This window comes from Callospermophilus lateralis, chromosome 5 (assembly GCF_048772815.1).
Source record: "Callospermophilus lateralis isolate mCalLat2 chromosome 5, mCalLat2.hap1, whole genome shotgun sequence".
In the NCBI taxonomy this organism is placed as follows: Eukaryota; Metazoa; Chordata; class Mammalia; order Rodentia; family Sciuridae; genus Callospermophilus; species Callospermophilus lateralis.
The window spans coordinates 39,538,853-39,683,031 of NC_135309.1; the positions used below are offsets into that span (position 1 = coordinate 39,538,853).

The 144,179-nt window shown below is 37.2% G+C and overlaps 2 protein-coding genes and 1 pseudogene across 3 annotated transcripts; 1 reads left to right on the forward strand and 2 right to left on the reverse strand.

Annotated features, from left to right (window-relative positions):
* The first annotated feature begins 5,126 nt into the window (after positions 1 to 5,126).
* On the forward strand, positions 5,127 to 6,104 carry Scgb3a1 (secretoglobin family 3A member 1). The gene is made up of 2 exons (XM_076857620.2): positions 5,127 to 5,178; positions 5,851 to 6,104. The coding sequence occupies exons 1-2, from the start codon at positions 5,127 to 5,129 to the stop codon at positions 6,102 to 6,104; spliced, it is 306 nt and encodes a 101-aa protein (XP_076713735.2).
* Positions 6,105 to 13,624: 7,520 nt separating this feature from the next.
* Positions 13,625 to 86,801, reverse strand: Cnot6 (CCR4-NOT transcription complex subunit 6). 2 transcript variants are annotated; one of them, XM_076856531.1, is made up of 12 exons: positions 86,511 to 86,801; positions 59,607 to 59,720; positions 33,206 to 33,392; positions 31,366 to 31,451; positions 24,340 to 24,429; positions 24,173 to 24,241; positions 22,750 to 22,907; positions 22,046 to 22,200; positions 21,297 to 21,451; positions 20,010 to 20,240; positions 17,695 to 17,897; positions 13,625 to 15,767 (listed from the first exon to the last, which is right to left on the reverse strand). In XM_076856531.1, the coding sequence occupies exons 2-12, from the start codon at positions 59,716 to 59,718 to the stop codon at positions 15,555 to 15,557; spliced, it is 1,659 nt and encodes a 552-aa protein (XP_076712646.1). In that variant the 5' UTR covers positions 59,719 to 59,720; positions 86,511 to 86,801; the 3' UTR covers positions 13,625 to 15,554. The 2 variants fall into 2 exon arrangements, with proteins under 2 accessions (XP_076712646.1, XP_076712645.1); XM_076856530.2 differs by having other exon boundaries at positions 24,325 to 24,429; positions 86,511 to 86,800.
* A 35,718-nt stretch (positions 86,802 to 122,519) lies between these two features.
* On the reverse strand, positions 122,520 to 123,906 carry LOC143399101 (aspartate aminotransferase, mitochondrial pseudogene; annotated as a pseudogene).
* Between the last annotated feature and the right edge of the window lie 20,273 nt (positions 123,907 to 144,179).

The window sequence follows — 144,179 nt, forward strand, 5'->3', positions numbered from 1 at the left end:
CCATGTCACTGCTTCGGATCTCTGTTGTTATGGCAGGGCTATGTTTCTTTTATATCCAGATATAGTCCCCTGAGGAATGCTTCTAAGAACCATGAAATAGGTCAGTGATAAAGTTGACTCTAAGGAAACACTCATCAAGAATCTTGCTCTGTTCCAGTTTTGACTTGGAAATAGGCTTAGTAATATTGTCCACGCTGTGCAAGTTGGGCTGTGATGAATCCAACACACCATATTTGAGCAATGGAAATGTAGGATGAAGAATGCAGTCTCACCAAAAATCTCTACAATTTTTAAACAATAAAATAAGTCCCCACAGAGAATTGTAATCTAAACCTTCAATCCTCTTGTCTTTTTAGTTGGCTTCACCTCAGCCAGAAAAAAAAAAAAAAAAAAAACCAGAATCCTCCCTACCCAGTACCTGTAAGCACTGAGTAGTCTGTGGTCCTTCAACTGTCACTAGGTCTGAGCAGTTGGCCCTGGTACTGGCTAACTTCTCCCCTCTGCTAAGCCTTGATGAACCAAGCTGTACTCTTGTGAGATGCACCTTAGTCAGCTTTCCATCACTGTGAAAAAATGCCTGATAGAATCAACTTATAAGAAGGAAAGGTTTACTTTGGCTCATGGGTTCAGAATTTTCAGTTCATGGTCAATTGGTTCTATTGCCGTGGACCTGTGGTGGCATGGTATGTCATGAAGGGAGCACATGGTGGAGGCCCATTCACCTCAGGATGGCTAGAAAAGAGAAAAGAGGGGAGAGAACGGGGGGGGGGGTGGGAGGGAAGGAGGGAGCCCTCTCTGAGGTCTAAATATCCTCTTCAAGGTCACATCCCTAATTTTCTCCCACTGGGCCCCACCTCCTAAATGTTCCACAACCTCCAAATAACACTGTAAGCTGGGGACTAAGCCTTTAACACATGGGACTTTGAGGGACATGCAAGACCTAAACTATATAGCAGCACATGTCTTTAAGCAACAAAGAAACAGAAGGGCATATAAGAACATTCCAGCTCCAACATACACATACACACACATATATGAGAGGGAAAGAACAGAAAACTTTCCTAGAGGATTCTCAGTTGCACAGAAGCTTCTTACCAAAGCACCTGCCATCATCTCAAGCAGAGGTGATACTCCAGGAAGGGAACTGTGCAGGCAAGACCCACCTACTGGGTTCACCTGAAGAAACTTCAAACCTGAGGCTATAGCTCAGTTGGTAGACTGCTTGCCTGGTGTGTGTGAGGCTCTGGTTTTAATCCATAGCACTACAAAAAACAATAGGTGAATGCTTTTTCAAAGAAACTTTACACCCTTGCAAACATGGGGAAGTAGAGTACACAGAGGGAGGGAACAAAGAGAAGCAAAATCTACCTTTTTATTGAAAAATAATTATTACATATAGTTATGGGGCATAATGTGATATTTTGGTTTTTTGTTTGTTTTTTTAAAGAGAGAGAGAGAGAGAGGAGAGAGAGAGAGAGAATTTTTTAATATTTATTTTTTAGTTTTCGGCGGACACAACATCTTTGTTTGTATGTGGTGCTCAGGATCGAACCCGGGCCACACGCATGCCAGGCGAGCGCGCTACCGCTTGAGCCACATCCTCAGCCCCAATAATGTGATATTTTGATATATATATTTTACAATGATCAAATCAGGCTAATTAACATACCTATCACCTCACTTTTTTTTTTTTTTTTGTAGTGAGAACTTTTTTTTTTTCCAGTTGTAGATGGACACAACACCTTTATTTTATTCGGGTTTTAAATTTTTTTTTTATGTGGTGCTGGGGATCAAATTCAGTGCCTCATGCATGCTAGGCAGGCGCTCTACCACTGAGCCATAACCCTGGCCCCAGAAATTTTAAAATACTACATTCAATATGTAATTATTAACTTTAGTTACACAATAGATTTCAAAAAGGATCAGAGAGATGGTGTGATCAACAGACACAAAGTTAGAAATAAGTTCAGGAGATATACTGTTCAATGTGATGGCTACATTTAATGTATTATATACTTGAAAATAATTAAGAGCAGATTTTAAGTGTTCTGAACATACACACACACACACACACACACACACACAACAAAAAAAACTTAAGGAAATGGTGGGTTTAATATGTTAATTGGTTGAATTTGGCTATTACACAATTTTAAAACATCATGCTGTAACCCTGATGTATATGTGTGTATGTATGTATGTATGTATATATATATGTATGTATGTATTCTTTGTTAATTAAAAAAAATAACCTTAAGCCAGGCAAAGTGGTGCACACCTGTAATCCCAGTGGCTTGGGAGGTTGAGGCAGGAGGATAATAAATTCAAAATCAGCCTCAGCAATTTAGTGAGACCCTAAGCAACTAAAAATAAAAAGACTGAGGATATAGCTCTGTGCTTAATACCCCTGAGTTCAATTCCCAGTACCAAATAAATAAATACAATTTAAAAATAAAAATAAACTGAGTGTGGTGGTGCATGCCTGTAATCCCAGCAGTTTGGGAGCCTGAGGCAGGAGGATCGTGAGTTCAAAGCCAACCTCAACACTTAGCAAGGCCTAAGCAACTTAGACCATCTCAAAATATAAAAAGGGATAGGGATGTATTTCAGTAGTTAAGCACCCCGGGTTCAATCCCTAGCACCAAACAACAAACTACATTCTTCCAGTGTAATTGAAATATTATACCCCATCACCAACATCTCCAATTCCCACCACCTGCCCCCAGTCCCTGGTAACCACTATTCAACTCTCCATTTCTATGAGTTCACCTTTTTTAGATTCTTCATATAGAACAGTCATCCCTCAGTATGCATGGGGGATCCTCTTCAGATACCAAAATCTGTGAATGTTCAAGTTCCCTCTATAAAACACTGTAGTATTTGCATATAACCTCCACACTTCCTCCCATATACTTTAAATCACCTCTAGACAACATGATCCCTAATGCAAAGCAAATGCTATGGAAGCAGTTGTTATAATATATTGTTATACCATGGAACATCAGTACACATTTGCTGCAGACACACTGTTTTCTCCATATTTTTGATTTGTAGTTGGTTGAATCCATGAATACAGAACCTGCAGATGTAGGTGGCTGTTATTTGTCTTTCACTACATCTCATTGGTTTCAAACTGGGAGAAATCTCTCAGGTATGTCTGCTTTTATTCTCCACCTTTTGTTGTTCATTCTCTTGGAAACCAAGCTCCACTCTGGAAAGCCCACAGGCTTCCACATGGTCGTCATGGAGAAGCATCCTTGGTATTGCTCTCTTTCCAGAACCCTCTGCTTGTGGGCAAGGCACTTACCCTGACCAGTGGAAGGTGGTACAGCAGTCTACCCATATCTGAGGAATACATTCCAAGATTTCCAGGGAATACATGAAACCTCAAATAATGCCAAACTGTTTCTCCCAATATGTCCTACATGGTTGCCACAGAGTTCCAGGGTTATCTTCCATGTTTTAGGCCCTGGTGTCTCCTTTTCATTACCAGTCTTGTGGTTTGGGACCATTCTTAAGTAAAACACATGTTATTTGAATACAAGCACTGCAATACTGCAAGTCAATCACACAGCTATGTTACTGACAGGTGGGTAGCTCATACAATGTGGATGCACTAAACAAATGGATGATTTACAACTGGGTGGGATGGAGTGGAAAGGCACCACATTTTATCACATTACTGAGACTGGCATGCAATTTAAAAATTATGATTTATTTCTGATATTTTCCATTTATTATTGTTTAAATCAAAGTTGACCACATAGAGAAAAGCCATGGATAAGGTGGGACTGTGGTAATTAGATCAGTAGGTCTTGGCTTTTCAGGAGGGTAGGTGGCCCATGAGTAGCAAATGCCCCCTTGAGAAAACAAGGCTCAGGCCCTCTGGGTGTGGCCACAGAGACCACTATGTGCATAGTAACAAAGGTGGCTTTTCTCTTATCTCAAAAGCAATATTCATTCCAGAAAACCCTTTGCAAGCTGATAAATAATCACTACCTTTAAAAATGTATTTTCCATTGGAATTATTTCCCCAATGACCAACAAAACAAATACATCAAAGTCCTAGCTTATAATGCAAAGTTTCCCAGACCAAATAGTCGATTAAAAGTGTTAGAAACAGCAGAGAGAGTGCACACACTAGTTAGCTATTAAGAAACCACAGGCTGTCTGCAGGTGAGATTTGACCAGTGTGGGACTTATTGCCATGGCAGCACAGGGGTGGCTGGCAAGCTATCTCTGCCACAAAAGTCAAGGCATGCTTCTGTGTCATGGTAGGGGTATTCTAAGATACTCCCCCAAAGTTAGCTCCTCCCACTGATGAGCCTGTTTCAGGGGTATCAATGTTTTCCCTCCATCTGTCATTTTTGCAGGTGACAGATGATTAAGGAATATTTCAGAGAAATCTACAGGCTTCAAAGCTGACTTCAAAAACAGAAAAATGTCCCAGGTCCTTCTGTTTGAATCAGTGACTATGGCCCAACCAAAGAGGTGACCAGGAGTAAGGCCTGATCATCTGGGGAGGCTACATGAACTTTCCTCTTTCCTGACTCAACTATTCTGGCTTCCCCAGGACTGGAAGGAGCCATGAGGATCCCCAGTGCATAACATTTCCATGGTATGGGATCAGGGACCCACACCATGTCACTTAATTGAAGCAAGATTTGGGTCACAGATCAGCTGTTTCACAGTGTGCTCTGCAAGCTCCCAACCTATGCATATCACCCAGCCTCTTGCCTGTGTGGGAAGTCTCTTCTCCACCTGGGCCTGTGCCCTAGTGCTTATACTGTGGTGAAGGCAAGGTGGGGTCAGACCACAAAGTAAGGGTGGGCCTTGTGGAGACAAAATACACAGCCTCAGTTCTTGTTCTCAGCCCAGCACTGTGGCCTAGGAGACCATGCCAAGAGGAAATTCCTAAGACATAAAATGGAGTCAGGCATTGAGGGGGCATGATATTCTCAGGACCCATCAGCCAGAGCAGGAAGTTGGCTGCACCTCTGCCTATTAGCTGAGCAAACAATGCATCTCAAGAAGATGGGGTGAGGCCCCAGCTCTGGGTATATGAAGCCCTCAGGGCCTGGCTCTTGTTTAAGGTTCCGAGGGCATCCACTAAGTCCTACTCTGCCATGAAGCTCATCATCACCTTCCTGGTGTTCTACCTGTCCCTGCTCAACTATGGTGAGTGACCTTGGGGCCTTGGCATAGGATGGACCTGCCACAGACGTCTGCTCTTCCCTGGCCCCTACTCCAGACAGTCCTGACGCTGCTACCTCTGTAGTGCACAAGGCTACTTATATTGGTCCTTTCTGCTTTGCCTCTGGTGCTCTGGCTGTTCCTTCCAGGGTTTCCTGACTTTTTCCTTCCTGTGGCCTTAGAAACCTTCCAGGGTCAGCCATGCCTGAGAGAGACCTTAGGCTTTCTCTCACCACACTGCCTGCCTAGGTTACTCATTTCACCAACATCAGGCTTTCTCCAGTCTTGGATTAGTCCAAGTGTCAGTCCTGATTTAAGAACAACCATCTGTTTTCTGTCTGGTGAATGTCCCCTCAACCTCCAAGGCACAGTATGAATGTACTCTCCCCTGGAAAGCCTGCCCTCTAGCCTATGCAGAGATCACTTCTTTCTCCACCTCCAGACCACTTCCCATAGATGTCTTTGCAGCCATCTCCTATTTCCGTGGCCACTTCTCCCTATTTCTGCCTGTCTCGCAGACTTGGCACAAGGCAACCATCTGTGAGGAAATAGGGAGATGGTCTGGGCAAGCTTTGAAGCTTCCCTTTGAAAGTGTCCTCAGCTAGGCTCCTCGGAATCCACTGTGTACAGATGTGAGTTCTTCCTATGTGTTGACAGGTGACAGTTTCTTCGTGGATTCGGTGGTTAAGCCTGTAGCCCAACCTGTAGCTGCTGTAGCTCCTGCTGTGGAAACTGTGGCTGGGGCTGTGCCCAAACTCCCTTTCACCTACTTCAACCCCCTGAAGATCATGCTGGCCAGCCTGGGCATCCCAGTGGAGCACCTCATTGAGGGTTCCAGGAAGTGTGTCACTGAGCTGGGCCCTGAGGCCGTGGGGGCTGTGAAGACACTGCTGGTAACAAAGGCAACCTAGGAACCCCTTCCTGTGTTGCTGTCCCTACCTGGTTTCTCAAAATTGTTTAAGAGGCATCCAGTTCTGTTAGGGAGACCGTGCTTCTTGTCCTGCTCCAACAAGCCATACTCCTGGAGTGCTGTGACTTTGGGTGTGAACCAGGTTGACCATATGTGAGCTATGGGGGCTGCAAAGGGCCCAAGTGGGGCACAGTAAGGACACATCTCACAAGGAGGCTGCCAATGGGCTGCGGCACTTTGTCCTGGTGCTCATTCCCCGTTTACCATCTAAGAACCCTCCCTGGGGCCAGCAGCTGTGCGTGCCTTCATGACTTGGGTAGCCTCAGGTGCCCAGGGCCTCATGTCAGCTCCCCTGGTAGCAGTGAAGCAGAAGGGGCACACTAAAATTTGTTTTCTCTTTTCCAGGGGGCACTGACATTCTTTGGTTGAGCCAAGGCAGGAGTAACTCTACCTAAGGACAAGAAGCTGCCCACTGGCAAGGGCTAGAAATCCAGCCGCTGGTCCTGAAAACTGCCACATCCCTTATCTTCCTTAATAAACCTGGCTAAGAGCAGTTTTGCAGTTGTTTTTTTCCTTCTGAAAGTCAATTCCCATAGGGGACCAAGAACACTAATATTCCAGATTAGGTAGGTAGGTAGGGTGTTTGTGAGAAAGAAGGAGGCAGGGAAAGAGAAGCTGGGGAGAAATGAGGGAGAGAGAAAGAAGGGGGAAGAAAGCCAGCCAGAAATTAAAGGTGACTGGAATGCAGTTAAATTGGGTGTGGAAACTGGAAATTTTTCTTTAAACATTTTGCAAAATTGACATTATAACCATATAAATATTCTACGTTGCTACAAAAGACCAAAATGTTTTAAAAGGCAACCTCTAAAGTTGAAATAAAAACAAGAAACTTAAGTTTCTTTTAGTGGCAGAAGCACATAGAGAATCTATTTCAAGTAATGTGAAAATACAGTACTATACATCATGGGGGATGCTATCCCAGCCCCATTCTTTACGTGTTGTTATAAATCATACACTATGTGAATTCCATTGATACCTGAGATTTCTGGAACAGCTAAAAGGAGATACTAATTTAATATCATTAAAGTTAAGTAAAAACGTTAAGAGATGAGTGCTCCATGTCCGGAGATGTTACAGATATGAAGAAAAGAGGCTAGGCTCAACAGCATGGTTTCCAAGAAAGCAGCAGACTTTTAAACAATGCTATCTGCAGAAAGCTCAATATGATCCCACATAGACTGGAGTATCTTCAAGAACAAATCCCTTCAGATTCCCAGAAAAAAAAAAAAAAAAGTCTGTTCTTTCTGTAGTCAAATGAATCTTTCAGAGGTTTCCCAAACCACTGTTTATCAGCCAACCAAGAGAGCTAAATCTGAAACCTGTACAAAAGCTCCCTATGATACATGTACCATGGTATAAACTTCTATTTTTGTCAGCCCTTAACATCTACCTCTGAATTTCATGCATTTCTACTTCACAGGGTAATTATATGTATTGGCAGCAACATACAACAAATATTTAGTAAAAAAAGTAGGGCTCAAGATCAGAACTGACCCATTTTATCTTGGGGGACAGGTTCTCATCTCTGTTCCCTAAAAGACTCTAGACTAGAAATTGACTCATTAGTAGAAGACAGAATTCTTGCATCTGGATTTTGGTCTCTAGATTTACTTCCCACTTTAGGAACCAGGAATCGCTGGATCAATGGCTGATTCCAGGTATGGAGCAGGAAACAATAAAGAATTTCTCATAAGAGGAGGCTGCTACCAAGATTATCAGGATTTACCCAAAAGACACAAGAAACCAATCTGAATAAAGCTCCCATCAGCTGAAGATGAGTTAGTTTAGAACACTAGTAATGGTAATGGCTGCACCAGACAAAATTCATCCAGTGTTATAAATGCACACATATTTGATAGAGGGCAGAACCTGCTTATTTCGTTACCTTTGGAGGATACAGGGAAACCAATTCATTACTTTGAAAACTGATAATCTGTGCCACAGGTCACCAACATTTGATTAATTTTTTTGTTTCACAAAATGTAAACAAAGGAATGATAAAAATAGGCAGTCACTTTTCAACTTGTAGTAAATCAATGGATATAGGGTCGTTGCTAAGGTTGCTAATACCACGGAAAGATAATACACACAACATACACCTAATAAAAGTGTATAACACCTTTGAAGCAGTTAGTCTTAGATCTGTCTGGTTTTGATATCAATGTAGTGATACTGGACTCAGGATGGGTTAAGTTTTCCTTCTCTATTTTTAAGAATTTAAAATTGATATCTAATGTTAATAGTAATGTCCTCCCCTTCATGTGTGCAGTTGTGGTATTTTTCTTGTTCAGCTTAAAGGCTCACAAATTTTGCTGATCTTTCCAAAAAAAATTAATTTTTAGATTTTGATTTTTCCATGTTATTCTTTTTTATTCTATGAATCTCTGCTCTAATCCTTAATCCTTGTTATTTCCTTCTTAACACTTGCTTGGTTTAGATTTGGTTGGCTGTTTGTCTTTTGATGCATACCATGTTTTAGTATGTTATCTTTTCACTTATTTCAGAGAATGCTCCAATATCCTTTTTCTTTGATCCACTGTTTATTTAGGAATGCTTTACCTTCCCTATAATTCTGACGTTCCCAACTTTGTATCTAACTTTGTCTCAATGACTGGAGAATATACTCTGTATAATTTCAATCTTCAATCTAGGTCTGAATTAGGATATATATAGTATAGCAACCCCAGCTGTCTCCATAAATACTCAGATAAATACATACCATATAATGGTATGTATTGTAAATGTTGGTTACAATCAAATGCATTCTTTGACATCAACTGGCTACTAGTTTATGTATAATATGAACAAGTAATGAAACGATTATCTTATACGATATAACAGGTAAAAATGGTCCTATAATCAAGTTTCATTTAACAAAGAAATATTTTATTGTGCCAGTCACACTACTCATAGTTCAAGTGTTCAAAAGTCTCTCATGGTTCAAGTCTGCTAACAAACAGAGTTAATCGTTCACACAAGAAAAAAAATGTGTTTTTGATCTGTTAAGTATTGCTCTATTTATATACCTTCTAATGCTTAGTCTTACCAGTAACCTCTCTGGAAGGCAGTTTATACCTAAAACCATTTTCAGTAATATAAAAAGCCTTAAAAAACAATCTTTTAAAAACAATTTACCTTCTGTAATTAGTTATTTAGTAAGGACTAAATCTGAATTTAATTCAGACTAAAATCTGAATTAAAAGTAACATGAAATGGTTAACAAATGAAAAAAAATCTTTTGACTAAATATCTTTGTCAAATCAGTAAACGAAAGTGGACGGCCAAGACACAGCACACACTGAATCAGGGTTTACTCTAATGAAAACAATGAGTCTTAGATAAAACTCACTTACTGTCTCTTCACCCACCTGCAAGGTAGAAATTGAGGTTCTCATTAATTCTATTTCAAATTCCCCTTCTTTCTATTCTTCTCTGCAAGCCCTCATCAGTTTAAAATATGTCAACTGAACCACACCAGAAGCCAGCTTAGTCTGACACCAATTAGTCTTATTTTTTCCATCCATTCAACACAGTATTGCTTGGTGGTATCGTCCTAAAACAAAAAATCTAGCAATGCTACTCCCATTTAAAACCTGTGTGGCTCTTTACATCACCTACTGGATGAAGTTCAAACTTTTGACATGTTGGTCATGTTCTAAAGGCACCTCCGACTTTACTCATCATGTTCCAGTCCAGTCACTTCACTGGTGTACTCTGTACCGATTGGCACACATTATGTTCAAAATCCATTCCATTTATAGTTAAAGATATTCCAAAAGGCTTTTATTAAGAGTTCCCATTATTCATCCTGGAAAGAAGTTCTTGGTCCTTCAAAATACAGCTCAGAGATTACCTCTGAGAGATTTTTCAGGCTTATGTAGATTGTTGCTCCCTACATAAATGATGTATCTTTAGCACTTATTGCATTAGATTATAATGATCAACGAGGCACAAAGATTGTACCTGTAAATATCTACTTCCAAACTAAGCATAACATCTACAATTCCAAGTGTTATGTAATTCTTAATTACAATCGAGTCTTGCATGAGTATATGAACAACAAAAGTGGTTTGACATTAACCATCATGATTCACCAATGGACCAATGATATGTAGTCCTTTCACCCACTGAATCTGTATCCAGCAGCTTAGATTCACTTTGCTAATGAAGCTGGAAAGTACCAAACAATAAGAATTCTTGAAGCCCATATCAGGTCACATTCATAGAGTAAGCAAAAGTTTCTTGAGTTAGATCCAAAATAATTTAATAGCATTTGGACAGACTAGAGAGATTGGAAGTTTGCAGCTAAAACAAAACAAAACAAAATATCTTATTTATGTGGAAATGTTACATATGTTAAGGAAACCACAGAAACTGGTTTTTAATCTACCCTATAATCCAGCACTTTTCTAAATTCTTAGCTATAGACTGGCTAGACTCTAACTTAAAGAACTTAGTAATATTCTGACTTACGGCTATTATTCAGGGCAAATTTACTTATAAAATATTCTTCAAATCATCCTGAATTCTACCAAAAGTCATCTTTTACTAAATTTTTGCAAAGTATCCTGTATGATAAAATTATCTTTGCAATATTTGTGCAAACTTATTTTAAAATTGACCGAAATTCAAAATAAGTAAATATTAGCCAAAAAGAAATCTTTATATATACAAGGTCACACTGTTACCCAAAACCTGATGTTATTCTGAATATATTTCAATTCATGTTTCTTTAGGTACTTATTCCTCTAAAAAGAACACTGATTAGAATTTATAAAATAACATGGCACCCATACTCGTTATCTTTTTTATACTTGTTTTTGCACAATTATATGGCAAAACTAGTAGTAAGAATGGGATATCTCAGCAAACATTTATTTTCTCTAAACTGCCTTCTGATTCTAAATAATTTTTTTTTATCCAGCACCCACATGAAATTTACATTTACTGTTATAGAACTAGTTCCTAAAAAGCAAATCAATGTTTTCTCAATTATAATTATCCCCACATCTGAAGACTTAGAAAGTCACACATTTTAAAAGGTTACACATACAACAAAATAAACATGTACCATGTAAAACATTTAATAAATTAGTATAATCCCAACACAATGTTTGCTAGTGTATTTAAAAGCATTTATTTAAAATATGTCAACCTCCTTCCAAAAGACGTAAGACACATCAGTCCATTTCTTATATTATGAGGTATATGGCAACAACAAAAATCCTAAATTCAAAAAGATCATCAGGTGCCTAAATATAACATTGAACTTTGGCAAATATGAGTGTTACACAGAATAAGACAGCCAATAAGGAAATACATATGTTTACACCATTTCCCCATATCGTGGCCCTGTCCCCATTTACTCGTCCCTTTGAAAGGGTGAGTTATAACCCTGTCCCAGATGACTGAAAATTTTAAATATGTGGTCTGCTGATTAACAGTTATTTTTCTCAAACCTAAGTACTACAACTATACAAATTACACTTTTAAAATATTTGAAACAGATATTGAATTTATTGGTTGGCTATGAGTAGGAAAATACATCGGTAAAGAAAAGAGACCCTGTATATAAATATAATACTAGCTAGTTACAATTTGACCAAATAGGTTCCACTGAAAAGAACAGTAAAAGCCCTTGTTACCACCAGTCCATATGGTATAAATTCAGTTTCCCATTACCCTTATCAAAGAGCTGCCTAGGCAAATGTGACATTCTTAGAGCTTAGTGCAGATAATGTGCTGGGTTTTGATATATGAATGGTAAACAAGAGATAGTCCAGTGCATTACACAATATTATGTACTGTGAGTAAAATGACTAGATACTCGATTTTAGACACCACATCAACATACCAGTTTTTAAAATTTATGTAACCAAAAAGAAGAGCAAAGCAAACATCTTAAAATACTGCTTTTGATTGGGGGAGAAAAACTTGCTTAAGGTGTTCTATGAATTATCTGCAATGTATGTACTGAATATTCTGAATGAATCATTAAAAGACTATTTTGCCTAGATTGGCTTTTGTCCTTATATGACATGGCCCCCCAACCCTCTTATAATGATGGAAATTAATTCCGTAAGTTTAAATAGTAAAAATGTGGAACTCTAAAATTTGAATGTTATTTTTGAAAATCTGAATCTTAGAAGAGCTTTGAAATTACAATTTCAATATTCAGAAGTGCATTTTACCAAATTTAATGATGTCCTTAGGTTTCAAAAGTGCTAACCCTAAAAATGTTTTACTGGTTGTTACCAAATCAAATAAAAATACAAACAAAAACACATTTCTTGGAGATGTTCTTTGCTTATCTTCTGGGACTATTAAAGTTGCAATCAATTTATTTCTATAACTGTAGTTTAAATTACACCATAAATTAATCTTGATGAACATTATTTTAAATTCTCAAAGCATAAATAATCACCACAAATATGGTAAACTGTACTTCAAGAGATTTACAACAAGGAATTGAGTGCCTCCAAATTTCTCATCTTTAAAACAGAAAACACGCCCCATATTTTCTGTAAAACATTCCTAATTTGGATTTATCCTACAGGAACACTGAAATTACATTATGGCAAAACATTAAATATGTTCCTGACAGAATTTCTGAAAAATAATCTACATTGTGAAAACAGACTAGTTTTATTGCATTTTAGTAAGTATAGATTACTGGAAATTATTCGGGACACAGAAAATATTAAAACACAAGACCTTGCTTAACAAAAGTATAATCTATTTTGGTGCGACTGTTTATTCTCTATAGACTCAAAATATTTTCTTTCTCTTTTGAAGGTTATAGTTGTAAATCTACAACACTCTTGGTTCAATTTATCATTATTTACATAGAAGCTGTTCAAGCTGACCCACAGAATGTGGTATGCCTGAAAGAGGCAAAACCAAGTATTTTCAAGACATAACAGGCCATTATATCTTAATATGCTGTCCCAAAATTCAAATATATTGTAGACAATAACAAATACAGATGAAAACATTATGTGTAAAGCTCAAACCTTTAGCATCTAACAAGTGCACTCTAGTTCCAGCATCTATGAAAAGAATACATATTTCATTAACACATATAAAATGAGTTAAGTGCTCCTCCACTCCCTTTCCACAAAGCTCTCTGGACCCGTGATTACATAATGCAGGTCATAGGAAAAGCGGCTTCCTTGGTCTCATCAGTCCAACCAGCTCCAGCTCACCCTCACTGGAAAACTGGAAATTCTCATGATGCACACGTTACCAACACAGTGTTTAGGAAAAATAAGTGAACACACCTTTATTCACACTTAGAAAAAAAAAAAAGAAAAAAGAAACCAAACCAAACCAAAACTAACATACCATAAAAAGTTATGTACTGGTTCTACATGTTTTCCAATGTACTGATTAGAAACTGGATATGTTTGTGTCATTAAAACTTAAAAAAAAAAAAAAAAAAAGAAGAAAGAAAGAAAGAAAGAAAGAAAGAAAGAAAGAAAGAAAAACCATCACAACAAAATCTTAAAAAAAAAAATAAAACATAAAACTTAAAGGAAAAACCAGGTCCAAGACAAAAGATTCAAGATCAAAACCTTTTGAAGAATTTCTTCAGAAAAAAAAAAGAAAAGAAAAAGAAAAAATCATTTATTTAAACAGTATATAATTTTATTTTTCTCTTAAAAAACAGAATAAGCACATTTAAGTGCTGAATGTTTTTCATAAAATTTTAAGTCATTATCCAAAATGACTCATTCTCTGTATAAAAATTGTTAATAACACTCAACAATTTTTTTCTTAATGCTCACATGGTGTCCTTTTGCTCCCCTGCCTGCAGTTGAAACAAAAGCAGTTAGCTCCCTCTGAATTCATTTGATTTTTGAGAGAAGAATGAATGAGAACAGAACATATACAATTTAACTTTGCACAGTTAAAGCTGGCTTTAATCTCAAATCTACTAATGGCACTATGGGCAAAACACAGGGTACATATAACTTTTATCTTGGTTGACACTAAAATGACTTAGTCACTTTAAAAATGATCTGAAGAATTGCCTTAGGGACCTGTTTTGAAAACACATCTAATTCATACTGCTTCATGAATGGAAAATTACTTTTTCTTAAAAAAGGAATGATTAATAAAAAAAACATACATAAGGAATACATAGATAACCAAAAATAATTCACATGATAGTAGTATTCTGGGTGACAAACAGCACTGTGTAATGACACCTAGAAGCAGTGCTTGGGTCTGGTGTACAAAGACCCAGGGACCCACCCTATGAACATATTCCAAAATATGATATTCAATGCTTCACAATGAGAAAAAAGCCACAGCTCATACAAAAGCATTTTCATAAAATTCTCACAAATGTTAAACAGTATTTAAAAAATAGAAAAGAGGATGCACAGATTTTCTCTGCATGCACAGGCAGTGCTTGGTGAGAACAAATTTAGGCAGGCACAGTGGAGATAGGACAGGAAATGTCTCAAAGAGGAGTTAAGAAGCTGTACCTAAGCAGCTATAAGTTTATAACTTAAAAACAGTTAAAGGTTTAAAAATATCAGAATGTACATATAATCAATCATCACATTCAGTCCATAAATGCCTACAGATCACTGTTCAGCTTATCTGTCCTGGTAGAGAGAGTTTTTGTAAAAATTCAGGAATTCATGAATAAGTTGCTGCTGGTCCAAGAAAACGTCCTAAGGTTTAAAGCAGACTTAGATTTAAAGAACAATTGTTCTCAATTTAAAAATAAAGTAGTACAAAAGGGCTAACAAAACCCTAACAGTGCAAATCATTGCAGAGAAAGTCTGTTGCAACTCTTTTACAAGCTGGCCTTCAGAACACAGGAAACAGGATTTAAAAAAAAAAATTTAGCCTTAGCTTACAATACAATCATTTTCAAATCTGATTTTTTTAAGTATAAAAATTTCATAAATCAGGTCTTCTGTGGATCATATACAATCATCAAGGCTAAATTCTATATTTTACAAACAAGTCTGAAAAAGGAGGAAGTCTGGAAGAATGGTCTCTGGATGTTACTACTGGCCTCAAAAAAGTAGTGCTACAGATTTCTGTGCAAAGAGAATATGCTGTTCAAACATTTTCCTATTTCAAGGCATGAAAATATTATACTGGATAGAAGAAACAGGAAAATTACTTGTAACAAATTAAAGATAGGTGCAAACACACCAATCCCTGTCTAGCAGTATATAAAGCATATCGGGCTCAGAATTTGTCTGTTGCTAGCACCTGGCTTTCATACTTTATCCTTATTTCAAATAATCAGATTGAAAATTCAAATCATCATTAAGAAAAATCCCTAGTGGCAATACCTCACTTCCCTATATTCAGATTTTTCACAAGTTTACAAATAAAACTGAGGTTATCCTCTGTAGGTACTTGACTACCTCCTGCCAGGAAGGTGAATGCCATTAACTTGGGGCAGGAAAGGCAGTAAGAGCTCCAGTTGTGCAAAAAGTGAGAAGTGGTCGGAGGGGATAAGTGGGTGTGGGCAGCCACTGATATTATTCTCAACTAGCCAATGGTGGTCCAGAGGTCCCAGGATGCCTAAAGTGTTCAGTTGAGGTTTAGAATAGAAGATGTAGTCAATTATACCCTGAAAAACAAGAAACAAGAGAAAAAAAAAAAAAAAAAAGATAAGGCCCCACATAAGATAATACTGAAATACTGAATGTTTTCAAGACATACCGTTACATTCATGTTTGGTAAACAAAACAAATTTACTAGCTTATAGGAAGAGGTAGTATTATAGAAACCACATGGTCCCAAGAATGTCAAATTTAACACAACAAAACAATCTTCCTATCTGGATCTTTACCAAATATACTATTGAAACTTCGTGATACTGAATCTTTGTGATACTATCTCTGCTTCTCTTTGTTAACTTCCCCTTGCTCACTACTCTACTACCATAGAAACCTTTTGGGTGGGTGGGGGAAGAAAGTATCTTGTAGATGCTAAATTTTTTCCTGTCCCAGGGTTTACATACATGCTATCTCTTCTGCCCCAAATACTTTCTTTTATTTGTCATCTGGTTAGTTACTCTTATTCTTCAAATGTTAGGTTCATTTCCCAAAGTTCTTCCTAAATCCTGCTCCCACTCAATACTTTTGACCCATTGATTTTCTTCCCTTGCTAATGATCATCCAAACTTGTAATTACATCTTCTTTTGTGTGACTGAAACCTACTACAGTCCTCATGTTGACTGTCCCCCAAAGGTCCATGTGTTTAAAGGCTTGGTCTCTAGAGTGGAATTCTATTGGAGGTGATCCTATAGACCTGTAAGAGGTAGGGTCTTATGAGAGGTCCATAGGTCACTGAAGGCATGCCTTGAAGGAATTATGTGATCGGTATCCCTCTTCTTTTTCTCTGATTTTGCTTCCTGGTTTTTGAGGGAATCAGTTTGCTCTGCCATCCCCTCCCACCATGTTGTGCTTGCTGCTGCCTCACCAAAGATCCCAAAGCCATGGGGCTACTCAATCATGTACTAGGAGCCTCCAAAACTGTGAACCAAAATAAAACTTTATAAAATTATCTCAGGTATTTTGTTATAGTAACAGGAAGTTGACTAATATAAGACCTGTCTCTATAGTATCTAGCACATAGTTATGGATCTGCTGTTTTTGCCCTTCTCTTCCGTCAGCCCCTTCTCTACCTGCTTTTGGCCAAAAGCACTGAAGCATACAAATGCCTTCTTCCTATCTCTATACTAGGAACAGAAATAAGAGGGAGGGTGAGTGGGGAAACAAACAAATCTATACTTTCTACCACCCTTTGATTATTACTCTTGTCTCTCTTCAATCAGTCTGCCTAAGAATCTAAAAGGAAGGAGCTCTTAAGGACAACGGAAGTCATAATTTCCACATTTTAAGGTGCAAGAGTTCCTAAGACGCTGCCTAAACTCTCGTTTATATTCTAATAGACAAAAATGGAAACTGGGATGTAGGAAAACAGAAATGCAGAAAATAACTAAAAAAGGCAACTGAACAAAGTGACATAGCTCTAAACAATCAATGATCTCAAAAATGTAAGAGAGACGCTCTACTACTATAAGCTGTTAATTGTGTAAGAGACACAAATATATTTTAGAAACGCTTAAAATTGGCTAATATAAACCATATTATGGCATTCAAAGAATTACAGTTTCATTTAAAATAGACTATAAAAGGATGTCTCATCTTACCTGACAGCAGTATTATAATACTGCATATACAGCTATTAGTAATAAACAAGTAAGAAACATAATTGCTCCCAAAAGGTAAAAGATAACTCAGGAATTGATTTACTACCATTATTTCATGTGACTTCTCATGTTGGGAAATATTTTAACAGTATTGAGAAAATAAAGATGAGACATTAATCATATATGGAATTCTACAGAAGAGCAATTAAAAGTATATTGTTTTCAAAGAATTTGCTTAATTCCAGTTTGAACACATACCTACATTTTAAAACTTACTGAAATGACAAGACTTGCTGGTAAAAGTGAGGTTTTTAAAAGCTTATGAATCTTAAGACACACCTTGAAATCAAATGTGTAATTTGTGTAAGGCATCAGGCCACTCTCATAGGCACTCTTTAACTTGAAACCATGAGTGATCCTTCCGTTGGTCATTCCATTCTTCCCATTGCAGCTGAAGTTTATAAGACTTTCATTATATCTCAGTTCCTTAAAGTCTTTATGATTTGTTTCTACTCCACCAGTGCTCAAATATTCTACAACACCTAAAATGAAGACAAACAAGGTTTCATTATTGTCAAGTGTAACATACAGTGAGCAAAATATAATTTAAAAAGACCATGCAGAAAACATAAATCAGTGGAGCAGAGTAAGGGAATTGAGGAGAAGAAAGAAGGGATAAGAAAAGGGAAAAATGGTGGAATGAATCTGATCAAACTTTCCTATGTACATATATGAATATACCACAATGAATTTTACCTTTATGTATGTCCACAATGTGCTAATTTAAAAAAAAAGCTATAAAAATGAAATAGTTCAGTATAGTAGAGGAAGGGGAACAGAGGGAAGAAGATGGGGATGAAAAAGGGAAGCACTAGTGGCAGAATTGGAGCAAATTATATTCCATGCTTGTATAATTATGTCAAAATGGACCCTAATATTATGTATAACTATAATGAACAAAAAATGCAATAGTAAAAAAATTTTAAAAACCACTCACATTCCCACTTTCCATTTTTTTCATTTGCCATAACTTGTCCTAATCCATTTTTATGTAGTTGTAATCATAGTACCAACATTTTGTACTTTGTTTTATTCATTTATAACTAGCTCACAAACAGATGTGCCTCCTAATTACCTTTAAAGGCTGTAAAAAAAACAATTGGGTTGGGGCTGAGGTTGTGGCTCAATGGTAGAGTGTTCATTTGACATGTGAGAGGCACTGGGTTCGATCCTCAGCACCATATAAAAATAAATAAATAAAATAAAGGTATTGTGTCCACCTACAACCCACACCCCCCGCCAAAAAAAAAAAAAAAAAAAAAAAGGTTGAAGTCTAAACTAGTTCCTTGTTTTTCAAAATCCAGGTTATTGGCACTATTTAGTAAGAAAGATAACACCACGATCAACATCTTAGTACATAGGTTTTGCTTATGCTAACCTACTTCCAAGATAGCTAATCCTAATCTTGGGATTCTGTGTGTCATTTCATAATCCTGCCAATTATGAAAGAGAATGCCACCAGTTAATTACTGAGTTACTTCACCATCCTGGATACTATTTTTCCAATTTACTAAACATAAAATATATTTGCACTCTGCAAATATATTTTAATTTTCATGTAATTAGTTAGCAAGACTGGAATTTTCCCACATCTTTGCTATTGAAACACTGTACTTTTCTCTTCTTGCTTCTCAGATATTTTGTAGCCATTACAGAAGGCAGAAACATGTAGAGAAATTGCCAGAAAACAATCCTCAACTGCTTCAATAGCAGTATCCTGAGAGCCTGATGAGATGGACTAAGAATTACAGATCTTAGAAAACAAATATTGTTTCTTCTTTGTGGCTCTTTTGTGATGGCAATAATGTGCTAAAAAGTTTATCTATATAAACGTGTATATTGTATGATAGTATAAACAAGGAGCTGAAACACAAAGAACAACAATGTAGTTTGCTATTCTAAAGGCTATGGTTTATTCTCTTTACCATCTTCAGGTAAACTATTTATTCAAGATCGGGCTTTCTGTACTCTTCTACTTTAGGATAAAGATCCTTGCTCCTTTTTATTAAGATTAACTGACTGTAAATAAAGGATCTCAATTTCCACTTGAAGTGGTATTATTTCAAAATAACAAGTTGAGTATACCTTACCCAAAATGCTTAGAACCAGAGTGTTTTAAATTTAAGATTCTGGATATCCGCATATACATAATGATCCTGAGAATGGGACCCAAATCTAAACATAAAATTCACTTCTGTTTCATGTACACCTGAAGGTTATTTTTCTAATATTTTAAATAACTGTGAGCATAAACAAGGTTTCATGATGTAGAATTTTCCACTTGTGGCATCATGTCAGAGCTCAAAATTTTTGGATTCTGTGGCATTTCATATTTTTGGATGAGGGATGCTCAACCTATATCACTTATTCATCAAAGATGATTAATGTCCTCCCTCTTTAGGTTTCCCCAAATACTATCTTTTTCTTCCCCCAAAATGATTTTCCACTATACACACACAAAATTTAATACCTCCTCATGGATGCCACCACAAACTGAATTTCATTTGGATTTAACTTGGAATTGTTAGAAACAATACATTATAAAAACATTTTAAGTCAAAAAACATTCATTCTACATAAAATAACATTCTTACCAGAGTCAGGCAAAGAATTAAGATCTGCACATAACACAAGTGGAATAGTTCCAAATTCTCCCAATGCATTGGATTTGAGACTTCGAGAAGCTTTATCAATAATGTTCTTTACTTCTGAGAGGAACATCATAGTTTGTACCAACTTTACATCAGAGTATTCAGGATCCCAATGCATATGAGCATTAGCCACAAGAATAAGTTGTTTTTCTGTTCCAAGATGTGGCTTTCCAGCTACATTAGATAAAAAGAAAAAAAACCAAAAAAACAAAACAGACAAAACCCTCCCATCAGCCCAGATTCTTAGAATCTAAAAGCAAGTGATATATCTCAAGAGTCTCAGAATAGAAAAGAATCCTCAAATATATCAAATAATTTCCCGCTTGATCAGTAACTATGCCATTCAACAAACCTTAGAAATAGATTATCTAAGCTTCAGGGCTGATACTTCCAACACAGTGTAAATTCACTATCTGTACACAAATAACCCATTCTATCTAGGATAGCTTGATTTTTAAATAGGTTTTTTCCTCCTTGAAATATTTGGTTTTAGTTTATATGTCCTAAATTAAGCCTCTCAAAATTAAATGTAAATGCTCTTTCTTGAGTATGTTTTGAGGCACCCATTAAGGTCTTTCATATGTGCTATCCTTCCCATTAAATATCCCCTGTTCTAATTGTTCAAGTGACAGAAGCTTTAGTTTTCAACAGGACGATTACTCTAAATATACTTAAAAAAAATTTTTTTTAGTTGTTGATAGATTTTTATTTTACTTATTTACATGTGGTGCTGAGAATTAAACTCAGTGCCTAACTCACGCCAGGCAAGTGTACTACCACTGAGACACAGCCCCAGCCCTTCTCAATATACTTTTAATTTGAAGTAAGTGGCCCATTTAAAGGACTCAAGACCTTTAACATAATTATTATAAGTAGGCCAGGAAGAGAAGTTTAGGTTACAGAACTTCCTTGCTGATAAGAAATTATAAATTCTTATCCCTGAGCAGTTATTTCTTTTATATGAAAAATTATTGGGAGCAAAAATATATTTTTTGACTTTGTCTTTTCAAAGTTTGTAATAACTTTTCTGGGCAATGCTTTTTCATCTTAAACTTTGTGGTAAAGATGTAAAGTATTTAGAAAAGACAAATTCTCACTGAGTTTCTTCAGGTGTTAAAAAAGATCATTAACACATAATATGATTTCTGCTATAATTCCTTTGGAAAATGTCTAATCAGCTCTATTATATTTTGAAGGTCAATTTTACAGGAAGTGAAAAAGGTCACTCACATGACATTTCAATCAATTCCTTTCGAAGTTCTAGCAGTACTGCAACTCCAATGTTATCTTTTGTCATGACTCTGTTCAGCATAGCTTCAGACCCTTCTGAATTTGCCATTGCTAGCTGATTAAATTCAACAGTGTGTTTCTGAACCAAAGTAAATCTAAAACAAAAACAAAAACACACAAACAAACATAGAATTGGGAGTATCAAGATATCAGCTTTGTGGGAAATGTAGTTCTCCCAAACTTCCTTAGGAGAAATGACAGCACTTAAATCATGATGGAAAATCTTCCACACATTTAGCACCAAGATTCCCAAATCCATTTAAAGTTGTTTTTCAGTCTGTTACTGATACATATAATACTTTGAAATACCTTTACAAATTAATGAGTCAACTTTTGTTTAGGTTTCAGGTTGGAATATTCTAGTTTTTAATTTTTAAAACTATTTTGCAAAGTATGGATTTAATAATCCCTCTCATATCTTAGAGGGAATGTTAACTACACAGTGCTTCAATTAACAATTGGAGTTAAAGCCCTAGTAAACACCTGAAGAAACAACAGCACTTTAAATATGTTTCCAAAACAAGATTAATTTTGATGATTAAAAACAAAACCCCAAGTTAATATTGTTCTCTGAGCAATAATGAATGTGTTTTAATCTTTTATTTGCCAATTAATTTCTGTACCCTTAGCTCCCACCCTGCAAATATTGTGAACATTTTCGTAAAAAAAAAAAAAAAAGATGGACTTACTTTTCAGTCTTGAAGAATATTGCACAGCCATCAACATGTTTTCTTTCTTGTTCTGACATTGTCCTAGCTCGAGATTTAGGACTAAAGAATCCATTATAACCACGTTCTTTCAGTTCTACCAGAAAAAAACTGTAATATTGTTCTGTTTCAACCTCCTAAAAAATTGTAAACAGTAAAGTTACTTCACAAGACAAAATTAGTTCTACATATTAGCTCTGTAGTCACAGTTTGAAATCCTGAAGTAATTTTTTCAAAGGATTGAGATGCAGATTAAAGAGTAAAACATTTTTCCAATGTAATTTACCTGAAATCAACCAGAACACATTTTATAAGTACCAAATGCCAAGGTCAATTCTTCGTTGTTTAGGAGTAACAAATGGGAAAATGCATATTCCTATACATATGAACAAGAATCAGAGAAATAGAAGAACTTCACAGATCTCAATTTCAGACTCATGAGACTCAAGTAACTTGCCTGAGATTGTTATTATAAGGGCTGAACTGAGAAGCCAAAGTTAGTGTATATAAGATTCAATCCTTTTCCCACTAGGACTGAATTATTACTCATGATAAACGGCAATATTTTAAAACCACTAAAGCTAGGATTTCAAATGTGTCAGTTTAATTTATTCCACTCTAATTGCTCCTTTTGTTGTCAATGCTGGGAGATTAATGAAATTTAAACACTCTTCTGTATGACTTACTTGAAGACTTATAATATCAGCATTGCAGCTCAAGATTTCTTGAATAATGGCCTTTTTCCTGTAGTCCCAATTTAGTGCCCATGATGGACAGTAGCCGTATAACTGCCGGGTCGCATATTTATCACAAAGAACATTATAGCACATGACAGAAAACAAGGCTGTAGGAAAGATAACTTTACTTATTCACACACGTGGCAGAAAAAAAAAACAGAATTAATTTCAGTAATAGTTTACATTTAACATTTAAGTTTGATTTTATTCACTCAATCTATATTCATTAAAAAGCCATACAGATATGGGGGCGTATAAAGAATGGACAATGAAAGGACAGATATGTGAACAAGTCTGAATACAATGTGTGTGTTATTTTCCACAGAAGTATACACAGAAAGTTTGAAAACTAAAAGACTAAGATCATGAGCCCTTCAACCTCTAAACCAAGATTCCTTAATTTTATACTCCTTCCACACCATTAATTATTAATGAAGAAAGTGGAAACTTGACAGGCAGTTTCCTTAATAGAAATGTCTAGTTTTCTTCCAAAAAGCAAATGTAGCCCCCCTCAGAGAAATTTCAAGTTTCCCAGTGCACATAAAAGCTGTAGTCTATTAAGAGTACAATAGCATTATGTCTAAAAACAACACTGCACATAATAAAGAAATTTTATTGCTAATAAATATCTAAGCTACTGGAAAAATGGCAATGATAGACTTGACAAGGAGTTGCCACAACCTTTAATTTGTTAAAAAAAAAATGCAGTGTATCTGTGAAGCACAATAAAACAAAATAAAATAAAATACAATGAAATGAGGTATGCCAGTACTGATTAATACAAAAGAGGAGGAGTATCATAAACCAAATCCTATTAGATATGCCATGGGAGCTGCTAAATTCTTTAAGAATTTACTTATCTTATAATATTACAATGTCACATATATTGGGACATATTAGGATTTGTAAATTTCCAATACAGAAATATTTTTGTGTGGTTATTACAATTAATTTAATTGACACTTTGTATCTTAATAATGACACTACTAAAATTATGGGCGAGGGACTGGGCTATGCACCAAAGGATATTTAGCAGTATCCCTGGTTTTTTCTACCCACTAGAAACCAGTAGCACTTACCCTAATTTTGCTAATCAAAATTGTCCCCAGGCATTGCTAAATGTGCCCTTGGAAAATGAAATTGCCCCCATTTGAAAAGTACTACATGGCAGTATATTTATTATAGCTTATATACAGAGAGGCCAGATAAATAAGAATTAAATCTCTATCTTGGCTATTAAGTCTTTATTATTACCCCCCAAACCAAATAAAAAAAAATTCTAACTTAACACTACCCATAATCTAACGCATGCCCAAAATACTGTTAGGTTTATAGAGACAAATAAAAAGAGTTAAGAAATAAGGATACCAACCAGTTGGCCTTGTTCTATCTGGTTCTTGCAACATAATCCAAGATCTTGGAGGTGGTTGTTCTGTTGAAACTAGTTGAATATAAAAAATATGAAATCAAGCAATATTCTTAAATGTCTTCCCAATAAAAAGGTTGAAACAAGTGACCACTTACTTCTTTTTGCAGTACCTGACAAATTATCAAGCAAATAATTCAGTAGCCTTTTTGTTCCATCTGGTTCCTGATAGAGGTTCAATATATCTTGGGTAAGTGGATTTCCTGAATATGTAAACGAAACCAAGATAAGTATAAAAATATTTCAAAATTGAAAAATATTTCATAATTATTCGATATTATTGTTACTAGTAACTTACCAAACTATAGAAAAGATCGTTTTTTCAGGTTTTGATGTGAAAATAAAAATTTCTACCATGTTCTACAGAGGTACTAAAAAAATTTTATTATTAATGATTTGATGCTAATCTGGACTTGCTCGACACGGGGCCCAGTGGCCTACACCTGTAATTCATGTTAATCAGGAGGCTAAGGGAGGAGGATCTTAAGTTTAAGGACAGCCTCAACAACTTGGTGAGACCCTGTGTCAAAAGATAAAGAGGCTGAGGATGTAGTTTAGTGGTAAAACACCCCTAGATTCAATCCCCAGTACCAAAAATTTTAAAATAAAATAGAATTGTTTTAATAACGCTCTGTACCTGACCCTGCCTCATCAACACTTTCAGTAACAGAGATGGTTACAATGATCTAAAGTGAATGGTACAGGTTGAGAAGAAGGAACAGAGAAGGGAAAGATGACAACTACTATCACAAATTAAAGAAATCAAAATTCAAGAATGCCATAAACTGTTGGTTTCAAGAAAACATCTTAATCGCAAATACAAGTACTGCACAAAGTTTTTAAAAACCCTACTGAACTAAGTAACAAGATGGGGCAGATTGCTTTAAAACCTAATCTACTAAGGAATGGTAAAATATCTGGGGCCAGGGCCATGAGCCATTTGTAAATTCAACAACTGTTATGCAAATGCCAAAAATAAAAACAAACAAAATGACTTAAAAGTAACTTCAAGAGCTGCAAATCCTTTCAGAATAATTTCTTATGTACAAATAAGAACTATAGCACAGTGCAGTGTTTCAACCAGCCAAGTTCCTATTCATACTACATAAGTAGTATGTGTTATTTTGGAGCCACAGCTCACATAACACAAACTAGAAAGTCTAGACTGAAGACAGCAGATAAAACTATCAATGATCTTAACTATTAACTACACCAAGCAAAGAAAAATAAAAGGATACTTATATCAGAATCATCACAGCCCACAGGAAAAAAAAGTGGCTTTTCACCCATTCTCTTGTGAATACTAGAATCTGAAGGCAGAATGGGGACAAATGGATAGGATCTAACAGGAAAGGCTAATTCAGAAGACACTGGTAAGTATTAGAAGTATTTAAGGTGAAGTACGCTAGCCTGTGAGGTAGCAGAATATCACTCAAAGAAGCTGGATTACATCATGGAAAAAAAATGGCAAAGTTACTTGACCTTTAGGATCTCTTCCAGTTTTAAGATTTAGGATTCTAAAAATTATAAAAGTAAAGATGTGCTATTTTAAGTACAAAGTATGTCTTTGCAAAAAAGGCAAAATGCAGGAGTGCCATGTACTCAGAAATACACAAATTTTATTTCTACTACAGCAATTTTGTATTTCCATTTGGTCATATCCTATAAATTATCAGAATCCTTTGTTAAATATATCTTGAGAAAATTATGCCAAGCAAAAACTTCTCCGTCTAGGTAAAACAGCCTATTTCAACAAGATGTATACGGATTATATTACTATCTAATGTAAAAAATGTAGACAGAGGTAACCACCAACTCTGAATCTCTCTCCTGAAATCCTTCTTTATAAATTAAAAACTATCCCCAAACAAACATCTATTTATGACTCTAATAAATACAACTGAAACCCATGGTGCCATTTCCCCCAATGTGTTTGCTTTTTGGAATTCCTTTTTTGCAATAGTGGGGACTGAGCTCAGGGATTTACACACCAAGCTATATTCCCAGCCTGTTTTAAGATTTTATTTCTGAGAGAGGGTCTTGCTAAATTGTAGGCTAGCACTGAACTTGCAATTCTCCTCCCTCAACCTCCTGAGAAACTAGGAATATAGGTATCCATCACTGTACCTGCTTCATTTTTTGAAATTCCTTTAAATTTAAAATTAATCTGCTCTTTACAGCTTGGAAAAAGAAAATAATTTTCATAGGATAAAGATAACAACACCACCACCAAAACTCTGCAATTAAAACATGCCATTGCCTCCTTAGAAGTAGGGAACAAATATAAGTGAGAGAAGTTGCCTCAGGGTGAATGGAATAAACATATTTTTCCCTATTCCTCTATAAAGTACAATTAAAAACCACGAACATGTAATGTGGAACAAATATAAGATTCTGAAACTTGGAGAGAAGACAGAATGACCAGACATCTCAGGACCTGAAGAATGACACAATGACTGAAACTGAAAGAAGAATGGATAAATCTACAATTACAGCAGAAGACTTTAACGTCCCTCTCTCAACAACTGATATAAGTAGACAAAAACTCGATTCAACAATATATGCTCTCACCTCAAGAACCTAGAGACAAAGAGTAAAATAAACTCAAAGAAGGAAGGAATCTTTTAAAAGAGCTATTACTTTGAGGAAAAAAAAATCAATAAAATTGACAAACTACTAACAAGATTGGCAAGGAAAAAAGACAGAAATTAATATCACTATAGACCCTGCAGAAATCAAAACAATAAGAGTATTTTCCACAAACGACTCTACCTACATAAATTTAATGACATAGATGAAAGGGAACACTTCCTCAAATAAACAAACTGTCAAAACTTACCCATCAAATGTGATATAATATATATATATATACATATATATACATATATATATACACACACACACACACAAACATATACACACACAATGGAATATTATTCAGTCAATAAGAATGACTAAAACATTTGTCATTAAATGGGTGGACCTAGAAACTATCATGTAAAGTAAAATAAGCCAATCCTCCCAAACCAAAAGTTGAATGTTTTCTCAGATATGTGGAAGCTAACTCCCAATCAGTGGGGGAGGAGAACAGAAGTTCAGTGGAGTAGATAAAGGAGAATGAAGGGAAGGGAGGGCAGATGGGAAAAGGAAAGATAGTAGAAATATCTATGAATAAATGTCAGAGAGATTAATTGCGGGAAGGAAGTAGGGAATGGGAAGAAAAAAAGGTACTGGGGACTGAACTAGAACAAGATATATTCCATGTTTAATAATTAGAACAAAATGGAGTCTACTCTTACGTATAAGTTAAAAGAACCAATAAAAAATGTTGATATAAGTTTCTTAAAAAAAAAAAAAAAACTTACCCATCATGAAACAGGTAAACTGAATAGACCTACAGTTACTAAGAAAATTAATTTATTTTAAAAGCTATTAAAGAAGAGTTCTTCAGTCCCAGATGTTTTTTTTTTTAAATTTTAATATTTATTTTTTAGTTTCCAGCGGACACAACATCTTTGTTTGTATGTGGTGCTGAGGATCGAACCCGGGCCGCACGCAAGCCAGGCGAGAGCGCTACTGCTTGAGCCATATCCCCAGCCCCCAGATGTTTTCATGGAGAAATTTTATAAAATATTTATATGAGTTAACGTGGATTCCACAGAATCTAATCCAGAAAACAGAGGATAATGGAACACTTTCTCATTCATTACACGAAGCTAATATTTTCCTGACACCAAAAGACAAGCTACACGAGACAAAATATGTATGAACCACTTATTCAAGAAATGACATGTATCTAGAAAACAGTTAAAAAAAAAATCCAATTAAAACATTAGCAAACACAGGAAGAAATATTTCATAGAGGAAAAACTACAGATGACAAGCGCACGCAAAGATGTTTACTATCTATGTCTATGTGCACTGGGATGGAGAAGTACTGGAGCTCTGCCATTGGGTCTTTTTTTATATTTTATTTTGAAATGGGGACTTGTGATCTTCCTGCCTCAGCCACCTGAGTTGCTGGGATTACAGGTGTGCCCAGATGATGTTCACTATCTTTAGCCACCATAGAAATGCAAATTAAACCCACAAGATATGATGACATAAATAATCAGAATGACTAAAATAAGAATAATGAAAATATCAAATGCTGATGAGGATGCTGAGAAACTGAATTGCCTATATGTTACTGGTAGGAAATGTAAAATAGTATGGTCTGAACAGTTTCAATAGATCAGTTAAACCATGAAACATTCACATGATGAAATACTACAAACCAATATAAAAGAACAAACTACTAACAGACAAAAACCTGATGAATATCTAAAGCAATAACTTGAATAAAAACAAGCCAACTTGAAAGTTCATTTCATACAGTGGGATTCCATTTATGTAACATTCTTGAAGCAAAATTACTGAAGTGGAGATCATATCACTGGTTGTTGGAAATGAAGGAGTTGGGATGAAAAGAAAGTGAGCATGGCTATAAAAGAGAAACATGAGGGATCTCTTGATGATGAAAATGTTCTATATTTTAATTATATAAGTATGAGGTACAATGCAATGTTTCAATACATATTTATGTTGTGGGATGATCAAATCAGGCTAATTAACATCTACCATCTCAAATACTTATTTCTATATGGAAAGAAAATTGAAAACGCTTTTTTTTGGTGCCAAGATCCGAGATTGAATGAAAATGCATTGTTTTAGCTATTTTGAAATACATTATTAGTTATGATCCCATGCTATTCAGTAGATCACCTGTCTATCTGAACACCACCCTCCTCAGTTGCCTGGCCTCTTGTAACCACCACTCTGGCCTTTGAGTTCAACAATTTTTAGATTCATATGTAAATTATTTGTTCCTTTGTACCTCTCATTTCACGAAATTTTCTTCTGCTTGTGATACTGCACTATAATTTTAAAAGGTACTATTAGGAGGAAACATGTAAAGGGTACAAGGATTATTCTGCATTACTTCTTACAAGTGCATGTAAATCTATAATTAAAATAAAAAGCTTAGATTAAAACAAAAAGTGAATGAGCACCTAAGGTAACAGTTCTGTGTGTTTTTTTTTTTTTTACAGTCCTGTGTTTTACTGTTGCACAATTTTGAAGAATATGGAAAAACGAGAGGGAGTTAAAAAAGTGAAACATGCTAACTCTACATGATCAAATTTAAAAACAATGGTATAAATTGATTCATGAAGCAGAAATACTTTGGCTCTGGAAGAATGTATAATATAGCAAATAGACATCACTCTGTGCTATGATACAACATTTAATCTCTTCCAAATAATAGGAGACCTGTGAATCAATAATAAAGTTTTAGAGAGAGTAAGGATGACATAACTACTTTAAGAATGTAGCTGGCACAGAATCTGTGAAAAGATAACTAATATTCAGGCAGACTTATATAACACAGTTCAAAAGGATGTCTAAAATTAAAAAAAAAAAAAAGTCCAGATAACACTGTTATTTCCAAGGAAGAAACAAAAGCATACGTGTAAAACATGAAATAGTAAAGGATCTTTTTTGGAATGAAAGAGCAAGAGATTATCAAGAACAAAGCTGCTATAAAAGAGTGCACTGTCCTTCCCATAGTTTAATTTCAGGAGTTTCATACACATTAATTGATGACTGATAACCAGACCTTTAAAATAAAGTTTGCAAATTCTTAATGAATATATAGGACAGTTTTTAAGTCGGATGCTGTGAGGTTATAAACTCCTGAACTGGAAGGACATACAAAAGACTTGAAGAGGAACAGAGAAGGCTTCAACATTCTCTAATGTTCTATTTCTTTAGCATTAAAAAATTAGCATAAGCTGGGCATGGTGGTGCACACCTGTAATCCTAGCGACTTGGGAGGCTGAGGCAGAAGGATTAGAGACCAGGTTCAGCAACTAGTGAGGCTTTAAGCAACTAAGCAAGACCCTGTCTCTGAATAAGAAAGAAAAAGGATTGGGGATGTGACTCAGTGGTTAAGCACTCCTGGGTTCAATTCCTAATATCAAAAACAAAAGTAATAATAATCAGCACAAAAGTTAACAATATATTAATAGTTAATTCTGATATTCAGAATACTAATGCACTGTACTACACTTTTCTGCGCTTCAATTTTAAAAACAGAATGTAAAGAAAAAGTTAGGCTGGAAGATATAACAGAAAAAGGTACCTTCAGCTTATATTTCACTTTAATTTTAAGAAGCCTCAGTCAGTCCAGCCCACACACAAAACTTATTTCCCAAAGAACCATTTACAAGTTGATGTTTAATGAATATGATTTCATATATGCTGTAAATATTTTATTAGCATATTTTCACTTCAGAGTTTATTAGTGACCTTTGTTTGGGGAAGCAGTTGTAGGGTAGGTTGTCCACACCTACCCAAAACTGGTGAAGAATCACTTAATGTGGTTACAAAAAAAAAAAAATTAAGTTTTTGACATATTGTTAAAATTTGATTTTTAATCTTGCTGGCTTAAAAAAAAATTCATAATAGTTCTTGCTAGATCAATTATGCCCCAGTTTCTAATATATTAATCAAGTCCTTATAAATGAAATTTTAAAAAATACCCTCAGATTCTCACCTGCATTAGTAGGTCCCAATGGTCAAAATTTTTCTGTAGTGCTTTATCAGAGTCTCCAGTTTTTGAGATATGAACACAACTTTAAAAAGGTGTTTATGACACCATGAAATACTTTTTTAAAGTATGAACTTATACATGTATCAACAGGACAGAGTTGATTTAAAAAGAGGCTAGAAGAGCAAACTAGTTTGGGCTAGGAGCAAAAATGAACACAAAACTAGCAGACAATCTATAGCTAAACAGATGAATGAGAAAGCCATTGGGATGCACCTAAGAAACTAATGGTATTTGAGAAAAAGGAGGCTTGGAGGAAATAAAAAATTCCGCTGTAAAAGGATTCTCTTTTGGCTTCTTTTTTTTTTATAATTGTAAATGGACACAATACCTTTATTTATTTATTTATTTATATACAGTGCTTAGGATAGAACCCAGTGCCTCACAGCAAGCGCTCTACCACTGAGCTACAACCCTAGCCCCTCTTATGGCTTCTTTAGATTCCAAGACATACATAAAACTAAAAGAAGCACAAATATGGAAGTCATACCTTTTAGGCCTAAAGTCTGCAACTGAAACAGTTTTCCCAGCTCAAAAGGTAGAACTCGTAACAGGTTGTTATTTAAATGGAGCTCCCTGTTGATGTAAAAATTCCAGGAAGTCAGAAGACATATTTTACCTTTAACAGTTAAGATTAACAATGTAATTTCTAGGAAACTAAGTATCTAAGAACAACAAAAGTTTTATATTATATTCTAAATATCTAGCATTGGGCTTCTCCAGCCATATGAGGTTTAAAAAAAAAAAAATTACCACGAACCAAATTTGTAAAATACAGAAAACAATGAATTACCAGAAAAATTAAGGAAAAAAGGGCAGATCAGTATTTATCTCATTGCAGACTGGAAACGCACAGCTTACAAACTTACCCAAGTCCACAGACTATAGTGAATAGTCTAGCACATGTGTGGTCTACCAAGCAAGTTTAAGACAGTGAAAATGATTAAGCCTAACATGTGTATTGTTACAAGAGAACTAAAATAATCATGGAGTGCCAATTCAAATGAGAATAACAAGTTTATGGTTATTAGTTTTCTAAATTTACTGAAGTTTCACTTTAGAAATAAAAGCAGCTAATGACTAGTTTAATGATTTGTTTTGCATAGAAAACCACAATATAAATATCATAGGAATCTTTAAAAGGGAAGAAAACAACCAGAGACCCAATACTGAGATACTGATGATTTCCTATATTGAGTTTTATTTGTCACATTTTAAGTGTGAAGAGAACTACTTTTACAATCCTTGCTGAAATTTAAATGAACCTTGGTTACACACTGGTAAACCAGAGGTCTGTGAAGCCATAAATTCAACAAGAAAAACTAGTTCTGAACAATTGATTCCTGTTTATTTCCAAATACATTACATGGGAAAAGAGTTCCTGTACGTTAATGTGTTACACCACAAAATTCAATAATTAAGCCTAGAAAAATGCCAGCAGTGAAATGTTCTAGAATAGAACAATTTCTTGGATAATAATTTATTGATCAAAACATGTATTTAATCCACAGATTAAATTATAGAGACTACTATATAATCCTTGACATTTTTATCTGGACTAAGAGCAATTTAGAGGCAAATAAACTTCCACAAAGTCCTCATTTCTCTTTACTAGAAAACAGTAAAAAAGCCAGGGAAAAAGGGGAGGTACATAGGAATTAACACAATAGTTGGAATGTGGCTTTATATTTAACTTGGGTAGATCTGATATACCTTATTTTAAAAAGATAATGAAAAATAGCAATTACCATATGTTAAAATATGGTGTAGGCAGGGTATTAGTAGCTTTTCACTCATTATCTCAGATAAACCTTATCTCAGTTTAAGACGCGTGCCTGTAAATGGCAAAGTCAAGATTCAAACCTGAATTCTGACTCCAAATCCTATCTACCATACTGTAAGGACTTCAAACTGACTAATTCTAGCTTCTTTCATGTCCAGACTTTACATAAAAGCCATGGGGTGGCAAAAAAGGTCTGTCAATGTTACCTGGACCCAGTGTTAAGGATGATATGAGAAAATACAAGTGCCTTATGGTTACTAACCTCACTTTGTAAAAAAAAAAATAATAATAATAATAATAATAATTTTTTTGGTTAAAATATAAAGCACATTACTCAAAACAGCAATAAAAAATTTTCAAGCAATGGATCTACTGAACTAATATTAGCCAGTATTTTCTCAAAAAACTTTAATTAATAAAGAATACAGTTAATGTTTACTTTTATTGCAACACCATCAAATGGACAATCTTGTTTCCTAACAAAACAAATGCTATATTTTGTTTTAGGAGGTATATAGTTAATGTGTACTAAAATTCATCTGCATACCTGAGTGATACCATGTTTCCGAGTTCTGCGGGTAAACTACGGATTTTATTAGAGGACAGGTCCAGATACACCAGATTGTGAAGCTTGGCAATGTCTGAAGGAATGCGGGACAGGGAATTGTCACTCAGATGCAAAGCTGTCAAGTGAGTTAGTGACCACAATGATGAGCTTAAGCTTCTTACTTTTCCTGTAAGAGAAAAAAAATGTCATGGATTATATAGTAGTCTTTATAATTTAATCTGTGGATTAAATACATATTTTGACCAACTTAAATTATTATCCAAGAAATTGTGGAAAGGGGTTAACAATAAGAAATTGTTCTTATCTATTCTAGAACAATTCACTGTTATCATTAAGTTATAAGCTCTCTACTTAGCAGATGAAAACAAAAACTTTAAAAGCATTGTATCAATATATTTATTTATTTATTATTATTTTATCTTTTTTGGTACCAGGAATTGAACTTGGGGTGCTGAGCCACTGAGCCACATGCCCAGCCCTTTTTAATTTGTTTGTTTGTTTGTTTTTTTGATTCAAAGTACTTAGGGCCTTGCTGAACTGCTGAGGCTGGCTTTGAACTTGCCATTCCTCATGCCTTGACCTCTCACAAACTGCTAGGATTACAGGCATGCGCCATCACATCCAGCTAGACTGTATGTTTTTAAAATACAATGGGCAAGAATTTGTCTTTAAAATGATCTCAGATGAGTGAAATATATGAATAACTTATGATAAATTCAACATCTGATCATGATTGATTAAGATTTATGGAAAATCAATTTCTAGTATCTCAGAAGCTGTTCTTATCTGTACTTCAGAGAATAATTTGCCTCAAAACAAAAAGGAAAACAAAATCTTCTCAGTCTAGATGAGTTTAAAATCAGAGTGTCCAAGCAAAGATTACTTCAAGAATCCTTTAAGTAAACAAAATTTGTACTATGTAAAAACAAATATACTTGTCCAGAAATACTTCAGATACTAAGTTTAACTACAGAATCTAGTAGACATAGAATTTAACTAAAAACAGAATGACAACATCTTTTAATGCAATATTAAATCCGTACTTTGGCATTTCTTGATTAAGAGGTCAACAGTTTGTACAACTTGATAACTTTCTCTATAATCTCCTTAATGGTTCAAATTCTAATGTGAATGAAACAAACAGATGTGACAGAAATAGAGCTTTTGAGAACTGACTAATCCTCTGATGCCTTAAAAAGCAACTTTGAGATTTCTAATCAAGGTGGAATAACAGGGACAACAACCACATATACCATCCCACCCACAAAATTTACATTAGAAACCTACTGGTGTAGCAGAGTTATCCCTCAAAGGTAGGCCCTATAGTAGTCTCAGTTAACTTCTTTATTATAACAGGAAGAAGCAGAGCAGGGAGGGGGATTCCAGCTAGAGCACAGTGATCTCCCCAGTTCTGGAGAAAAGGTCCAGGGAAACCAAGGTGACTTGGAATTCAAGAAGGCAGTGTACTAGAGAGAAATGAACAAAAGTCTGTTGATGTGAAGAAGCCCCCTCCCACAAGTTTTCAAGAAGGCTCCCTTCAAGCACTGATTATCACATGAATGAGAGAAACTGCCAGAGCCAGAGAGGAAAAAACACTCAAAAGGATTGTGAGGCAACAATCAGGTTCACATAGAACCAGGCTAGACTGTGTTCCCAATGGTCAAAGGGAGAAATCTCTTATTCACTGGGCCTCATTAGTGGTACAAAATTAGCATTACACTAATGGCTGCTCTGGTCTCACATAGGAAAGTTTAGGATTAAGCCTCTGAAAAATCAAAATGTTTTTAAGTAATTTAACTGCACCCCAAGACTAGTAATAGGAACACAAAAATATGTATCATCCAATAAAAATTCATATCTAGCGCTTCATTAAAAAAAAAAAACACCAAGCAGATAAACAAACAGGAAAATAAAATCCATAATGAAGAAAAAAAAATCAACCTAATAAACCAGTCAAAAGATAATAATAACATTTGTAGATATGAAACAGTTATACTCCATATGTCAAAAAGCTAGCCAATTATGTTAAGTAGAAACAGAAATGACAGGCAGCCAACACACATAAAACGAATTTCTAAAGTTGCATCCAAGATCTAAAATGAAAACAGTCAGAATGAGATTAATAGCACATAGACAGTGAAGAAAATTAGTTAAATAAAGGCAAGGACAAAAAAAAAATTCACATGTAAAAGAATGAAGATGGGCCTTACCTCATACAAAACTCAAAAAACTCTTGGAAGAAAACACACATAACTTCTGTGGCCTTGGATTAGACCATTGTCTAATGGTTAGATGTGACACTAACAGCACAAGCAATAAAAGAAAAATTAGATAAAATCACATTCATCAAAATTAAAAATCTTTTGTGCTTCAAAGGATATCAAAGGGGAAAGAGAATCCACAGAGTGGGAAACAATATTTGCAAGCCATAAATCTGATAAGATACTTACATCTAGAATATATATTTAAAATAAAATTTTTATAACTAAAAAAAAAAAAAGACAATTCAATTTAAAAATGATCAAAAAAAATCTGAATTTCTCCAAAGAAGTTACACAAATGACTAAAAAGCACATGAAAAGATGCTCAATGTCATTAGCCACAAGGGAAATGCAACCAAAACCACAATGATATACTACTTCAAATCCACTGGAATGTACATAATAAAAAAAACAGATGACAAGTATGGGCAATGAGCAGAGAAACTAGAACCCTTGTAATGCTGCAGTGGAAATTAAAAAAAAAAAAGTGATGCAGACACTTTGGAAAATAGTATGGCAGTTCCTTAAAAAGTCAAATACAGACTTAGCATATGGGCTAGCAATTCACTCTTATGTATATACACAAGAGAAATGAAAACACACATCCACATAAAAGTTCATGGAAACATTGTTTTAAGAGCCCAAACTGGAAACAATCCAAATGTCCAACAGTTGGTGAATGGATAAACAAATATGGCACTTCCACATAACAACATTATATGAAGTACTAATACATACTACAACATGGATAAACCTCAAAAACATTTATAAATCAAAGAAGGTAGTCATAAAATAACAGGTATTATATACCATCTACTACAAAATGTCCAGGATAGTCAAAAAACCACCAAGACAGCAGATTAATGGTTGCTGAGTTGTAGGATGTTAAGGGGAATGAATGTCTGCTAACAGCACAAGGAAGGTTCCTTTTGGGGCTGATGAAAATATTATCAACTGATTGCGGTAAATGTTATACAACTCTGTAAAAATTAAAAGTCACTGAAAGTGCACTTTAATTGGGTGAATTGTATTTCAAGCTGTTAAAAGATTCAGGTAGGCAGAAAACTTTCCATATCTGATGAAAACTATAAACCCACAGATACAAAAAGCTCAATGAACCCAAACATATGAAAATTCCATAAAAGGGGGGCTGAGGTGTAACTAAATTGTGAAGCACTTGCTCAGCATGTATGAAGCCCTAGGGTCAATTCCCAAAGGGAGGGGGGGAGATGATTGAAAATCCCATAAAATAAGAAAGCATAAAGAGAAAATCCAAAAAGCAGCCAGAAAGGAAAAAATAAAAGTCCATTTCATACAGAAGAATCAAGATAAAATGTCAAGAGAATTCTAGCTACAAATCAAACAAGAGAAGATAAGTATTTTAGCCAGCTTTTGTGCTGTGTGACCAAAAAACCCGACAACAACAACTTAGAAGAGAAAAAGTTTATTTGGGGCTCATAGTTTCAGAGGGTCAAAGGCCAACTCCATTGCTCTGAGCCTAAGGTAATAATACAGCACATCATAGAGGAAGGGCCCAGAGGAGAAAAGCTGCTCAGCTCATGGAGGAGTCAGGAAGGTGGGGTGGGGTATAGGGCAGAGACATCCTGCCAAGACACATTCCCAATGACTTACCCCTCCCCTACAGTTATCATCCAATCAAGTCCATTCCAACTAGTATGGGCTGATTACATTACAGTTCTTATGATCTGACCATTTCATCTAAGTATATTCCTGCATTAATAAGGTTTATTTATTTATTTATTTTGTAAAGAAAAAATATCCCAGCAATCCAGCACAAATATCTTTTAAAAGCTCACTACTTTCTCAGATATAGAAAAGCTGAAAGAGTTCACTGCTAGCAATAACACAATAAGAAATAAAAGAAAATTCTCTAGGAACCAGAAATACAATATCAAATGAAAATCTGCATTAACACACAGGAATGGAGAATGAAAGAATAAAGGTTCAGTACCTTATCCCAAATGCTTAGAACCAGAAGCATTTCAGATTTCATAGGTTTTTGATTTTAAAATATTTGCATATGGACTTTAGCAGCTAAGCATTCTAAATCTGAAGGTATAAAACTTTTTCAATGTGGGCACTCAGAAAGTTTTGGACTTCAGAGCATTTTAATTTTCAGATTAGGGATGTTCAACCTGCAATGAATATATAGATAAATATAACATACTTTGAAAATATATTAAATATCTTTAAAAGACAATTGATAATTTAAAGCAGAATTAACAATAAAAGAATAAAAGATGGGTGGGGGAAATATAAAAGTGTATTGCTGTTAAAGTACTCACATTTGGTAGGATTGAGATAGTATTACTAAAAGGTATTCTGTGATGGGTTAGACACTTAAAAACCTGTAATTATTTCAAAAGAAGGCGGAGGCGGGGGAATAGAGAAGAATAACTGGGATGAATTAAAAAAAGTCATAAAGACAGTCGATTTAAAATTAAATGTCTTAAATACCCTGAAAAGAATAGCTGATTTGCATCTTTAAAAAGCAAGTCCACCTTACATATGCTGAGAAAAAGGCAATGAAAAATATAATAAAAATATTAATGCTAAGACTAATAAAAACAAAGCTGGTGTGGTTATGTCAATGGTAGATGTTTATGCAACAAATGACAAAATTCTTGAGCAAAACCTGACAGAACTTCAGAGGAGACAAATCCAAAAGAGATTTCAGAACCTTTCCCTAAATTTACAAGAAATAAATGTGAAAGAATATAGATGATGTGAACAATACTATCAACAAACCTGACCAAATTAGTATTTATAGAATATTCTACACAGTAACAGCAGAGTTCACATTCAAGTGCAAAAGAAATATTTATCAAGACAAATTCTGTACTAGGTCATAAAACAAATCTCAATAAATTAAAAAGGTTTAAAATAAAAGGATGCTTTCTGATAAAATTATATTGGAATTAAGTTAGAAATCAATAGTTATTAAAAAAAATCCCAAGTATCAATTCCATTGAATATCAACTCAATGGCTTCTAGTCAGAAGCAATCAAGAGGATAGTTAGAAAGCATCTTATACTGAATGAAAATGAAAACTTAACATATCAACCTTTGTGGAATGAAGCTAAAGTAATGCTTAAAAGAAAGTTTATAGGGGCTGGGATTGTGGCTCAGCGGTAGAGTGCTTACCTCACACATGGGGGGCCCTGGGCTCGATCCTCAACACCACATAAAAATAAATAAATAAATAAAAATAGAGGTATTGTGTCCAACTACAACTAAAAAATAAATATCTTTAAAAAAAGAAAGTTTGTAGTACTAATCCCCATATTAGTAAAGAAATAAAGTTTCAAGTCAATAAATATCTTTGGCTTTACTTTAATAACTAGAAAATAAGAAATCAAAAGCAAGCAAATAAAGGGAGTGAAATCTAAGAGCAAAGGTCAAGGAAATGTTAACAAGGAAAAAACAGACTAAAGCAATGAACCAAAAGTTGGTTCTTTGAGAAATAGAAAAAGTCATAAACCTCTTGTCAGAATGATCAGGAAAAAAAGAAAAGACACAAATTACTACTATCTGGAAAGAAATGTAAACATCACTACAAATTCTACATGTATTAAAAAGATATGGATCATAAAATGTTTACAGGGGCTTTATTCAAAATTTCCCCAAATGGAATGTTCTTCACCTAGGATAAGATGTACACAGATACTGGAATTCTACTGCACGATGAAATCTCATTCACACAACCTTTATGAAATACAAAAAGCAACATTCTATATACAGTTGGTTCTCTGTAGCTGTGGTTTGGGATCCATAAATTCAACCAACAGTAGATTGAAAATATCTGGTAAAAAACTGCATGTGTACTGAACATGTACAACCTTTTTATTGGTCATTATTCTAAAACAACAAAGTATAACAGTTATTACATAACATTTACATAGTATTAGATATTAAAAATAACTAGAGATGGTTTAAAGTATACAGAAAGTTATGTCTATAGGATATATGCAAATATTATGCCTTTTTATATATGAAACTTGAGCATATGCAGATTTTAGAATCCCTAAGAGAAACTACTGCCATACTGAGGGATGAGAGTATTTGATGTACTTGCAAAAACAAAAAATCAGTAACAGAAAAAGTTATCAGTGGCTACTCAAAGACTATGAGAGTTGACTAGTCACTGGGATTTTGGGTAGGTAACAAAACTATTCTGTATCCTGATTTTAGTGGTAGCTAAACTGTGGATGTTTGTCAAAACACATAGAAATACACACAATATAAAATGTGAAATTTACTGTAGATAATTCATTCCCTAATAAATTATAAAAAGATAATGAAGGAGGGGCTGGGGTTGTGGCTCAGTGGCAGAATGAATGCTTCACACATGTGAGACTCTAGGTTCGATCCTCAGCACCACATAAAAATAAATAAAGATATTGCATACATTCATAACTAAAAAAATCTATAAAAAAAGATAACGAAGGAATATTTTGAACAACATTATGCCAATCAATTCAACAAACTAATGGAACGGACAATGCAAAGACAGTATCAGAGCACATTCAGAAAAAAACAGCTTTAACAGACCACTGTGTACTACAGAAATTTAATTTATACTTACGCTTTCCACAAAGAAAACTTTAGAACCAGATAGAGTCACTGGTGAATACTACCAAACATTTAAGGATGAAATAATGGCAAATCAAATTCAACAATTAAAAAAAAAATGAATAAGTAAGGTTTACACCATTAATTCCAGGTTTGTTGAGTATTCCAAAATCAGTGTAAATTCATAATTTTTACAAGGCTAAAAGAAAATTTTATGATCATCTGATGGCTGCAGTTTAAAAAGCATTTCACAAAATGCAAAATCCACACTTGATTTAAAAAAAACAAAACTCACTAAATTAAGAACAGAACTTCCTTAGCATGATAAAGAACATTTATAAAAAGCTCAGTGGTAAAGGAATTAATGGTTCCCCCTTAAACTCAAAACCAAAGCAAGAATGTTCACTCTCTCCACTCCCATTCGACATTATGCTGGAGGTTCCTGCAAGTTTAATAAGGCAAGAAAAATAAACAACTTAGAAGGCTGAAGTAAAACTGTATCTGCTAATCATGTAATTATTTATGTAAAAATTCTATGGTAGATATAAAAAAAAAGCCACCAATAAGTGAGTTTTGCAAGGTTGCATGTAGAAGATCAATATGAAAAAATGTGTTGTATTTTGAATATTAGTAATGATCAAGAAATTGAAATTTCAAATGATATCATCTATGACAGCATCAAAATTACAAAATAGTGGGCTGGGGTTCTGGCTCAGTGGTAGCACTTACCTAGCACATGGGTTCGATCCTCAGCACCACATAAAAATAAGTAAATAAAATAAAAATATTGTGTTCAACTACAACTAAAAACAATATATCTTTTAAAAAAAAATTCCATACAAAACAGTGATAAATCTGGCCTGCACACTGAAAACCACAAACAATACTAAGAAAAATTCAAGTCCTTTGTAAGTGAAGAAATGTATAGCAATCATAGATTGGAAAACTCAATACTGCTAAGGCATTAGATTTTCACAAATGATTTACAATGTCAACACAATCCCAATCAAAATACCAGCTATTTTGAAATTGATAAACTGACTGTAAAAGTCATACGGAGGGCCTAGGGGTACAGTTCAGTAGTAAAATGCACATCTGGCATGAGGATGGCCTTGAGTTCAAACCTAGCAAAGTACACACACAACCATATGGAAATGAAAAGAACTCAGAAATACCAAAACAACTTTAAAAAAAGAATAAAACTGGAGGGCTATTACTACATTATTTCAGGATTTAATATGATAAATACGAACGGTCTGGATGTGTCCCCCAAAGTTCATCTTATAAATTTAATCCCTGAGGCAATAATGTTGAGATGAGGGGCCTAATGGAAGGTATTAGGTCATAGTAGATTTATGTTCTGAACACAGGAGTGGATTTATAAAAGGGAGCATGGACCCCTTTTTTCCTCTCTCAGGAGCACATTCCCTTTTACTAGGTGATGTGTTCCACCATGTTAAGTAGAGGGACAAAGTCCTTACCAGGTACAGCCCTTTAATCTGGCCTCTAGAACCATAAGCCACATAATTTTCTTTTTTTTTTTAAAGAAAATTACCCATTCTGTGTTATTAAACAATGTAAAAAGGACTAAAACAATAAAGAACTCTCAAAATTTAGTATGAGAAAAACAACAACTTCCAAAATAAGACAAATTTGAATCGATACTTCTTCAAAGACACAAAAAAATGTTCAACATCACAGGTCATTAGGGAGATTCAAATTAAAATCACAATAAGATAGTGCTATATACCCAAAGGAGTAGCCAAATTTAAGACTCACCATGCCAGAAATTGATGAGGGTATAGAACAAAGTTTCAGTGTGTTTTAAAAAGTTAACCATATACTTACCATATGGCCAACTCCATTCTTAGATATTTACCCAAGAAATAAAACATGTGTCCAAAGATTCTTTACAGTAGTTTCATTGGTGATAATCAAATACAGTGAATAACCCAAATGCATTTAACAGGTGAATGGATAACCAAATGCTGGCATATCCATACACTATAACATTACTCAGCAAGAAAAAGAATGAACTACTGCCAAGACATGGTGGCACATGCCTATAATCCCAGCAGCTCAGAAGGCTGAGGCAGGAGGATCTTGAGTTCAAAGTCAGCCTCAGCAAAAGCGAGGTGCTAAGCAATTCAGTGAGTTCCTTCTCAAATACAAAAAGTTAGGGCTGGGGATGTGGCTCAGTGGTTGAGTAGCCCTGAGTTCAATCCCCAGTAACCCCCCAGAACCGCCCCCCAAAAAAGAAAAAATAGAATGAACTACTGGAAACCAACAATATAGATGACTTCAAAGTAAGTATATAGAATAAGAGCAGACTAAAAAATAAGTCAGTCCATAGTGTACGATGTCATTTATGTTAAAATTCTACAAAATGCAAACAAATCTACTTAGAAAACAAAATGGTAGCATAGGAATGGGGAAGGAGATTGAACAAAATGGGGGAGAAGTGAGAAGGACCCCAAACTTTCAGTAATGATGTTCATTCTTGTTTGTGGTGATGGTTTCACCAGTGTATGCATAGATCAAAATATTTCACATTATTCATTTACATGTATGTTGATTTCTGCAAGTCTCAGTATCTGCAATATCTCAGTAAAGCTATATAGTAGAATCTGCCTTGACACAAAAATATATTTCCTCCCAATACCTTATAATTACAGTGGAAACCACAGCATAGACTATTTATAAAACAAACTTTATTCACTTTATTTTCAGTTCATATAATTGGAGGTAAACTAGTATTTTATATGAGTAAAGCATTTAATAATTTAGCAAATGATTTACTGAGTACCTACCATGTTTGATATGCATTAGTCCTTTACACTTAAAGAGAGGGCAAGAGTATAACTTCAGAAGGAAACAAAGGCTCTACACAGAAACACAACTTCTATGGGTTTATGGAGGCTCATTTTAAAAACCTATAAATTTGTATATTGTTTCCCTACAAAGGGCAATTCTATTTGCCAGAATGACAAAATGACATCTCCACAAAAAAGGCAGAAGATATATAGGTACAGTCATGTAAACTTTATGGTTTATATGTATAAAGTTTTCTGTGAGGTATACTGGTAGGTATGAGAGTAAGTGTAGAAAGATAACATTAGTTTAGGTTTTGAATTTTATTATCCAAATATATGAATACAGTATAAATATATAAATGAAAATATTTAAATGTATAGGGAGATGGATGTTTACATTGTTGTTTAGATGTATTTTATGAATATGTAACTGATTATATATGAAAATTTATAGGTAGAATTTTTGTTTAGCATTAAGGTACATACATATACATTTCATAAACATAAAGGAATATATATGTAAAAATACATATGGGTATTCAAAGTAATAATTATAATTTTTATATAGAAGACTGATAGTTATGGGTAGGTTAGGTTTAGTTTTGAGTTAGGGACTAGGCTGATGGTGAGGTTTACCACTGGAATACATATACCAATATGTATGCATATAAATATGAATACAGAATTAAAATTACATATGAAAGTTTATAAATATACATAATTTTACCTATGGATATTTTAAAGTTACACAGTATTTTTATGTTATGTGTTAAATTTGGGGTTTGCCTATGGAAATGATTTTATGTTTGAATTTAAAAATTTATATCCCCAAATATATAGGTATATTCATGTAAAATGATCTGGTCTATATGTGTAGATGTTTCTGTTGAACTGCAGTTGTAGGGACAGGACTATGTTGTGACAAAGTGTTAAGGTTAGAATTAGGGTTTGAACGTTTATATCAATATATAAATACAATATGAATATATATGTAAAATGTACGTTAAAATATTTATTTATATGTATCTGGAATTGTATATAGTTAGTTTTGTGTTGAGATGGATGTTTACAATTTGATTTAGATATAGGTTATAAATATGTAACTAAAAACGTATGAAAATTTACATGTAGTATTTTGGTTACCAAGAGAGGGTATGTGTATGTGTGTGTGTGTGTGTGTGTGTGTGTGTGTATGAATGTATATAAACATATATAGGAATATATGTGTAAAAATATACCTGGGTATTCAAAGTGATAATTATAATTTCTTTGTAAAAGGCTCATGGATATGGGTAGTGTTAGGTTGAATTCTGAGTTATGGACTGGGTTTATGGAGAGGATTACCTTGAATGTTGAAGTAAAATCATACATGTAAATTTAAAAAATAAATAAATAAAAAGCAAAACTAAAAAAAAAAAAAAGCTAGAAGATAACCAGAAAGGAACTAGAAAGATTGGGGGGGGGGTAGGGGGTGGCGAACAAACAAAAAAAAAAGTCAGATTTCATGTGTAAATAAGTAAATTATACATGGGGTAGAAGAAAGAAACAAGGGAGGACTCAGATCCCTAACATACTCTGGGGGAAAAATCTGAAATAAGTCTAAATACCAAAACAGATAACTAACGGAAGAGAATATTTCTAAGTGTAACTCAAATCCCATGATCCAAAATGAAAATAATTATCAGTTTGAAATCATTAAAATTTAAAACTTCTATATGATAGACATATCAACATATGTGGGAGCCAAGAAGATAACATTCATTAATTCAATTAACTTTTCAGTATTTACCATACTGGTGTTGGGACAGAATGGTAACAATGTCTCTGTCCTCATGATTTTTTATGTGAGCTCTATAATGAAGGATAAAAGAAAATAAATAAGGCAGCAACTAGAAGATAAACAACAAGTAATAACTGGTAAGCAACTTAAGTAAAAGAAAGGGTGGGTTGGAACTCCGTGACAGAATATTTGCCCTGCATGTGTGAGGCCATGGGTTCAATCCCTAGCACTGTAATGTAATAGAAGGCATTCAATATTTAGTAACAGAAGAACCACAAAAAAAACCCATTTCTACCTATACAAATAATATGTCATCCTTCAGTGTTCTTGGAGAACTGTTTTCAGACTCGTGCAGATACCAAAATCCGTGGATATCTTGAGTCCCTTATATAAAACAGCACAATATTTGCATATAACGTAGGAACATCCTCCCTTCTAATTTAAATTATCTCTAGATTACTTGTAATACCTAATAACATGTAAATGACTGTTACATTGTGATTTACCTTACGAAAATACTTGCTCAAGTATGTTCACATATATGCTGCTGGTAGAGGGGAAAATTAGAAATTATATAAATGATCAGTAATAAGACCTATTTATGAAACATTTATACAATATTCTGTAGCCATTATCTTTTAGAATGACACAGTTATGTGTATCAATGTGAAAGATACTCACAATAAGAGAAGCAAAATAAAATTTTAAAACATAGTACTCCAGTAAAATGATATCATAACTTAAAAGATCAAGGTACAAAAGTAAAAGAATGTAACATATTAGAGAAAGATAAATCTCTACTGACAGAACTAAGAAATTAAGTTTTCTAATTTCCTGGGAAAGACAATAAGCAAAAGTCTTTTTATAATCTGATGCTATCCATTGATTTTTTTCCCCATAAAAGTGTACATACAGCCATGTGTTGCTTAAAAATGGGAATGTTTTGAGAAATTCATTGTTACGTGGTTTTGTCTTCGTATAAACATCATAGATTATACTTATACAAACTAAGAAGGCTATGATATCACTAGGCAATACAATCTTATGGAGCCTTCATCATATATGTTGTCCAAAATGTCCTTAAAAGGCGCACGACTATATTCCTAAGCTCCCCAAAATTTGCATTCACTTTTTTTTTATATATAATTTCTTATACCTTTATTTATTTATTTTTATGTGGTGCTGAGGATTGAACCCAGCGCCTCGCACATGCTAGGTGAGTGCTCTACCACTGAGCCATAACCTCAGCCCTGCATTCACTTTTAACCAGTTTAGAGACTTGAGAAAAACTGAGATTATCCTAGCCTACATTAAGAGCCCTATATTAATTAGTGATTTCATTCTAAAGTTTCCAGAATCCTTTAATGTTAAACACCAAAGAGACAAAAAGAATCTAATTAGTGTTTCCTGAAATCAGAAGGTGATTAGCAAACCCTAAAAGGTTTAATTAGTGTGCCTACCAAGAAATCACAGTAACCAATATATACATTTATAGATTTAGAAAAAAAGAAAAAATATCTAGACATCTAAAGCAGTGACATTTTGGAAGAAACAGAAGAATCATAGCTGATCGTCGTTATGTGCCAATTCTATACTTGAAAACCATACTACTCCTTCAAACGTATTTGTAACTTCCAAATCAGTCATTCAGAGATTAAAAACAAAACAAAACAAAACAAAACTGTTGTCCAATGCACATGTTCCCAGATGAGGTTTAACCAGTTGACAGTTCCTCGTTTCAAGTCTTGTACTTCAAACAAGTGTCCTTTCTGTAGTGTAATAAATGCTTTTTTTTTTTGCATTTTATATTTTTTTTGTTGGTAATTTTGCTATTTAAAATACCCCCAAGCAAAGTGGTGAACTGTTAAGGTTCAAAAGCACAAGAGGGTTGTGATGTAACTTACTGAGAAAATACAGGTGTTAAATAAACTTTGTTCAGATGAATGACACTGCTATTGGCTGCTAAGTTTAATACTAATAAATCTACTACTATCTATCAAAAAGGGGCCTGTAAACATAAAAGAAACAAAACAAGTATAGTATTGATCAATTAATATGACCACTGACTCACAGGAACTTAAATCCCATATTTCCACTGGGAGTAATGGTTCATTTTTCACTCATTCAGTATTCACAGTAATTTTATATAACATAATTACTTGCAAAAAATGGAGAATGAACTATAACTGGGAAAGATGATAATTTGAACTTCTCCTAAGTCACAATTGCTACAAGCAATGGAAACTGCAACCTCATGAAAGGAAGACTTGTGTCATGAGATTTGCAAATTAGATTAAGAGGAAAAAAGAGACCAGATTAAATTACACACAGGGCACTGGAGAGAACATCTGACAGAGTAAATACCAGAATAATGCTTAAATTAAAAACAGTAAAGTCAATGAAGAAAGAAACACACTTAATGAATGCACCAAAGCATATTAGTTAATAAATGGAAGTTTCGATCCTAAAGGAACTAAGGTGAGAAGGAACTGTTCTAACTTCAATACAAGGGTACAGATTGTTCAAATTGAACACATCTGATTTAAGTTAAGGAAAGTTTAGAACTAAAAATAATCCTAGAACTTGAGAATTGAAACAGTAAATTTAAGTGCTAAGCTTTCTGTGTCCCCAAATTTTTTTTTTAATTTTTTTTTTTTAAGAGAGAGAGAGAGACAGAGAGAGAGGGAGAGAGAATTTTAATGTTTATTTTTCTTAGTTTTCGTTGGACACAACATCTTTGTTTGTATGTGGTGCTGAGGATCAAACCCGGGCCGCACGCATGCCAGGCAAGCGCGCTACTGCTTGAGCCACATCCCCAGCCCCTGTGTCCCCAAATTTTAAAGGTTGAAAACTTAATCCTCAAATCTATATACTGATGCTATTTGAAGGTGGGGTCTTTGGGAAGTAATTAGGATTATAATCATTAGGGTGGGGCTTCCATAATAGGACTGAAGGCTTCATATGTATGAAGGCCTATGTCATGATACAATGCAGCAGGAAGGCCATGACCAGAAGCCAAGCAGATGCCCGTACCACATTCTTGGACTACTCAGCCTAGAGAACTATAAGTCAAAAAACCCTTTCTTTATAAATTTATATAGTTCTGAGATATTTTGTTACAGCAACAGAAAACAGACTAAGAGTATTAGGATAAAGACAAAAGAAAATATTATGTTCAAAGTAAATGAGTGTAACGGTAAGGTATGGTGGAGTTCCTGGATGTAGTCCTAGCATTTAGGAAGGAACAGGTAAGAGGATCCCAAGTTCAAAGGCAGACTGGGCAATTTAGGAGACCCTATATCAAAACAAAAAGGCTAGGGATATAGTTAAGTGGTAAAGTGTTTGCCTAGGATGTTTAAGAAAAATAGATTTAACCCCCAGTACTGAAGAGGAAAAAACATACCTTATTTAAAATATAACAACACAAAGGGGTATAATTCCTATGGATACATATAATTACATGTAATAAACATATTAGATTGAGGGATTTTAAAAAAGAAAAAATGGACAAATCATCTTAATTTATAAACTAACATGATCATCATAATGACAAGAACTAAATTCTGAATTTCATTTTATACAAAAACCAGCCAAATATAACATGTCAAAATTACAAATGTACACTCCCTTTGACCCATATAGGAAAGATACAAATAATCTACTAAAGCACTGCCTGTCAGAATGATAATCAAAAAGTATCATTGAAATTAATCTAAAATAATGTTAAGTGAAAAAAGAGTATAAAAGTACATAAATATACTAATTTTACACTAAAAATGAGATGTGGAATTTACATTTGCATTTGTGCTTGCACAAAGGAATGCTGAAGGGATGCAAAAAAACCTTAAAAATTATATGTACGCATATACACATGCACATGTATGCTGAGAGGCATATTCTTTTTATATTTTCACGTATCCATATCCTGAAATGCCCTTAACCTCAGTTTCACTTGGCTAATATCATTATCTCAGTAGTGAGCTATTCTAGGATGCTTTCCCTGATCCCAGCAAGCTGATTAAGACCTTCTTAAGAAAAAGGTAATAGTCCAAACATTTCTGTTCTGTATTTGTCATAGTTTTATTCACTTGGCTAGTATCATTATCTCAGTAGTAAGCTATTCTAGGAGGCTTTCCCTGATCCTAGCAGGCTGATTAAGACCTTCTTAAGAAAAAGGTAATAGTCCAAACATTTCTGTTCTGTATTTGTCATAGTTGTATAAATACCTTTGTATAAGAATCTCTTCCTACAATCTGTGAGATTCTTGCAATCTTTGTTTTATCACTTACTGCATCAGCAATTTCAGAATATACAAATGAATGAGTAAGTGATGGCTTCAGAACTCCCATTCAGTATCTGCTGCCTATACTTGGGTTTCCTCCAGTCACCTATCCCCACTTTGAATTTCCATATATCAGTTATTATACAGAGTACAGGCAGCTGCACAAACTGGTAACATCATGAAAGCTACCTGATTCTTGAATTATACTTATCTTAATTATCAAAATGAGCTACCTACAGTATTTTCTTTGTGATAAGAGGGATTGATCTTGGGGCCACTTTACCACTGGCTACATCCCCAGTCCTTTTTAAAATGTGCGCCAGAGTCTTGCTAAATTGTGGACTCTGGCCTTGAACTTGAGACCTTTCTGCTCAGACTCCTAAATCACTGGGATTTGCAGGAGTGTACTATGCCTGGTCATATAATCAATCTTTTTTTTTTTTTAAAGCAGTACTAGGGTTGAATCCAGGAACAATTTGCCACTGAGCTACATCCCCAATCCTTCTTATTTTGAGACAGAGTTTTGCCAAGTTGTGCAAAACTTCTGATCCTCCTGATTCACTGGGATTGCAGGTATGTACCACCATCCCTGGCTAATATTTTCTTAAAAAAAAAAAAAAAATCAGAAAACTTTGATCTAGAATTTGAGAGACACGGTCTATCAATCTCCAGAGAAAAATGAGTCTGAATAGAACTAACTTTCTCAGTAAGCTCCAAGTCTTCAAAATGTTGGAGAATGTCACTAAGTACAAAAGCTAATGTATGGCATACAGCATAGGCATCTGGTTCAAAAATCTTACAGGCCTAGCTCAGCAGTAGAGCACCACTGAGTTCAATCCCCAAAGAAAAAAAGAACAAAAAAGAAACAGCAAAGAACAAAAAGAAAAAAAACATCAAAGATCTTTTAGATATTCAGCCCCAGTTTCTTGAAGCTTCCTGAGTTAGTACATTTCTCCCTGCCATAGGCTGCCACTGCAAAGACCTAGAACAAGCATAGCCCTTGAGAACAACCACAGTGAGTCCCCACACAACTAAACAAAAGAAAAAGAACATAAGGGGCTGGGGTTGTGGCTCAGCGGTAGACAACTTGCCTAGCACGCACGAGGTGCTGGGTTCGATCTTCAGCACCACATAAAAATAAATAAATAAAATAAAGGTATTGTGTCCAACTACATAACTAAAATAAATAAATAAATATTTTTTAAAAGGAACATAAGGATTGGGGATGTGGCTCAAGCGGTAGCGCGCTCGGCTGGCATGCGCAGGGTGCTGGATTCGATCCTCAACACCACATAAAAATAAAATAAAGATATTATGTCCACCTAAAACTAAAAAATAATTTTTTTTAAAAAAAGGAACATTTATTTGGTATCTTCATATCTTCAGGCAGAATTTTAAAGTGCACACATCTGTTTCAGATTATCAAAACAAGTGCTATCTGTTGCTGACCAACCATCCCACTGGGAGAAAGAAAAACTATTAAAAAAACACAAAAATACAAGTTTGAAAGCACTGGAGAACTACAAAGACAATAAAGACATGATAAACGAAGAACCTGTAGAGAAGGGAAACACAGAGAGGTAATATTAAGTTGGATACTTCCCAAGACTTTACCTCTAAAGATGCAGAATCATAAGTAACAGCTAAAAGCAGGGACTGAGAGACCAGAACTTTTAGTTGTCATCTATAACCTGGAAGAAAAAACACTGTTAAACAACAAGATTTCAGTTGGCAGCTATCAAACGGGTGATCCAGCAATAAGATAATGCTCACAACCTGGTTCAAATCAGATGAATCCTGACTAGAGTAAGGTCAACCATTCCTACCACAACTACCTGGAAAACACATAAGTAAATATACTCCTTAAGGAAGAGAATGCCAACACTCAATAAAATGACCAAACTGAAGGATGAAAAGCCAGAAGAAAAAGAGAAACAACAGACAAAACCCAAAGGAAAATAAGATACTGAAGTCACCAGTCTTTTAAAAAACTATGACATGTCTTATTTTCAGCCAAGAGAAAAGCAGGATCAGATTTACTCACACCTAAAACAATTAAAAAAAAATTAAGACAAAATATATTTTAAAAATCATTTTCAGACATTAGACACCAGGCAACACAGGACATCAGTTACTGGTGGGGGGAAAATGAGCCCTTATTACTGTTTCTGCTAACTATTTCATGAAAATGTGCCAAGGTAGAGAACCCATGCAAGGCTGGTGGTCCACATAAATTGAGGGAATAAAATTGAGCATCTGGAGAGGTCAAGGTAGTTGTAGTTTACAGGACAGAGTGCAGAAGACAAAGATCTGAAAAAGACTCCTCCCCACTCCACTTTGGCTGAGACTCAGTATCCAGCAAATGCATATGAGGAATAAGCTGAGGCTAGGGATGAGGAAGCATGAACAAACTGAGAAGAGTAGAGGAAACAATCCTTGGGGATCAAAAGGAATTGTCTGTATTTATATCAGAGTGGAAAACCTTTTAACTCAGGGTCTTCAGGAAGATCCTAATAAGCTAACTGTTTCCTAATAACTTAACTGTATCTGAGAACAAAGTTCACAAATATGTTAAGAATACAAAAATTATCCAGCACTCATAAAGATATGAGTACTCACAATGTACTATGTCCAAACAAAAATCACCAGGTATACAATGAAAAAGAGAAAAATGATGTAATACCAACCTACAAATGAAAAAATAAACCCTACACCAAAGACATACCATACTTACACTGATTAACTTCAGAAAATGGGCATACATAAAAAGAAACAGGGATAGGAATGAGTACTGACAGTATTAGAATCAATGTAAACAAAAGACAGCAAAGGAATATCTTTGTGTGTGTTGGGCAGGGGGGTATCCAGGGATTAACTCAGGGACACTGGACCACTGAGCCACATCCCCAGCCCTATTTTGTACTTTTTAATTTAGAAACAGAATCTCACTGAGTTGCTCAGCACTTCGCTTTTGCTTAGGCTGCCTTTGAACTTGATCCTCCTGCCTCAGCCTCCTGAGCTGTTGGGATTAGAGGCATAAGGGATATCTTTAAACTACTCAAAGATATAAGCTATCAAGCTACAGCTACAAGATATATGAGGACACTAGATTGTATACAAGACAACTCAACATTGTCAAGATGTCATTTCTTCCCAACATTTAATAGATTAATGTGATCCTAATCAAAATCCCATTTAAATTAAAAACTTCTCCCCAGCACTGTCAAGAGAATGAGAAGACAAGCCAAAGACCAGGAGAAAATATTTGCAAAGGAACACATCAGGACCAGGGGATGCTTTACAGAATTCAATCCCTAGCACCATAGGGAAAAATAAAAACAAAAAGATATATCTGAAAAAGAATTATTAGCCAAAATATTCAGAGATCTCTTAAAACAACAATAAAAAAATAAAAATGACAAAAAAAGATCTGAAAAGATGCCCCATCAAAGAAGATATATTAATAGTAAATTAGCATATGTAATGTCATTAGTCAACTATAAGTTAAAAACAAAGAAATGTCACACTGTTAGGTGGTAGCTAGCAATTAGCAGTGAAAATACAAACAAGGTCACAAGTGTTCTTTAAATTACTTTAGGATTTTCTTTAAACTACTTGCATAGTAGACAAGAAAGCAAAGGGTGGTAGTTAATTTGTAGAAAATAAACAGAAGCAAGGGAGTTGTTGGGAATATGTTAAGAGAAAAGGACTAACTCTTGACAGGGTCCAGTGAGCTATAAGTGTATAGCTGTAAGTGTTCCATTTGTCTGGGAAGGAAGATTCCTTTAGTATGACAGGTGCATTAAGATAACTTCTGAGCAGCTACTGACCCCAGTGCCCATATTAACCTGGGGTTTACTTGTAGATGAAGCCCCCCCCCACCCCCCAAATAGGATAGTCACCATGACAGTTCCAGAGAAAACCAACTTAGGTCAAAAACTCCATAACCCCAAGTGAAGGAGGAGGTGAACACCTGATTGGCAAAGTGTACAGAAGGTGATCCCCAGTTCTCTTGGTAAACATCAAACAACAATAAACTTGGAGACATCATTGTCTCCTTTGTTATTCTCTATTCAGGATCAGCACTCTCGCGTGCATGCGTTTCTCTCTCTCTCGAGCTTTCTGCTTAAGCCTCACTTTGCTTTTACTTTACTTAAACTTATAATAAAGTTCTCTTACATGACTTTTGGTATATAGCTTTAAACTTTTTCATTGAAACATAAGAACCAAGTTTTGGAGTTTCAGCTCCCCGAATTCCTATACCCTATCAGGATGGCAAAAAAAAAAAAAAAAAAAAAAAAACACCACCAAATTATCAGGAGACTGTGGAGCAAGAGAAACTCTCATTCGCTGCCGCTGGGAATACAAAATGGCATATATCCACTTCAGAAGAAAGTTTGACAGTTTCTGATAAAACTAAACTTAACTCTCAGCATAAGATCCAGTCATCATGCCTGCTTAGTACTTGCTTAAAAGAGTTGAAAACGGAAATCTACACAAGGATGTTGATGGCAGCTTTTTACTCAAAACTGTCAAAACTTTTAAATAACATAAGTTCTTCAGTAAGTAAGTAAGCAGTAAACTGGTATATCCAGACATTAGGGTATTATTCAGTGCTAAAAAGAAATGGGCTACTAGGCCATGGAAAAACACAAGGAAACCTTAAATGTATATTATTAATTGAAACGATTCCAACTATACCACATTTTGGAAAAGGCAAAACTAGAGAATCAGTAAAAACATCAGTGTTTGCCAGGGGCTTGGGAACAGGAAAAATAAATAGTGGGAACAAAAGGAATTTTTAGGGCAGAGAAATTAATTACTGTGTACTATATACTGGTGGATCCATGCCGTTATAGACTTGTTAAAACTCACAGAATGGGGAACACAAAAGGTACTCTAAGAAAAAGTATGGATTCTGGATAATGATGTGTCAATGTAGGTTCATCAGTTTTAATAAATGTATCACTGGTACACATACAGTGGGAGAGACCAGTGTGGAGGTAAGGGGTTTATGGAAACTCTACACTTGCCCCTCAATTTTACTATGAAAGTAAAACTGCTTCTCCAAAACAAAACAAAACAAAACAAAATTAAAACCAGTGGTTGTGAGAGTTGAGAGTAGGGGGAAATGTCTGACAACAAAGTAACACAGGGAAATTTGGGGAAATAATGACAATGCTCCTCCATATTATAACTGTGGTGGTGGTTGGTGGTTAAACAATGCATGTTTAAAAAAGGATTGTATAACAGTGAGTTTTACTATATGTAATTTATACTCAAATTTCTTTTTAAGAAAAAAATTTTAAAGATTTGTAGGAAATATGCAACACTGAGAACAGAACCTCTGAAAACCAAAGCAAGGGATCAGAACAACTACTAAAAATTATAATTCAAGGAAACTTTCCTGCATTAAAGAAAAAATCAACTAAACATTAAAAGAAAACAATATACCTGAGAATACAATATAAAAACAACATCAGGATATATAAAATTACTGATTTTATAGCTGGAAAAACCCTCTGGGCTCTAGGCAATACAAGCAAATAACAAGGGCAAGAAAATTAGACTGCCATCTAATTACATTAGACTGCTTTGTGTCATGTTAAAAAGGGGGGAAAATAAGTCAAACACATATTTAAGATACTTAAGAAATTAATAAGCAAGAATTCTATATTCAGGGCTCAAGCGGTAGCGCGCTCGCCTGGCATGCGTGCGGCCCGGGTTCGATCCTCAACACCACATACAAAGATGTTGTGTCCACCGAAAACTAAAAAATAAATATTAAAAAATCTCTCTCTAAAAAAAAAAATTCTAAATTCAGTAAAACTGACTTTTAAATATAAAGAGCACAAACTTATTAACATGTAAGAAACTTAAGGAATACTATTACCACGAACACTTTCTTTTTTTCCTTTTTTTGTGGTGCTGGGGATTGAACACAGGGCTTCACACATGCTAGACAAGCGCTTTACCAATTGAGCTATATTCCTAGCCTTCCCATGAACTCTTTCTAAAGAACAAGCTGACATTGAAAATGATTAGACATATGAGCTCCTGGGGCCACTTAGTATATATAATACTATGACTAAATAGGGGTTATGCAGGTTAAACATTTGGGAATGCTGACAGTGTGTATGAGGGCTACATGCTTTGATAATAATAGAAACCACACAACTATTTAAAAGTGAGGGATGGCACAAATATAATAAAATGTAAAGATTTATCTACTCTGAGTAATCACTCTGGTGATGGTATTTTTTTAAATTTTTAAAAAAATTTGTTCTAATTAGTTATGCATGACAGTAGACTGCATTCTGACACATCATACATAAATGGAGTACAACTTCTCATTCTTCTGGTTGTACATGATATATAGTTACACAGGTCATGGTAATCATATATGCACATAGGGTAATAACGTCCAACTCATTCTACTATCATTCCTACCCCCATGTTCCTTCCCTCCCTTCCCTCCTCTTTGTCTAATCTAAAGTACCTCTATTCTCCCTCCCCCATTGTGAATTAGCATCCACATATCAGTTTGTAGGGATAGGCTTATTTCCCTTTGCATAATATTCTCCAGTTCCATCCATTTACTGGCAAATGCCATAATTTCATTCTTCTTTAAGGTTGAGTCATGTTCCATTATGTACATACACATTTTCTTAATCCATTCATCTGCTGAAGGATACCTAGGTTAGTTCCATAGCTTAGCTGTTGTGAACTGAGCTGCTATAAACATTGATGTGGCTGTGTGACTATACTAAGCTAATTTTATGTCCTTTGAGAAGTGGGATAACTGGGCCAAACGGTGGTTCCATTCCAAGATTTCTGAAGAATCTCCATACTGCTTTCCACAGTTGCTGCACCAACTTGCAGTCCCACCAGCAATGTATGAGTGTACCTTTTCCCCCACATCCTCACCAACATTTAATGTTGCTTATATTCCTGATTATTACCATTCTGACTGGAGAGATGGAATCTCAGTGTAGTTTTAATTTTCATTTCTCTGATTGCTAGAGATGTTGAAGATTTTTTTTCATGTATCTGTTCATCCATTGTATTTCTTCCTTCTGTGAAGTATCTGTTCAGTTCCTTAGCCCATTTATTAATTGTACTATTTGTTTTTTTAGAGTTGAGTTTTTTGAGTTCTTTATATATCCTTGAGATTAATGCTCTGAGGTACATGTGGTAAAGAAATTCTCCCATTATGTAGGCTCTCTCTTCACAGTGACTGTTTCCTTTGCTGTGAAGAAACCTTTTTAGTTTGATAACATACCATTTATTTGATTCTAGATACTACTTCTTTCACTTTAGGAATCTTGTTAAGGAAGTCACTCTAAGCCAACACTATGCTGACTTGGGCCTAATTTTCTTCTATTAAGCGCAGGATCTCTGTTCTACTGCCTAAGTCTTTAATCCACTTTGAGTTGATTTTTGTGCAGGTGAGAAAGAGGGGTTTAATTTCATTTCACTACATATGGATTTCCAGTTTTCCCAGCACCATTTGTTTTACAGTCTATCTTTTCTCCAATGTATATGTTTTTGGCACCTTTGTCAAGTATGAGATAACTGTATTTATGTGGGGTTGTCTCTGTTTCTTCCATTCTGTACCCCTGGGTCTATACATATCCGTTTGGGGCCAATACCATACTGTTTTTGTTACTATGGCTTTGTAGTATATTTAAGGTCTGGTATTGTGATACTTCCTATTTCTTTTCTTGCTAAGGATTTCTTTGGTATTCTGGGTCTCTTATTTTTCCAAACGAATCTCAAGACAGCTTTTTATATTTCTATGCAGAATGTCATTGGGATTTTAATAGGAATTGCATTAAATAAAAACACTTTGGGTAGTATGGCCATTTTGACAATGTTAATTCTGCCTATCCAAGAGTATGGGAGATCTTTCCATCTTAAAGTCTTCTATTTCTTCCTTTAGTGTGCTATAGTTTCCACTGTAGAGGTCTTTCACCTCTTTTTTTAGATTGATTACCCAAATATTTATTTTATTTTTTTGAGGGCACCGGGTAGTGATAATATGATTAACACTGTTATTCTGAGACTTGAATATAATATGGGATAACAAAGTAATATGGGATATTCAAATTCTATCATCCCATATACCTGAGAACCAGGACTCCAGTATATATGGAGATATAAATAAATAATAATTACAGAAAAGTTTTTAAACATTGTTATCCTAAATTTGAATCCAAAGTATCAGTATGTTTTCATATTAACCTTAAATATAACTGTACCTCAAAATATTTTGTCATATATATCATATAAGCATGTATATATTACTTACATATCACATTTTTTATTCATAAATGTATACGAACATGTGTGTGTGTATACATATAAAAAGGGGGGGCTATCCTATCTCCTAGCTTATGATCTTGAAATAACATTTCCAAATTAAAAAAAATGTCCTGGAAAAATGGCTTATTTTAGGTTTGAGATTAAAAAAAAAAAAAAAAAAAAAAAAAACACAAGATGAGCCAAGAAAATCTTGTCACACAAGACAGAAAGGAAATTACCAAAGAACAAGACTTATATCAAGAACTCAGTTATAGAGGTTCTCCCTTAGCAACAACAGGACAATTTAAGTATCAATTTTATTATAATTGCAACTTACCAAATAAGTTTGAAACCCAAATGCTTAAATATACTACTTAATATTAATACTTAAAAAAACCTAACTGGTCATCCTCAAAGGATGACAGTTTATCCTAAAGACTAGTAAATAAAAGGAAAAAAACAAGTATTCTTTCCTATAAAAATTGAACATCAAATAGTAAAGGAAGGGAAGTCTCTATAAAATATCTCCGCTAAAGAAATGCTAGAATTAGAATATCACTATTTGCAGCCCTCAAAGAATTAATGGCGATGGGCAAAACACAGCAATAGAAATGAAGGCGTTCAGATCCTACGTGTGATAAAGAAAAAATACAATATCACCTACAGGCCACCACCTGTAAAATAGCTGCCTATCAAAGAGCTTAAATTGAATCAGATCAGAGTTTTACCAAAGTGAACTTGGTTTAATTAGGTACAGCATTCTAGATATCAAAAGAGAGAAAACCAGAGACACCGGTGGTATCAATCTCCAACATGGCAGCAGATGAGGGTATTTAAGTTTACTCAATAGATAAATCAGAAATTTTGAGCTCACAAGTATTATCATCATTACTTTCTTTTTCCTTCAGGTATAGCACTATTACATCTAGATTTGGTAATTATATTTTGTCTATTATTTATAGTTGTATCCTTCCCTTCCTCTCATTTCCTAATATGTCATAAGCTCATAAACACAGGGACTTTTGTTTTTTTCCATCTGCACAGTGCCAGGTAAAAAATTTTCATACACAACATCTACTCAGTATGTCTGCTGCATTAAATTAAAATAAACAAGAGAGGTCAGTCAAAAGAAGAGAATATTCTGTACTTTTTATCAGATAAAAATCAGGCATCCTTGAAAGAAAATATAGGGAAGCATATTAGGACACAGAACTTCTTTAGCGTGGTTGCCCTGAGAAGTAACAATGTCCCTTTACTACCTTTAAATATTTAAAGAGGCTGTATACCCATGAGTAAGGGCACTGGGGAAAGAATATTTGTGGGAGACCAACCTCGCATCCGACTGAGTTAACTCCCCTGCTGGGCGATGTGGCATCAGGCACCCATGCTGCTAGTCTGCCCTGCTCTACTAGGGTTCGAGTGACTGTCTTCGTGCCTGGGCATGTCTTCTTACAGCCCCATGGGTGGAGCTATGCTCACCTGTTCCTTTGTAATATAACCCCTTGCCCTGTTTAGGATAGAATGTTCCATGGAAGTGCCTTTTGTATGTCCCCTTCTCTTACTGTGCTGTTGGGTGTGGGCCTACCTAGATGTCAGTCAACCTGCTGACAGTGAACATCATGAAGATAGCTCAGTCCCCTGAAACTTGACCCCTTGCCTCATTTGAATAGCTTCTCCTCAATAAAAGGGGTCAGTGCGTACGTTCTCTCTTTCTCTTCCTGCGGACCCTTAAGGTCAGAGAAGCCATCACGGCGATCCCCCCAAAAAAGGTATTTGTGTCTCTTGTGTGGTTATTTTGCACAGCCCAGTCAGCCCAATTTCCCTGGAGTAATCCCTGAGCCTTTTAGTCACGAGAACAGAAATCTGGCAAATATTCTTATTGGGTCGACAGGCACATATATTTCTTTGAATATAGCCAAGTTGCACTAAAAACAGAATGAAACTTATCTGCTGTAAATTATTAAGATTTTGTTTTTGAATAAAGCTGTCCTAAGAGACTGAAATGCAAATGAGTAAGGAGAAATAAATCTATCCCCAAACCTATACAGAATAGCCATTTTCCATCAGAACAAACTTTTGGACACTAAACACTCCACAAGTTATCATCATTTCATCTTTGATATTATCATCTTGATTTTATAAAAGAATAATATATTGAGAGAATAAATAACAAACGGGGTTTGAACTTTGACTCAACCATGGTCATTCCACTGAACTTTACTGTTTCTAACAGAAATTAATAGACATAAACCATAATTATTATTTCTTTTGTGTACTAGCATTATAAAACTTAATTTTCTATCATATCTTAATTTCCATACCATAAGTTCATGCTTCCATGTCTTACCGCTTATTTCAAGCTCTGCCCAATGTGATTTCTTTCCATTTGCTGCTTCCTCAGAGGACATGATTGTGTACATCCTCCGAGGGTCAGGAGAGTCGTATTTTTCTTTGGGCATGCCTATAAAAAGAAACCAAAGACCATTTATCAGTGTTTTTACTTGTTTTATGATCAGCATCTGATGTAATCACTCCTTCCTAGACACATTTCATTTGGCTCCCAGGATATCATTTCTCTTAGTTTCCCTTTCCACTTCTCTAGATTTAGCATTTTGCTAATTCTCCTTGCAGGGTTGAAATTATCTCCATTTTACTAACAGAAAACAGAAGCCCAAAAGGGTTTAAGAAATTTCCCCACTGTTAGAAAGCCAAGCTTTGTGTGTCTGACTAAATGTTAAAATTATATTATGTTGTCTTCCTGCTGATGGGAAGCAAAACTATTTTTTTCAAGCACAGTAATGGATTTTGTTTAGTAAATGCACAGAAATGTAAATAATCCTTTTTTAAAAGCTGTCTGAAATAACGAAGAATATAAATGGTGAGACTGCACAAGAAACAATAGCACATCTAAAACATGGTTTTGCTGTATACTGATAAAACAAAACTGTTCTCTTACATGGAAGTTTTTTTGTGTGTGTGTGTGTAGAAGAAAAAATAACTAAAGTTTTTAGACTGATTTTAATTTTAAAATCCAATACAAAAAGTGATATGGTTCTGTATAGAGGAGAATCTGCTAAAGTGCCCTTTCTGAATGACATCAATATACAACTAATAACCTAGAAAATATAAAATGCTATATAAGTGCTACCAGAGCTTGAGGACAACATTGAAATGCCATGATTCTGATCAAATTCTATTTACAAAACAATCATTTAATCTTCATTAGCTTTCCAAATAAAATCAAGAAATTGTAAAAATTTATTCTAAAAAGTTGAATATTTTGGTCCTATTATGTACTGGACTTCTCAGTGAAAGTTCAGAAGTCTGATTACCAATCTTATGTGACTTTAGTGTGAATCAATCCCCATGTTTGATCACACTTTAGAGAAGTGTTGCTGAACTAAAAAGATCTGAAAACCAGGGCCTGGACCTGTGGTCATTCCATTCCATCAGTCATAATTTCTGCCAAGGTAGCTAGTCACTCTCTTGTTTTTTCATGTGAGAATGGTTATCTGAAAATCTGAGACACCCATTAATCTAAACTCCAAAGCAGTAAGGACATCTCTATTTCTCAAATCCCTGAAATTGAGGATTAAAGAGTGAAAAAAAATATATAACAGAATTAAAAAAGTTATAGCACATTGAACAATCAAGCTCCTGCAAGAAGGAACAGCAAGAGCACATCTGCCCATTGAACCATGTTATTCATTTTCCTGGGAATCCAACAAAGTACAGCATTGAGATTAGGTACAGAAAACAATATATGGATACAAAAAATTTTGAAGATTTTCCCCAAGGTTTTGAAATCAACAAACTTGTCCTCTAATAAGCACAGTATGGGGCTGGGGTTATGGCTCAGCAGTAGAGCACTCGCCTAATGCGTGTGAGGCCCTGGGTTCGATCCTCAACACCATATATAAATAAATAAAATAAAGGTATGGTGTCCACCCACCTACAACTAAAATATATATATATATATATTTTTTTTTTAAAAGCACAGTATGTCACTGAAGATTACAATTTAAAAATAATAAGTCCTCCCCCTCAAAAAAGACTTGAAAACTTTCAAAAAGAATTACCAAAGAATATTTTAAAAAACAGATAGGCCACCCAGGCGTTTGAGTGCATGCCTGTAATCCCAATGGCTTGGGAGGCTGAGGCAGGAGGAACAGCTAACCAGCCTTAGCAACTGCAAGGCACTAAGCAACTCAGTGAGACCTGGTCTCTAAATGAAATACAAAATAGGGCTGGGGATGTGAATCAGTGGTTGAGTGCCCTGAGTTTAATCCTGGTCCCCCGCAACACACACACATACACACACACACACAAAGAATAGGCAGGCCAGAGTCAGCAGATGCATAGCACCTAATTACTGAATCTCCTACTCTACCAACCCATTACTAGACAACACTATTGATCCTGGCAACATAAAATCCATCCCTGATCTAGACCTCAGAGTAATATTTTTTTCCATTGTCTTGGAATAATTATTTCATTAAGAAAAACAAATAATATTAAATATCATAGTTACTAGAAAGACATGCTTTCATAACTAAATATTTATGAAACAGCTTAAAGACTCATCTACAACCATCCTGAGAAAAATCAGTAGTGCACAGTACAGAAACCATAACACAACAGATAAAAAAGACTATTTTTGTGGCATTTAAATTAAAGATGGCTCATGTTATGGTTTGGATGTGTTTCCCCAAAGGCTCATGTGTGAGACAACGAAAGAAGGTTTAGAGGAGAAATGACTGTTATGAGGGCCTTAATCCAATCGGGGAATTAATCCCTTGATGGGATTAACTGGGTGGTTGCTGTAGGTGGGTAAGGTGTGGCTAGAGGAGGTGGGTCATTGGGGAGTGGCTTTAGAGTATATATTTTGTATCTGGTGAATAGAGTTCTCTCTAATTCATGATCACCATGTAAACTGCTTCCTTCGGCCACACTCTTCCACTATGATATTTAGCCTCAATTCAAGCCACAAGGAATAGAGCCTGCTGTTGCCTAAGTACTGAGACCTTTGAAACCATGAGCCCCCAGATAAACTTTTCCTCCTTTACAATTATTCTTATTGGGTCTTTTTGTCACAGCAGCAAAAAAGCTGACTAAGAGAAAAAAGAGGCGGGGAGTAGAGTAGAATACAGACAAAAAAGACAAGTATAAAAAGTTTCACCTTGTTAGTTCAGTCCCCTATAGATCCCTATAAGATTAACAGTTCCCTAGTTAGAGCCCTGAAATTAAGTGCTGCATATTTTAATTTCCTCTAGTTCAGAGGCAAGTGAAAAGAAATATCTGCTGAATATAGGAATATCAGAAAGGAGAGTAAACAGTCTCAGGTCTTTTTTGGTTTTAAACCAGGAATCAAACTTATGCTCAACCAAAATCGGAGACAATCAAATATTGGAGCTTTCCCCATACATAAAAACAAGAGCTGAACCCACTAATCATGGTTGACCCTAGTCAAAAGGCATGCCACAGCCTTGCCTCTCCCTACCTCTATGAGCAAAAAGAAAAAACCCAGCCTTCAAAACAAATCTCTACGGGGAAAATAGAAGTGCTAAGAACCCACCATAAAAGAAAGGTCTAACCATTTTTTCTCTCTACTCTCATATTTCACATAAACACTTCTGTGACTTGGGGTATGAAAGTTTTTCCTCACACCAAGCAATTCTTCAGTGGACATCAATTGACTGTCCTGTAATCCAACCCACTCCTGGCATTATCTGGAGTTAAAAATAAGACCTCACAGTTTAAGGGGTCATTCCCATAGTACCCATCCTTCATATGCAATATTAAGTAGCAGATTGTCACCTATACTGCTGACCAACAACCAGCTATGAACTGGAGTTCCCACTACTTCCTCCTTGAGTTCAATTAATTTGCTAGGATAGCACACAGAAATCAGGAAAACATTTTACTTAAGTTCACTGGTTATTACAAAGGATTTTGTAAAGGATACAGATGAACAGCCAGATGAGGTATCACAGGGTCATATGGAGGAAAGACAGAGAAGTTCCCATGTCCTATCCAGGCAGGCCAATTTCCTAAGACCTCCAAGAAGCTCATTCAAAGATTATTGTTCAATAGTTGTTAACATAGCTCCATCTCTAACTCTTTACTCCCCTTTCCAGAAGTCAGTGGGCAGGGCTAAAAATCCCAAACTTCTGATCACCAGGCGAACAGTTCCAATCACTTTATTTGCATAAACTAATACAATAATACACAATGAACTATTATAATAAACTAATATACTAAGGAGTTTCTTAGATAAAAATTACTAAAAAAACATACAATCCATATGCTTTTCCTAAATAAGTACTTAATTTACAAGAGCATTATTTCTGAAAGAAAAAAAAAAGTGAACAACCTAAATGACCACCAGTAAGAACATACAGTTATATAAGCTACTATACAGCCATACTATGAAAAACCACACAGATGTGAAAAGAACATTAACTATGCTATTGGTAGGATTAAGCAAATAAGTGCTTATGTTAATGATGTTAGAAAAAAAAAATTTACAAATAAAACAGAACTTTTATAAATCAAGGAAAGTAAATGAAAACACTAATAACAACTTGATTTGAGACTCAATATAAACTCATAATTTTTAATTTATTTCTAACTATCCACTTCAGCATTCCAGAAGAAATATTACCTTCTGGAATAAGAGTACTCCTAATATAGTAGTTTTGAACTCTAATATAGTAGTTCCCTCTTATCTGTGTGGGGGGTATGTTCCAGTAACCCCAGTAGATTCCTCAAACCATGGACAATACTGAACAGTATAATTTTTTTAAGGCCTTTATTTGTTTACTTTATGTAGTGCTAAGGTTCAAACCCAGCAACTCACATATGTTAAGCAAGTGCTCTGCCACTGAGCTACAGCCCCAGCTCTGAGCATTATAATTTAATGCTGTTTCCATTTAAAGTAAGCACTTATGTGGCTGTAACTTTTGCAGTTTGACGTTTAATAGCACAAATTTCTTTTTCTTTATTCATAAGTTCAAGTACAGAAGATTCACTCTTACCTTTGATCTTAGTAACCTCAGCATTCAATTTTGTTTTTGTCTTTCCTGAGAGTTTTCATCTTTTCCCTTAAAGGAAACACTTTACAACCTCTTTGGCATATCTAAATTGCCAACACCACTACTCTTACACTCTAAGAACATTATTAAGTAAAATAAAAGTTAATGGAGCACTAGCTCTGTGGTACTGATAGTCAATCTGATATTCCAGATGGTAATAAGTAAGTAGCACATATAGAATGAATATACCAGATAAAAAAATGATTCACTTTCTGGGCATAGGATGGCATAAGATTTCATCATGCATTACTCAGGACAGAGGACAATTAAAAACTTTATTTCTTTATTTAAGGAATTTTCCATTTACTATTTTGGGACCATGGTTGACTATGGATAAAAGAAGCCTCAGAAAGAGAAATTGTGATGGGGCGGGGGTGGGGGTAGGGGGGACTACTGTATCAAGAAAGCAAAGTTCTATGTAAAATAGCCAATTATAAGTGTGGGACAGGAAATATATGAAATCACCCTGGGGCATCTCTCAGTGCCAAAAAGCTAAGTCTAATAGGGTCATCATGTCAGCATAAAACAAGAATTGCTAGAAGGGATCCTCCTTATTGGCCAAAGTTATGACAATTTGAGCAAAAAGAATCCCAATTATAATGAACTGAAATACACTTAATGAAAATCTATGAGCACCTCAAAAAAAGAAAGTCAATACAAAGGAGGGAAAATATGATCCTATCTATGGTGCAGAAAAGGGTCTGGCAGTGATATAAAGGATGAATTATTAGCACAGAAAACTACTATGGTAATAAAGGCAAGGTGAAGAGGGAAAGAAAGAATGTGCACACAGCATTTGAAATAGGGAATAAACTAAAAATTAGTAAGATTCAAGTGATTATCTTTTCAGAAGGGAACTATATTCTGAGTAATCAAAACAGCCAAGTTGAAGGAATCTTACTTTATTAATGAATGATACCTAATAAATTAAGTATGAAAGAATTAAAAAACAAAAGCAATCTTATGATGTACAATCATTTTGTAATTCCTAATGAACATTAGTCAGGTAAGAAATATAAACTGGATTAAACATTGGCACTGACACTAAGGCTAAAGTAACATTACCACACAGGCTACAAATTTATTGACAACGTTTAATGGAGGAATAAACTGTTGCACTTTGTCAATGTTATCAACACTACTGTTGGGAAAACCAGATACTGGGTCATCAATGCTCATGCCTTGATTAAAAACTAGAGGAACTGGCCGGCCGACACCAAAAGAACAATGAGACAAAATGAGGATGTGGGACTTTTTGCAGGTAAACCTTTATGCTGTCTTCAACAAGCTGGTATCAAGAATATTCTAGATTTGAAGAAAATTAAGGGATATATTCCAATGCAATGCCTGGTTCCTACACTGGATTCATAAACCAAAATTAAAGAACAATTTGTGAACAGAGAAAATATTTAATAACTAGTTAAGTTGAGGTTTCAAGACGGCAGTATAGAGAAGGTCACTTTCCTGGCTGCTCTGGTGTGAAACCAAGGAAACAAATAGGCAGCTTCTCAGCAAGTTGAGAGGAAAAAAAGGAGGATGTTACTGGAATTTAATACTGGACATTCAAAGCAGATCGGAGACTAGGAGGCTGGACATAATAAGGAAGAAACCCGCAGTGCCCACAGCTGATACTGTGGCTGGAGGACCCAGGCAGAGCAGTCTCTCCATGAGCAAAGTAGAGGAATAAAAAAATTAAAGGAACCCACACTTTTAGGAGACCTGAAGCATGTCTCAGAGAGTTTAGAGATCAAAGACACCACACCTCACTAAACTAAAAGGTGTGCTGCACAATATCCTTGTGCAAAAAAGAAGCCCCATATCTCCTGGCTGCATGAGGAGGACAAAGGAAGAAACCATTTTGCAGCTGTGGTATAGGAGCCAGGAGCTGCAGGAGCCAATTCCTGGCAAACCTGAGTCTGGCCCAAAATGCAGGCCTGGTAAACCCACACTGAATGACATAGTGTGTGCCTAAGTGACTAGGAAAAAAATCAAAAGAGGACAGAGGTTTGTACAGGGAATACTGGCCGGGTTTCCACCTGGTTCATCCCCCCCCCCCTCGTCCCCCCCAGTCCAGCTGCTTTTAGGAGAGACACACCATGACAGGAATTCGAAAGGGTGGGGACAGGGGTGAGCTTGGAGACTGAACACAAGACCAGTAAATATGAGGTCCATAGGTGATGTAGTGTACTAAGAATTGGCTCCTCTACCACACATGTGGAATTCAAGAGATCCTTGGGATGCAGTCTTCCAGTGTGGACCAGCAACTGCTGGAAGTATGCTGATGTAAAATCTCCAGACCAAATGGTATTCAGTGAAAAGCCTGGGGCCTACCTAGGCCTAAACCCCACCTCCAGGATTTCCACCTACAGGATTACCGCTCTCATTCCAACAATCCACCCAGAGAGTGGGACATCATGCTCAAGAAGGCCCCACCTAACACTTTGAGAAGCTGAAAATCTTTTGAACTCCAACCGAAATAATTCTTTAACTTTTTGTCAAGATTGCTTTTTCTCTTTTTTTCTTTTGTTTTATTGTGACTTTAATGATTCATGGACATTTATATACACTTATATTCTCATTTCTAGCATTTTTGAAGGCAGTTATTTTTCATGGATCAGTTTTTTGATGACTAGGATGTTTGATTAGTTTATTTCAGCTTTGTTTTATATTCCTTTAATTTTTAAAATTTTTACTTTATATATTTTTTCTCACAGAGTTTCCCTTGATTCTTTCTCTCATCTTCTGCTGACAGTCAATTTCTATTGTTCTTTCACTCTTCCTTTAATTGTAACTTCTATCATCTCTCCTACTCCCTCATAATCATCACATCCTATATTATTTCTGTTTTCTTCCTGTCCACCATTTGAAATTGTAAACCCTTTGGCGAATTTAATGTTTTTATTATAGGCAAAAACTGATCAAATCATTTGTTTCTTGTGACAACTAACACTGTAGATGCCACAGCAGGAACTATTTGGTTTAATGCTGTATATTATTTGCATTGATTGTTGTTACTATATGTCTCCCCCCTAAATGGTGAGGTACTGGAAACCTTCAGAGACACTGTAAGTCTACAGGATAGAAAATCTTCTGCCTCAGACCCATATTGTTAGATGGATAGACATGCAAACAACATGAAAAAGCAAGGGAACAAATCACCCCAAATAAACTCAAGATACTCCAATACCAAAATCCATCAATAACACAGTGGAAGTCATGTCAGAGAAGTTTAAAATGTACATAGGTAAACTAATCTGCAAGATAAGGACGATGTAAGCAGTGAAATCAGAAAGAAAATACTGGAAGTGAAAGATCACTCCAATAAAGACAGATATTCTGAAAAACAAAATCAAGCAGAAATCCTTAAAATGAAGGAATTAAAAAGTCAATGGAAAGCACAATCAACAGACTAGATCACTTGGAAGACAAGTGTTTCCAGCAATGAAAACAAAATATAGAATCTTGAAAATAAAGTTGACTGTGCAGTAAAGATGTTAAGAGACCATGAATAGAACTTCCAAGAAATATGGGCTAAGTTGAAAGGAACAAGTGTAAGATTTATCGGGATAGATGAAAGCTTGGATATACAAACGAAAGGAATGCACAATCTTTCTGATGAACTAGTATTATAAAATTTCCCAAAACTGATGAATGAAATGGAAAATCAAATTCCAGAGGCTTACAGGACCCTCAATATATAAAATTACATCAGAGCCACACCAAGGCACATTATTATGAAAATGCCTAACATGGAATAAGGATAGAATTTTTAAAACTTGCACAGAAAAATGACAGGTAACATTTAGATGGAAAACAATCCAAATCTCAGCTGAATTCTTAACCCAGACCCTCAAAGCAAGGGGGTCTGAAATAATATATACCAAGATCTAAAAGAAAATTGATGCCAGCCAAGAATATTATACCCAGCAAAATTAAACTTCAAAATTTACAATGAATAAAAACCCTCCATGATAAACAAAAGTTAAAAGAATTCACAACGATAAAGCCTACACTACCAAACATACCCGATGTGATACTTCATGAAGAGGATGTGAAAAATAATAGTGAAAACCAATAAAGGGAGAAACTACATTAGAAGAATAGTCAATCAAAGGAGAAACTAATTCAAATTAAAAACCAGAAACAAGTAAAAATGACAGGGAATAAAAATCATTTCTTAATAACACTGAATGTAAATGGCCTAAAATCATCATACAGACTGACAGACTGGATTAAAAAACAAAGACGAACGACATGCTGTCTCCAAGAGACTCACCTCTTGTGCAAATACATCCACAGACTGAAGGTAAGTGGATGGGAAAAATATTATTCACATGGAACTCATAAAACAAAGGGATTTCTTTCTTCATATCAGATAAAGTAGACTTCAAGCCAAAGTTAATCAGAAGAGACAAAGGAGCACATTTCATATTGGCTAAGGGAATTATGTATCAACAGGACATAACAAAATATGATATGTCAAGAGCTTTGTAATGTTTTGAACAACCAATAATAAAAAAAACAAGACATAACAATTAAATATACCCCAAACAATGGAGCATCTACATAAACAGAAATTATTTTGAAAACTTGTACTCTAATAAAATACAGAATATTGAAGGCATCAACAAATTTCTAGAGGCATATGGGTTACCCAAATTGAATCAGAATGATATACACCATTTAAACAGATCAATTTCAAGCAAGGAAATAGAGGATGCCATCAGAAGCCTACCAACCAAGAAAAGCCCAGGCCAGATGTATACTAAAGAATTACTACTCTAAAATTATTTCATGAAATAGAAAAAGAGGGAGCACTTCCAAACTCATTCTGAGACCAATATCACCCTGATTCCCAAATCAGGCAAAGACACATCAAAGAAAGAAAAAACTGTAGACCAATATCTCTAAGAACACAGATGCAAAAATTCTCAATTAAACTCTGGCAAATTGAATACAAAAACATATCACAAGTATAGTGCACCAAGATCAAATGGGGTTCATCCCAGTGATGCAAGATTGGTTCAACATACAAAAATCAATAAATGTAATTCATCACACCAATAGACTTAAAGAATCATATGGTCATCTCAATTAATGCAGAAAAAGTATTCATCAAAATACAGCACCCAATGCAACTCTTAGGAAACTAAAAGAAAAGGAAAGATGATATCTTGTATTCTATCAGATCATAATGGAATAGAAATCAAGGATAAAATAAAAAATACAAGCTATTCTAACACCTGGAGACTAAATAATATGCTACTGAACAAACAATGGATAGCAGAAGAAATCAGGGATGATGAAATAAAAAAAATACTTAAGAGGTAAATGAGAATAGTAATGCAACATATCAAAATCTCTTGGACACTATGAAGGCAGTTCAAAGAGGAAAGTTCATTGCATTGAGTTCATTCATTAAGGAAATAGAGAGTCACCAAATAAATACCCTAACATTACATCTCAAAGCCCTAGGGAGGGGGGTTGGGGGAATCAACACCAAAGCAGAAGACCAGAAATAATTAAAATCAGAGCTGAACTCAATGAAATTGAAACAAAAAAACTGACAAAACAAAAAAGTTGATTCTTGGGGGAAGGGGGATCAATAAAGCTGATAAACCCTTAAGCCAAGTTGACAAAGAGAAAGAGAAAGAAAACTTAAATTACTAAAATTCATGATGAAAAAAGAATATTACAATGGACACTACTAAAATTCAGACAATAATCAGAAACTACTTTGAAAATTTATACTCTAATAGAAAACCTTGACAAATTTCTAGCAACATATGACCTATCCAAATTGAATCAGGAGGACATAGAAAATTTAAACAGACCAATTTCAAGCAATGAAATTGAATACACCATCAAAATCCTACCAAAAAGAAAAGCCCAGTACCAGATGGATTTTCAGCTCAATTCCACCAAATTTTCAAAGAACACCAATCCTCCTCAAATTACTCCATGAAATAGAAAAGGAGGGAACCCTTCCAAACTCATTCTTTGAAGCTAGCTAGTATCACCCTGACTCTAAAACCAGACAAAGATACATTAAGGAAAGAAAAAATTCAGACCAATTTGCCTGATGAACATACATGTAAAAATTCTTAACAAAATTCTGGCAAATTGCATACAAAACTTATTAAAAAGTGCAAGGACAGGGATTGTGGCTCAGTGGCAGAGCACTCACCTCTCATTTATTAGGCATTGGATTTGATCCTCAGCACCACATAAAAATAAGTAAATAAAGCTATTTCTATAACTAAAAAAATGTATATATTAAAAAAAGAGAAGATAGTGCACCATGATCAAGCAAGGTTGGTTCAAAATATGTAAATCAATCAATGTAATTCATCACATCAATAAATTTAAAGACAAAAATCAAATGATTATCTCAACAGATGGAGAAAAAGCACTTGCAAGATACAGCATCCACTCACACTCAAAATGCTAGAAAAACCAGAGATAGTAGGGACACACTTCCACTTTATAAAAACTATATATGCTAAATCCAAGGTTAACATCATTCTAAATGGAGTAAAACCGAAAGCATTCCCTCTAAAAACTGGAACAAGACAAGGATGTCCTCTTCACCACTTCCCTTCAACATATGCCTAGAAACTCTAGCCAGAGCAATTATACAAAAGAAAGAAATTAAAGGATATAAAAAGGAAAAGAAGAGCTCAAACTATTCCTATTTGCCTACGACATGATTCTATATTTAGAAGACCCAAAAAACTCCACCAGAAAACTTTTGGAACTCATAAATAAATTAAGTAAAGTAGCAGGATATAAAATTAACTCCCTTTAATCAATTGTGTTCATATACATTAGTGATCAACTGATTAACTGAAAGAGAAATTAGGAAAACTATCCCATTGACAACAGCCTCAAAGAAAATATTTGAGACTCAATCTAAAAAGACAGGTGAAAGACTTCTACAATGAAAACTATAGAACCCTAAAGAAAACTTAAAGAAGGTCTTAGAAGAAAGAAACATCTCTCATGTTCCTGGACAGGCAGAAATAATATAATTTAAATGGCCATACCACCAAAAGCACTAAACAGATTTAATGCAATTCCCAATAAAATCCCAATGACATTCTTCATAGAAATAGAAAACACAATCATAAAATTCATTTGGAAAAATAAGAGACCCAGAATAGCCAACACAATCCTTAGTGAGGAAAGTGAAGCACAATACCAGACCTTAAATTATACTAGAACTATAGTAATAAAAACGGCATGGCATTGGCACCAAAACAGTCATGAACACCAATGGTAGAGAATAGAATACACAGAGACAAACCCACATAAATAGTTATCTCATACTTGACAAAGCACCATAAACATACAATGGAGAAAAGATTACCTCTTCAACAAATGGTGCTACGAAAACAAAATCCAAATGTAGGAAAATGAAATTAAACCTCTATCTCTCACCCTGCACAAAACTCAATTCAAAGGTAATCAAAGGCCTAGGCATTAGACCAGAGACTCTGTGACTATTAGAAGAAAATGAGTGCCCAGTTCTCTATCATGCCAGATTAGGACCTGACTTTCTCAACAAGACTCCTAAAGCACAAGAAGTAAAATCAAGAATCAATCATTGGGATGGTATCAAACTGAAAAGCTTCTTTACAGCAAAGGAAACAAATCATGAACACGAAGAAAGACTGTACAGAATGGGAGAAAATCTTTGCCAGCTGCACCTCAGAGCATTAATCTCCAGAAAATATAGAGAACTTTAAAAACTTAATACTAAAAAAACAAATAACACAATCAATAAATGGGCTAAGGAAATGAACACGCACTTCACGGAAAAAGAAATATGAATGGTCAACAAATATATGAAAAGTGTTCAACATCCATAACAATTTGAGAAATACAAATTAAAACTACACTGAGATTCCATCTCTCTCCAGTTGAAATGGCAATGATCAGGAAAACAAGCAACAATAAATGCTGGTGAGGATGTAAGGAAAAAGGTACTCACATTGCTGGTAAGACTGCAAATTAGTGCAACTACTAAGGAAAGCAGTATGGAAATTCTTCAGAAAACTTAGAATGGAATCAAAATTTGGCCCAGTTATCTCGCTTCTCAGGATATACCCAAGGAATTAAAATCAGCATAATATAGTAACATGGTCACATCAATGTTATAGCAGCTCTGTTGATGGGCAACAGATGAATGGATAAAGAAAATGTGGTATATACACACAATGGAATATGACTCAGTTTTAAAGAAGAATGAAATTATGGCATTTGCCAGTAAATGAGTGGAACTGGAGATTATCATGCTAAGTGAAATTAGCCAATCCTAAAAAAACCAAAGTCCAAATGTTCTTTCTGATATGTGTGTGCAAACTTACAATAAGGAGGGAGGTAGAAGTTCTCTGGAGTAGACAAAGTGGAATGAAGGAAAGGAGGGGGGATGGGAATAGGAAAGATAGTAGAATGAATGGGACATAACTTTCCTATGTTCACATATGAATACCCAATCAGTGTAACTCCACATCATGTATAACCACAAAAATGGGAAATTATACTCCATGTATGTATGTTAAAATTCATTCTTCTGTCATGTGTAACTAAAAAGAACAAATAAAATTTAAAAAAAACCTAGTTCATATTAAAATATTTTAAAATTATGTGATAAATATGAATTTTGACAAGGTACAAAATGTGTTTTTGTTAAAGGCTTTCTGAAGTTAACTTATTTAGTTGGCCAGATTTTCTTCAAAGGAAAAATGAGTCTGAGTTACTGCCAGTCTCATTTGATATGATAAAATACTGAATTTGCAATCTTTCTTTTCTTTTAGACATTTTCTACATTTTCTTTGTCTCCATTCTTTATTTATTTATTGAGCGAGGGGTGGGAAATTGAACTGGGAATTGAACTCAGGGGGCACTCAACCACTGAGCCACATCCCAGTTCTATTTTGTATTTTATTTAAAGACAGGGTCTCAATGAGTTGCTTAGTGCCTTGCTGTTGCTGTGGCTGGCTTTGATCCTCATGTCTCAGCCTCCAGAGCTGCTAGGATTACAGGTGTGCACCACTGTGCCCGTCTCTCCTTCTCCATCCTCAAGCTTTATTTCTTTTCCAATCATCACAGAGGAAAAAAGGAAGAAAGACAAGAAAGGAAGAGAGAGAAACAGAAAGAAAGAAACTCATGTGCAGAAAGCCCCTATGACTCAGATTCCTCTCAGGGCTACCAAAAGCTAGAGCTGAAATGACCTGAAAAGGTAGTGAAAAAAACTAATCTCAATGCCAATTTACTTCTTCCAATGCATTTTTAACAACGTCTCAACCAATTTTTCACTAAATTCTAATTACTTTTACCTATTGAGGAGCTCTTAATCTGTATTCTCCATTTTCAATGCCACTGAAGTTAATATAGATCTTACTTATTTTTCAACTTCAACTACTACACAATCCCTCTTTGAGTACTATAATCATCTTCCCGATACATGCCTGCTCATGGCACTCTCCTTATTAAAAATGTAAAATGGCTCTTCCTGGCTACCTAGATAAAGTGCAAACTTAAAAAATAAATAAATAAATAAATAAAAGCGATTTTTTTTTCTTCCTTTGTAGTACTGGGGATTGAACTCAGGACTCCTTAGCCAAGCAGTTTACCACTCAATTACACCTCCCAGCTTTTTTATTTTTAAAACAGGGTTTTCCTAAGTCACCCAAAATGGCCTCAAATTTGCAATCCTCTTGCCTCAGCATCCTGAGCAGCTTGGATTATAGGTGAGCATCATCATACCTGGTCTTCCAAGTCTTTTGCACTGAAATTAGCTATTCTCCCACCCTTCAGCCACTTCTCTACATCCCCCTCACTAATAGTCCTAAATTAGAGCAACCCTACTTTTAAGTCACAGTCTTTCAACAAATGCGAATTCCTTTACCAAAGACCTAAACTCCTACTCACACTTCAAATAACTCTTATTACATCTTCTAGCCCTTCCTAAAGACGAAAGTTCAGTACACTCTTTTGTGCATTCCATACGTGCTTTCTTTATAAAATTATTCATTCACCAAGTTATTTACTGAGCACTTAGTGCTAAGCACTCTACTAGGTGCTAGAATTAAAGAATAAATAAATTCTCAGGTTTAATCTATGAAGGGGCAAACAAAAATCTTACAACAGTGTAATCGAGTTCTTATAATTGGTACTCATGCTTTTAAAATTACAACTAACCTATATACCACACTCAAATTATTCTTCCTAAGACTGAATACTAATTACACTGCAAAATTCAGTAAAAAGAGCCACAAAGGATGGAAGATTTAACTGGACTGACTTCTGGTCCTATAAAAGCTTTGAAACTATGAATCTGTCATCTCTTCTACTCCCTTTTAAGATCTCTATTGCTTTAAGAGAAAATAAATTCAAACTCTACAGTTCTGAATTCAAAATGCTCTACTTTTCCAGACCTTTATTCCAATATGTCTCTCTGTACCTTCTGATGTAATCAGCAGACTTACTGCCATTCTTCAGTTACACTCCACAATCATAAATGGCACAAGCTTTTTTTCCATAACAAAGCAACCATGAATGCTGTCCACAAACTAAGATTAGACAAAACAATTATAGAATTTTGTTGAATGTCCTTCAAAAAACATTCTAGCTTTCAGAAGTAGGCCAAAATACAAAACTTGGGTTTACAGCAATCCCATGCCAAATTTATTACAGTCCATTATTTCCATACATTATAGTGAAAAGAGAACTCAATGAAAAGTGCACAAATTTCAAAACAGGAACAGAAATGAGTTCCAAACTATGCTTTCAATGGAAAGAGAAGTAGGAAAACAGTGATATAATTAAAATGGAAAAAGAAATAGTCAAAAAAAGGAAGTTGAACATAAAAACAACTTTGGTATTTTTCATTTCATAAAAAATAAAAAAGCCATTAGGCCTGTACTTTGAAACCCTCCCCAGTTCACTCCCTTTTAAAATATACCACAAATGACAACTCATTCACAGGTACCTTAAAATATTTTAGGTGTAACACTAACAGAATATAATATACACTAAGAGAATATAATAAATATTCTGTTTCCACAAGGATGTGGAACATTTCCATCAGTATCTAAGACATTTTAAATGTTATGTAAACACAATATATTGATAAATATGATTATTTTATGGCTGAGATGGCAGGCCCACAATACATATTTTTCTTTTTTGGTGGTAATGGGAATTGAACCCATCAATACTTTACTACTGATTTACACCCCCAGATCTTAACTTTTTTTAAGACAAGTTCTCACTTAGTTAATCCTTATGAGGGGATTAATTCACTGATTGGATTACCCAACCATTTCACCTCTAAATCTTCTTGCATTGTCTCACGTATGAGCTTTTGGGGGATACCACATATCTAAACCATTAGAGTCTGAGTCTAGTACAGATAAAACCAGTTGGCTCCCTTGGACTACAGTCCTAATCCTTTTTTTTTATAACTTCAATTCAACTTAGGTACTTCTATTGTCACTGTAAACCTAAATCATCCTGCCTCTCAGTTATGACACTCCTTTTCTCCTTTTAGCTAGGTTTCATATATTAGCTAGTTAAAAGAGTTTACACAATAATAAACCTTATTTAGCAAGTGTCCTTAGTGGCAAAATAAGTACCACTAGTGTCCTGTCAGAAAACAAAACTACAAAATAACAACTCTTCTGAAAAAGATGGGTTGTCTAAAACGCAAAGCTTAAGTCCTAGCTGGGTTTTGAAATTGCTATTTTAAATAGCTGAAAATACCATGGCAGGTATCTAACAACCCATGATAATGTCTCAGAAACAAAGTACCTGAATAGCCTTAGGAGGAACAGAAAAAGCAGTTAGTGGGAAAAAAACAAGGTTATCATAAAGATCGTACCAAAAAATGAAATTATCACCTTGATCTTCAAATCTGCCTTCTTCTTATGATTCCCACCCAGTTTTCAAACCAAAAATGAATATGACAGTCTCCGATTCCAGCCCATTTCAACTCCTAAATCTCTCACTAATTCCGCCTTAATTCCTGAAGTATTTACATAAGCTATTCCACCATCATAATTCATCCTAGATACCATTCTTGGTCCTAAAACTACATCTTATTCATCTTAGTACTCTTTGAATCTGGCACTGCACCTAATAGAAAAGATCAAATACGGTCATCACATGGTAACTGCAACCAGTCCTAGGATGACTGGTTCCAAGATTTTCAGTGGATACCAAAATTTGAGGATGCTCCAAAGCCTTTTATATAAAGGAGCACAGTATTTGCATATGACTATGCACATCCTCCCATATATTTTAAATCATCTTTAGATTACTTATAATGCCTAAAACAATGTAAGTACTATCTGTGTAACAGCTGTTAGATTGTATTGCTTAGGAAATAAAAACAAGAAAAAAAATTTGTGTATGTTTACTACAGATCCAATTTTCCCTCCAATATTTTCAGTAGTTGGTTGAGTTCGCAAATATGGAGGGTTAACACTATGTTAAACTAAAATACCAGAGGAAACTCATACTCAATCACAAAATAATGTGTGCTTGTGACCTGCCTGCCCCTTGTGTGCCTCTAGCCTCATAACGGATCTCCCTAATTTCTATTTACCTCTCACAAATCTCCATGTCTTTGCATATGGTATTATTTCTGCCTGAAATGCCCCAGATATCAAAAGATCCCTAGTTATCCTTCAAACGCTAACATGAATATCTAATTTCAAAAGGTCCATTACAACCTTCTTCCCTGTCCCTCCCAAACAGTTTACTGTTTCCTGATTTGAACTATTCTCAACCTTGAAAATATGTCTACAGCTATATTCATTAATACCACCTTAATTTTTTTGAATATATCTAACTCACCCTACAAAAACATAGGCTCCATAAAATTTGTATATTTACATCTCTCTAGCCTGGCAGACAGTAGGTACTCAGTGAATGTTTACATGAATTCAAGGGAAGAAGTGATGGTAGTTAAAAAAAAAAAAAAAAGCAACCATTTTACAAGAGTGCTAAGAGAAGTAAAAGAAGTTGTGACTATCTTACCAAGAATATGAAACATTGATAACTTGGTTTCTAATGTTGAAGACAAAATCCAGAGAAACCAAACAGAAAGAACCTTCCTAGTATACAAGGAAACGGAGAACATTGGTTCTAGGATAGCCTGGGATAAGAAGCAAGGAAACAAACTATATAAACTTTAATCTCAGTGACATGTTATGGCCAAATACAAGTATAAACAGATGCAGGTAATGGCAAAAATGTGTTAAGCACCTATCTGCAATTTACTACACTAAGTATACAACATTTAACTGTTTTTTTTTTCTTTTTTGAGCACTTACCACCTGTCAGATCTATTAGGCACTTTACATGTTATATCATTTAACCCTCAAATAATCTTGTAAGTACACCCTATTAGTCATTTTATATTAAGAAAGGAAGATTCAGAGAATGAGTAATTTATCTGAGGCTACAGAGCTATTTCAACCCATCTAAGTCTGTGCTTTCAACTACTATGCAATAATGACCTTATTATCTTAATATAATTCTCACAGCAACCCATGAGATAGAAGCTATCCTCATTTTATGTTTATAGATAAGGAAACTGTGTCTGATTTTAAATATTAACCTCCCTCCGGTCTTATATTCTTAATAAACAACAGAGCTGAGATTTCAAGCTAGAACAATCTAGATCCAAAGCCTCTCTATTTCATCACTGCCTCAAACTACTCTATAGGATTCTATCAACCAACAAGTTCATTCTCTAAATACAATTCTCCATTATACAATGTTTCAGGAACCATGAGCCCCTATTTATGTCTCAGGCTTATCATCTTTCCCAAGCTAACCTTATCACTATATTCTCAACTCCTGATCTCTCTCTAAAGAGATCTAAACCCATCATCTCCGGATCCTTTTACACTTTAAAATTAACTGGTACTTCAAGGAGCTCTCCTTTATGTGCATTGTAGCTATCAAGAACCAATCAAATTAGAACTGAGAAACTTAAAAATATTTATAAACTCAAAAATAACGATCTATCATATTAACAAATGACCCTGCTATGAAAAGTAACTTTTTAAAAAACAAGTAAAAATTTACTGAGAAGGGCAACAGTTTTATATTTTTGCAAATATCTTTTATGTCTGTCCACTAACATGCACAGCACAAAAACAAAACTATGATTTGTGTGGTAAGATTTTCACCAAGACTAAAGGTAAGGAGCAGGAGGTTATCAAACCTAAATCTATTCCCTTAGCATGAGACAAGCATCTAAATCACCTAGTCCCTAGCTTCAGCACCAAATGATGGGCATCAACATAAATCCTTTCATTTTTCTTACCTTTTGCAAGATTTTTCAATTCTACTTGGCAACCTTTTTCTACAACAAATCATAATATTCTAGTTACCAGTACCTAGAGGGAATTGGTCTCTGTCAGCGTTCAACACTTATTCTCGCTGCTAAATAACACAGGTAAAACACAGCATTCATCACATTATCAACATTCAAATATTCATTTGGGAAGTTCTTAATACACAAGGAATCAGTTTTGATCCAGTCATTTCCCCCACTAAAACTAAGAAAGAATATTTTCCATGAATTGTTGACCTTACAAAGCATCAATAATACTGGAATCTTACTCAAAAGTCACTGATAAGGTTTCAAAAAATTTGAAAACACACCTAAAACACCTGTGTTCTAGTGAAGATCTGCTACACACTGCTTTGGGACTGCCACTTCCAAAATAACAAAACACTTCCAGAATGCTTTCAGATAGATATATGGTGTATATACTTTACCAACATGACAAGTATTCTTATGTTGTCTCCAGTGAGGTTTTTGATCCATAATCAAAAAGTATTAAGAGTCTGCCAATTAGTAACTGTGTGTCAACATGATTAGCCACCAGTGCAAATGGTCATAAATTTGGGCAAGTGAGTCTCCCCACACAATCAAATCTACAACAAAGGTCCATTCCAAGCCACAACATCATGACAGTGTGTTCAGCAGAAAGAGGGAAGAGTACAACATAATGTCAGTAAGAATACAAACTGACCTCAAACAGATCTATTAGAGAAGTCCTAATTCTGCAATGTGTTTACCTTCATCTTTAAGGCTTAAATTTCCTCACTTATAAAACAGTACTATCTGTTCACAATTTTGGTGAGAGGGTTAAATAACACATGTAAAACACAGTGCTCATTACATTATCAGCATTCAGATAAAAATATTTTTTCTATCTATGACAACAAACCCTAAATCTTTGGATTTCCTATAATAACTTCCCTAAAACTGGGAAACAAATGACAATTCTTTAGATGTCCAATAGAGTTTTCATTTCCAAAAATTTTAGATTGTAATAAAGGAAATTATCGGTCTAAAACAAAGCAGTTAGCTTCATCAGATACTGCTTTATGACACTGTGGGTTACTTTTAACTACACATAATCTTACGAAAGAAAATATTTTACCTTCCAATAAGCTGAACTCAAGTCATTTTTTATTTAATTTTAGAGTGTCATATCTTCTTTTCTGCTTGGTCTTTAATTAGCTGGGCCTCTTAATACAACTATCACTCCATACTCAAAATCTACCTAATAAAAATCTATATACAATCAATGAATATACATAAATTGAACCAGACCGACTGCCTAATTCATTAGGTCTCCAAGTTTGTAACAAGTAACTTCAGGGGGAAAAAAATTATCTAATGATTCCCCATTTGCTCTCATTCCATATTTAAGACTAGTGGCACATATGTATAATCCTAGTAATTTGTTGAGGCAGGAGGACTGTAGGTTCAAGGACAGCCTCAGCAACTTAGCAAGGCCTTAAGCAACTCAGCAAGGCCCATCTCAAAATAAAAAATAAAAAGGGCTGGAAATGTAGTTCAGTGGTAAAGCACCCTTAGGTTCAATCCCTAGTAACCCCCCATCCCAGCCAAAAAAACCTGCACCAAAAATTCAAATGAACTTTAGGCTATGGAGCTAAAGTAAAAACCTATCACAAGGAATGTGAAAATAAATCCTACATCTTCTAGTAAGTGAAAACTGAAAATTCTACTATTATGATTTCACACCAGATAAACTCCACCTCCAATGAGGAATAACTTTGTTTTTGAAATCAATTCCACCAAAAAAAATGCATATACCAAATAAAAATTCAATTATTCCAGCCAAACTATCAAGGAAAAGTTTGAAAAATAGGTAAGCAAATATACATTAGAAATTTACTTGCTAAGTTTTGACCTTAAGGAATCAAAAAATTGACAACACAGATGTCTACTTTTTTCTACTTTGGCCTCCTCTTTGAACTATTACTCTTTTCCTCTCATTTTCAAACAAGAGTCTTCATCATAACCTCCCATGTGCCCAATCCACAATCTATCTTGGTCCCATAAAATTTTTCTCTGCTTATGTTCACCTACCTGGCAAATCCTATCTACCCATTTTCAGATGTCATCCTCCCCTAAACCAGGAGACCATTTATTACCACTGAAAACTTCCTTTCTCAGCACTCTTATCAATCTTGGCCTCTATAATGTTGCTATTTCCTGTTCTGCTTTATCTCCTTAACCACTTTACTTGAATTCTGCCAAAAACTAAATGCTACCTCCTCCTTAAGAGGTCCCCCTGCCCTCTCCTCTTCCTGTTCTATATTAAGTTTCACAGCTATTTATTTGCATACTTACACTCTTCCAGCAGTGTCCATAATTCTCAATATTTTACTTCTGCTACAAAAGCCTAACTTCCAATGTCAAAGACATAATGATCAAATAGATCCAATCTCCCACCAACATACAATCTACATACCTGTTAGACATACTCATCTAAATATCCAAGAGTTAAGAAAAACTACTCAAAACTCAAACTCTACCACTTTGCTTGTCCAAATCTGTTCTTCTTCCTCTATTTCCCAAGTTAAATCCTACCAAGTTTCCCAAGGTAAAAAATTTCTGAATCATACCTTTCCTATTTTTATAGTTGACTGCTTGTCTATCTCCAATTCTAATATCAAAGTTATTATATACTTTTCTCTCTCTTATGACTTTGATTTCTTAGGAAGATCTAAATGAACTACCACTCTACATGTAAATGTTATCATGCAGTATTTACTTGATATTCTCTAATTCCAGTATCTTAACCCCATTAATCCAGCTTCCACATTTTTACTATGTACCCCATGAAAATGTATGATGTCATATACACCATTTCTCCACCCTATCTACCAAAACTCTCAGTGGATTCCCATTCTATACAGGTATAAGCTCTAACACTTTAAGAAAACACCTAACACTATTTACAAGCTGTTTCTGACCTCTTCTTATTCCTTTCATCTTTGTATCCTATGTTCCATAACCCAAGCTATAAATTTGATTTTGGACATGCTATTCCTTCTCCCTAAAATATCCTACTCAGCCTGAGAAATCCCTATTTATTTCTCAAGATCCAGCTCAAAGACATCTGAGGTCACTCCCTCAAGTTTCCCAAGAAGAATTAAATTTTTCCTTTCTAAGCATGCCCCAAATGATTTATATATTCCTAACTGATATAACCTGGTGAGTGCTTTTTGTCTTTCTGTTCACACCATTATAAACAAGACCATAACCCCCACAAAGGTAGTGTCTACACAGTACCTGGGACACAAGGGTTGCTCATTAAGTATTTTTGGAACTGAGTTATAGTACTATTATTATTGGTTTGTTTTGCTTTTTGTTTTGTACTGGGAATTGAATCCAGGTAATTGAATTGAATCCACTAAGGTACATCCCCCAGCCCTTTTTTCTTTTTTTTTTTTTTTTTTGACAGAGGGTGGGGGGAGGCGGGTGTGTCAGGGATTGAACTCAGGGGCACTCAATTACCAAGCTACATCCCCCAGCCTATTTTTTCTATTTTATTTAGAGAGAGGGTCTCACTGAGTTGCTTTAGCACCTTGCCATTACTGAGGCTGGCTTTGAACTCACGATCCTCCTTTCTCAGCCTAAGATCCTCCTGTCTCAGCCTCTAGAGTGGCTGGGATTACAGGCCTATGACACGATACACAGCTCTTTCTTTTTTTAAGACAGGGTCTCACTTCGCCAAGGCTGACCCTGAACTTACAATTCTCCTGCCTCCTCCCAGTTGCTGGGATTACAGGCTGCACCACCACATCCAGCTTATAGTACTATTTTTAAGTGCTATATTCAAGTATAATCAGTTATGCTATAAAACAATTGTTTTGAAAATGTGAAATTTTTTCCAACATGAATGATATATTAGGGAGCAATATGAATATAATGCAAATTTCTCATTTGCTTATGTGCAATTTTGTCTGCAAACAACACTAAGTAAAAGTAGAAAACTGCACCCAATTTAAATAAGATAAAGAGAAATACATAAAACACATTTAAACACTTACTAGCTAAGTCAGTTTACCTTGTGTTATGAGTGACCGTTCATTTCTAGGGTGCACAATTTTTTATCTGATTTCAGGTAACTCTCCTTCCACCAATTCACAATAATTCATAAGCAACAACCCTTCTGAGGTCCATTTGTACACGCAAATCAGATATTTTTCACCTTAAATTACCACATTTGTTGTGTATTTACATCTTAACTATTTAACATGTATAAAAAGCTCCAACCAATTTTTTAGGTTTTTTTTTTTTTATGTGTCACTGCCAAAGTTTTTAAGTGCTATATCCTAATTTCATTCTTTCCCATAGACCTGTGGTTTCTCTAGTACAATTTTGCACAGCACAGTGACTCTTAGGAATCTATATGTTGCTTTACAGCAGAACTGACTATAAATTAACAGCTTTATGAGTTCTTTGGCTTTATAGTTTCAATATTCCAATTTCATTAATTTACCAAGGAGAAAACTCTGACTTTTTCCAAAATTTCACAACACATTTACAGACCATATCCTAAAAAACCATTGGGACAGTCATAACCTTAACTTGGTGGCTTTGAAGTCTGGTGAGCATAAGGTTAATTTTTCCAGCTAAGTTCTCTAGTCTGCCTAAGCCTAACTCAGAAAGAAAGTTCTCAAACCTGAACTTTCATGTAGGGCTTTCATTTTTTGGCTGCTTTTAACAACTCTCCCCAAAATACTGACATTTTTATTTTAAGTGACCCTCTCTTCTACAGTAATTGAGCAGAACCCTCAAGCCCACTACAAGGGACCACAGACAAGAGACACCACCACATCCAAGTGAAAAAGAAGAAACTGTCAGTAACATCTATCTCTAACGTGATTTGATTTTAACTTGTGTTGGCTCCACTCTACTCTCCACACTGATGCAAAATTGATACCTAAATCACTTTGCTCTCCTGTTCAAAGTATTTTGACTCCTTACTTTGCTGAGAAAGGAATAAACTTCATTTCTATCTTCCCAAGCATGGTCTTTCAAAATCTAGGTCAGACACACCTTTGCAAGTTCCTCTCAAGTCACTCCTACTGTTTCAATAACACCTTACCATTAGCCTTACTCCAACATCTGACACCTCAGTACAAACCTTCTGTTTGAAAGGATTCCCTCCCAAGTTTGACAAGCTCCTATTCAGTGTTAGTGTTATAAACCAGTTCCAGACCTTCCATAAGTTTAATCATTCTTCTGTTCTTCCACAGCACTCTGTACATCTATTAAGCCTATATAGCAAAAATTAAGTATATTCATTTTTTAATTCTCAGTGTCCAACACTATGACTAGCATATGCTATTCCTTGACATGTTATTTAAGTTTTGAAAAAATATAAACAGATAAGGAAGAGAAAGAGCCCAGAGAGGGTAAAGTTAAGGCAGCCAAGACCACCCCAATCCCAGATCCAAATAATTATTCTGTTCCTCATTAATTACTTGTTCAAATACCAAAATCTGGCACATTCCTTTGTATCCTAATGCACATATGTGTATAGTATAATTACAATTTAGTTTACTCAGGATCTCTTAACTTCATATACAGTGTTTTATTACTCACATTTCATTTAAGATGGCTACCTCTAGGAAAAAACTACATCAGAAGATTTTGTACAACTAGGAAATTAGAAAATTAAAGTTGGGGAACTTTCTTTTCTAAATAATACATTAAGTTCCAGTCACACAACAAACATGTAGAAAGCATGTCATACCCACAAACAAAAGTACCTTCTCCAGTAAAACACATTCTTACCTGAACCTATTTGGAAATTTTTCAAAGTGAAAAATGCTTTAAACCAGAGCTTCCCAACCAGTGGACCTTGCATATGGGAACGGATTACAAACATGCTGAAGATATTGACCCGTCACCTGCGAGCTGCCTTACCTATTTATTTCAATATGCCTTATATACATTACCCTTTTTGGTTGCATTATATATAAAAAAGGTGTATGCATTAAAGAATATACAAAGACTAATAGGGGTATAGTGGAATATCTAAGCATTAATCAAAATACATACTTACAAATTCCTACAATGTCTTTATTTGTAGTCAGGACCAAGCTCATGTCTGTTCAAATGAAGGAGTCTGAAATTTCCCAACAACTGCAGTTTTACTTTGCCAACAAGATTTAAGAAACATGAAAATGCCTACAGATTGAACAGGTATTCAAAAGGAGGCTTCTTTAGCTATGTCACCACTTATCATCTGAAATTATGCAAGGATTGACTTTCAGGGAGAAACTTCAGTCTCAAAAAAAAAAAAAAAAAAAAAAAAAGTATCTTTATCACAGAGTCTCTTTTGACCATTTCAGTAACCATCCCGTTCCTGTACTGAGAATTAACCAGCCATAACTACCTTAAATAACTTCTATCCATTAAAAAAAAAAAAAAAAAACCCTTCTTTCCCAAGGGAACAAAATCATCAACAATTACACACTCTCATGCCCTCGACATAACTGTTATATCTTAAGACAAGTCAATTTAACCTTTCTAGGTCTCAGTTTTCTCATGAGCAGCAGTTCAAATATTTTGTTTACAGCAAGATGACTGGACTAGATAGCTGAACTAAAGACATTAAGTAACTTTTATTCTGAATTTTAAAAGTCATCACACACATTAAGGATTGTGGTAACTATCTTAGCAACAATTACTAAAAAAGAAAGTCTTCAAAACCTTTTGATCAGTAGCAACAACAGCTCCTAAGCCCTTCAAAACTGTTCTGAAGTGGTGATAAATTTTAGTGTACTATGAAAAATACAAAGTGCCATTACACACCATTTTATTTTTGTCTTATTCATATTTACTTTCTTCCTCTCCAAAGTTAAATTCCAAGGCGCAAGTAAGCAAGAATATTCAGTACTAGCAATGATGAGACAATTCACCTGGAAAACAGGTAAATATAAGAACTCAAATTTAAGCAGATTATTTCAACAATGTCAGCTTAAGACAGTAACAGCAAATCCAAGATCAAGCAAGACGACCATTCACAATGTTGTCGTTTGGTTAACAGTTAAAGAAAAAAGGTTACAGGTGTCTATTAGCAAGCTCTCTCAGGGAACGAGCGGTGGTGTTAAGAGTCAAAGGGAAAAAAAGGTTCCCACAGAAAATGACTGGTGCTGAAAAATGAAAAGCCCAGATTTAATCTGCGTTACTGGAGAAAATTGCTTAAGTAATTAGTACTATCTCCGTGACCTCAACAAAACCATACTATAAATCTCTTTTTATCTGATGCTAAGTGCTTTTTTAAGCATGTAATTCACCGCTTCCCCAAAAAATATGAGTTAAACTGAATTTTAAAAATTCGGGGGGAGGGGGGAGCGGTTGGTTTCCCGCTTGGCGGTAACTGCGGCTACGGAGTGCGAAGTTCCACACTCCACAGCGCGCACTCCCAGAGTCACTTCCAAAGTTGCCACCCGTCCAGGACACGAAACAGGAATACCGGCTGCTGAGAGTGACCGGAGCCTGGGTCCCAGAGCTAGGGCGCCCGCCCCCGCCCCTTGCGCGTCGCCTCCACCGCCGTCAATCAACGTCCTCCAGACTCGGCACGGGGGCGCGGCCCCGGAAAGGCGGTCGCGTCGAGAGGGCGCCCCCAACAGCCGCCAGCTTGGCAGAGGAGTGTGACTGCCACTCATAAAACTAAAGTTGCCCGCAACCTATCCCGGCGTGCTCCGGCTACAAGCGGCACGACCGACCTGAAGGTCCGTGCGCGGCCAGTCGGGGAGCAGCCCGGGTCGGGCCTCGGGCCCGTCTCGCTCACCTCTCGAGGTGCGCCGCCTTCCTCCGCCGCTGCCACCGCCTCCTCCCTTTGAGTGCAGCGGGGTCTGACCTGTGGAACCACCATACCAGTCCCGCCCGCTGCTGCAGCGCCGCCACCGCCGCTCCTCTGCCGCCTCAGCCGCCGGTCTTTGTTTCCACTCCGAGAGCTACCGCTTCAGCTGCCCGCCTCAGCTGCCCCGACGGGCCACCGCTACGCCCTCCCGCCCCGTCGGCCCCCTGGCTCGCCCTCGTCGCTGCGCCCACCGCCGCCTTCTCCTCCGCGCCGCCGACGCCGCCGCCACCGACGCCGACGCCTCCTCCTTCGCGCCCCCCTCTTTTTCATTGAAAGCAAACAAGCATCATGGCGGCGGCCGCCGTCCCCCAGCCAGCTAGCGCCCCGACCGCCGCCGCCGCTCCAACATCCCGGCCGCCCATTGGTCGCTGCGTCCAGATGCAACCATAATGCGTCCGGTTAGGGGGGGTCGCTCTTCAAACGCCCGAAGCCCCGCCCCCTCTTCCCCATTCTGAGGAGCTTTGAGCCCGCCCGGCGCGCTGCGGGGACCGCCCTCCGACCCTCTGTTCCCGCTCTCACTCCTTTCCTGCACCGTTGCTTCTATTTTTCTCTTCTTCCTAACGATCCTCCCTTGTTTCATCTCCTTTGTTGTCTCTGGTGGTTCACTTTTATCTCTTCACTTTTTTCTTTTATTTTGCTTCTCGCGGTTTCTTCTCAGGCCTTTGCCTGTCAATCGCTTGGGAACACAGATCAGTTTGCAGACTTTTAACCTCAGCCAGTGTCTTAATCTGCCTAAAGACCAAATACTCAGTCTTTAACAAGTCGAATAATTCTTCCTGTTTCAGTTTTGCAGAAAACAAATTAATGGCCCATTTCGGTCCACTAATGGTAGTTCAGTCTGATAAATTAATGGACAGTTTTGCGGCCCTCGCTTGAGTTATTGACCAGAGCTGTGTTCAAAGATTAGGCTGTTCTGTTCAGGACAAACTGTAGTGATTGAAGGTGAGTAGAGAAGGAGTAATCTGATTCGTGATGCTTGCATCAGTAAGCAATAGTCGACTGATAGTCTGGGCACAGAGATGAATCAGACCCCACCCTGTTCTGAGTAAGTCTAGGGAAGAGTAACACCCAGCAGACTGTTAAATTGCACTAGAGACTATGTTGAAGAATATAACTGACCATGCACCTGCATGGCAATCTAACATGGACTACTTGCTCCTTCCTGAAACATCAATCCTGAAGAAATGAGAGTGAAATGGGTTGCAGGAATGAATGATAGCAACCAGTATCATTTGGCCCTCACAAAGAATTGCTTAAGAATGTGCAAAATGGATAACTGTTGCCTGGGACAGAGAAGAGTTGGCAGGATGAGAAAAGGATTGAGGGACAAAAACTATTCAAAGATCCAAATGGTCTATTCAGAACAAGAGTTCTGTACTTGCTTCTCCTCAGCATTGGCTTGAGCTGATCATTGCCTTCTATTTGCCATGACAGCAGTGACAGCCTAAGCCTCTACAAGTTCCACAAGACACAGGTCAAGTGCAAAGCAATGCAAAAGTTCAGCACAGGTAAGGGATTAATGGGAACAAGTGCAGGCTACCTAATTACTTAGACATCCTTCTACACAACCTCTAACCCCCAGACTACTGGAGTGTTGTAGCTATACATAAAGTACCAGCCTGAGAAGCCCGTGGAACAGATATCCAGCTGGTTCTCTCCTCCTGTGCCCTGGCAACCTGTGCTCCAGTGTAGAGAAAGAGGGGCCTTTTTGTAATTCATGTGTCCAGAAGGAGTTGCTTTTTTTGTGATTGGCACAGTGTGTATGGAGGAGGGGAAGTCTAGTTGCATAACAAAATCTTGGCAGCATAAAGCAACAATTTGATTATATCTCATGATTCACATGCTCAGCTGGACAGTTATATTGGTCTCACTTGTGCTTTCTCATGCCTGTGCCTCAGGGGGGCTCAATGTTAAATGTCTGGCACCTCAGTGTTCCCCAACCAGGCATCTCTGTGTAGTACCTCATTCTCTCACTTTTCTGGCTGTCCTTTTTCACATGGCAACCCAGGGTTCCAAGAGGAAGGAAGTAGAAGTTGCCAGGCCTTCTGAAGAATGTCACTTCCCCTGTATTCTGTTCATGAAAACAATCACAAGTCTAATCTAAATTCAAGAGGAGAGGATATAAGCCAGGGAGGAGCTGCATGTACATACATGGAATGATGGAGTTATTTGAAGCCACATAAGTAGACTACCTCCACAAAATGCCAGGTTTCCCTGAAACAGGCATTGTTAAGCAGATTGACTATAACAATGAAAATTCACAAGAGACTGCCAAATGTAGCAGGTCCCAGGTTGATTTGCAAGACAACTGAACTGCTATGAGACCAGAATGCTTGTGGTAGAAGATCCATGAATCTTTTTCCAGTAGAAGAGCACAAAGAAGGCCAAGCCAAAATAGAGATTTCCTGATGAACCTCAAATATACACACTATTTAGTTTTAATAATCTGACACCTCTTTAGAACTAAAAGATTGGTGCCCAGGGACAAGACTGATAATCAAAACTCTTCACCCTTGTGCAGTGCCAAGGACATGACACATTCTAGCTATCTACTTTTCCTTTTCGGGGCTCAAGGCCTCCAAGCTGCAGTTTTCCTCAGATGGGGCCTAGTATAATTGACAAATTTTCAGGTCCTAATCTTATCTTTCTCATATTACTCTTTGTCTCTGGGTCTACTATATTAGTCTTAAGATGATTGGAAATCCAATCATCTAATTCCTTTTCTTTTTTCTTAAGAAAAAAGAAAAGGAATTAGTTGGCTCAAATAGCTTTGAAGATCAGAAAAAGCATACTACCAGCTTTAGGTGTAGCTTAATCTAGGGGCTAAAGCCACTCAGATCTTCCTACCTCCATAGTGACTTTAACATTAGGTGCCATATTGAATCAAAATGGATGCCTGCTCCTATTAGGTTCAAGCCCAGAGCTTCCCCCTCGACAGCTGAACAAACATCCTGGGCTTGACTTTCATTTCCAATGCTGAACCGAACACATTCAGAAGACTGTCATACCGTGGCCAGGAAGAAGTTGAATGCCCCCTCCTGGAGTTCAGTAGTCTTCAACTTCACCCAAAGCATATATGCAAAGAGTTAGGGAGAGGCAGAGAAAAATTGGAGATGTTTTTGTAAGAAAGCAGAACAGAAGCAGAAAGGCAGGAAGAGGCACAGGCCTGAGGTCCATTCTATCAAGACTCCACCTACACATGAACAGGCTTCGTGCCAGCTGCTTTTCCAGGTAACTGTCTTGTCCTGGTTTCACTGCCATTATGTGAAGTTAGGAGAAGTCACCTCAATCCCCTAGTATGTGGGAGAGAGAGGGCTTACATTCAGAGCTCAGATATGCTCCCTGAAGATTCACCTTAGAGAACTGATGGAAAGGGGAAAAGGCAGCAAGTCTGTTTCTAAGTATATGACACTTTTTAAAAGATTAACATTCCTTTTCCATTGTTTAAAAAAAAAAATTGTAGCCATGGTTTAAAAAAAAAAAAAAAAGCAGGAGGCGCTAAGAAAGCATTTATTCCTATCCCCACCCCAGCCACACTCGCCATTTGAATTGATCACAATGCTTTGGCCTCAAATAACAAAACAAAACATCTGAGGCTCAATCACCCATACTAGGTAAGTATACTTACTCTCAGGACTAGAAGTCCAGTTAGGCATGACCAAAACATGTTGTTTGACTTAAGGCTTAATAAGTGTGCCCGAAACATCTAGAAACAGAACAACTTTGTTTTTAAACAGTATGTTAATAATATTTCAAATAATATGCCCAAGTGTTTTTCTTCAACCAACAGACACCGTTTCAGAAGCTCTAAATTTAAACAAATGGGTCCAATTGTCCAATCTGGGGAAAAAACATAAAAGAACCAAACAAAACTCCAGACAGTTTTGGACACTGCTTTATATTTATTGTACCCTTCCATGGTTTTCTGATAGTTTGGATGTGTGGAGTGAGAGACGGAGAGTAAAGGATGTCCTACGGGCATTTGGTCTGAGCAGCTGGCGTCAGCTCTGACGTTCAAGGCAATGGGTGGAACTCTGTTTTGGCATTGTGAGTTCCAGTGAAAGCCCGGCAGTTCCTCCCACTCAGATATTGCAAGATGCCAGTGCCTACAAACAGATTAATCACTGATACTCCCTTGGGTGAAAAACATTTTGAGCTACCTTACTTATTATTACTACTTATTATGGAATGTTGAGGTGTTGGAGGCGGAACTAGGAAGGGATTTTGAAAGATGTTTATTACAGATACTGGCCTAAAAGAATTTAGCAAAAGGTGATTATGTTCATGGCAGGTGAATTTAACATGAAGCCTGTTAAGTTTCTCTAAAAACTGACTTTGTCAGCCTAATTTTTCAGGCCCTCTGGGAAGCCATAGTAAGCCAGCTAAGGAATGTTGTTCACTTTGAAGACACAATATTCCTCTACAGTAAACTGATGGCCCTATGGGCTACTCCTCTGCCTCCTTGGGCAGTGGATTGGTCCAGAAACTCTGAGGGGTCTCCATGGGGGACCTAAGAGGAGCTAAAAGCAAAAATCTGAAGAAATACAGAGAATTTGGTAGTGGCCATAGGGACTTCATCTATCCAGGGGACCAGGTGACAGACATTCAGGTTTCCTCATGCATAACCTTATTGATGGGCCACAGTCTGAATTTTATTAGAACTCACTCCGTTTCTAGAATAGAAACCTAATTGCAAGTAATTTAAGCAGGAATGGGAATTCATTAGCTCAATGTAAAGCTAGGTACTCCAATGACCAGATGAAGTAAACAGATTCAGATCCTGTTCCACTCCCATCATCTGCATCCCCTGAAGTTGCTTAACTTCATGGTGCCTTGGTTTCCTCATTTGTAAACTGGAGGTCATGATACTTACAGGGTCATCTGAAGATTAAATGAGATATCAGAACAGTGCCTCTGAAAATTCTGGGGCTTAAAACACTGATTATTTATTCTTGATAACACTCCATTGAAGTGTTCCTATTCACCAGGTAATTTTCCTCATTATAGTGATTCAGGGACCTAGGTCCCTTCCAACTTATGGTCCTATGGTAGGCCTTCTTATTCTGCAGTTCATGTACCAAGAGCTGTATGAATGGGATTCAGGAAATGGTTCTGTGAACCAGGCAGGATGGGAAGAAATTTAGCATTTCCTGCCATTTTTAGTAATAGATGATGCTATGGTTTGAATATGGTTTTTCCCCTCCAAAACTCTTAATGAAATTTAATCCCCATTATGATATGTTAAGAGGTGGGAACAGGTAGGACCTTTAAGAGATGATTAGGACTCTACCCTAGTGGATGCATAAATTCATTCATGTGATTAATAGATTAAATGGCTAATGGATTATCTTAGCATAGTTCTGTTATAACAGCCAGTTTGGTTAGATCTCTTACATACTCCCTATCCCCCATCACTTGCTTTGTGTATAAGTCAGCTTTCCATTACTGTAACAAAATAGCTGACATAATCAAATTATAAGGAGGAAAAGTTTATTTGGGATGACAGTTTCAAGGTTTCAGTTCATGGTCACTTGGCTGTATTCTTTGTGTTTGCAGCAAGGCAGTAGTAGTATATCATGGTGGAAATGTATGGTAAATGAAGTTGTTCAACTCATTGTAGCCGGGAAACAGAGAGACAGATAGAAAGGTGCTGGAGTTCCAATACCCCTTTGAAAGGTATGCACTAATAATCTAACTTCCTCTCACTACGCCCCACCTCCTAAAGATTCCACTACCTCCCAATAACTCCATAGACAGAGGCCCAAACCTTCAATATATGAACTTTGGGGGACATTCCAGATCCAAACTATAAAACCGTATGATGCCCTGTGCCATCTTGAGACTCTGCCAGCAAGATAGCCATTACTAGATGCAACCCCTCAAATTTGGACCAGAACCATAAGCTGAAATAAACCTCTTTTCTTTATGACTTAATCAGTCTGTGATACTAGTATTAGCAACAGAGAAGGGACTATAGAGGTATCAGATTCCAGTAGGATGAGCAGTATCTCTAACTATCACCAGTGGAAACCTTAGCCAGATATTTTCATACCCTTCACAATTGTTAGGAAGAATTTTTCTCCCCAATTCTTTTTTTCTTTATTTTCCTTTCTCAAGGACTTGAGGTGAAGATCACAAGATATTTTAAAGTTTATATTTTCCTTTGGATCTCTGCTTTCATTTGATTTTTCTTGCTTTCTTGCAGTTGTTAGAATTTTCAATACTGTGTTGAATGAAAGTGGAAAGAGTAGACAACTTATCTTGTCACCAATCTCAGAGGAAAGCATTTGCTCTTCACCACTAAGTACATTGCTAGCTAAAGGTTTTTGTATGCTTTTTATAAGGTTGGGGAAGTTACCCTTTTTTCTAGCTGTGCTAAGAATTTTATCATAAATGCTTTATCATAAGTGGCTGCTGCATCTAGTCAAATCTTTTTCCTGCCTTAAATTGATACAATTATATGACTTCTTCTTTTTTCAATTATTTTTTTTCAGGGGTGGCGGAAACTGGGGATTGAACTCAGGGGTGCTTTATTACTGAGCTACATTCAGAGTCACTTTTTTTAATTATATTTTGGGTCAGGATCTCACTAAGTTGCTGAGGATGTCCTCAAACTCGTGATCCTCCTGCCTCAGCCTCCCAAGTTGTTAGAATAGTTGGTGTGTACCCTCACACCCAGATTTTGACTTTTCGCCTTTCATACCTGGAATAAATTCCACTTGGTACGTTTTTTAAAAACATTTTTTAATTTGATTCTCTTAACATTTTCTTGAGTATTTTTGTCAATTGTAGTTTTCTTTTTTATTATCTTTGTCTGGTTTTGGTATCAGAGTAAAATAAGCCCATAACATGAGTTGGGAAGTGTCCCTCTTCAATTTCGAGAAACAGATTTTATATTTGGTGATATGCTTCAGTGAAACTATCTTGACTTGGAGATCCTTTCTTTTTCCATCTTTTTACTTTCAGTTATCTATGTCATTATGTTTTATGTCAGTTCCTTGTAGAAAACATAATTGGGCTATGATTTCTTATTCACTGTTCTAGTCTCTTTTGATTGGTGCATTCAGACTATTTACATTTAAAGCAACTGTTGATTTGTTAGAGCAAGTCTGCCATTTTATGTTTTGTTTTCTTCTTGTTCCCTCTGTTTAGTGTGCCTCTGATTTTTCTTATTTGTTTTCTTGCCTTCTTCCTGGTTGCTGCGATATTTTTCAGCTCTACCTGTTATTTTTATAAAGTTGCTGTAGTGTATCTTTTAAATTTTTCTGAGAAGTTGTTCTAGGTATTACCATATATATAGTAACATCACAACCTACTAGTGTCATTTTACCATTTTGGTCTTTTTGCCTGCCCCACTTTATTTATATTTATTTTGCAACACTGGAGATAGAACTCAGAGCCTTGTGTATGCTAAGTAAATGCTCTACCCTGAACTACACCCTAAGCCCCACTTTAAAATTATAGTTTTCTTAAGTCATTGTTCTACATACATTGAGCATCATGTGAGGCAGTGCTACTTTTACTTCAACCATAAAATGTGATTAATAAAACCCATGAGGAGCTGGGGCCGTAGCTCAGTGGTAGAGTGCCTGCCTAGCACGTGTGAGGCACCGAGTTCAATCCCCAGCACCACATAAAAATAAATAAAGGTATTGTGTCCATCTACAACTAAAAAAAATTTTAAAAAATAAATAAAACCTGTGAGGTGAAGGGTGGTCTATTATGTTTAATTCTATTCACCCATTCATTGTTCTTTCCTTTCAGAGAAAGGCCCCCGGCTTTCTTCAGTTATCATTTTCTTTGTTTCTGGAGAGTCTCCCTTATCCTTTCTTTAAAGGTAGATCTGCTGCAACAAATTCACTTAGTTTTCCTTCACCTTAAGATATTGTTCTTTTCCCCTTCATTCCCAAGGACAATTTGACTAGATTATAGAGCCTTAGAGTTGATATATTTTTCAGCAACTTGTAAAATATGTTGTACCACTTCTTCCTGCCCCATGGTTTCAGGTGAGAAATCTGCTGTTATCTATTTGTGAATAAATAATTAACAAATATATTTCTTAATAGATAATGCCTCCTTTCTCTTTAGCTATTTTAAAGGTTTCTCTATTGTTTTTAAGAAGTTTAATTATTATGTGTCTTAGTATGAACTTCTTTGGACTTTTTCTCAAGGACTTGAGTTTATCTCTAATAATTTTTTTTATTGGTTGTTCAAAACATTACAAAGCTCATGACATATCACCTTTCATACATTTGATTCAAGTGGTTTATGAATTCCCATTTTTACCCCAAATACAAATTGCAGAATCACATCAGTTATACATTCACATTTTTACATAATGCCATATTAGTGACTGTTGTATTCTGCTACCTTTCCTATCCCCTACTATCCCCCCTCCCCTCCCCTCCCATCTTCTCTCTCTACCCCATCTGCTGTTATTCAATTCTCCCCCTTGTTTCCCGCCCCCCTTTCCCCTCACAACCTCTTATATGTAAGTTTGAGTAACATTGAGGGTCTCCTTCCATTTCCATACAATTTCCCTTCTCTTTCCCTTTCCCTCCCACCACTCATCTTTGTTTAATGTTAATCTTTTCCTCTTGCTCTTCCTCCCTGCTCTATTCTTAGTTGCTCTCCTTATATCAAAGAAGACATTTGGCATTTATTTTTTAAGGATTGGCTAACTTCACTTAGCATAATCTGCTCTAATGCCATCCATTTCCCTGCAAATTCCATGATTTTGTCATTTTTTAGTGCTGCGTAATACTCCATTGTGTATAAATGCCACATTTTTTTTAATCCATTTATCTATTGAAGGGCATCTAGGTTGGTTCCACAGTCTAGCTATTGTGAATTGTGCTGCTATGATCATTGATGTGGCAGTATCCCTATAGTACGCTCTTTTAAGGTCCTCAGGTAATTGAATCTCTAGGTTTATGTTGTTTGCCAAGTTTGGGGAGTTTTCAACTATTGATTCTTTAAATACCTTTTTGGATTCACATTCTTGTCCTCTCCTTCAGAAACTCTAATGATAGTAATTCCTGAGGATAAGAGGAAACTACTGGATAGAAAAGAATTACTATCCAGTAGATGCTAAAATTGCAGATAGCACCAAACTTTTCCTACACAAATATATGCATGGTAAAGTTTAATTTATAAAGTAAGCACAGTAATAGATAAATAATAACTAATAATATAGGACAGTTATAATAATATGCTATAAAAGTGTTTGTATTTGGGGCCATTATTAAATAAAATAAGAGTCACTTAAACAGAAGCACTGTAATACAACTACCACCACTGCAATACCACTGCTAATTGAGATGGCTACTAAGTGACTAACAGGCAGGTAGCATGTTCGGCATGGATACACTAGACAAAGGAATGTTTCTTGACTGGGTGGAACAGAACAGGATGGCATGAGACTTCACCATGTTACTTAGAACAGTGTTCAATTTAAAAATCTATGAATTGTTTATTTCTAGAATTTTCCATTAAATATTTTCAGGCTGCAGTTGACTGTATAACTGAAGCTGTGGAAAGTAAAACTGCAGACAAGGAATAACTAGTGTATTACCCCAGGTCCCTGAGTCTGTTCATTATTATTTCATTCTATTTTTTCTCTGTTGTTCAGATTGAATAAATTCTGTCAATCTGCCTTCAAGTTCACAAATTCTATTCTGTCATGGCCCTCCTCTCCTGAGTCTGTCCAGAGAGCTTTTAAATTGTGACTCTTATGTCTGTCTGTTTTTTCAGTTCTGTAATTTTCATTTGGTTCTTTTTTATTTTCTGAGATTTTTAGTTTTTCACTTATTTCAAGAAGATTTGTAATCGGTCATTAAGGCTTTTTTGTGATGGCTTCTTTCAAATCCTTGTCCAACATTTGACTCATCTTAGTACTGGTGTCATTTGATTGTTTTCCTTTATTCAAAATGTGGTTTTCCGGTTCTGGAAATGATGAGTGATTTTTCCATTGCACCCTTCATATTTTGTTATTATGCAAGGGATCCTTAATCCTATTTAAATCTTCTATTTTAGCGGGCAGTTATCCAGGTTAGCATGTAGGTTCTGTCTACATTTGTGAGCTTGAGTTCTGATGATATTTTGGTCTTGCAATCCTATTCTGGTCTGCTTTGTTCTTCTAGTGCTATTGGGATTTTCACTGTTTCTTCTTGTGCCTTCTATGGTAGCAGGCCTCACTCTCAAGTTTGCTTGGGGTGTTGCTAGCTGTCCTTTTGGGGAAGAAGGGACAGAACCTGGGGTCTCCTTATGTCACTCTGTGGACGGCAGAGATACACAGAACTCTGTTGATGCTGCCAATGCAGGTCCACCAGTGCCCTGAGTATAGAGCAGGGTCTGGGATACTCTAAGGCTTTGCTGCTGCTGAAGGTGGATAGTACCAGAGTCAGGGCTCTGGCTGCGGAATACTAGCTGGGGTGACCCAGAACTTCATTGCTGTATCCATGCTGCTGGATTGGATGGCCCAGCTTATAGTGCAGGGCCCATATTTTGAGGCTTTAATCCTGTTTCTAAGCTTTCCTCCCTCCTGGATTAGTTTAAATGTTGGGAGTCGAAGTCAGCTCTGACTCAAGTACCTGTTTTTCAGCTTCCAAATTTTTGTTATTGTATCCTGCTCTCTTTTCTTCTCATTTTGTTGTTTACTTGCCTTTCTTCATTCTTTTACCACAGTTTTCATAGGTTTCAGGGAATGATTGAAATTAGATGGGTATAGTCAATTCTCCATCTTTTTAAAAAATTTATTTTTTAGTTGTTGTTGGACACAATATCTTTATTTAATTTATTTACTTATATGTGGTACTGAGGATCGAACCCAGGACCTCACATATTCTAGGAAAGCACTCTTCTGCTGAACCATAACCTCAGCCCCTCAAGTCTCCATCTTAAGCAGATTTTTTTCTTCTAATTTTTTTGTTTGGTGCTTGGGATTAAACTCAGGACATGCTAAGCACATGCTCTACCATTAAGTTATACCCCCAGACCTTTCTTATAATTTTTAATGGTCTATATATATCTTTTTGTCATTCCTCATATTGTTAATTTCTATTTCTAGCTTTTCCCTTTTCTTAAAGTTAGACTTTGAATCAGAGTTTTATCCATTTTATTATTTATTTTTATTGGCATTTTAGAAAGTAGTCATTTGATAAGGTTGCAGTTGGTTTGTATTTCATTAACTTATTTTTTATCTTCATTAATTTTCTCCTCCTACTCTCTTAATATTTACAGTCTGGTTTGTTTTATTTGTAGAAGTGAATGCTTATTTCCTTTGTTTTCAATTTCCATTATTTTATGAAATTCCATGAGACTCCTTTTCCTGCATTTTCTTTTGTCTGTATTTTGTATTCAATAATTTTTAAGGTATAATATTACATTATGAATTAATATTTCATGTTGTGTTTCTTCTTTAACAAATAGTTATTTATGAAATTTAAAAATTCTGAATGGTCTTAGAATTCTAGGAAAGCAGCAGGAGGGTAAAGGTGAAATAGGGTGAAGCTCCTTTTTGTAGTTATTTTCTCAGTTATTACTTCATGATAAGACAGTTCTTGGGCCGGGCATGGTGGGTGGGCATGGTGGCGAATGCCTGTGATCCAGTGACTAAGGAGGCTGAGGCAGGAGGATCATGAGTTCAAAGCCAGCTTCAGCAATGGTGAGGCACTAAGCAACTTAGTGAGACCCTGTCTCTAAATAAAATACAAAAAAAAGGGAGGGGGGGCTGAGGATGTGGCTTATTGGTTAAGTACACCTGAATTCAATCCCGGTACCAAAAAAAAAAAAAAAAAAAGACAAGATAGTAGTCATTGTGGTGCATGCTTGTAATCCCAGCAACTTGAGGGACTGAAATGGGAGGATCACAAATTCAAGGTCAGCCTGGAATAAAAAGGACTGAGGATATAGCTCACTAGTAAAGCACTCCTGGGTTCAATTCCTATTAAACCAAACCAACAACAACAACAAAAAAAAACCCAGCTTGATAACAAATCCTATGTTTTAGAATTTGCTTAGATTTCTTTATGGCTGAGTAAAACAATTTTGGAAAATGCTTCATGATTATTTATTTGAAAGGAGTAATGATTTCTGTCAAAGACCCTTAGACTTGTATGTAGACAATAAGGAAAATAAATTTCATTGCAGCTCTAAAAAAAGGACTTATATTTATTGACTACTTATTTTGCACCCGACACTACACCCTGGGCACTGTTGCTGTTTTGGAGTGGGTAAGTTTTTGTTAAGAGGGGGCTGCCCTGTGCATTATGGGATGTTTAGCAATATCCCTGGCCGCTAGTTGTCAAATGCCAGTAGCATCCCCACCAGTTTTTTCAACCAAAAATGTCTTCAGGCATTTCCAGTTATTCTCAGTGTACAAAAATTATTTCTAGTTGAGAAGCATCACACTTGTTTAAGGGTTTACTTTTTTTTTAAGAGAGAGAGAGAGAGAGAGAATTTTAATATTTATTTTTTAGTTTTTGGTGGACACAACATCTTTGTTTGTATGTGGTGCTGAGGATTGAACCTGGGCCACACACATGCCAGGCAAGCGCGCTACCACTTGAGCCACATTCCCAGCCCCTAAGGGTTTACTTTTATGAATTCATTTAATCCTCGTTTCAAACCTATGTGGTAAGCTCTCCTGTCACCCTCATTTTACAAGTAAGTATGTACAAACAGAATAGGTGTCTATACACAGAAGCCCCATGAAGTTAAAAGTAATTTCCCAAGATCACAGGGCTGTTGAGCATCGTTTGTAATATAAATAAAGCAAAAATGAGAACCCAGAATCAACTGTCATTCAATACACTGTATAACATGCACGCAGAGAAAGTGGAACAGATTAACTACTTGATTTATTTATGATGACTAAAGCTCAAAAACAATATTGAGAGAAAAAAGCAAGTTGCAGACGTCTTTTAGCTGATGATAAAATATGCAACCTCACCTGTAATCTTTCTGAGGATTCTAATTAGAGTTTTCCTTTGCAATTTCTTTTCTCTTTCCAGAATTGACCTGTGTCCATGAGAATCATAGTTTAAGTGTCTTTTTCTTGATCTTTCACTTTCAGGAAACTGTTTTTCCTCAAGTATCAGTTGGCTTTTATCCTTCCGTTCACATTTATGTGGAAGAAACAGTCATAATATTGAAGGTAGTACTGCCTGACTGACACGCAGTCAGGCACACACTTAGCATGGGGCTGACTTTGTTCCTGGAATTGCAGATGGCAGATACCCTTCTCCTAGCTTGAAACTGTTGGGCCTTGCTAAGCAGCTAGGTAGGCTGCCTAAACTCCCTCTTCACTGGGATCTTGAGGACGTCTGAGGGTACTGTCATAGCCCAGTTCACCTGTTCCCTACTTCTTTGTGGAAACTTTTAACCTGTGATGTCCCCTGTTTTTTTAAAAACATTTTTTTTAGTTGTAGATGGACATAATATCTATTAATTTATTCCTTAATTAATTTTAATGTGGTGCTGAGGATCAAACCCAGTGCCTCACTTGTGCTAAGCAAGCATTCTACCACTGAGTCACAACCCCAGCCCCTGATGTCCCCCTTTATAATGTGTTAGGGAATCAGAGGACCAACATGCCTTTTCTCTCATCCTCTCAAGGTCTTGGGAAAACATCCCTCAACTAGAGAACAGGTATGCATAGCTAAATATGTTACCACTCAAGTATCTTCTGTTTTTTAGCTGCAAAAGTTGAATTGCTGATGTTTCTGCTTCTCTTTTCTCCGTGTGTGTGTGTGTGTGTGTGTGTGTACCTTCGTCCCTCTGTATTCATGGGGGATACCGTAGTTGGACACTAAAACCTGAGGATCCTCAGTTCCTTTTCTAAATAGCATGGTATTGGCATATCCTATATACATCCTCCTGTATGCTTTAAATTCTCTCTGGATTACTTATAATACCTAATATGATATAAATGCCATGTAAATAGTTTTCATACATGTAATTTAGGGAGTAATGACAAGAAAAAAGTCTATACATGTTCAGGCATTTTTTTTTACCCAATATTTTTGATATACAGTTGATTAAATCCATGGATGTGAAACCCACAAATTCCTAGAGGGTCAACTGTATAAAAAATTCTGTGTGTGTGTGTGTGTGTGTGTGTGTGTCTCCCAGGTAAACACACATCTTAGTTGTTAAATGCTCAAGAATATGGTTAGTAAGTAGAAATTTCCCTGAGCCCCAAGTGTCCCCCATGGCCTCAGTTCCTTCCGTGAAACACTCCATCCCCCACTTTCAACAACCCAGTAAGGAAAGGCCTCCAGAGCCCACTCCAGATACAGGGCCAGTCCCTGCTCTGGGTGGCAAATATCTTCCTGCCTTTTAATACACCCTTTCTTATGAGGGTAAGGAGCCAAATATATGTGAGTGATTTTGAAGGCCTCATCTCCAGCTCAAAAAGACTTCCTGGATGATTTTGACTACCAGAGATTTATAAACCATTGACACAGAAAACAGGGCGTGGATTGAGATTCTCCTCTGCTTCTCAGGTGTGATTTTAGAGAGATCACCCCTCACTCTTTGAGTCTCATTTTCCCCATCAGTGAAACAGGAATAGGCCTCTCTTCTGCAAAGCTGTTGGGAGAATTAGAAGAGATTCCATGTGCAAGTGACCACGGGAAAGGTACTAGTTAATTTCCCTTTAGAAAGGTGGTGTAACTCCTGCAAAGGGCCACTAGGTGGAGCCATTGGCACCAATGACGAAGAGCAGCAGCACTCAAACATTGTGCATCTGCAGCTCCTGAATCATTTTCATTGATTTGTTTTGCTTTATTTTAAAATTATGGCTTCCCCAAAGATACAGAATCAGAATTCTTGGTGTTGGCCCTACAGCATGTGCATTTTTAAATTATTTTAAATAATCGCATTTATTTATGGCATATGGTGTGACACTTTGATTTATAACACAAAATGATTAAATCAGACTAATAAATCTATCACCTCACATAATTATAATTTGGGGGCTGAAAACATTTAAAATCTACTCCATTAGCAATTTTGAAATGTACACTGCATTATTGTTCATTATAGTTACCATTTTGTACAGTAGGGCATGTGTGCTTTAACAAGTGATTTTAGTCCACCCTATAAAAATCTGAGAACCATTTAATAGCACCAAGTAAAGGATTATTGGCTTCCCTCCCTTTTCCTTCTTTGGAATGGCAGGGCCCTGCCATTAGCCTTTCCTCAATTTGGCCCAGGGCCCTCAGGCCCATTGTTGGCCTCTGTTAGAGTACATTTTCTGGTCTTGATCTTGGCTGTCTTTCCAGAAACACCACCTCTGGTATGCATCCTTTAGTCCCATGTACACCATCTGTGGGTGAGGAGCAATTTGACCTTAAAAGAGCTGCCTTTGGCCATAGGGTGGAGGCCTGGAGTCACCACACCCCGCAAGTTGAAAGGCCACTGGATAAGTAATATCCATCATAGAATATTTGATTCTCTTTGGAACACCTGTCAGAAATATTAACCAAAGGAAGATGTGTCAAGGATATGGTTGAAATAATCCAGGTTAGAGATAATGGGACCTGAACTCAGGTTTGTCGGAGGGAAGGAAAGGATTCAGGATTATGGAGATGGAGGGGACAGTGCGAAGGTTCTAGAAAAGTCTCAGTCTTTAACTATGCTTTAAGGGCCAACCAGTAAAAGCAACAGCACCTGGAAACTTATTAGAAATGCCTGAAATCTCATCATTGCATCAATATGGATGGACCTGGAACACATTATGTTAAGTGAAATAAGTCTGGCACAGACAGATGCCATATATTCTCCTGTGCATTTGTCAGCTTTCTGTCACTATAACAAAATACTAGAAATAGGAAATTTGGGAAGCTATCTATCTTGAAGTTTTAGAGGTTCAAAGTCCAAATGACTTAGTGCAGGCTCAGTGTGGGTCACCTCTTGACTGCATCACCTCTTGGCTTATAGCAGATGGCAATAATGGGAGTCTTCAAGGAACTCATGGTCTCCTCCCCTTTGCACCTGAGTCTGCTGCTAAGTTTCCCCCCTCAGTGGACTACACACAGTACCTGGTTGCTTCTGTCAGAATCCTGGGTATTCCCCTTCTTTATCCTCCAAGTCTTGTGGATTCTGCTCTCCAAATACATCTATTCTCATTCCACTTGCACCACTCTGATCCAGGAACATTATCTTGAATCAAACAAACATCATGGCTTCAGAGTGGTGTCCCAGAATCCATTATTAACCTCTCTAATTCAGTCTACTCACAGCAGTTAGAGGTAACATCCCCCAGTGTAAATATGTTACTACATGCTTCTATGTAAGACTCTAGCTGTGGCTTCTTATTGCTCTTAGAATAAAGCCCAAACCTGTCACCATGTCTTTAGCCCATGAGATGTATAGCCAGCAACTTCTCCCATACCTCCTGGCCCACTCCCCCTCTTCCTGGCAATAGCCTCCCCAGCCTTCCTTTTGCATCCCAGCCAGGTCGGCTCTTTTCATTCTTGGGATTTCCTGTGTGTTCTCATAACTCCGTGGTAGGCTCCTTCCCAGCCTCCAAACCCAGAAGTTTGCTCTTTCTCAGTACATTGAGTACAGTGGGCCATCAAAATTCAACCAACCACAGATCAAAAATATTTCAAAAAAAGTCGTGGCTACACTGAACATGTACACATTTTTTCTTGTCATTATTCCCTAAACATATAGAATAACAGCTGTTTACATAGCATTTACATTGTGTTAAGTATTATAAGTCATCTGGAGATAATTTGAGGTATGTAGGGAATTGTGTGTAAGTTATATACAAATACTATACCATTTTGTAGAAGGGACTTGAGCATCCTTGGATTTTGGTCCCCATGGTAGGTCCTGGAACCAATCTCCCAGGACATCATAAGGACCATATTTCCTTCAATGGAAGGAAACTTCTCAATGGTGTACTTGCTCATCTCCCTGGTTATTGTCTTTCTCTCCCCCATCACTGTCAATTCCATGCAGTGAAGACAGTAGATGATATTTTCTCCAGGATGGCTGGTGCCATATCCTTGTATTCATGCCAGTGTTGAGTGACTGGTCAACATGTTCCAGGATCCAGAGACATTCCAGGTCCCTGTGGTTGGAGTGGTCAGGAAGAGCTTCCTAAAGGGCCTTCCTGAGATAAAGCTGGAAGGAGGGTCAGGCTTTGTGTAAGTCTAGACTATTTTAGGCAGGGATAAGAGTGAAAGATGAGACTGAAGTGTGCTTATAGGAGATGGAAGAGACTGACCTGGCTAAAGGGAACTGTGGGTGTGACTGCAGAGTGTTAGGGATATGAACGCAGGACCTCAAGTATCAGAGGAATGAGGATGGCACCAGGAAACAACCAAGTTCTCTAAGCAGAGTCCAGGTATTCCTGGCTACCCTGACCATGGCCTTGATGCCTTGTTCCTGACTCCAGCACTCTGGTTCAGTCCAGAGTGTGGCTCATATTATGTCCCACCCTGGTCTAAGCTCAACTCAGCTTCTATCCTCGTCCCATTTCGTGCTGCTATAGTAGAACACCACAGAGTGAGTAATGTATAATGAACAGAAATGTATTTGAGTCACAGTTCTGTAGGCTGGGAAGTCCAAGATGGTGGGGCCTTTTTGCTTCTGGCTATTTCATCCCACAGTTGAAGGGAGAAGAGCAAGTGATCCTATGCCTGCATGGGAAAGAGAGGAGATGAGGAAGGGGTAGGTGGAGGGGAGAGAGAAGCAAGAGGAAAAGGAAGCCAAACTCTTTTTTTTTTTTTTTTTTTCAGTACTTGGGATTAAACACAGGGTTGCTCCACCACTGAGCTACATCCCCCGCCCTTTTGATTTTTTTTATTTTGAGACACGGTACCATTAAGTTGCCTAGGGTGGCCTTGAACTAGTGATCCTCTTGCCTCAGCTTCCAGAATCACAGGGATTACAGCACCATCACACTAGGTTCCAAACTCACTTTCATAACAAATCTATACTCAAAATGATGAAATCTATTCCCATGATAATGACATTATCCACTCAGGAGGGCAGAGCCTTCATGACCTAACCACCTATCACAGATCCCACCTTTTAACACTGTCGCCTTGGGATTACACATGAACTTTGGGAAACACAAGTTGTAGCAGCTTCACTGCTCCAACTCTCATGATCTTCCTGACTCTCAAACCTCCTTCTCCCCGAGTCAGTTATTACGACCGAGCCGATCCCAACATGGACGCATCCCCCCCTTTCTTCATCAAGTCCAAAGTCAGTGGGCAGCAATCCTGGGTCACTTCCCGTCTGCTCCCTCCTGTCTGGCCCTTCTGATACTGTAGTCATGCTCTGAACCTCAATTTCCTTGTCTTTAAAATGGGGTGAGGAACGTTCCTCTCTTACCATAAGAAATGTTTTCCCTCCCTTCTCCTCTTCAGATCATGTGGACCAGTAGGGAAGGGAGGACCTGCTGAGGCTGACCTGTGACCAAAAAACAGTCCCCTCCAACCTGAACTTGAACCAAGACATGCCTTTCTTCTTGCACCACAGCTGGCAGGGTGGCTGCCTTAGTCACCATCTCCCCTCAGCTCCTTCGATTCTTATCTTGAGTGCAACACAGGGCAAGGCCTCACCCTGGGGCCTAGGATACCTCTCCTCCCTCCTACTAGTTCTCCCAGCCCACCTCAGCTCTCGGCCAAAGTGGAGTGTACCAGCTGTCCATGAGCACCCACCCAGGGCTTCCCAGCAGTGACTGGTGCTGGAGGACAAGACAGGAGGGACAACCCACTCCACCCTGGCCCTCTGGCTTCTGGAGAGCCCTTGGGAATTCCAAACGCATCACTGGCCCCAGCCTGAGTTGCCTCACCCTCGCCCCAGCACCACCAGAGCCTCACCCACACACACCTTCCACTGCCCTTCAGTCTCAGTCCCAGGCACTGCCTCCTCCTCTGGGGAGCCTCCCCAGTGATCCCATCCCCCAGGAATGAATAACATGGAGCTTCACGCAAACTTCATTCATGGATTCAGTGCTTTGTGGGGAGTAGGATCTGCTCTTTTTGTCTGGCCAAGTGTCCAGTGCTTGGGGGTTGCTGTGATCCCCTCTCTTGTACCCTATACACACAGAAGGTGAACCACATTGAGCTCTGAGCATCTTCCCAGAAACCTCCTGCTTTCTGGATGGGATGAAGATGAGAGCAACCACACTGGTTTGTGTATGGCTAAGGAAAGGGTTTGGGAACCAGTAGAGATGCACTCTAGTATTGCTCCCTGGGGAGTCAATTAGGCCTGAAATTCAGAATTTAAAAGCTTGAATGGGGTATATTGATCTACCACAGAAGTTGCTACAAATGCTCCTGAGAGAACAATGCAAGCGGGATCCTTGACCAGGCCTGTACTCAAACATAGGGTTCTTCAGTGTTGTCCAGAGAGTGGGTTTGAGAAGACTATGGAGGGCACTGTTGTGCTCAGCGGGTGCCTCTTGTTCCTAGGCTGGGAGCCCTAGTCTCTCTCCCTCCCCTCAGCTTCAGGCTCCAGGGCACCATCTGCTGGAAGCCTTTCATGTACCAGGGCATAGCCTGTTGAAAATTAACAGGTGGACATCTGGTCTACAGGGAGGAATCTAGCCTGGAGCTGCTCATCAGAGGACCTGGGTCCAAGGCATGTCTTCCAAGCTCAGTGCCACTTACAGGGAATTGCCCAGGAGATCCATGGACCAGCACATATTTGAATAGTGCCTGTTGGCATGCAAGCATCCTCCAATAGCTATCATCACCCTGGCACAGGAGGTATGAGAAAACCGAGGTCAGAGTTTACTACGGAGGGTCCTTCACTCACAATGGCTCACTTAGAATTTTTCGACTTTATGATGATGTGAAACAATGCACATTCAGTAGAAACTATAGTTTTGAACTTGAAGTTTTGAATTTGGATCTTTTCCCAGGCTAACCATATGCAGTATAAGTCTCTCATGATACTGGGCAGTGGCAGCGAGCCATAGCTCCTGTCCACCCCCTAATCATGAGGGAACACAACTGATAATCTACCACACACGGTGTTACTAAGCTAAGATGTTCTGTAGGATAGGTGCATCCAAAGCATGCTCAACTTACGATGGGTTTATTAGGACACAAACTTATTATTGGCTGAGGATCATCTGTGCTTAATTCTCCAGGGTTTGAACAGCAGTCCTGCCCTACTCTGCTGCTGTCCCATTGCCTCTTCTCACTGAGGAAGGTGGGGAGAGCTCCATGGAAGGACCCAGCTGGCTCAGTCCCATCCTCACATCAGCTCAGAACAGAACCAAGGCACTAACAAACTGGGCAAATAGACTAGAGACAAATAGTATGCCCAGTGGCCAGGCACAGCACCACTACCAGGTGTGGACATCCTGTTGTTGACAGTGGAAATGTGAAGTGTGCCTGGGGAGACCTGCAGGAGATATGGCAGATTTGGGCATCTTTTGATGAAGCATTTGATCTTTCTGCTTTCTAAGCATCCACCACCATGCATCAGCTCTCTCTTTTTAAAAAATCATTTATTTATTTTTAAAAAATATTTATTTTTATGTGGTGCTGAGGATCAAACCCAGTGCCTCACGCATGCTAAGCGAGCGTGCTACCACTTGAGCCACATCTTCAGCCCTCTGCTCTCTCTTAAGGTGGGTTTCCCTGAGGGATCTTTCCTGCCCCACTCTTAGTAGATAGAGTTCCACTATAAGATCACCCCTCCCAGTACCCTAGACCAGGCACAGGGCCAAGGCTTCAAAGAACTCTATTCCCTGCCAGAGTTATTGCTTCTGAGGTGGGCAGGGGTTCAACCCAACATGAAAGGATACCAGTCAGCTACTTTTGTAAGGGCCATTTTCTGTAGGTTTATTAAGCCAGGCACAAGTGAGTCCAAAGTGCTGGGACTTGTCCAAGAGTGAAGCAAGCACAGAGCATGGCAGAGCCCAGGGACAAATAGAGTAGCAGAGAGATACACAGGTCGAGGGACAGGGACAGCCTCCTGACTGGCAATCCCTGGAATCTAAACACCTCATGTCATTTTAGCTAACCCAAGCAATGCAGGTCCTTCATCTTAGATTTAGTTTTCACTGGGCTTCTACCCCTGGCAGAAAGAGTCCAGTGGGGCTCAAGCCCAATAGTTTGAGGCCAGATCATTATGTCCTGATGGAGCACAATCGTGGGAATCCATACAGGAAGCTAAATGCAGAGGCCAAGTGGACAGAAGTGTGGCCTTGGAGATACGTGTGCAAGGGCAAAAGAGCAGGGAGAGTCAGGAAACCGAACCAAAAATATGAAGGAAGTTGTGGTCGGGACCAGAGGCTCTAAGGAGAAGAGGGAGGGGAGGTCCAGGGATTCTTCACAGAATCAAGACACCCAGGCTTCTTCCTCTCCACTAATGCTCAGATTTGTTGCCGGTAGTGGGAAGGAGAGGAGGCTGCAGTGGAGTAAGGGTCAGGATGGACAAAGAGACTGGGGATAAGGCACTGATGTGATTCTGAATGAAGCAGTTTTCCTGGGGGCTGCTGGAACTGTCCACATGACAAACATGCAGACTCACCCCCATATCTGGGAGATAGAGTACAGGATTTGGATGAGACCCAGCCCTGTCCTTACCCTTCAGGGCCCTCAATGGTAAGAGGAGGCAGTCCTTGTCTTCATACCAGCCAGCAAGTATTCTTGCCCACAGGCTCCAAGGCCTTGTCTGCCCAGAAGCTACGATCTGGATATGGTTTGAGTGTGCTCCCCCAAAGGTCTACGTGCTGGAAATTTGGCTCCTACTGTGGCAGTGTTGAGAGGTAATGGAACCCAAGAGAAGGAGTCTAGTGGAAGGTAATTAGGTCACCTGGACACTGTCTTGGAACAGGTAAATGCTGAGCTCTCAGAGTAAGTTAGTTATTGTGAGAGTATGTAGTTATAAAGTAAGGTCATCCCATATGATTGGTCCCTTCTTCATGCAGTTATTTCCCTTTCTGCTTCTCTGCCATACTGTAACATAGCCAGGTGGACTGTCACCAGAATCCAAACAGATAAGGCCATCTGATCTTGGACTTTTTTCCTAACCTCCAAAACTATGAGATAAATACACCTCTTTTCTTTATCAAGTACCAAGCCTCAGGTATTCTGTCACAACAACACAAAATGAACTAATACATCAGACCTGTGCAGGAGCTGGTCATGATGAGAGTCAATTTCCACTCCTTCTGTCTCTGACTCAAGGAGACCCAGTCTAGGGACAAGTGTGGAGACCTTGAAATGTGAAATATCATGGGCCTGGTTGTGGAGATACCTGGTTGTGGGATCTTGAGTTGGACAGGATGCTCAGCATAGGCTGATGACACCCTAACTCACTTCTAAAGCTTGCCTAAGCTTATCATTAATTTCTCAGGCCAGGATAGGATACAGAGGGGACCCTCAGGGGAACTGGGCTTCAGGTGCCCCTGGCAACCATCTCTACCAACATGCAGGCACCTGCTCCGAAGTTTCTTTCAGTGGTCCCAGCTTAGCAGATAACTGACAACAACTCTTAACAAACGTTGCTTCAAACTGGAGGAGAGAAGGAAGGTTTGTGAAGCTGCTAGCATTGGGATCAATTCCCAGATAACTCCTCCCCAGGTGCCTCATAGACCCTTCCACTAGCTGACAGAGTAGCCAGGACATTAGGTCATAGCTTCCAGTAGGAAATGCCCCAGAATGATGGAAAAAATGACTACAAATTTGGTGACTTAGAACAACATGAATTTATCCTCTTACAGTTATGGAGGTAGAAGTCCCAAGTCAGTTTCAAAAGGCCAGACTTAAGGTGTCAGCAGGGCTGATTATTCTGGAGACTCTAGGGGAGAAGCTATTCCTGGCCTCTTCTAGTCCCCGTGGCTGTTGGTATTCCCTGGTTTGTGGCCACATCATTGCAATGTTTACTTCTGTGGTCACATTACCTCCTTCTCTTCTGTGTAATCTCCCTCTGTCCCCTTCTTAAAGGACACTTGTGATTGCATTTAGGATTTACTTAGATGATCCAGGATAATCTCCCTATCTCAAGATCCTTAATTTAATCATATCTGCAAAGTGCCTTTATGCCACAAAAGCAGCATTTATTTTTATTCAGGCCCAGGGATCAGGTCCTCAGTAAATCTGGGAACCATTATTTTGCCAAGATTGAGTACCCCTCATCAAAATTGTTGTTCATGATTGGGCTTCTGGGAAAAGATGGCTCCCGGAATGGGATCTGCAGCCCTCTAGTGACAGTGACCAGGGTCTCCACACCAGGAAGCCTGAGGAGCCAAAGAGCTCTGTGGACAATCGCCATGGCTGGTCTGAGCTCTGCCCAGATGCTATAGCTATAACTAAGCCTGGGCTGTGAGGACTCCAGACAAGTGGCCTGCCTTCATCCCTAATCACTGCCTCATCTACATTTACTTCTACCCATTGCTCAGTCACATGATCTGAATATTTATCAACCACGTACAAGGCACTAGGCATCCATATAGGCACACTCCGGAAACAGTAGTGACCAACCCAGACAAATGCTCTGGCTCCATGGAACTTATATTCTAGTGGAGGGTTTGTGCTTGCCCATGAACAAGTACATAACTGTTAACATCTTATTAATTGGGAGGCAATTTGAGCTGAGAAACTCTAGTGCCTTGGCTTCCCATGTAATCAAATCGTAAATCTACTCAGAGTAAACAATGATAGCCCATGAAAATAAAGCTTAACCTCGACTAATCAGGAAACTGCCAACTCATCTCTAACTAGGGACTCTATCAATCAGATAGAGTCCAACAACTCCTAACTACAGACTTTACCAATTAGAAATGATAAGCTAGTAATCTCTAACTAGGGATTTCCCACTTTAACCCGTTCAAATAATTTCTCTTTTTTTCTGCCAACTCTTTCCAAAGTTTTCCCCTCAAACCACCTCAGTACTGAACCATTATGGTCCAGAGCTGCAATTGCTAAATGTCAGATAAACACATTACAATTTTGATGTGCCTAAGTTTATCTTTTAACACAAGAAAAAATTTGATAGCCAGATGGTGGTCACTGCCAGGGAGAAACAAAAGGCTGACTTAGTGAACAATGAAGGGCCTCACTTTTATAAGGAGGCCACAGAGGGTCTCAGGAAGGGGATATTTGAACAGATACGTGGAGGAAGCAAGAGGGGAAGGCAATGCAGCTATTTGAGGTAAAAAAAAAAAAAAAAAAAAAAAAAACCTTCCAGAAGGAAGACCAATTACAAATTTAGAGGCTCTGAAATGGGACTACGCTCAGCTACATCCTTATGAGCCAACACCCACCAGGCAGAGAAATAGGTCCTCGATACCTGCTGGCTTAACTAGCGTCCACCCCCGGTCACAGGGATTGATTTTTTAGGGGTGGAAGGACTTCCATTCAAGTCGGGTACTGGGTGCTCTTTTCAGTTCTTATGAAGAGAAGCCACTTGCTCTTTGGTCCTGAGCTGAGGCTGTCATTTTCCACCCAAGGAGTAACTTGTGTCTAAGTGAATGAAGCCAACACATATTTGGAAAGAAATGGAGAGCAAAGGGAGGAATGCTGGCTTTCCCATCACTGATTCCAGTTGTCCTTAAGGGCCATCTCTTCCCGGCCCTTCATATGTGTCCTATAGTTAATTCAAATTAGCTTTTGAATTGCTTACTTTTAAAAAATCTTTTATATATTACTAATGTTTTGCCATCTTAATTTTTTTTGGGGGGACGGGCAGGGGATGGAGGAGCTGGAAGAGACTTTCTTGGTTTCAGCCCATTCTTAGAGATTAGAAAAGGCTCAGCCAGAAGCATGTTTTCGATATGCACACTAACCAATCAGAGCTCTGCCTCCTCTATCTGGCCTGCGCGCCCCAGGCAGCAATATTCCTCTGCCTTAATCATCCCAGGGCCTTTGGGGCAGAGATGCTCAATGCTAAGTGTCTCCTAGAGCTCAGTGCAAAATTCAAGAAGTGCTTTGAAACTCCAAATCAGAGCAGATTGCTCATAGAATGGAGTTGATGCAACCTTTTAGAGAAAAGCATGCAAATGTGGCAAAAACTTTAAAAAGGGTCTACCATTGGCCCAATGCTTCCACTTCCGGAAATCTACTCTTTGAAGGAAATGCTAATTTTTAAAAAGGGCTGAGAGTGTAGCTCAATGGTAGAGCACTTGCCTACCATGCATGAGGCCCTGAGTTCAATCCCAGCACCAAAAAAATAAAATAAAGAAACATAAAGAAATCCCAAATTTTCTGCCTAGAAGTGCTCTTCCCAGTATTCCTCGTTTTAGTTTTAATACTGTTCATTAAGCTGTGCATGCATATAATGAAAAGACTTAAGAAACTGCAAGAATCACATCAAGAACAGCAGTCCCTTCATTTCCTATTCAATTCTTTTGGAATGAACTTTCATGTCTTTAAACAGCATGCTTATATTGCTATGTCTTGACTGTTTTCTTTTAAGATTCATTTGCTGTGTTTCCACAATGTAAGATGAAAATATAGCTTTTTACTTCGCCCTCCATCCCCAACCCCCACATCCACTTTTTTTTCTCCATATCCACTTTTTTTCCCCCACATCCACTTTTAATCCCTCATCTCTCCACTTTTATTGTCATTTTAGTTAGATTGCTATTCAGGAATAATATCAGAGTGACTATGTCAATGCTATTCACAGCTGAACCATGTGGTACCATAATTACTTTTCCTTTCCTAGAACAGCTTTTTGTTAGCACTAGAGGTAATGACTATCATCTATTTCTGTAAGTACTTATCACTAATTTTATCCTCAAACCTTCTCCATTAGATAAATGTACTTTGGATTGTGTAAAAACACATTAGATGTCTTTGTGGCTTAAACATCTCGATGAACTCTTCTCCCAGAGGTTCCTGATATGTTCCAGTCTGGAAGGGCAGCCCTTGTGATAATGGCTTTCACCCACGGACCTCCCTTCACCGTCACTCCAGGGATCTCCTCTGCCCCTCTCCTAAGTCAGGGTCTCTTTTTCCTGAAACCTAAGCATTGCTCTTTTCTGAGTTTCTTCCTTATATTACAAGCACATTCTATAATAGTTTCTAGAAGTCAAAAGCATGAGAGATAATTATTTTGATAACTTGTATGTCTTCAAATGTCTTTAATCTAACTTTATATGTGGCTAGTGGCTTTCTTGGATATAGATATCTAAGTTGGAAGCATATTTTCCCCTTATTCTAACGATGTCTGGTTTCCTTCCAGAGATACTATTGAGACATATGAAGCATTCTCATTGATAATTTTTAACCTTTATTTATTTTATTGTTATTATTAATTTATTTTTTCAATTTTTTTAGTTATAGGTGGATACAATATTTTTATTTTATTTTTAATGTGGTGCCGAGGATGGAACCCAGTGCCTCTCATGTGCTAGGCAAGCACTCTACCGCTGAGCTACAACCCCAGCCCCTCATTGATGATTTTTAAGGGAGCCTGTTTTTGTTGGTTTCTTTGTTATTGTTTCCTTTCTATCTGGGGCTTTTAAAATACATGCTTTTTTTGGTATGCTAAAGTTTTATATCCATGCCCTTTGGTGCTAGTGTATTTTCATCTATTGTGCAGAACATTCATCATGAGGGGCGTATTCTTTTCATTTTGGAGGTTCTAGAGGCTTTTTTTTTTTCTGGGCTACTTATAGAATGATTGTTGTTGTGTTATTATATCTGTCTCCTTTGCATTCTTTATTCTCTCTGAAAACCCTATTCTTCATGTTAGACTTCTTGAGAAGGGTCATAAATTTTAAATATTTGTTTCCCTCATATTTTCCATCTCTTTGTTAAACTTTGTATTCTGGAATCATATTTTCATTCTCTAAAAGCAATTTTTCTCTGAATGGTTTCACATTATTTTAAAATATAAAGTTCTGTTCTTGAATCAAGGATTCGGTGTCTCTTTGGGGATATTAATACTAGGTTTCCATGCCTTTCCATGCATGTTTTTTGACTCCTTTAAGTTATTTGTTTGCTTGCTTACTTGTTAGTTTTGTTCTCTGGACTTAATGTAAAAAGCTTTTCTCATATAAATGATAATCCTTGACTACTCATTTATATTTAATGGGGAAAAGAAGAATAAGGATTTTTAGATTCTTTCATGACAGAGAAATAAGTATTGGATTTACCCTTCTGTCTTAGACAACAATAACACTGTGGAAAATATATTCAGAAATACTACAAAGAAATGATTTTAAGAGAAGAGAAATACATGTGGTTTCATTCCAGCTCTCTGCCTAGGGGCACTTTTCAAACAACAAAATGTTTGAAATATCATGCATTTGTCTTATTGAGTAGAAGAAATGGAGATTACAGTTTAGAGTGCTGCAACAGCTAGAATTTGTGAAGCACAGTCACATGTAGAACGGAATAGTGTAAAGAAGACACTTAGAAATAAATCTGCATAGTGGTTCCCTTTAGTCTTTGGCCAAGTGTTAGATTGCAGTGCTTAGATAAGACCTTATGAGGCAAATCAGAGAAAAGCTACCTAGAGACTGAGCTGAATTGAAATTCCTGAGGTCAGTTTTAGAAGAAACTGCAGTTCCAAACAGCCAAACTAGGAAGTTACTGAATGTAAAATATTCAGATAAGATAACCATAAAAGAAAACAAAACACAGCACTTTTAAATGAAACCACATAATCTCGTCCCACAATAATGTTGCTTAATAATGCCTAGCATATTATTATTAGGCATAAAAAATAATGGAAAGTCCCAGAGATGACAAAGATGCTGGAATTGGTTTTTAGACAGCTACCACAAGAAATTCAAGGAATTAAAGGATTATATTAAAAAAATAGAAAAAAGAACAATTTAAATTAGAAGGAAAGGAGGTCATTGCTGACTGCAGAAACCAATAAAATGGCAAATTACATACACAGTAGAGGAAATCAATAAATCAAAAGATGGTCCTCTGGTGAAGGAGTCAACCAGAATGGCCAAATGTGGGAACATTTGAGCAACAAAATAAATAAGGATTTTAAACTGTATGATAAAATAAGTAGTCATGGGCCCTTATTGATATACATATTTAAATATATTATTAAGTGGAGGAGAAAGAAAATATTTTACAGTAGAACTCTAATTCATAATGTAGAAAGAATGTTGGAAAAAGAAAATCACTACTTGGAAAGTACAACTATAACAAGCATTGCAGGTAAGAGCCATTAATGAATACTAAAAATTCATAATCTCAAAATATTCCTCCATAAGATTCCTATTAATTACAAAGGAGAAAGTAGTAGCTTTCTAATGGAGAAGGCTGGCAGAGACCACCTTAACCAAATGATCAAGGTTAACATTAGCAGCGATCCTGATAAGATACACTGGGGAAAGCACAGCACATGTACACTATAAATAACAATACATTGCTGAGTGACATTTTAATAAATGGAAAGATATACTTTGTTTGTGGATAGGAAGATTCAATAATTTTGAGATGTCAATTTCCCCCAAGTTGATCCATTTAATCAGATATCACACTAAAATACACACATGGCAAAAAAAGCAAAGAAACAAATGCTCTGTACCTTTAGTCATAAGAAAAATGTAAGTTAGCATGGTATGTTGGTAAGGCCCCGAATTCCATGTGCTTCCTTGACATCTTTGAGCTTCACAGGGCCCCAAAGACCATGAGTTCCCCTGCCAGTTATGCTGCCATCCAGAATGGAAGGATTCCCAACCAGATGGTTTCCTATCAGGGGAACAGCTACATCCCACTTGGTCTTCAACCAATGCTTTTCATTTCCCTATTGGCTCACAAAATTATTCAAATAAACTAATCACTTCCTCCCACAGGAACTAATGTTCACTTCACCCTCTTGTCACTGTAAAGCTTGCCTCTCCTAGACCCTGTTGTTTCATTCTTCTCCTGAGTGCAACTCTTATGTGGCCCTGAAGGATATACATTGTTCCTTTCACCTGGGTTGTATATGTGACTAATAAATTGTTATTAATCTTGTCTATTCAGTGTGTGTCAGATATTGAGTTTTCAGTCATCACACACTATGTAGGAATCTCATCCTCACCAACTGGATGAATGGGGGCAAAATCATGATAAATGACTAAACTTAAAAAAGACTGACCATAACCAGTCACTGAAACTCTCAACTCCTGGTCTTTGGGGCCCTGTGAGGCTCAAAGATGTGAAGGAAGCACATGGAATTCTGGGCCTTACAACATACCATGCTAACAGGGAATAGTGGCATCTCATATTGGTTTTTACTTACATTTTCCTTATGACTAAAGGTACTGAGCATTTGTTTCTTTGCTTTTTTGCCATGTGTGTATTTTAGTGTGATATCTGATTAAATGGATCAAACTCTCAAACTCTCAACACCGTTAGTAGAAATATTAAGTGGCACAACAATTTTGAAAAACAATTTGGCATTTTCTAAAAAAGTAAAATATGTGTGGCATCACTGAAAATGGTGGAGTAGGGAACTCTAGGGGCCCTTATTCCCCATAAAAATTGAAAAAGCTTGTTAAAAATGGTCAGAGGCAACTTTATAAGAACTCTAGGAGATAGTCAAAGACTTACAGCAACTAGTAAACGTTTAACTGAAAGAAAGGCTGCTGAAACATGATAGGAGAACCTTGTGTCAGTTAACTCCAGCAGCAGTTTCAAAAGTGACAGTCCACGTTCTCAGGGTGGACCAAACTGGACATTCTTCCTAAGGATTTGTGTTTGCTTTGACCCATCTGAGGGTTTCCTGAAGGAATGCAAGGAACCAATGCAAGGGGCTTGTCTTTGGGACTCTGGGGCATGAGGTAACTAAATAGAGAATATTTCTAAAATATGATGGAAGGCAATTGAACAAACTGCTGCCACAGAAGGAGAAGAAAGGAGGAGGATAATATTTGGTGCAAACAATAGGCATGGTAATAATTTGGGAGAAAAGTTTTGGGGGTAAAGGATTTGAAAAGCTCTAAGGTATGAAACTTAATCTAAAAATCATGTATGTTGAAGGAAGGATTCATGAGCTCTCTCTCTCTCTCTCTCTCTCTCTCTCTCTCTCTCTCTCACACACACACACACCTAAACTTTTGCCATTTGCTGACTTTCAGTCATCATACTAGCAGAAAGTGAAGGCTAAGGCAGAGTTGTAAATGGCCTAGCTAAGCACTGAAGGAGTGTCCAAACAAAATCTGCAAAAGAGTAAAATTAAAGCTAGCAGAAGAAATAAAGATTAGGGTGGAGATAAATGAAGATAATAGAGAATGCAAAAACAATATGAAAAAGTAAAACCAACAGGTAATTCTTCAAAAAAAAGTTTACAAAATTCATAAAGCTTTAGCTAAATTGACTAAAAGCAATATAAGATTGAAATTATTAAAATTATAAATGAAAGTAAGAACATTATCACTGAGATTACAGAAACTGAAAATAAAGTGAATACTAGGTATACTAATAAATTAGATGGACAAATTCCTAGAAAACAAAAATCTGTCTTAACAAATAAAAAAATCTGAATAGACCTATAACAAGTTAAGATTAAATTAGTAATCAAAAACTTCCTAATAAAGAAAAGTCCAGGACTAGGTGGCTTCACTGGTCCTACCAATCGTTTAAGGAAGAATTAACATCAACCCTTCTCAAAGTCCTTCAAAAACTGTAAGAAGAGAAAACACATCATAACTCATTGTATCATGCCATCATTACCCTGATATCAAAGCGAGATGAGTCTTTATTTTAAGAAAAAAAATTGTACTCCAACATCTGTTATGAATATAAATGTGAAATTCTTAACAAAATACTATCAAACCAAATAAAACAGAATGTTAAAAAGATTATATGTTATAACCAAGTGGAATTTATCCCAGAAATGAATGGATGGGTCATCATATAAAAATTAAACAACATAATATACCACATTAGTAGAAGACAAATGGTAATCTCTGTTGATGAAGAAAAAGTTTTGATAAAATGTAACACACTTTTTGTGATAAAAATGCTGACTACTCCATGAAAAAAAAATAGTAGAAATAGGTTGAAACTTTCTTGACATAATGAAAAATCAGAAATGGAGAATTTGCAGTTAACAGATTTGGTGAAAGACCAAATGTGTTTCCCCTAAGATCAAAAACAAGATAAGGATGTTTGTTTTTGTACTTTCTAGTAAACATTTTACTGGAAGTTGTGGTTGGAGAATGATGTAAGAAAAAGAACTGAAAGACATCCAGGAGTATAAGGAGTTAAATTATCTCTATTCATAGATAACATGATCTTAAATGTAGAAAGTCATAAAGCATCAAGAAAAAAACTACTAGAACTCAAAAAACAGTTCAGAATCCAGGCACAGTGGTGTCTGTGACTGTAGTCCCAGCTAGTTGGAGATTAAAGTGGGAGGATCCCTTCAGCCCAAGAGTTTGAGATCAGCCTGGGCAACTTAGTGAACACCTATCTCAAAGGACAGAATTCAGAAAAGTATGAGGATAAAAGATCAACACACAGAAGTCAGTTGCATTTCTATACAATGGAATGAGCAATTCAAAAAGGAAATGAAGAAAATAATTTTATTTGCAGTAGCATTAAAAAGAATAAAATACCTAGGAATAAATTTAATAAATTGTATACTGAAAACTATAAAACATTGCTGAAAAAAATTAAAGAAGATATAAAGAGAGGAATATCTGTGTTCATGAGTTGGAAGACTTAATATTGCTCAGATAGCAATACTTTCAAAAATGATCTACAGATTTGAAAATCCTATCAAAATCTCATTTTTTTTTTTTTGCACAAAAGGAAAACCAACTTAAAGCTCAAAAGAATTTTAAAGAGACCATAAATAGCAAACACAGTTTTGAAAAAGTATAACAAAATCAGAGGACTTAACACTTCTCAGTACCAAGACTAACTGTAAAACTACAGTGAGCAAGGGAATATGGTACTGGTGATATAGATATATAGATCAATTGAATAGAACTGAAGGTCTAAAATAAATAATCTAATATATAGATATATAGATCAATTGAATAGAACTGAAGGTCTAAAATAAACCTATACATCAGGGTCAATAATTTTCAACAAGGTGCCAAGATCATTCAATGGGAGAACACTCTTTTTAACAAATGTGCTAGAACAACTGGATTTTCATGTGCAAAAGAATGAATTCAGAGCTCTAACTCACACCATATACAAAAGTTAACTCAAAATTAATCAAACCTAAATGTAACAACCCAAACTATAAAACTCTTAGAAGAAGCATTTGCAACAAGAGGAAAAATAAATTGTACTTAATGAAGATTAAAGCCTTGTTGCATCAAAGGACGTTATCAAAAAGTGAAAAGACAATTCACTGAGTGGGAGAAAATATTTGCAAATCATATACCTGAGACGGATCTAGTATTTGGACTAAATAAAGAACTCTTATAAGTCAACAACAAAGGCCACTCAATTAAAAACAAAGAACTGGAATGTATATATTTTCAAAGAAGATATACAAAGGGCCAACAAGCACATGAAAAGATATCCTTAATCATTAGGGAAATGCAAATCAAAACCACAATGAGATACCACTTCACACCCACTTGGGTGGCAATACTAACAATAGCAGCAGCAGCAGCCATGGAAAATAACAAATGTTGATAATGATACAGAGAAATTGGAACCTTTGCACATTGCTGGTGGGAATGTAAAATGATGAGGTCACTGTGCAAAATAGTTTGGCAGTTCCTTGATAAGTTAAACATAGAATTATCATCTGACCCAGCAATTCTACTCCTAGGTATGTATACCCAAAAGAATTGAAAACAGGCAAACCACAACTTGTACATAAATGTTCATAGCAGCATTAATCATAATAGCCTAAACAACTCAAACATTTTTCAATATGTAGATAAGCAAAAGGTAGTATATAAATACAATAGAATATGATTTGGCCATAAAAAGGAATGAAGTGCTAGCACATACAACCATTTGGGTAAATCTGGAAAACACTATTCTAAGTAGAAGTCAGACACAAAGAGCATCATATTTTATGATTCCATTTATATGAAATATCCAGAACAGATAAATGCATAGAGAAGGAAAGCAGTAGTTGCCTGGGGTTGTGGAGAGAGAAGGATGGGGACAGACTGCTTAATGGGTATGAGGTTTTCATTTAATATGATGAAAAAGCTTAGGAATTATATGGTTGAACAAACATTGTGAATATACTAAGTGCCGCTTGATTAAGTGGTAAGCTTTGTTATTTGTATTTCACCACAGCAAAAAGAAAAAGGAAAAAAGAAGCATTATACCATATGATACGTCCATTTTTATATTCCATGGACTGCATTCAACTTCTGGTTCCTTCACTTCTTGGTGGGAACACTGGGCAGATCCTGTCTCTATCTCTTTTCTGAGCATTCTCTTTGAGGGATCTAGTGGGGTGGACCAGGCACCTACTTGGGAAGAGAAAGCTCCATCAGCCTTTAGGGACATAATACAACGGAACTTGAGGAACCAGCATTCTGAGGGTGGGATTTGGAATCAGATCTTGGGGCTGGAAGTTCAGTCACCTGTTCAAGCCTGTAAGTGTTCAGCCTCAGTTTCCTGTACAGTAAGTGTCTAGAGACATCAGGGAAAAAGGAAAACAAAGAGAACTGGTGAAGGACTGGTTCTTTTTTATATATACACATTTTTTAATATTTAGTTTTTAGTTATAGTTGGACACAATACCTTCGTTTTTAAAAATTTATTTATATGTGGTGCTGAGGATCGAACCCAGGGCCTCAGACATGTTAGGCAACTGCTCTACCACTGAGCCACAACCCCAGCCCAGGACTGGTTCTTTGTGTCCCTGTTTTTCTTCATTACCTGCTCCCAAGATTCTGGCCCCGTGACACCTGATCCAGGTTAGTATCAATTTTACACCTAAAAGCCAAGAAAACCTTCAGGAAATTATCAATCCCTTGGAACTGCAGCTTCCTCATTTGTAAAATGGGAATAATAATATATTCACCATAGACTATGGAGAAGAAATAGTGAAGAGTTTATACTGTGCCTCATTCCACATTTGAGGCACCAACATAAGTATATAAGGAACACAGTACCGATAAATCTCCTAAATCTTTTCAGTTCTGTTCCATCTCTCTTCCACAGCCCTTCCTTCCATACCTTCCATCATGACCACATCCTTCCCCACCGGAGGTTTCAGGAAATCCCATCCTATTGGGAGAAGCCTGTGTGTTAATGTGTATTACACCAAAAAAAAAAAAAAATACACATTATACCATATGATGCAGCCTTTCATACTCAGTGTTCTGGATTCAATTTGTAAGCACAGGGCCCTAAGACTGGCAAAGAAAAATGGGGTGACCAAGACCTCCCTAGGCTTCTAAAAGCCCAATTTTGCTCCAGTGTGAGGCTGGTTGGGTTTCTAAGTTTTCACTTTATTTCCACCCAGTTTGCACACGTGGCCATAGCAGTATGGTACCCAGCTTGAAATTTTGCAAAAAGCATGAAAACACCCCCTACACCAACTCCCCCTCCCTGCCCCAAACCTGCTTCCTGGAAGACCTACCCTCACATTTCCAGACTCTGCTGGCAGGGGCCCCAGCACACATGCCTTCTCGTGGCTGTAATCACAGCACACATCCCAGCTTCTAGTTCAAGCTTCCAAGTTGCAACATAGTCCTCGGAACTTTGCTTTCTAATACCACCAAGCCAAAACACGTAACTCACAGAGCCGCGCCCTTGCAGTGAGAGGTTTTCCCCTTCTTTCAAATTATTGTATCCGAGTAAATTCCCAGCAGTCAGATTCTTAAGCTAGAAAATATGAATATTTTTATGGTTTGGGATGCTTATTGCCAAATCATTTCCCCATGTGCTTATATATTTTGGCTATCAATAAGTGAATATATTTGTTTCACTACGGCATTACTGGCCTTGATTTTTATCCTTAACTTTTGGAAATTTTTGCAAATATTTTTACTCTTTTGTTTTTATAAATTAAAAACAATTGCTTGTCAAATATTCTTTTTTTTTTTTTTTTGGATCTACAGTAATTTTATTGTAACAGAGAAATCAAGCTGTAATAAGTCTACATGATTACAGCAGATGGTGGTTATTGTTCCAAGAGTGAAGCCTAAGCTTTGCTGGTAGCACACAAACCCCAGACTATCACCTTTCTGATTCTAACCTGTGTTGCTTGACTCATGATGTGAGGTTAGTGGCTGCACAACCACAAGGAATGAAGGAAGAGGTCCAGCCGGCAGAGGCAGCACCCCAGGAGGAGACAATTACACAGTCACTGATGAGGATGCCGGCATAAAGTGCAGTCACCTACCCTCCACTATTCTTCGCCAAGAAAGAGGGTATGGCATGAGCAGAAAACTATGTTCTCCGTTCTTAAATAGATCCTGATACGATGGGTTCATGGTTAATCAAGCAATAGAATGGGATGGAAATCTAGGCTAGTTATAGATCTTTGTGTTAAAGAAAAGAACAGCAATGGTAAGAAGAGACAGATATTTTCCTTATTTTCTTAAATAAGACAGGAAACAACATCTATTATTTTCCTTGCTGCAGTGGCAACAGACTCATTGGTTTTTGTAAAGCACAATTTGTGCAATATGGTCTGTTGATAGGATGCTCCACCATGGGGGGACAAATGTGCAGTAGACTGTTAATGATACAACTCAGCCTATAGCATGAGCTATGTCTCAAGCTGGATCTGCAGAGGAACCCCTTCCACCACACAGTGCTTCATTAAAGCTTCTGAAATATTGCAACATCATGACCAGTTTTTGGTGCTGTGACTTTCTTATACATGTAAACTCTTTCAAAAAAGTTGGAGATAAAGGATGATGGGGGAGTTTGGTTTAAAGCCACAGAGTTCCAGACACCAGCCATGGATGCCTCTGCCCTATCTTACTACATGTTGCTTTCTGAGAAACACATCCAATCACTAAGTGTTATGCACTGTGGTTGAAAGAAATGACCCTCTCCACCATCCACCCTCCCTCATCCTGCATGTGGATGTGGCTGACGACAGAAAGGTTGTCTCTGTTCTCGCACCAGGAAATTACTTGGTGACCTGGTGGATGGCATGGGCAAGGTAGGCCACATTGTTGGAGGTGACCCCTGCCACAGAGATGCGGCCATCCTTTGTCATGTAGATGGAGAACTCCTTGGTCAGTCGCTCTACCTGTTCAGGCTTTAGGCCTGTGAAACAAAACATGCCGATCTGGTCGGTGATGTGCTGCCAGTTGTGGGAGGGGCCCTCCTTCTTGAGGTTAGAGACCAGCTGAGACCTCATGCTAATGATGCGGTTCGCCATGCCCTTCACTTCCTGCAACCATTGCTTTCGCAAATCTGGGGAAGTCAGGATGGTAGAGGCGATCCGGGCCCCGTTGAGAGGAGGGTTGGAATACAAGGGGCGAATCACAATCTTCAGCTATGACTCCACCCTTTTGGCTTCATCAGCATCTTTGCAGACTACGGTGAAGGCTCCCACGCGCTCGCCTTATAAGCCCATGTTCTTGGCATATGATTGGCAGAGACAAACATTAATGCCCTGTTCGATGAAGTGGCGCACAGCCCAGGCATCCTTGTTACCACCACCACTGGCAAAGCCTCGGTAGGCCACGTCAAAGAATTCAAAGAGATTCTTTTTCTTTACCACAGATGCTATTTCCTTCCACTGCTCAGGACGAGGGTCCACTCCTGTGGGATTGTGGGCACAGGCGTGAAGGAGAAGAACACTCTGCTCTGGCATTTTCGAAATGTCTTCTATGGCGCCTGTGAAGTCAAAATCACAAGTCTCTGGGTCATAGTACCGATAACCCTGTAGCAAGCCAGCATCCCTGAAAATGGGTGTGTGATTTCCCCAGGACAGTTTGGGTAGAAAGACATCTCGGCTGAACTTAAAAAAAAAATCTTTCCATAAAATTGGCTCCAACCCTTAAGGCGCCAGTTCCAGAAATGGTCTGCATGGTGACAAACCGGCCACTTTTCAACACCTCACTGTTCTCACCCAGGGCTAGTTCTGCAGATGCCTTACAAAATTCAGCCAGTCCACCCATGGGCAGGTATTCCTTGTCCAAATTTTTTGCAGCAATCTGGACCTCTGCCTTCCGGACGCTAGAGAGCACATAAGGCTTTCCATTATCATCTCGGTAGGCACCAACTCCCAGGTTCATCTTTTTGCTGTTGGTGTCTCTCTTGTAGGCTTCAGTGACTCCCAGGATGGGATCTGGGGGTCCCATTTCTACATGGGCCCACCAAGAGCTGGCTCTGGCAAAGGCTGCGGCGGCAAGGCCTGGGTGGAAGGCGCCAGCGGCCATGGAGAGGATGCGGCCGGAATGCAGCAGGACCATGGTGGATGGCAAGAGGGCAGTAGGTAGCGCAAGACAGAGCCGAGGGCAAGTGGCCGCAGACACAGAGGCGCCGGCTCCTGAACCTCAAATATTCTTATACTATAAACAGGTCACTGATAAGCAGATATCCTACACAAAATAACCAATTTTTCAGTCTGCCATCATAGTACTCTCCAAAAAAAAAAAAAAAAAAGGAAATCCTATCTTACCCGTACATACTCCCTAAGGACATTCTTCCACATCATCATAATGCCATTATGACACTAAATGACCAAGAAGTCTTTGGTGTCATCTAAGCCCCATCTATAGTCATGTTACCGTTATCCCCAAAATAAAATCTTTTGGTATTCTGCTCAGATAGGATCCAAATAAAGACCACACATGATTATTTAGGCATTATGCTTTTTAATTCTCTTTTAATCTGAGTGCCCCCCACACACACATACATGCACACACCCTGTCTCTTCCATTCTTGCCTTGCATTTGCTTCATGAGCCAAGTCAGTAGTTTTATAAATAAATGTTCCTGCTTCCCAATTCATCTGGGCTACCTTGAGGTGCCCTTTAACCAGATTCTCCATCTCCTCTTCCTCCTCAAAACTGGAAGTAGGCTCAACATTTTTGGCATAAAACTTTTCAGGCAGGAATGGGAACTTCCTATTATATCCCATTTGGATGCTTCTCTGTCAGTAATAACATCATTGATCCCTGTAGGTAAATGCTTGCTTCCTGTGGCTCAGCAGTCAGTAAGGATCCACTCATCAGCTCTATGCCATGGCAGGGAGTGACTCAGTGTTTGCTCATTCATTAATTCTTTCCAGTTAAAGACAAATCTGGAAAGAAAGGAAGCCAGCATTTAGTGAGCACATACTAATACACTGGCATTTTCCTTCTCTCAGATGAGGTTGTGTTGGATCATAGCCAGCCCTGTGTTGGCTGCTTGTAGACAGCAGAAACACAGAAACAGGGTCAGTGCATATACATGCTCACCTAAGGCTGCCCTTAGATGTTTCTTCTATAAAGAAATAAACATGATCAAAAAGATCCTTGATTCAGCAAATGGACACTGGCCACAATCCCTATTCCTGTGAAACAAAAAGACCTCTTTATAGGGCCATCCAGTAGAGGTGGCCAGGTGAAGGACACCCGGCACAGAGATAAAAGTTGAGGCTAGACATTAGAAGAGATAGCCATGCTTGATGGAGAGTGAGGGGTCAATGGGGTCTAATGCCTCCATTATTCTAACTTAAGGAACATGTCTAAGTTCATTCAGTCTGCTAAAACAAAACAGCATAAACTGGGTAAATAAATAAATTTCTTTAAACTACAAAAATTTATTTCTGACAGTTCTGGTAGCAGCAAAGTCCAAGTTCAAGGTACCAACAGACCTGTTGTCTAGTGAGGGTTCTCTTCCTGGCTCACACACAGCAGACTTCTTACTATATCCTTATATGGCAGAAGGGGCATGGGAACTCTCTGGTGTTCCTTTTATGAGGGCACCAATCCTATTCGTGAGAGCTCCACCTTCATGCTTTAATCACCTCCCAAAGCCCCCCCCTCCTAACACCATCTCATTGGGAATTCCATTTCAACATATGGAGGGAACACAAACCTTCACTCTGTAGCAGAAAGAAACTGCAGAATTGTACCCAGAATCCAAATATCCACCAATAGGAGAAAGACTACACCAGCTTGTCCATACTGGGAAACACAACAGCCAGTGAAAGAATGGCAGAGGGCCACATGCCAACATATGCTTCACTCAACAAGACAGGTGTCTGGTAAGAAGAATCAAGCTGCAAAACAATATGGACAGATTATGCTGTTTATGACACACACATGGAAATGCTTCATATATGCTACAGGTGGGTGTAAATGCACAGGAAAATTCTTCAAGGAGAGACCTTCCTTAGAAGGGGCTTAGGAAGGAGGAAGCAGTCGAGGGTTTCTTGGTATTATTGAAGTAATTTCATTCGTATAAGAAAAATATGGTCATGCATTATTTGAGTATTTGAAATTAATGTAACAATACACAGTCATCCCCCCAGATTTGTAGGTGCTGAATCAGCAGATTTAACCAACTGTACATTGAAAATATGTGGGTAAATCAGTAAAGAAGAATAACATGTCAATAAAAATAATGCAAATAAAAAAACTATACAGTGTAACAACTATTTATACAGCATTTACATTGTATTAGTTATCAGGCTGAAACTAGAGATAAGGTATATGGGAGATTATATGCATGGCTTTTATGCAAATAAAATCATTTTAAAAGAGGGATGTATCATGTTATAAGAGGGATCTGAGCATCTGCAGAATCTTGTATCCCTAGGGGGTCCTGGAACCATTCCCCATGGTTACCAAAGGAAGACTGTGAATGGGAAAGCTGTTCAGAGATAATGTGGTGACTGCCATTATCTCAATTTGGAGGCTGCCAAGGTTCAGGGATACTCCAGGCACAGAGGGAAGCTGGGATGGGTGGAGGCCTGGGACTTACCCTGCAGCTACTGCAAGCACTGAAGAATATAGGAGTGGAAATGTATGAAGCCCAGCATGGACCAAGCCTGTAGCAGACCCTCATGTGCTGGGACCATTGTCCTAGGCACACTCTCTCTGGTCTTCCTCCAGAATAAGATGGGGTCAAGATGGAATTCAGAAGCTGAACTCTAGCTAAGTGTGTGCTCAAGATTAAATCCCAAGTTATGGCTATTGTTTGGATATAGTTTGTAAGGATCTTCCAAAGTTTTATGTACTGGAAGTTTGGTCCCCAGTACGAGATAATTAGGTCATGGGGACTCTACAGGATTAAGGCTGGCCCCATAGAGTGGTTTAGTTCTCATAAGAATGGGTTGTATTGTGGAGAAAGTTTGACTGCTAATTTTTTCTTACAGGCTTCCTGTCTTGCTCTGTGGTGATAGCTCCCTTTTGTATGCACTCCCACCATGATGCCATTCTGCCAATTGTGGTATAGCAAGAAGTCCCTTACCAGAACCAAATAGATGCCAGTGCCATGCTCTTGCAACTCCAAAACTATGAATTAAATAAATATCTTTTTTTTTGTATAAAGTACCTGCATCCGTTAATTTGTTATAGCAACAGAAAGTAGATTATCTTGAACCCAAGACTGACCCTGAGCTGGGCTGGTGGCGTGGGGCATTGGTTGCCACTGGCAGTCTATGATCCTCTTGGCCTGATCTATCATCACCTCCCAAGCTCCAGATCCCCTCAAGGTTGAAGTGCGGGATAGAGAAGTGCTACCTAGTCTGATACCACCAGGTAGGTCAGAACAAACCTGGATCTGGGGATGGAAGAGATATTTATGGAAGGGGGGTGGGCAGATCGGAGGAGAGACTTTCCTGCCCAACACAAAGGAGATATTCCTGTGAGGGCATTTCTTCCTACATCATGCTCTGGAGACACTAGACTTTGGCTGGGGTCTCTGAAATGCTGTCTTAGGGACAATAAACTAGATTAAAAGAGGAAATTAAAAGGGAAGAGAGCCTGGGTACTCAGCTCTGTTACTGAGATTCTATTTCCACTCCCTACAATGGTTTGAGTCATGAATGGTGGGCATCCTGTTCCTCACAGCCAGAGGAGGCCATTGCCAAACTGCCCTGCAGAAAAGGCATTGCCAGTTTATATCCCACCAGCAATTCATGGGCATGTCTGAATCCTCATGAGGATTGTCCTCTGGACTCCTTCTCTATGTTCCCTGAGGAATGGCTCTGTCTAAAACACTTGACAAAAGGGTGAGCGGGAAATCATAAAAGGAATAAGGTCAAAAGCTGTCAAGGGTCCCCTGGCATACCTCTTTTGTGGTGCATGCCCATCGGGAGGCTTACCCTACATTACCCTAAGACCACGCAACACTCATGAATCTCTCTGCCCAAGGGCAGGCCCAAAGTGCTAGAAAATTGATGCCCCAGGAAGGAAGTGGGTGGGTTCCTTATTACGTTCCTTATTACAAAATACCTGGAACTATATAAGAAAAGAGATTTTGGAGGTTAGAGGTCCAAGATCAGAGGGCCCCACCTGTTCAGCCTCTGGTGAGGCCACTATGTAACAACTTGGCAGAACAAGGAACAGTACACATGGAAGAGAAGAAACAAGGAGGACCATCCTTCCTCTTGTACAACAACCCACTCTTTTGGTAATTAATCCAGTCCTAAAAAGACCTAACTGACCTCTTGGATATGGGCATTAATCTCTCATGACAGTGATGCTAATTATCTCCCTTAAATGCTCCACCACTTAACAATTGAGTTGCAATGGGGTATTAAGCCTCAACCTGAGTTTTAGCAGGGACAATCCTCATCCAAACCATAGCAGTGGGTAAGTATCACAGCTTCCTTGCCTCTTGGTGACCCCAAATCATTTGTCTTCTCTGAGAAGGCCCCAGGGAATTAAAGTCATTGTCCCAGAAGTAAACTTCTCATTTACACACTCTTTTTGGCGTCTCTTCCTCCCTCACTTGACTTCAACCTTCCTTCAGAGTGCATCTTGGGAACTTGTACCTAAGTAGTCTAATTTTGGTACCCAGTTAACCACTTTCACATACATCCATCTCTCAGAGTCTGTTTTCTATGGAGCCCAACAAAGACTTGCCTACCAGACATTGGCAACTCCTCTGTAAAGGGGCAATAATCATGAGTACTGGTGCCCCAGTGTTAATTTGTCCTGCTTTAGGTTTCTAAACTCCATTTTTTATTTGGGGGAATCACCGTGCTCCATGGTCTGTCCTCATGGCACCTTTGATCCTAGGGCCTAGGCTTCCAAAGATGGGAGAGGCAAGGGCCTCGTCTTGGGCTGCGAAACATGCAAGGTGTGAGGCGAAGACAGGCAGACTCGGGCTCAGGCTTGCCACTATCGATGGGTCCCATTTACCCAGTACTTGATAACCATTTAAGACCCCTATAGTGTGTCTCCTATTGAGATCCTTCCTGCTTGAGACTGCCATCATGACATGCCCTGCTCATGCCACCATGTGCTAAGTGTGTCACCAAGTGACACATCGTATCATCTCTGGCTCCTCACATCAGTCCCTAGAGCCATCTCTGTCTGCATTCCCAGTTTATGGCTAAGGGAGCAGTTGCTGAGGATTAAGAAGTTGCCAAGATCACATGGTTAGGAGGTCCATACGGTATTATTTCAACCCATTTCCAATTGTCTTTTTATATATAAGACTGAGTCTCTCCTCAGTGGAGGTTCATGATGTATTTGCTCTTCACCTATATATATATAAAGTCTATAGAAGAAAGGCTTTTGGGTCAAAAAATGGGGAATATTGACTTCCAAAGTAGAGAATGTGAGCCTTCTATGATTTGGAGTTGGTGGTTTGTCCTCCAGAAACTCATTTACTAGAAGCTTGGGCCCCCGTGGAGGTGATAGAAACTTTAAGAGGTGGCTCCTAATGGAAAGTAATTAGGTCATGAGTGCTCTACCCTTATGAATGGATTAATATTAACTCATGGGAGTGGGGCAGGTCTTGTAGGAGTGGATTAATTCCCATGAGAACAGGCAAAAAAGAGTAAGCTTGGACCCTTCCCACTTTCTTGCTTCTTTATTTACAATCATGTTCCTCCTGTACATGGCCATAATGCAGCTAGGGGGCTCTCATCAGAATATTGGTGCCAGGCTGTTTGTACCTTCCAGCCACAAGAATCATGAGACAAATAAACCTTTTTAAGTCAATCAGTGCTATGGTTTGGATAGAGATAGTATTCCCCCAAAGTTCATGTGATAAAGGCTTGAATCCCAGTGTAGCATTATTGGGAGGTGTTAGAACTTGGGAGGTGAGGCCTTATGGAAGGTCCTTACCTCCTTGAGGTTATGTCCTCAAAAGGGAATGTGGGACTGACTCTAATCTTTTAGTAGCTGTCTTTGCTCCCTGGTTCATGATGTATTTGCTCTTCACCTTAACCATCTGGTCCTTCACCAGAGGCTCAAATCAAGGGGGCTGCCCAATTTTGAACTGGAAACTCCAGAACCATGAGCCAAACAAGTATTTTCTCTTCATTAGTACCCCGTGTCAGGTATTTTGTTATAGTAACAGAAAGCCAACCAATACACTCCACTTCAGGTATTTTGTTATCACAATACAAAATAGACAAATACAGAGACTTTGTTTGGTATGATTAGATCCAGGTTTCACCAGGTGTGAAGTCTTCTTAGGATGGGGACAAATAACATTGAAACCATCTTACTTGAGCCTTTGAGAAGAGACCCTTTTTTCAGTTTCTGCCAACTCTCAGAGGGTGAAGGAAGCCTAGAACATAGAGAAGGAGCCCAGAAGACAAAATTCTCAGCTTTGATTCCCAGGTGACCTACGGAGCCAGGAGCCCACTAGAAAAGTCAGGCCTAACACCACAGACCAAAGTGCAGTTGGACTATGGGCTTGTCCAGGAAGATGATCATCCAGAGTTTTGGGGGTGCCAGTAGTGGTGAGAGGAAAAAGCAGACTGAGTCTCCCCTCAGTGTAGGTGAGCAATAGGACATGGCTGGGTCCGGAGGGAGCATGGGCATCCTAGCATCTGTGAGAGGCACCAACTCTGGAAAGCCTCCCACTGCAGGGTACCTCCCCAACAAGTCCCTTCCCTTCACCTCTGCACCCCTAGAACTTAGATACCACCGTGTGAGAAGAGAGGGGAGAACTTTGAATTAAGCTGATTTTCAATCAGAAAGTGATTGAGAAATCATAGAATTGGATAGAATTCTCTAAGAGTGGTTTGACAAGGATTCTGATCTTGGGTCAGAGATCAACCCAAGCCACCAAAAATGGAGTCACAACATTCATGCCTCTGACTTGGGATTTGTGCCTTGCCTCTCTACTTGCTTATGTCTGGAGCCCCACAACTGGCAGGGTCTGAATCTGTCTTGATCCCCACAGTGTGTGGAGTCCTGCACATTATAAAGCCAGAAATAGATGTATTAATAGCTACATAATAGGAAGAGAGAGTCCAGTTTCCAGTTTGGGGGAAGGTTAACACAGAATAGTTTCATCACCACCACCACCACCACCCCGCGCAAAAAAAAAAATGTCCTCCTCATGCTACCCTTTGGTAGAAAGACCCAGTTCATCTTTTTTCTTTTTATTGCTGAGTAGTCTTTCATTTTATGAATGAACTGTTTATCCATTCACTTGTTGATGAGCATAAGGGTTATTTCTAGTTTTTAGATATTATTAATTGAGCTGCCATGAGCATATGTATAAGATTGTGTGTGACTGTACATTTTTATTTCTCTAGAAGTGGAATTGGTGGGTCATATGTTATTATATGTTTGACTTTATAAGAAATTACTAAGCTGTGTGCCATTTTGCATCTACACCAGCAATGAATGAGAGTTCCAATTATTTCATTTCCAGAACTCGGTACTGGCAAGATTTAGTTTGGTTTGTTGTTGGTTTCATTCTAGACACTCACAAAGGTATGGGATGGTATCTTATGGTTTTAATTTTCAGAGCAAGTTTTACATTTTAATATATGATTTTATTTTATTGATTATGTGTTTGATAACCTATCTAAGAACTCTGTCTAATCTAATCTAGGCCATGAACATTTTCGCCTATGTTTTCTTTTTAAATTTTTTTTATTATTTGCTCTTTTTAGATATACATGACAGTAGAGTGTATTTTGACATTATACATACATGGAATATAACTTATTCTAATAAGAAGCGTTGTTTTACATTTGGATCTATGGTCCATTTTGACTTAATTTTTGTATAATGTGAGGTTTAGATCAAGGTTCTTTTTTTTAAGATATAGGTTTCTAATTTTTACAACAGAGTTATTGACAATATTATCCATTCTCTATCAAATTACTTTTGCACGTTTGTAAAAGATCAGTCGACCATAATTGTTTAGGTCTATCCCTGGGCATTCATCTTTTCTTTCCTATGTGTCTGCCCCTTCTTCTATAACACACTGTCTTGATTACTGTAGCTTTATAATACATTTTAGAGTAAAATGTTGGGGACATCTACATCTGGCCAAGAAGAATGCATGAGGACTAGATTTACCTTTTTTTCCCGAAAACAACAACAAACAAACAAAACTAGGAAAAATTATGAAACAATAGTTTTCAAGACACAGGACATCAGTCAACACGGGACTATAATCCCTGAAAAAATGGGGAGCAAACAAGATGAGTCCTACAATGACACCAGTTTGTATTGAGATTATTTCCAAGCCAAGGGGCAAGAGGGAGAACTAGGGCCAGTAGACTCCCTGAGTTGAAGAGATGTAGTTAGGAGTGAAAGACCAGGCAACTAAAGGTCAAGGGACAGAGTAGCAGAGAGAAGACAACAATCACAAAAAAGAACTCAGGAGACTGGAGAGGGTCCTCCTGAGGTTTCACCAGAGTACTCGTCAGTATATGAATATAAGAAAACTACTCAAGACCAGGGAAAGGGCCTCATGAAAGGTTTGGAGGGGACACCGTTCACCAATGAAGGGAATTCTGTGTTTTCCTAATAGTCCTACTGTAAAGATTCATAATTCATGAGCTACTGAGTAGATCGTTCAGGAATATCTTGCCTGAAGAGGAGGAAATGATTATCCTAACAACATTACTTTAGACCTGCATAACAAGTTATAAAAGCAAGACAAGGAGCAAATTATTTCCTTAGGAGTAACTTAACTGCCTACCAGAATCAAACTCAAAATTATTTATAGGAATACAAAAATTTCCAGGACACCACAAGACAAAATTTATAATATCTAGCATATAGGCAAAGATTATCAGGCATGCAATGAAGCACACAAACACAACCATAAAGAGAAAAATAATCAGACAATTGAGACTGACCCAGACCAACTTTTGCATTAGAAAAGAACATTAAAACAATTAGGCCCGAATTGCAATACTCAATGGTATTCCATTATTATGTATAATCTTTATGCTTTTCTGTATCAGTTAAATTATTTAAAATTTAAAATATTTTCCTAGATCTCCACGTGTCAAATAATCACGTTTGCTGCTGGACATTTGAAATATCACATTTTGGGTCATGAAGTTGGATATTTGAAGTATCGCATTTTAAGTATTAAATTCTAAGTCCAGTTTAATCTTATCGAAAATGTTGAGTTTTTTGTTTATATGTTTTAGCAGGCAAGTTCCTACCGCTTTCTGAGGACTGTGGTTGTAATCTCAGTTCAATTTTCAAAGCCTTGTGGTGGTAGTGCATCTGTCCTGGGAGGGACAGTTTTTAATCCAGGACCTGGCTGGTGGTCCACCGTGCAGTTCAGATCTCAAAGCCAGATTTGAGGGTTGATGTTTAGAATCAGATCCATGCATGTGCATGCACAGCTAAGAGGTAAATCTGAGAGTTCATACACAATTTTATGCGGATCAGATGGAATTTTTTTAGCCTCTTCCACTGCTTTCCTCCTTCCAGGACACTCCCCCACACATGCCACCTTCCTGGACTTCTAACTAGAGTCCTGAGAATTACGTTTTCCTGCCCAGTCATGTATTTCCTGCCACTGTGTCTGCTCTGGAACCAACCAGAGAGAGAATAAGAGAAAACAAAAGCCCTGGGGATTCCCCCCTGTACTTCTGAGATTACAGTTCCTTTGGTCAGAAAGGGTTTTCCTCTCTCAGAATTTTAGGTACCTTCCCAGCTATCACTGTTTTGCACTTCTGTGGAATTGCATGGAGGTGGGGCTAGAAGAGATGGAAAGAAACAGATTTCCTCTACCCTCTTGTTACACGTGGGGACCCTCCTTCCCACCACTTCACATCAAGAGTTTCTTTGACAACTCTTTCTGTTCACATCCAGTGCTTACATCTGGCTTTCAGGCTGCCTTTGAGTTCAGACCAGGCAATACCAAAGGGAAATAAAATTGGGGGTGGGGGCAACTCATGTGGTTCAGTGGTATTTAGCAGTCTGTTTTCTTTCCCAGTGATTGTTACAATTTTAACAGACTTTTTTTTTTTTAACTTTAAAAGCATAAATTTATTTCCTCAGAAAGGTAGAACATGCTCAGTCATTAAGATGTATGAAAAATGAATTTTCAGATGTCAAGAATGAGCTCTTTGAAATTAAACATGTGAACCTTCAAATAGAAATTTCAAGACAATGGTGGAAAAATAAATAATCAATGACATTTCTCAGACAAAATGGAAATGAAAATAAAATTCTTGAACTTTCCCAAAAGTTCCATGGCATATTCTGTAGAATGTTTCCTTCAGCCTTTATATTCAACTGTTTCTTCCTTGATTTCCTCTTTAATAAACACTATAAAAGCTAAAACTTCTGTTCTCCCGGGTTGATAGGATCAAGATACAGGAGCACAGAGAGAAGGGAAGTCTGTGTCCTGGTGACGCAACACAAAAATTTACCTCCCATGCATTCATTCTTAGGAAGTTACAGGAGGCTGTGCTCCACTAAAGTCAGATGGTTAGCCCCAAAAATGAAGGACAAGAGAGCCTAGCAAACAGGGGCCTGCTGTGGGGAAAGTGGTATAGAAGATAGGACATAAGAAGGTCATCACCAAAGGCCAACTGTTCAGCAGATCTAAATGATATCATCGGTTCCTCTATGAACAGTTTTTGAGTTTCCCAATTTCATTTTCCAATTCTGTACACCTTGATTTAGCTTTCTGTAATAGCACTTTAGCTCTTCCTTGGGCAATGTTTCCAGCTTGAAGAACGTTATTTCTTTTAAATAGGCCTTCCTTACCAGTGTCAAGTTCTCCAACTCATCACTTTTCCCCTCTTCATGGAGCCTACTAGTCAAATATTCTCTTCACCTTGGATGTCTGGGTCCCAGGGGTGGCTGTTGAAGCTGAACAAGATTCTCCATCTTGTTACCTCCATCACTCAGCACCCTCCTGGGACCCTGGAGGCCTGCAGCTCAGTAGCTGCCTCTCTAATACACCTTTTAAAGAGAAGTTTTAGGTTCACTGCAAAATTGAGTGAAAAATACAGACAGTTCTCATATACTCCCTGCACCACTCTCCCAGCCCCATGACAGCCTCTCACTATCAATATCCTGCACCCAAGTGGTACATTTGTTCTAATCAATGAATTGACATAGACTCAAAGTCCATAATTTACACTAGGGTTCACTCTTGATGTTGAACATTTTATGGGTTTTAATAAATGTATAGCCAGGGCTGGGGCTAGGGCTCAGTGGTGGAGAGCTATGTGGGCTCTCTCTTGTCCAGCGAGAAGGTCCACAGAGCAGGGTAGAGGAGAGTGTGGCTGCGGAGTTGCTAATTAAGACATCCTGAGGCCTAGCAGGAAGCAAGTCTGATTTTATTGTGCAGTGACTAAGTAGATTACAGGCAGCCACCAATGCAATTTCTGCTAACTGTCCTCGAAGCGACCAATTGAGGAGAGGGCTGTGGAGCAAGCACAGGGACTGCAACACATGGCCTCATGCCCAGGACTGTGCCTACAGGGTAAGCGGCCTGCCGCTCACGCACCTAGCACAAGGGGAGTGGGCTGCCACTCAGACACCCTGAATGTATGTATGCCATATATGCGGTTCTCCATGCACCTGTCCCCACAGAGAGCACTTGCCTAGCACATGTGAGGCACTAGGCTCAATCCTCAATCACATAAAAATAAATAAGTAAAACAAAGGTATTGTGACCATCTACTACTAAAAAACAAAAATGTATAGCTGGGCGTGGTTGCCCACACCTGTAATCCCAGCACTTTGGGAGGCTGAGGCAGGAAAATAGCAGATTCAAAGCCAGTCTCAGGAACTTAGCAAGGTTGTTAGCAACCTATCAAGACTCTGTTTCAAAATTTAAAAAAATTTAAAAAAAGAACTGGAGATGTGGCTCAGTGGTTAAGTGCCCCTGGGTTCAATCCCTGGTACAAAGAAAAAAGTATAATTACATGTATCCACTATTATAATATTACACAGAATAATCTCACAGCCCTGAAGTCCTCTTTGCTTTGCCTATTCATCCTGCCACCCCCCTGATCCCTTGCCACCACTAATTGTTTTACTGTCTTCATAGTTTTTTCTTTGCCAGGATTTCATATAATTAGTCATATAAAATGTAGTCTTTCAAGATTGGCTTCTTTGTTTCTATGAACTTAAGTTTCCTCCATCTTTTCATGTCTTCAGAGCCCATCCCCCAACACACACCTTTTTTTAGCACTAAATAATATTTCATTATCTGGATGTACTTCAGTTCATTCATCCATTTACTTACTGAAGGATATCTTGGTTGTTTTCAGGTTTTGACAATTATGAAAAATTTGCTACCAATATTTTTTGGAGACATAAATTTCATTTCATTTAGATAAATACCAGGAAGTGTACCTGCTGGATTGTATGGAAAAAAATATGATTAATTTTTATAAGAATTTGATGAACATTCTTCCAAAGTGGCTGAACCTTTCTGTATTCCCTCCAGTCATGAATGAGAGTTCTTGTTGCTCCACACCCTCATCAGCATTTGGTATTGTCAGTGTTCTGAATTCTGGCCATTTTAATTGATTTGTAGTGTCATCTCATCATTGTTTTAGTTTGCAATTTTCTTGTGATGTATATTGTTAAGTACCTTTCCATATGCTTACTTGCCACAAGTGTATCTTCTTTGGTGAGTATTTATTCAGGCCTGCCAGTGCATGGATTATCTTCTCATTCTATTGATAATACTTTTTTTTGTGTAACAAATAGAGTTTTAATTTTAATGAAGTCCAGCTCATCAGTTCTTTCTTTTATGGATCACACCTTTTGTGTTGTGTCTAAAAGGTCATTGCCTTACTTAGATTATTCAGGTTTTCTCCTATGTTATCTTCAAGAAATCTTATAGTTTTGCATGTCATTTAAGTCTATGATCCAGTTTGAGTTCATTTTAACGATGTCTATTTTAACTATGTTATTCCCTTTCTCCTATGTGGATGTTCATCACCATTTGTTGGAGATTATCTTTGCTCCACAGTGTTACTTTTGCTTGCTTGTCAAGGATCAGTTGACAGTACTTATGTGGGTCTATTTTTAGGTTCTCCATACTGTTCCATTGATTTTTGGTCTGTTCTTTCACCACTGTCTTGATTACTATGGCTATATAGTAAGGATATATAATAAGAAATATCAGGATTTACTAGCTTTCAGATTTTGACAATTATGAAAAATATGCTACCAATATCTTTTTTTGTAGACATAAATTTCAATCCATTAGGATAAATACCAGGAAGTGTACCTGCTGGATTGTATGGTAAGAATGTGATTAATTTTATAAGAAATTGCCAAACTGTCTTCCAAAGTGGTTGAACCTTTTGGTATTGCCTCCAGCCATGAATATCAGTCTCTAGCTTTGTTCTTTTTCAACATTATGTTGACAGTTCTGGATTTTGGGGTTTTCTACATAAATCTTTTTTTTGAAGGTCAAAAATAATTTTCCCAAATGGCACTTTATGTAGCTCAAGTTGGGGAAAAATGATACTAAGGCTTTAATGTTTGCATCCCTCTTCCCTGAATTAATATATTGATACTTAATCCCATATGCAAGTCTTAAGAGGTAGAGAGTTTAGGAGGTGACTGGTCAGGAGGGCTCTACTCTCCTAAGTGGCATTAGTTCCTTCGTAAAAGAGGATAGATTAGTATGGAGGGTCCTTAAGAAACTAAAGGTAGAACTACCATGTGATTCAGTTATGCCATTCTTTGTATTTATCCAAAAGAATTAAATTCAGCATACTTTAGAGATATATGCAGCACAATTATGTTTTGTGCAACACAATTCACAATAGCAAAGTTATGGAACCAGCCCAGGTATCATCAACAGATGAGTGGATAAAGAAAATGTGGTATATATACACAATGAAGTTTTATTTAGTCATAAAGAAGAATGAAATTATGCCATTTGCAGAAAACGAATGGATCTGAGGAGCATCATGTTAAGTGAAATATATCAGACTCTGAAAGACAAGTGTTGTTGTTTGTTGTTTTTTTTTTTTTCTCATATGGAAGCTAGAGGAAGAAAAAAAGAGGGACATCATGAATGTTGAAGGAAGGCGATTGGTGTAGAGGAAGGGGATGAGGAAGTAAGAGAATGTCATGAGGAGTGGAATTGATCAAGTTATGTTATATGCATGTATGAGTATACTACAGTAAAACCCACTATGCTATATAATTAATATCTATCAGTTAAAATTAAAACTACAGTTTTTTATTTGGCTGCTTGTGTGGTTTTTTTTTTTCATAGCAAAGATTGATTTATTGAACTTTATGAGCAAAATGTAACAGTGGCACTGTTTCACAACAAAATTATTTTAGTTTAGGTTTTATGAAAAAATATGTGTTAGCAACATACTTAAAATAAAATATTACTTTTTTTAAAGAGAGAGAGAGAATTTTTTAATATTTATTTTTTAGTTTTTGGTGGACACAACATCTTTATTTTATTTTTATGTGGTGCTGAGGATCAAACCCAGTGCCCCGCACATGCCAGGCAAGCTTACCGCTTGAGCCACATCCCCAGCCCAAAACATTGCTTTTAATAGCTGACTACATTAGATTCCTTTAGTGTACTCAAATTAATATTTTTCTAAAAATATATCTGATATTTTCAATTAAAGGCCATAATTAAAATAAATTCACAGATTTACAAAACATGATTTATAATTAAAAATTAATAATTCATTGTTAGATAGCCACCTTTTTGGAAGTGATTTCTCAGCAGTAAAATGTTTTATAAGTGTTTTGGAATGTATCTAAAAGTATTATCTCCAACTGATAATTATTTTCTTTTTAAATAAAATATATACACTAAAACCAAAACTTACAAATAAATTCTTACAAATAAGATACAAATATTTTTAAATTATTATATACTTAAGTGGAAAAAATAAGTCTCAATCAAAGGGAAATCAGTAGAAGAAAGGGACCAAGAGGTGGGAGGTAGGAGGTGAGAGGCAAGGATGGAGGGGCCAAGTTCTGGGGAGTGATATTGGCCAAATTATATTGTTGTACTTTGTGCACATACAAATATGTAGCAACAAATTCCATCATTATGTACAATTATAATGCTCCAATAAAAAATGTGCAAAATATTCCAATGATATTTTTCACAGAAGTAAAAGAAATCCTAAAATTCATATGAAACCACAAAAGATCCCAAGTAGCCGACGCAATCTTGAACAACAACGAAGTCTTCCCACAGAACTGTAAAGCATACTTACTACCAACTTCTTACAAAAACAAATAGTTAAATTATTCTTTTTTAAAAAGTATAATAACACTATCAAAAAACCACTGATGTGCTTGCAAAGTCTACAAGCTTTCTTCCTGCCAGAGCTCTTTTATAAGGTGCATTTGCCTCTTCTGCCATGTGAGGACACAGCTAGAAAGTGCTGTCTATGAGGAGCAGGTTCTCACCAGACAAGAGATCTGCTGATGCCTTGATCCTGGATTTCCCCCCACCAAAACTGTAAGCAATAAATTATTTTGTCTATGAATTATCCAGCTTATTTGATAATAGTCTGAATGGACAACTGACATCTCAACAATATTACATCTTCCTATCTACAAGCAGAATTTTTATTGGTATATGTTAATTGTACAGAGTGGTGATTTTCACTGTGGCATATTCACATTACCTAGAACATAATTTGGTCACTTGCACTCTATAATACCTCCCTTTACCCTTCTCTTCTCTCTTCCACTTATCCTCTTCTTCTACCTTCCACTTTCATGATATCTTTTTTTTTTCCCTCTCGCTTCCACACATGAGAGAAAACATACAATACTTGTCTTTCTGAGTCTGATTTGTTTTTATTAACATGATGCTCTCTGCCGCAGTCTCTGGCTGGGCACAAATTACGAGTCTCCACACAGCTTGTAGATTCAAACAGCAATTCTTTATTCCCGATCTCACACCGGCCGTCTACAAACACGCTCTGGGGGAATCCACGTTCTCTGCCCAAATCCACTCTCTCCCAAATCCACTCCGCATGGGCTTCTGTCTCCCAAAATATACTGTCTGACCCTAAGCACTCAAGAGGAACTCAGCAGCAGGATACGCCCTATTCTAAAGGGGGAACACCCTAATCTCCTATTATGCTAAACTGCCCTATTCTAAAGGGGGAACACCCTAATCTCCTATTATGCTAAACCGCCCTATTCTAAAGGGGGAACACCCTAAACACGGATCCTGCCCTGGTCCTTGAGCAAGGTCACCTTTCAGAAGTCCTTCCACTAGACAGCATGGGAGTAAGCTGGCAAGGAATTTGTCATACCTACTTGGCTGATGGCTCCCAGCATCTCCCCCCTTCTGATTAATTAAACAACAAGTAATGTGGCTTAAGGACCGTGCCTGGTAGGTTGTCTAGTTCAACATATGGCTCTTACCCGTCATTGGAAAACTGACCTTTAGGCGTCAGCCTCCTGTCTTAGGTTGATACCAATGCAACTGGATCATACCCGTCACTGACTACCGGTCCAGCATACAGCCATACTTGTGGATAGGTCTATGCACCAGTGGGGGGGTGAGGTTCTTTGCCTCACCTCTGTTGGCCCCCAAATTTGGCCTTGGTGCCAGTGGGGGAGTGAGGTTAATGTGGCTTAAGGACCGCGCCTGGTAGGTTGTCCAATTCAACATATGGTCTTACCCGTCATCGGAAAACTGACCTTTAGGCAACTGTCCTTTAGGCGTCAGCCTCCTGTCTTAGGTTGATACCACTGCAATTGGATCATACCCGTCACTGACTGCCGGTCCAGCATATAGCCATTGGCCCCCAAATTTTAGACCATCACTAGCAGAAGGGAGGAGGATACAGAAATGCCACGACACCAAGCCAATTGACAGTTCCTTTGGAAAAATTGCATCATTGGTGACACCATCAGCAAAGATCACTGGTGACACCATCAGCAAAGATATGCCAGCATTACCACAATTTGCTGCACTAAACGTAGTTACATAGTCCAGGCAAGTTCTGTAAGCAGTTCAAAGGGGAGGAATCTATCAATCTGTCTCTTCCCAAAGTCCGTTTCCTCCCAAAGTAAGTTGACCCCTTGATTGAGCATACTTGTTGAGTTATATTCATTGGGATGAAGATAGGAATTCTGGCAATGATGCTAAAAAGACATTAACCTGAAAAGAATTATTAAATATAATGAAAAGGAAAGGTGAAAGTAAACAAACAGATCTGTTAACCTCCTTAAAAAATAATCCTTAACAGCTGTTTACTTAATTTAAATTAAGCCATTTAAATCACGTGAATAAAAAAAAATAATTTGGATCCATTTTATGAGCGCTCCTCATATATGAAATATGGACATACGCACACACAGACATATAACACAAAACACAAATGTGCAAACAAACGTACAACACATAAGATAATAATAAAGGCCTTGTAGCTTTACCTAGGTGAAATCTCCATTGCAATGTTTAAAAACTCTATAGTCAAAAAAATAAAACTGATCAGAAAAACATTAACCTAGGTTTGTATGAGCTCAAAAAATAAAAAATAGAACCTTATGATGTGGAAAAATGCAATAATAAAATAGATATTGAAAAAAACATCCTGGTTAATCACAGTCGCAGATGTAAGAATGGCCAAGCTGGAGTTCTGGATATCAGCTGTTATGGATTTGAGTCAAATCATCTTCTTTTCGATCTGTAGAAATCGTTTTGGTTAGTCTTTCTGGAATCCAAATCGGCTGCTGTTCTCCCTGTGGAAACACGCAAACAGAGCCCCGACTCCAGACGATTACTGGGTCAGGACCTTTCCATTGTCCTGTTAGAATATCTTTCCAAAGAACTTTAGGCTTATGTACATTTTTTGGATACATATGCCTTTCCGCAGCACTAAGTCCTGATGAATCCAAATTTAAAAAGTTTAGAGTAAAAAGCGTTATTTTAAGTTTATCTTTGGGGGATATATACCCCTTTCCAATTCCCTCTTTTTGTTTTAATAAGTACGTTTTAATAGTTTGATGAGCTCTTTCAACTATGCCTTGTCCCTGTGGATTGTATGGAATTCCTGTTATATGAGTAATACCAAATGATGAGCAAAATTGTTTAAAAGAGGTAGAGGTATAGCCAGGACCGTTATCAGTTTTTAACTGTTTAGGAACGCCCACAGTGGCAAAATTTTGTAAGCAATGAGCTATAACATCTTTAGTTTTTTCTCCGGCATGAAGGGAGCCCATCAAAAATCCGGAAGAAGTATCAACTGTAACATGTAAATATTTTAATTTTCCAAATTCTGGCAAGTGTGTGACGTCCATCTGCCAGATATGGTTAGGTATCAGTCCTCTAGGATTGACTCCAAGATTAACTTGTGGTAAAAAGGTCACACAATTTTGACATTGTTTTATTATATGTCTGGCTTGTTCCTTAGTTATTTTAAAACGCTTTTGTAAAGTATTAGCATTAACATGGAATTTTTTATGAAAATTCGTAGCTTCTTCTAGTGTAGAGAAAATATGTATGTCATGTGTAGTTTTATCTGCTAAATCATTGCCCAAACTAAGGGCTCCAGGCAATCCTGTATGTGCTCTAATATGTCCTATAAAGAATGGATCTTTTCTGTCCCAGATTAGACTTTGTATAGTGGAAAACAAAGAGAAAACAGTAGAAGAAGGGGAAATCCTACCAGCATCTTCAAGAGATACTATAGCATTAACTACATACTGACTATCAGAAAATAAATTAAATACAGAATCTTTAAACATTAAAAAGGCTTGTAATACTGCATTAAGCTCTACCTTTTGAGCTGATTGTTTGGGTACTAAAAATGTAAAAGTTTGATCAGGGGTAACTACTGCTGCTGTACCATTATTTGACCCATCAGTGAATATATTTGGAGCATTCATGATAGGGGTTTTTCTTGTCATTTTTGGAAAAACTACAGGATGCTTAGACCAAAAAGACAACAAAGGATTAGATGGTAAGTGATTATCAAATGAAACATTAGATTTACACATGATTATTGCCCAAGTATTTAACTCATTAGCTAACTCATCAATTTGATCCATAGTGTATGGAGCAATAATTTTATTGGGAGAAATTCCAAACACTCCCTTCGCTGCTTTTATTCCTTTGAGTATTAATTGTCCTACAGCCTCAGGATACCTAGTAAGAATAGTGTTAGGAGAATAAGATAAATGTATCCACAATAATGGACCTTCTTGCCAAAATACTCCTGTAGGAATATTTTTTGTTGGTAGTACAATAAATAATAAAGGCAAACTTATATCAATTCTATCCAAATGTATATTTTCCATATATGTTTCAATAATTTTTAATGCCTTTCTTGCTTTAGGAGTTAACATGCGAGGTGAGTTTGGATCTGATGGACCTTTTAGAATATCAAATAAAGGTCCCAACTCTCCTGTTGGTACGCCTAGATAAGGCCTTATCCAATTTATGTCTCCCAATAACTTTTGAAAGTCGTTAAGTGACTTGAGTTGATCTACTCGTATTTCAATTTTTGGTGGACGGACCATGGTTGAGGATAATAGAACTCCTAAATAATTAATTGGAAAATTTAATTGTACTTTATCTATTGCTATCTCTAGATTATAATTTTTTAATAAGTTTGTAAGTGTGGCATAACATTCCAGCAATATGTTTTTATCTTTATGTGCCAATAATACATCATCCATATAGTGAAATATTTGTAGTTCAGGATTTTGATTTCTAAGTGGCTGGATTGCTTTATTAACATATATTTGACACATAGTTGGACTGTTAGCCATCCCTTGAGGGAGTACTTTCCATTCATATCTCTGATCAGGACCTTCATGATTTAATGCAGGGATAGTAAATGCAAAACGTGGACTGTCCTCGGGATGAATTGGAATTGAAAAAAAAAACAATCTTTAATATCTATGGCTAAAACATGCCAGGTTTTTGGCAAAGCAGACAATTGAGGAATCCCTGATTGAGCAGGTCCCATAATAACCATCTCATTATTAATGGCTCTTAAATCTTGCAATAATCTCCATTTACCAGATTTCTTTTTAATGACAAAAATGGGAGTATTATGGGGAGATATGGAAGGTTGTATATGTCCTTCCGCTAATTGTTGTTTGACCAGATCATGGGCTACTTGTATCTTTTCTTTAGTTAGGGGCCACTGAGGAACCCACACTGGTCTTTCTGATTTCCAAGTAATTTTTATTGTCTCAGTGGCCCTTTCTGAAAATCCAACCCATGTCTGTCTGTTCCTTGATCTATTTGAATTGGTGCTGCTATATCTTGTCCTTGTTTTCCTAATCTTTTTTCTTTCCTAAAACCTTGTCTAGCCCTAGTCGGCGCATTAGGATTGATGTTATTTGTTAACGTCAAACCTAATTGATCTAGGACATCTCGTCCCCATAAATTTATAGGAAGATGATCCAATACATATGGCT

Excerpts from the sequence above, each read along its gene's own strand:
- Cnot6 (XM_076856530.2), bottom strand. The coding sequence starts at position 59,718 with ATGCCCAAAGAAAAATACGACTCTCCTGACCCTCGGAGGATGTACACA. Across the intron at positions 20,241-21,296 it reads GGAATTGATTGAAATGTCAT|CTGGAAAGCCACATCTTGGA; the intron begins GTGAGTGACCTT and ends TATCTAATGTAG. Across the intron at positions 17,898-20,009 it reads TAATTCTTTGCCTGACTCTG|GTGTTGTAGAATATTTGAGC; the intron begins GTAAGAATGTTA and ends TCTTCATTTTAG.
- Scgb3a1 (XM_076857620.2), top strand. The coding sequence starts at position 5,127 with ATGAAGCTCATCATCACCTTCCTGGTGTTCTACCTGTCCCTGCTCAAC. Across the intron at positions 5,179-5,850 it reads CCTGTCCCTGCTCAACTATG|GTGACAGTTTCTTCGTGGAT; the intron begins GTGAGTGACCTT and ends ATGTGTTGACAG.